Consider the following 144179-nt stretch of genomic DNA (forward strand, 5'->3'; position numbering starts at 1 on the left):
TTTGTCCACCACAGCACGGAGCTCCCTGTGTTTTTGTCATCACACCAGAGGGAGCCCCTGTCACTGCTGCACTCTCTTTCGTCCCCCTAAAGCTTCTAACTCTTTATCCCTTATGACAAATTAACGCCGGGTGATGATGACAGATATCACCGTACCAAGGTAACCGCCATTATGGGGCGGTGATTGAGGGCCGGTCAACCGGAGCTGCTGTTTGTACTGTCACCCTTGTGTAAAGTTCTGATGTGACGCCGCTGTGATAACAAGGGTCATTAACTAGGAGAAGGTCAGTGGTGTTAAGCTGATACACCTAAGTGTGATGAAGACTAATGCCCAGCAAAAAAGAGGTGAAATGTCTTAGTTCCCACCTGAAGTAGTTTTAGTAATGGCAATAACACACGCAAAAAACACACAAAGGTAATTCTTTGTTTAAACCTTATCTGTTTGGCATTCAGGCCCTAAACACCATAATGGCACCTATGAGTCTTTATAATGTAATTTCCAGCACTGAATAACTGATAAGTAGGAGAATGTATGTGTTTAATTATATAAAAGTCCACAGACAGATGTTCATTCAAGAGGTTTTTGCACTTGTTTTCTGTGTGTATAATAACAGTACTGGAAACAAGAAACCAGCCTGACTGGAGTTATCTTCTAAGATAAAAATGTAAACAAAGCACCACCTGTTTGATAGCTTCCTTGATAATGGCTCATTCAGTATTTTACCTGACAGTGTTTTTTAAGCAACGGGTGTTCACATATATTATATTGTGCAGATGTTACATTGGTGCTAGAGAGCAAAGAGCACGATAAAAGTGCTGCTACATAGTGGCAGAAACTGCTTAACCAACTGCTTAACATGCAGGGTTACCATGTAGTTCTTACCAAATCATTACCAGTAATCTTGAAAACAAAAAGTCCCCATTCCCAGAGTCACAGTGCTGCAACATCACAACAACAACATGGGCCAAGTGCGCTAATGGTCCCAGAGCAACAGTAACGTGATGTTGTAAGAACTACATCACCACTGTGATATTAGGTACACCATCTTTTTCACTTTTATGCACCATAGTTGAAGTTGCCCTCCTAAGAACTGCCGCAGAGTTCAAATTGGAGATGTGATCATTAACTTCTCTGATGAGACAGCACAAACCTGGCCTTCATGGTCGAATTGGTTCGAGGAAACAGCTAGCGTTTAAACATTAAGTGCCGTGAATCAGGTCCAGCTCAACTTTATGCAGGATTGGCACAGTGCTGTGCTGCAGTTGACAGACGGTGCAAAGAAATGGATTCTGGTTCTTTACTAGTTGCTTCAGATGACCACTTTGTGCACTTGTGGCAAAACAGAGCACAACTGAAACTACAAAAACTTCCTCAATGGTCTTTTAACTGCCGAAGGAAGTCCTCTCTCACCGATCATTATATATTAAGGGGAAAAAGCTACATGGCCTGGTGTTAAAAGCTATTGCTCCAACTTGTCAGATCGTAAACTAACTGAGATTAACCACATTTTTTTGTCTGGCTGAAACCCTGCCTTTTCTCACTCTGTTGTCTTTGTGAAAACTATGACACACAACAAACGCACAGCTCCGAACGGATGGTTTCTACATGTGTTTGTCCCACCATGAAGTGTGTAGGAGGAGCTGTGAGTGTCTGGGGGCTTTGCTAGCAGCACTGTTGGCAGATTTTATTTTAAATTCGAGATGATGCTTAAACAGCATGGCTGCCATAATATTCTGCAGCGACACACATTCTCACCTGCATATTGTCACCATTTGTCTTTGCACAGGACAATGGCCCAGAACAGACCCTCAAGCTCCGAAAGGCCTATTTCACCAAGAAAGAGACTGATGGTTTGCTGCATCAGATTACAGGAGACTCCACAGTCACCTGACCTAAGCCTAGTTGAGAAGGGCTGGGATGAGCTGTGTAGGAAGAAAAAGCAGCCATCTATGAAACAGGTGTCAATCACATGGCAGCACCTCAGTGCATTTATATAGATAAGGAAGTTAAGATTGAACATTGGAAAGGTGATTTAGGTGACTGAACGTGGCATGGTTTTTGGTGCCAGATGGGCTCATCTACTGGGATTTTACCCCGACAACCGCAGGGAAGTTCTCTGGATGAAAATGTTTAGTTGATGCCAGATGTTAAAGGAGAATGGCCAGAATGCTTCCAGCTGCTAGTGAAGCCATAGTAACTCAAATAACCACTCACTGCAACACCACAGCCCATCTGAGTATTGTTGCTGAACATGTCAATCCCTTTATGATAACAGTGCACCCATTCTCTGATGGCTGCTTCCAGCAGGATCACACATTAACTGGTTTCTTTAACAAGTGTTCACTGTACTCAAATGACCTCTATAGTCACCAGATCCCAATCCAATAGGGCGCCTTTAGGATGTGGCGGAACATGAAAGTTGCATCATGCATTAGAAATATTGAATTTTTGAGGCAGTAGTGCCATAAACCTGGATTATTTCAAATGGCCATCAGAGGGTGAATTTGCTTATTAATTTATGCTGTTTACCTTATAGTATAAAGCATCTTGAGGCAACTGTTGTGTGATTTGGTGTTATATAAATAGCACTATATATAAATGAAATTAAACTGAACTGATTTATATAAAAAGTCAGATTGTGTAGAAGTCTACCGGAAAATGACCCTCTGCTCTATGATCTCAATGCTTGCCCGATGGGTTTAGGGTCTCAGTCAGCTGATTTAAGTGTTTAGGAATACAATATCAGTTTTTATATTATTATGACAATTACAGTGAAAAGGAGGATGAAGAATGATGGGCTTTGTTGTAAGTCACAAGTGCAGTGTCCCTCAATTTCTAAATCAAACTCACCTCTCATTCCTATTTTTAAAACAACAAGGTGGGAAACCTGTGGTTTAAAAAAGAAACCTGCATACGTATGGCCCGTCTAAAAATTCTTCTATGTGCAGCGTTATATTGTCTGTTTTCCCTGGTTTTGATAGTAGCATAAAGGAGTTGTTATCGATCTACAAGTTTGTTATATGCATCTAAATATGGTTCATAAGTTTGAATGAATTTGCTGGAGTTTTTAGACGTCTAGAAGAAATTCTGACCTTGTAACCCTTTCAGGAAATGCAACTGCGGCTGCATGTTGTTTCAGGTGATCTACTAGTGAGGAAATGTGGCCAATGTGTGAAAAAGACAGCAGTTGCGTTAGAGGGTGTAAATTCATCTGAGCCTGTAAACATGTATGAGTGTATGAGAAACAGAAAGTATGTCACATTGTAAGTTAAGTATTTCAGCTACTCAGACATCAGAGAGCATGGAGGAGCAGAGAGCATGTGAGAAGCGATTATAGAATATATATATATATATATATATATAATATTTTGAGCAAAAACAAAAGGGAAAGTAAATCATCAAAGTTTACATTTATTCATTTGGTTTTAACCATCATCCAAGGTGGAAGTATTTATGATTCCTTAGACTGCTTGTAAGCCACTTTATTTCGAGGTTTGTGGTATTGTCGCTACTTGTTGCAGCAAGGTGTGCCAGAAGATGTTATTCTTTCAGAACAGGTTAGACTGCTAATGTCAGTGATATTACATTAGTGATGTATAATGTTCTCTAATGCAATTATGTTTGCTGTCTCAACACGAGATCAGTGTCAGGTTAGCTTAGTATCCACTATCACACAGGCCATAGAAGAGAAACCTCTGGTTAGCTAGAAGTTGGTTATAGTTAGTATATTGTCACCTGGCTTGCTAACATTAGGTATCAGCAGAGAGTGTAACCGCACAGTGAGGACAGGAATGTTACGCGGGGGCTAAAACTGAACTCGCTGCCGAACTTGGGGCTTTATGTTGTTGTACATCAGAAAACATGAAAGTCAAGAGGCTTCTGTTAAATTTATACGGTTGCAGTACATAACTTCCTGTTTGTAACTCTCACACACATATTTAGTTGACTTCTGTACAGCCTCAGTTTAGTTGTTCTAATTTCTGTTTCCTTTAGATCACCGCAGCTCAAATGACATGAGCTTGACTGCATGACCTGTGCATGTGCAAAATGAAAGTTAGTTAGGCAGGGGTGTGTGTGTGTGTGTGTGTGTGTGTGTGTGTGTGTGTGTGTGTGTGTGTGTGTGTGTGTGTGTGTGTAGCCGCTAAGACTGGTGGACCTAAATCTTCACCACCACGTCTGTATACATACAAGCGCAAAGGGGAGTGAGCGGGTCAGCGCTCAGGGCACAGAAACTTAGCTGGCTTCAAACACCATTTATTTCCATAAAACAAACACAGCCAGAGTCACAAATACAAGATAAAATTCCCCGTATACAATAAAAATAGTGTTGCAACCCGCTAAAAACCCTGCCGGCAGAAATAACTATACAATATTAAAACAAGGCTAAATGAATGTTTTCCATATGCTAAAATTACCCTCCCATAGTCCCAGAATCCCACAGTCCAGCCACACATGGGCGAATGGTCCTTATATGAAGGAGACAGGAGAGGAACTTCTCTTCCAGTATGGTAAAACTCGTCAGCAACAGACCAGGGAGGGGGCTCCTATCGCAGACCTGTCTCCTTCTGACAGCGCGTCGCCGCACAGTCCCGCCCCACTCCACACCTGAACACGGCCTCCCTCGTCTCACCGTCAGATGCAGGCAGAGGGGCATCCCTGCCCTGTCGTGCATTGCAGCCATCGCCACCCACTGTTGCCGTTCCTGCCGTTAGGACTGGATCGCCGAACAACTCGCGGCGCCCCACAGTCAGGCAGCAGTTCGTTCCACACACGTGCGGGGTTGCACGCGTTCCTTTTTCTCCTCCTCACCCTTCGTGCGTCACTCCTCTCTCCTTTTGTCTCTGCACTCACCATCCCCTTTAACAGGTCAACCTGGTGGCTGATAGGCCACCTTGGGGAACGCCCCCACCTCACAGGTGCCTACAATTATCTGTTTAGTCCACAGTGGGTTAAAGGAACATGGTACAACATTAACACAAATATAAATATGAGGATAAAACCATGCAGTATAAATATCAACAAACAAACATGCAATATAAATATCACTATAAAATCATGCAAATAAAATCAACACTATGTACCAATACACAGATTGATAAAACATAAAAACACAAATTTCCGCTGTGTGACATGTGTGTGTGTGTGTGTGTGTGCCTTAAATGCAAAACTATGTTAAGGAAAGCCACAACTGAAATCACAAAATCAAAATAGGGTTTCAAAAACCAGCATAATGATGAGGACGTTACCCAGTGGGGCCTTCTATATACTGTCTAGGCTTCTCTTTATATTGTCTTGTCCACCGTGTGTGTTTTTTTCACCAGTGACTCCTCATGCTTGGTATTTTGCCATGACCTCTCTCAGAGTACTCTGTATGTAACTCTTAAGGGAAAAGGAGATAAAATGTTTGCTATGGGTAAAACCAGTGTTTAAAACAAAAGGGGTTATCTAAACATTAGTCACAGTCACTGCACACAGCATCACTAATCCAAGATCACAAATGGGTCTATTTGTTGTCTGCTGCTAGTCAATAAATACGTTTAAGTAAATAGTAGACGAGCAGCATGCTAAATCATAATGACCCATTTTGTATTTAAATATGTGAGATGTGAATGTAACAGCTGGGCTCCGTAAACTAATATGTTGAGTAATCTGTAATATAATAATTACTGCTTAAATTAGTAGTAGATTACATTTGCTACTAAAATTGCCCAGCTAGAGTCATGGTAAAAAAATAAAGTCTACCCTCTTAAATTTCTGAGGTTTTATGTATCAGGACATAATTAAAAGTAATTTGGTCTTTAATAGGTAAATACAAACTCAGATCAACTACATATTACATCGTGTCAACTAAAAGTAAGCTAAATGTAGAAGCAATGTGTTGAAACTAAGTACACTCTTATTGATCCACATGATAGCAGCCAGTCTTTGATGACAGTACAATTAGACAAAGATTGAAAAGTATTGTTTGGTAGAGTTGTCAGAAGAAAGCTTCTTCTCTCTAAAAAGAGCATGGGAGCGTGACTTAGGTTTGCGAAGTTGCGTCTGAAGAAACCACAACACTTCTGGAACAATGTCTTTTGGACAGACAAGACCAAAGTAGAGATGTTTGGCTATAAAGCACAGCAGCGTGTTTGGTATAAACCCAACACAGCATATTAGCACGAACACCTCATGGTGGTGGAGAGGTGATATATGGACTTGTTTTGCAGCCAGAGGAGCTGGGCAACTTGCAGTCACTGAGTCAAACACGAATCTTTATTATTGTGTATTCTAGAGTGAAATGTGAGGCCATCTGTCGGACAGCTAAGACTTGGCCAAACCAGCATATCTACAACAGAATATCTGACTCAACTCAAAGAACTGAAGTGTTACAGTAGCCCAATCAAAATCCAGATCGTAATCTGACCTTAAGAGAGCTGTGCATGAATAAATGCCTGCAAAGCTCAATAAGCTGAAGCAACGTTTTTTTTAAGAAAAGTGAGCCAAAATTGCTCCACGATGCTGGGAGAAAGAGATAAAATCATACAGAAAAGGTGGTTTTAAAATCTGTTGTATCATGAGTTGCACTCATTCTGCATTTTGACTTAATTGTTGTTCGCTAAACCCAATGATTTGTCGTTCATGAGAGGTTTTAAGACTCACGTTTTGACAAACCTCATTTCCTCTTATCGTTACTGTATTTCTGTGATGGTGATTGAAAAGCACTTGAATAAATAAAAGGGTGCTGAAAAAAACTAAAGCTAAAAAAATCTCAGATTCATCTACTGCAACAAGAAGCAACTGTTTTATTTTCGTCTTGAAGCTCAGTATTCAGCTCACAGCCCGCGCTGCCTCCATCTCGCCATCTCTTTACAATACTTTTCCTGTCTGTGATTTCCTCTCTTTTACCTTTGCTCCATGTCTTTCAATTATATTTATTCATGCATGTCTTGGTTGATATAAAGTATAAATAATCTTATTAGATGCTGTTGTTGAGACTCATTTCTTTATGGAGCTCCAAATTTATATTCATGACCACGGATGCACATTTGAAGGTGTGTAATGATGGAGGAGTCATGTCCTACCACGGGAAGGCTGCAGAGGGAATAATATTTGTTGTGTTTGCATCACCTGGAATGAGACTGTGTTGCACGCACAGAATGACACCTTGAATCAGATGGAGGAGAAAAAAAAAGAGAACTATATTGGATCTGTGTGACTCAGTGGTTTTTGATCATCTAGCCTCTCATGTGACGCAAGTCTAACGTAGGAGAGTTCTTTGCTGTGCAGTAATAAATATTAGATAAATAAGGTGAGGAAGAAGTTTGTTTTAGGATCTTAAACTGATCAGTGCTCTTGTGTAAACGTCATGTTATGTGCGGGTTTAACTGGGGCTGCTTGTTAGTGTTTGATAGTGATACCAGCAAACAGAAAAGAGGGGAGAGAACGAGAAGGGAAGAGATGTGAGAAGAGGAAGTAAATAAGACTTCAAGTGTGGCGTTGTGATTGTCCTGTTTATGACAGCCAGCAAGTAAATCAGAGAGTGCAAGTGATTCTCTGCTCGAATGACTCCTCAGATCTTGCATCTGAAATATTACATCTTTTGCCCATTTGCTATTACTGGTTACATGAAAAAATAGAACAAAATCTAGCTAGCTCACCTTCAGTAATTTCACTCAAGAAAAGGTCATTTCAGTGGAACATTATGTCCCCAGGGTTAAAAAACATTAGTCATTGAATTCAGGTGTTCCAATCACTTCCATGGCCACAGGTGTTATAATGTCACTGTTTATGGTATTAGCAACTCAATGGTAAGCCGTAAAATCACAGAGCAGGATCAGTCAATCGCTGCAGACCTCCAAACTTCATGTGGGCTTCAGATTAGCTCAAGAACAGTATGTAGTGAACTTGATGCAATGGCCGAGCAGCTGCTTTCATGCTCCCAACTTTGTGGGATGATGAAATATTTACCAAGGTCACTTTTTATCTTTTCTGTTCCAACATGACTGCGCACCAGTGCACAAAGCAAGCTCCATGAAGAAATGGATGAAGAATTTGTTGGGGAAGAATTTGACTGGGCTGCACACAGTCCTGACATCAACCAATTAGAACACCTTTGGGATGAATTAGAGCAGAGACTGTGAGCCAGGACATCTCAACCAAAACTGGGGTCTAACCTCGCACATCTACGGTCAGTAATTCCCATAAACACACTCTTAAACCTTGTCGAAAGCCTTCACAGAAGAGTTGAAGCTGTTAGAGGTGCAAAGGATGGGCTGACGTCATACTAAACCCTAGAAAAATGGGATGTCACTTTACTTCACATGCTTGTGAAGGCAGATGAGCAAATACTCCTGGCAATACAGTGTTTTTAGATATATAATTACGTGAATATAACTGCCATCCACTTGCTTCAAGAAAAAGCCCGAGTAAACTGTCCACAACGATTTCTGCTAAAATACACCATTGCTCTTCACTATAGACTAACCTACAGCAGACACAAGGGGAACGCCGCTGTAGAAGCCTTTAGAAAGTAGATCTATCACCATTTCTTACTCATACAGTGGTTGTACCCTGCTGTCAAGGATGTACTGATGCGTGCCAGTGATTAAGAAAGCCACGATAAGATTAGTAAAGAAAACAAGGAGCCAAAAGTAAGCATCTTTTTCTGGCTGCATGATTGCCAATATATCCTAATTTGTGTTGTGCTAACATTGCTTTTCTGATCCAGACAAACAGTATTTTTCAAGCAGCAGACAGCACACTGCATCATTGTGGATTCAGCTGCAGCAGAGGCAGCAACAGTCTTTGTCAACAATCGTAGCGTCCATCATGGGACAGCTCAGAGCCAAACTGCGCCTACATGCAGCGATGCTAAATATCTGCTTGACTTCCTCAGATGTCTTGTTGCTCTATCCAAGAAGCAGAGCGAGAAGATGCGGGCCAAATCAGTCTTGCAGCAACATCTGGAACACTGCGAGTTTCCACTGGTCCATATTTGCTCCTTCGCTGAAATCCCAAGATTCCCCAGTGAATTTCCTCAAATGAGCTTTCTTCATTTTTTTCAATTCCTGTGAGAGTGAAAGAGGTTGGACTGAGATCTATTTAAGTGAAGAATTCCTTCTCTGGGCTGTGGAGGAGTCTCAGGGACACAAGTTTTGGTTTATCATCTCACATCTGGAATATTTCAGCTTCTGAGTCACCAGGGTCAACATTTTCATGTGGAAAAAAAAAATCACAAATGCAAATGCCATCAAACTTAAAAAGAAAAAAAAGATTTCTAACTAAGAAACTGGAAGATTGTTCAAACATATTAACAGATATGCACCAGATAACTGATATGCATTAAACCAGTGTAGGTTAGCTCTTTATCTCTTTAAAGCCCACTCAGCGTAACCCTTCGGTCTACGGTAAGCTTTTTTTCTGAACTAAGTGGTTTCTGTCATATTTCAGCCTGGCTTGAAAAGCAAAATGAATGGGTGTGCATCAAAAGTTAGTGATCTCTGCCTGTGCAGCTACCCTTGGGAAAAATCTGGAAACTATTCTAATGGTCATCAAACCACATCTTTAGTGATAGATACTCATCATCAAGGGTACGGGGGAGGTCGTTAAATGTCATCTTTATGAAGGAAAGACAAAGACACACACACAAAAATATTCCATGTGAATAAATATAAGCAGTAGCTGTGAAAGAGTAAAAACTACCGTGTCAAATTTTGGAAATCTGAGGGGAAAACAGCTCTTCACTTTTTGAAGAATAGATTGTCATTATGACTACCACCTGCCGCGTAGCGACACCACAGTGACAGGTCTGAGATTGGAAATATGATTGGCTAATCCTGCAGGATGAGCTGAAAGGCTGCGCCTTTCTGAAGACCAAGGTAAACTTTGTTGAGGACGGGGAGTTAATTGAAGTGTCACTCCATTCCCAATGTGAATGACATCCAGGACAAATGAGAATCACAGTTTCCTTCTCTCGCACTCCCCTGCTCTGCATAAATCTCTGTTTGAAGGTCACTGACTCTGAAAACAGCATCTGGTCAGTTAGTTCACACCAATATTTTACTCACTCTCAGGCATAAAATGGCTGCTCGGTTTTATCTGCTGCCAGCGGGCTTGACTGACATGCATATTAGCTCTTTTCTCCCGGGACTCTGAAAACACATCATATTTTCCACAACTTTCATTTTCTCCATTCAAATTGCAGCCACATTGAGGTGTCTTGGTTGCATACTAATTGTGTGTGATGCTCACCTCTGAGAGCGAGCTAGACATCCGCGCAAGGAGCCAACTATTTTTCATTGTCTCTGTCGCAATAAAAAGTGTCATCTTAGACAGGCTGCAAAAATAGCAAAGATCTGTCATCATCTGTGGAGTGTAGATTAAAACACGGGCAGAATGTGATTGTTCGGGGACAAAAAAGAAGTCTACACGGTAACACAAACACAGCCTTTCTTCGTCTGCAAACCCTCTAAAGCCACCTTTTGTTCCACTTGGCCTCTGATGATATCCTGAGTCCCTACTGTCATTTCTTCCCTTTCCTGGTTCTAATGCTACAACAATCACCTTTGCTTTTCACTGCAGTCTCACAGCGCTACAGACCTTTTCATTAAATATCGAGAAAATATCTCCAGGAGAAAGAGAGACTCAAAGAAAATGTAAATAAGCAGTGAAGAACTTCAGTAACCCTGTACTGTTGCTTTTTCTTTTTTCTGTGGAGTGTGTGATGAGATGTGACCTGAGCAGGCCTTGTATTTGGGATAAAATGAGTAAGATGCTGTGTGTGTGTGTGTGTGTGTGTGTGTGTGTGTGTGTGTGTGTGTGTGTGTGTGTGTGTGTGTGTGTGTGTGGTTTAGGATGCTATGAGTAGGATGGTGGAGCCAGAGGATGCATGAGTCGCACTAGAAGACAGCTGCACAAGGAAACCTCCACATGTAAAACCCTGGCCGTGAAACAGACAATTCTGTAAGGACATTGGCTGTGCAGTGATTTTTTTAAAATATCAAAACAACTTAAACAACTGAGATGGTTAACAAAGAGGTCATAAAATGCATTTAACAAATGCACTATAATATAATGCAATACAATGCAGGAGCACAGCAAACTGTTCAGGCAGTTAAATGAACTCCTTTCTAACCAATAAAAAAGGCAAACAAAGGGTTGGATATTAACAAGCAAAGAAACTGAGTATGTTATCAGAATATCTTGAGCAAACCAGCCCTGTTTTGCCTGCCACATTTGTTCTAGCGGGTTGCTGAGCACGAGTCAATAAAATATAACATTAAATGCCTGCTTTGCACCAGTTTCTGTAGTTGTTAGTGGTTCAGTTTAAGTTTGTGCTGAGTCCGAATGTGGCTGTAATTTCTTTTAGAAGTGCAAAGATCTATCATGAGCTCTGTCAGGTAAGTTTATCAGCAGATTTCTGAGAAGTCAAATGTGTACAAATGCAGCAAAACTGTAGCTGCCCTCAGCGCTAGTTTCACACTTCTCATTCATACTGTATCACAGCCTGAGCTCAGACAAACACTGTGTCGCTGCATAGCCCGTGTAAGCAAACACAGAGAATAAAACCTGACCTTCGTCAGATTTGCAAAATAGTTGAGTTGCTTTATTTTAAAATCTGAAATATTTCTGTTTATGTTGGTTTGGTTTTGGATTTTTAAATCGAAGATGAAAATGAGCTTTTAGCCAAATCAGGTACATGAATAAAAAGAACATTCTGTTTATCGTGACGTTTTAAATATCAGGACATTAAGACAATGTAAATTAAAATACATTTAAATTTACATTAGGTCATTACAACCTCAAATGAACAGCAACACATTGCACTTATTTGGCAAAATCCAAGCTCAGATGGAAAAAGCAGTGTGTAAAAAATTAAGTACACCCTTAATGCTTCCACAGGAATCAAGAGGCCAGGTAGCAGATAATCAAAAATAATTGATTAACTGATCATCAGAAAGTGTGAGCACATAAATAAAAGCAGATGTTCTGAGGAACAGTAGTGGAGGGCAGCCTTGGGCCTGTGCACGTTGCAGTCATTGAGTTGACCATGAACTGCTCTGTATACCAAAATATTCTGGAGTCAAACGTGAGGCCATCTGTCCAACAGCTGAAGCTCAGTCCAAATTAGGTCATGCAACAGCACAATGACCCCAAGCACAGCAGCGAATCTACAACAGAGTGGTAGAAATAGTGGAATGGCCCAGTCAAAGTCCCGACCCAGAGGAGTGAAATGCAGCGGTGGAACCTTAAGAGAGCTGTGAATAAACGAATCGATGCTTCAATGAAATGAAGCAACATTGCAAAGAGTGAGCCAAAATTCCTCTACAGTGATATGACAGACTGATAAAGTCACACAGAACATGATTACTTAAGTTATATCTGCTGAAGGTGGTTCTGCAAGCTACTGAATTATGCGGTGTGCTTAGTTTCACACACACTGATTCTGCATGTTGCCTTCCATAAGTAATAACAATGTGTTTAAGTAATTTTAAGACCTACTGAGATCAGATTTTTGTTTTTCCTGATAACTGAAAGAGGGTGTGCTTTCTTTTTCACCTGATTTGTTTGTATTGTGTTTTGTCCCTTTTAAATAAACTAACTTAATAAGAAAAGCACTCTATACAGCACTCTATTTTCTCTTAAATCATTAAGTTATATTTTTGGTGAATGTGTTTGACGGTTTGTGTTTATGAGCAAATTTAGACGCCAATAAGCATTTCTTACCTCGCTGCATCTTAAGTACTTTAGATCTGTTTTAGATAAAGCAGTAAGAAATTAAAACTGCCTAGGCAACAGAAGGAGCTAAAGTTATAAGGATTGAAAGAGGAGGGGTAAATCAATGGAAGGAAACAAGAAGCACAGCCCCACTGTGAAGTGTATTTACCTGATTTTACCTCTTTTATTTTTAACCCCTTCAGTAGAGCTGAAGTAGCAGCAGCTCTATAGTGCGCTCTTGTCACAGGTAAAAGCATAAAATGAGCCAGATTATTTGTGAATGACTGTGCAAACATGCAACAACACTCTCTGGCTGTTTCTCCAACACAGATGTCTGGCAGGTGCACGTTGTCAGAGCAGCAACTGAGTCTGCGAATATGAATATTAATGTACAGTAGAGAGCTGCATTATTATGCTAAAACCACTCTGTCCTTCTGTCTGGGGTAGATTCACAAATCAAAAATTCCTTGATGTGCTGCACACTTTGTCAATTTAGTCCATCAGCTGTTACTTTGAAAATATGTGAGAGGAAGAGAAGAATCTGAAGCTGCAGAAGAAGACATGAGAAACGCAAAGTCAGGATTATGTTGCAGCGTGCTTTAAAAGACATTATTATTTCTCTCTGGCCTGTTGCACAAAGCTTCCAACCCCTGCTGGCTTCATCTGACACATGATGTGTGTGTTCGTGTGTGTGCGTGTGTGCTGTGTGAGTGAAAAAGAGAGGGTGAGGGGGGCCTGACAAAAGAAATGTCTGAGTGAAATGAATGGGGACTAAATCTGCCCATCAATAAGCTGCTTGGGCCTGTGCCATGAAGGCCACATGCCTCCCTGCAGATGCAGAACTTAAAAAAAAAAAGAAGATACATCTGGATCTCAAACTGTGAGTGTGTGTGTGAATGTGTGTGCACGTGAGCAAGCCACATGCAACTTGGTGCTCCTTCCAACAAGGATTAAACTCTCAGACATAGACTCATCTAATCACTGGTGGCCCAAATGGAGAGAGAAAATCCAATCCCCTCCCAACAAAGTGTGATCACAGGCACAGAGAGAAGCAAATGTGCACCACAAAGCATGGCTGGATGAAGAACTTCCTCTCATTTAGGCCAGCAATGTTTGGTATTTTAAGGAGTGGTTAACCCAAATCACTAAAAAAAAAAATAATACAGTCACTGACTACCTCTAGTCAGCAATGGGAAAATGTTTCAGAGTAAAAGTAAAAGTAGAAAAGAAGCAGTGCAAGAAGCTCTACTTGTATAAAAAAGGCCTGCTTGAGAAATTGTGCTTTGCAAAGCCCTCAATTCCTCATATTTTCCTGGGGAAAAAACGGGAATAGTTGTGGGAATTTATTGCAACATGTACAAGCATGCATTGAAGTAAAAAAGTCAATATTTGGTATGACCACCTTTATTCTTCAGCCTAGTCTGAACTCTCTTAGGCAAGCTGTTTTGTAATTTCCTTAAGTAGTCTTCAGGAATAGCTCTCCTGGCTTCTTGGAGGACATTCAAAGCTTTTCTTTGGATGGTGGCTGCCTTTTGTTGCGCTCTCTTTTGAGATAATGGCACACTGCTACAATAGTGTGGAGGTCCAGGCTCTGGGGAGGCCAATCCATGGCCGATAGTGATTTAATTGTTTGTTTTTCAATCCAGATTTGCTTTGACTGCATTGGAAGTATGTGTGTGTATCATTGTATCTATTCTATTGTAATTTGGCATACCTCTCAGGTTCGATGTCAGGAGTCAACTGCTGGATTTTTTCTTAATCTGAGTAAACTTGTCCAGTTTCTTCATATTTTTTGACAACACACTGCACACTATTCCAAGATATTCCAAAACCCAAGTGTTTTGACTAATAGCTCTTTGGGACTCAAACAGCTTTGTTGCCCCTTTTCACCTTGTTAGTGAAAAAGGATCCCATAACTTTCAAACTGTGTTATTTTTGGAAATTCTAAAAAAAGAAATGGGAAAAATGCATTTTTAAAATGGGCTGCCAAAAATACTGTTTAAATTCCTTGCTAAAGGTTCTGTTATGTGTAGACACAAAAAATCTAGGTTAGTGTTCATGGCTTAATTACAAACAAAAAAAATCCTCTGAAAATGTCCTGAATTGAAAATGAAAAACTTTGAAAGATCTTCAGATTTATCAAGGCTAGTTAAAAAACAACAACAGAGATTACAGGAATGTCTGGCTCCTAGATAAGTGAAAAATTGTGCCTTAATCAGCTTGAAACTGTGACTTAAATCAGTGGTTCGTAAAAGGAGGTTTGCAAAATTTTGCTCTAAATGAAGCTCTCAATTTACCGGTCGATCTACGTCCCTACCCTCACCTATGGCCACGAGCTGTGGGTAGTGACCGAAAGAACGAGATCGCGGATACAAGCGGCAGAAATGAGCTTCCTCCGAAGGGTGGCTGGCCTCTCCCTTAGAGATAGGGTGAGAAGTTCGGCTATCCGGGAGGGGCTCAGAGTAGAGCAGCTGCTGCTCCACGTCGAAAGGAGCCAGCTGAGGTGGTTCGGGCCTCTGACAAGGATGCCCCCTGGGCGCCTCCTGGGTGAGGTGTTCCAGGCATGTCCCACCGGGAGGAGGCCCCGGGGCAGACCCAGGACACGCTGGAGAGATTATATCTCTCGGCTGGCCTGGGAACGCCTTGGTATCCCCCCGGATAAGCTGGAGGAGGTGGCCGGGGAGAGGGAGGTCTGGGCCTCTTTGCTTAGGCTGCTGCCCCCGCGACCCGGCCTTGGATAAAGCGGATGAAGATGGATGGATGGATGGATGATAAAATCATGTTGTATCATTAAAAAATGAACCTATGCACCAGTTACGCCTGTTTGTTTGTTTTTTTAAACAAGCAGTCCATCTTTTCTTCATCTTCATCAGAGTGCAACAGACTCTTGCTGTTATTGGGTCATTAGCCAACAAGCACTGAGCTATTGTGAGGTAACTCCAAGTTGAGATAAATTGAACTGGAGTTAGGATTATGAGAGGATCTTTGGAAAAAGGTTCACCATTGCAAGATTACCATGGATCTGGAGCAGCCAGGGATTGAACGTCCAACCTTCCATGACAGTAGAGGACCTGCTCTTCCTCTAAACTACAGCTACCTCTTATGAAAAAATTATTAATTATTAATTTTAATTAGTTATTTAACTTCGAAAGCTAGAAACATGGCCACGAGAAACGAGTGAAAGTGTGAATTATTTTATTACACACATGTATCTCTGCAGAAATTATTCTTCCTAATTATTTCATATGGAAACATGTTTTTCGGAAAGAGAGGAATGCCACTGAAGACTGTAAATACAAATTTCTTTAAACTGATGAAAAACAAAGCAAAACCATGCTTCAGAAGAACTACACAGCAAAGCTGGTTTAAGTCGTGATGATTTGTTTTAGATGCGATTTCATGTCTCACAGGAGAAGGCAGACAAAAGGTAAATATGGAAATGAAGCTACAACAAAGACATCTGCCTGGTGGAAAACAAAAAGAAAATCAATATATATATATATATATATATATATATATATATATATATATATATAGCACACGCACAGATACACATATATCAACACACACAATCATACAAATGGTCAAAAACTGTTTATTGTTAGATGCTGCAGCAGCACGGCTCATCTATCATTCATGCCAATAGAGCACAGTGAATTGAAGTGAAATTAAGAGAAATAGCAAGGGAGCAAAGGAAAAGGAAAAACAGAACAAATCTGACTTGGCTTTGATTGAATCCTGCACAGACAGTGGCCAGATACACCTGGGTTCCTCTGTTCATCTGAATCCAGATATTACCCCTGAATATAAAACATCAGAAGCTTGACAAGCTGCTTCCAGTGTTTCTGAGATAAGGTGGTGTTTCTTCAGAGGCAGATCAGATTTTTTTTCCCCTTTCTTTTTCTTTTTTGTATTTCACAAAGGTGCCGCTTTTTTTTTTTTTCCAGAGCTAGGTTGCCATCTCATGCGATTACATGTGGAGGGAAGAAAAGTACGCACAGAAACACATGCAAAAAGCATTCACTGAAACAAGCAAATCATTTGAAATGAATGTCCCCTTCACTCTGCCCAGATCAAAAGCATCTTAGGTAACTGGTAAAAGTTCTTCTGTAGCACGGCAGTCTCAATCTGGAAAAAAAAATGTTTCCATCACTACAAAATGAATGTTGACAAATACAAACACATACAGGAGACTTCCCACTGAGGAGTGTGAGCCCACCTACACGGCTAAGATTACTTATTTAAAGCAGATATATTATCTCACAGCTCAAAAGCCACACTGTTCCCAACAGCTACTTGGAGCTGTCGTTGTTGATTTACACTCATTAGTTCAAAAACTCACTGGATCATTAAGGTGTTGTTTTCCTCACTGTTCCATTATTACGGACACCCAAATGTCAATCTACTCAGCAAAAAGCACTCACTGTTGTACCGCTCTCCTGACCTCCTTTAGAATAATTCATATTATTCATATTATTGATTAATTGAACCAATATTTTAAAAAATGTATTCATCACTTCATAAGACCTATTGGCACTGATTTGGCATTCCTCAGCCTTTCCTCCCCATTTCCTTTCCTTAAGAATGGCTACTTGACAACCACTCTTCCACTGAAATACTTTCTGATGAACTTTGAAGATCTACTGAAAGGTCAGATGCATCTCTCAGGTCCTGTGTCTGGTCTTTGCTTGATTTTCTTCCTGTTTCTTGACATGACTTTGGGATACTGTAGAAAAAAAACTAAAAACACAAGAAAGTCTGATTCCTTGAAGCAAGATATAAAGAAATGAGGAAGATTTGTGCACAGTGCATGACAGTTTGAAAGAACAGACTGTTCACTGTTTACTGTGGCAGTGCACCATGTTCCCTTTTTCTTTACTCTTTTCCCTTTTCAACCAACTAAAAGTTAAACACGTGGAATTCACTGGTTGCTGATCATTTTTCATAAAGTGTTGCCTGTTAACAACTGGTTCATGTGTACAATGTTGTTTGTTGCAATATTATTTTAAACTAAGACTTTTATTCATTAATTACACAAAAAGAGAAGGGTGTTTAGGCATCCCCATTAATATACACTCAGTAATGTCAATAATAATGTGATTACTCAGTGAAAACATGTTTTTAGAAATATTTGCAAATTACTTAAAACCGAATTCATAAAATGTGCCTGAGGCTGTGCCACTTAACATTTTGGTCAGGTCCATCCTGTTGCTGTGTTTATCTGCCTACCTTTAACTGCGGTAAACAGAATAAAATGTTTTGAAAGACACAAATCTTTGCATATAAGAACCCACATTTAGCAGTGCATGTCAAGATAAAAACCAAGCCTCACGTCTGCGTTGTAGTCCTACATGATAAGATTGTGGAGAAGAGTAGCCTCAAAAACTTCTAAATGGTTACCACAACCACTTACCCTATCAAATAAGTAACTGGCTGATGAGGTCATGACATCATCATCTACTGATTTGTCTTGCTGACACTGACTTGGGCACTTTGTGCCCCCAGGATCACATCTGAAGCCAGAATGGGACAAACTGGCAGGGAAAATTTTGGATCTGTGGATATAAAGTATAAATATAAATAAAACCACTGAAATAAATCCAGAACTGATATTGATACTTTTGAATTACATTATACATCGGGTGGGCTTGTGAAAGTCAGTGCTAATATTAGCTGTGTTATTGATGTTCTACAATAACTAAAACACTTATGAATCAGAGTCAGTCTTTTTGGACTTTTGGAAGAGCATGAAACAGGAAATGGTGACATAGGCTACCACACAGCTGTCAGGTAGCTTAGCCTGGGCAAAGTGCTAAAAGGACTACAGGACCTGCAGAAATTCAAGAGTTTTAAAGGACATTCCAGAGGGCTCATGTTGTAGAGTAAAAGGCAGATCTTGTATTTGCTATTGATGTGACTGTACTAATGACTTGAGTAAATACCAAATTGCAAGGCAACGGCCTATTTGCAAAATAGTAAAAGCTTCAATGAGAAACCTGCAGCTTCTTTCAATTCAGTTCAGCTCATAGAACAACATTCTCAATCACATGCAAACATTGATGGCAGGAGCCATTACAGCCCTGCACGATGGGTTTGCAAAGCAATTTGAAGACTTCAAAACAGTTAAGAGTGAAATGCACATGACTCAATATCCTTTCACTTGCAGTGTGGATAATGCATCCAGTGATGTTGAGCTTGAACTCACTGACCTGATTCACTTGTTGCAGAACACTTCTAGCCAGGATCACTCCTGTATTTTTATTCTTTTTTCAAAGAGGAGAGCTTTCCACACATTAGAAGGCTCAGAAGATGTTGCTTCTCTTTGTTCTTCATATGTGAGAAAACATTCTCAGTGATGAAGTTTAAGAAATACAGATGGTCTGTCAGTGATGATCACCTGTCCACTGCCCTCCACAACAGTCCCAGGCTTTCATGTGGACTCTTGGAATAACTGATTGCTCACCTCTGCCATAATGTGTGCCTCAAGGAGCTTCTACGAGGTAATGAATAGAGTGTCTGAAGGATTTGTAAATAAGTTAATCCAAGTTTTACTTTTAAAGAAATGTGAAAAATAAAAAATCTGAAAACGTGTTTTTACTTTGTCGTAATGTGCTACTGAGTTTTGATTTGTTTTTCACTCTAAATATAATCCTCTGACTACATAGTGCATAGCTTTTGGAGTATTGGTGCATTAAATTAAAACTAAAGAGCCTGATGCTCTGTAAAAATGACTCATTGCTGTTATATCAGCATAAAAAACAACAGCAAAATAAAAGCAAAACGAAAAAGTTGTGTTCAAAAAAGGTGGTTTAGATGTTTAGATTCACCACTAGAAAAACAAGTAGTCATGCAACAGAGCAACAGATAAAAAATAAATAAATAAAATAATAGAAAATATCCACTGAGCAGCAGTTCTCTGGGCAAAAATGCCTTTTTGATGTCAGAGATCAGAGGAGAAAGGCCAGACTGCTTCAAGCTGATAGGAAGACAACAGTAACTCAAATAACCACTTGTTACAACCAGGGTATAAAGAAGAACATCCCTGAATGCACAACATGTCAAACCTTGAAGCTGATGGGTTAGAGTAGAAAAAGATCACATCAGGTGGTCTAGAGAACCCAATAAAGGGGCTGGTGAGTGAATTATTTTATTATACTTCCCTTCCAATCTTAATTCTGACAGTACCATTATAAACTATCTCCATATGTGAAGTTAAGTTTCAATAGAATATTACTGAATTCTCAATAAGTGGGTAATTCAAGAAGAAAGTAAGAAGGTTTTAAGCAATCTGTCAGAATTTATTATTATTTATATACTGTCCAGTCATGACAGCAGTCACCTAGATGCACTTTATATTGTGATGATCCTACAAGAGAAAACCCTCAACAGTCATGTGAGCAGACAACAGTATGAAGGAAAACCTCCCTTTTAACAGGAAGAAACCTCCAGCAGAAACACGCTAAGAGAGGGAAATCCATCTTTTGCAACCTCTGCGAGTTAGAGGAGGGAGAGAACACTAACTCATTTTAGTTCATTAGCATAAAAAGAAAAATTAGCTAACCGAAACTATTTTTGTGTATGTTTGAAACACAAACAGACAAAAGATATTGGACATATCCTGAATTTAGGTACCCTTAAAAAATAAAAAATAAAAAACTCTTTGGCTTCATATAAATGGTATATGGCATTCATACAATAATACTCAAAAAGACCAAAACTAACACAGAAACTAATAAAAGCAAAAACAAAAACATTTTTTAAAAATAATACAAACTAAGCTGAAATGTAAAATAACCCAAATTAAAACCCAGGAGTCAAAATAAATGAAGAAGTAATTAGAAAACATTAAACCATTATAACTCTAATGTGTTGCCTGTTAATGGATTTGTACACCAGCTTATTCCTTTATAATGTCCACTCTAAACAAAGGTCACGTTCTCTGTAATGTCAGTTCCCATAATTATAATGTGCTGTCTGCCTCCTGGATCATTTTTCTTTTTTTACAAATCTGAAAAAAAAAAAAGTGCGTTCAATTTCGGTGCCTTCCAATGCTAAGAAAATTATCACTATCTTTGCTGTGACATTCAGCACAGCCAGTCATCAAATCAATACCTCCATAATGATGCCCTGTGAGGATTTTGATAGAAATGGGAGAGGATTAGACTTCTGAAGACAGCTTCTTCAGCTCCATCTAACTGATTGAGAAGCCACAGGCAAAGACTGCAGTCATAATCCAGATTCAGGTACTGCAACATTGCAGCCATTTCTCACAGTTTTCTCTGATAAAATCTCATCCTACACTTACCTGCAGCAGCTCCTCTGTCATTTTCACCCAGTTACATCAGCAGCTCTAGGTGTTAAACCTAAAAGAGAGGCCCCTGCCACTTGGTCATGCAAAATTGATGATTATAAAGTTCTGAATGGACATAGCAGTGTGTTTGCTGCTAAATGTGTACTGTATGGAGGCCTGCAAATGCGTCAACAGCCTGTGAAGGATCTGGATTATAGCTCTGCTTCCTCCGTCTAATGAGTGGAAACCTTAATCCACAACTAGCAGCTGCTAATTCCTGACTCACCTCCTATTTGCTTGTAAACCAGCAAGCTAGTATTGAGTAAGAGTATGCTGGCACAGTCTCTCTATACTAAAGTTCAGTAGAAATTAAAATTCATGATAAGATGTCAGTATATACTGTAAATTCTTGGTGTTTTGACCTGAATATTTAGGTCAGCTACCGTAAAGAAGAAGAATCTAAGTTCACCTTTATAGGGGACCTACTGTGCTCGTTACCAGCTCTTGGAGTCTACTAGAGTAGCTATGCATGAGTCACATTTCAAAGAAATCCTTATTTGCCTTATTCTGGGCCTTGAGGCAGACCCTCAGTTCATCAGCTCTGAAAAATATATTTCTTTGCCTGAAATGACATTATTATCGTGACATCATACAGAGAAAAAATAGAAAAAACGGTCCAAAGCATGGCTTTCAGTTGATACAGGTTATTCATATTCATGTTGACATCATTAATTCAAAATGAATGATTGCAAATTCCCTTTATAGTATAAAATGGGTTTGTCTTTTTTTCATCTGCAGAGATGGCACTAGCATGGACAATGCTAGCATGAACCGGTGCAGACAAGCAAGCATGCACACCAGCATACCCACATAGATACCTTTGCTCTCCAGCTTTGACACACATGCATGCATATATGCATCTATTTGCATATACATTTGCTATATGTTTATATTTATATATACATACATGCAGGGGAGCTGTCAGCCCATGCGAGAACGCTATAGAAGTTACCATATCATTCACCCATCCCCTTTGAAAAAGCCTGGCCACAAACACACCATTTTATTTGTCCTTAGAATTTGGGCTTACTGCGGCTGACAAGTGTGATGTCCTTTTACACACCGGCTGAGGGGGGAGAAAGTGCTGACATGGACACTTGTCCCATGAATTTCGTGCCATACGAGAATCTGCTGACGCCGCCAACTGTCTCAGGAAGAAATCTTAACAAAGAAGTGAAATTAAATGCCGACAACTTCTTCTGTGCTTCCTGGAGTTACAACCAGGCTTTAATATTTCATAGCCGCTTCCATATACTTTTATTGACATCAGACCTTTTGAGGATCAGGTTTAAGGAATCAAGACAAAGGACGACATCTGTGAATAGTATTCCTTTACGGATTATGACCACGAGTCTCGGCTTGTTTTTGCATCATGAAGAACCTTTTGATTTGTGTCAAATATTTCATGAATGTTTAAATATCCATTATTTTGTATTTTGGAGAAAAATCATTCATTAGACAGTGCACTACGGGATCAAGTTAACTGTTGTGAATTGCAATTTTTTTTAAATTACATGGGTTACAAAAAAAATTGTTTTATGTATTTGTATAAAATTTATAGCAAAACACTTTTCAAACACTTTTAAAACATTACATTTTTCTTTCTGCTGTTATATTATTGCTTTAACCCTGTTTGAGTGATGAGCACATGGCTACAGTAAAACAACTATAACAAATCTAGCATATTTTTTTAGATAAAGACTTGTTGTGACTCTATTAAGGATCAGAAAATGGTGCATTGCCCACAATTGGTTGAACAATAACAGCAACAAGTCAGTGGAGGGAACTGGTCAAACAAGAAATATGGGTCACCATGCAGCCTGGAGCCATGGATCTGATTCACAAGATCTGGCCTGAAGGAAAAATTCACCCCAATATGAAATTCACAAATGTGGGGTCTCCCGTCTCAAACTGACATGGACATTTTCAAGCATCACTGCCAGTTTTCTGTCCTGAAATTAAAACACAAAAATAGTAATGATTAAAAAACATGTAAAAGTGGTTATTTTTATAAAATGTATGTATGTATGCAGCATTTAGTTCCTCCTAAGCCCAGTGTTTGTTGTGGTTTTCCCCCCCTCGGGATGGTGCGAGATTTCCATTTATTTCTCTTGATTGCATGACATCCTTGGTGGAAAGATGTGACCTTGGAGAGACAGTGGTATTTTGTAAGCACCGTGAGTGCATCACAGATTTGCTCTTTATGTGCTGTATCCCCTCATATGATGGCACTTACAAATTCATGGCTTTAATGTACAACGTTATTCTCACCGCGCTTTCCTCTCTTTTTACTGACAGCTTACATTATGTAATAATATAGAATTGTTGGAATGAAATCTTAAATCTTAACAGGCAGAGGCCCTCTGAGGCTTGAGGTGGGGTATAGACACAGTTATTCAGTCAGTCTGCTCAGTATGCTTGATTCATGTGAGTTTCTCTCGTTAGGCTGTAGGCAGGCATCTTATAGCAACATTTGTGCAGTTTAGTCACACTACAACTGTGTCTCCATGGATGACAGTGCTGGCATATTGAAACATCTGGTACTGCTATGCATGACTTTAAATGACTTCAATAATCCTCTGACTCTTCAGAGTGCCACCAGAAGATCGAAGTTTTTATTTTCCAGTCTAATGTTGTTGTTTTCTTACAGTCACCAACCTTAATTATTCAGAGGTAATAATGACTTAAATGTTCCTGTAACATTTAAGTCCTGCTGTTGTGTACAAATTTATTGGTTGGCAGAATTTCTGCAGATATTTATCATTTGGTGTCTCTGAGATGCTCGTAGCTTTGACAAAAAGGCAATATTTGACACACTGTAAATGATAATGTACTGGTTTAACCTTTTTTAATATAATCAGCTGCAAAAGCCCTTCACTTTGTGTTTAGAACCAATTAGAAAATAGATGGTAAGTAGGATGGAACAAATAAATGTGAAAAACAAAAGCCTCTCCTTCACTAGTACCTACTCAGCTCAGTTTGACACGACTCAGCTCTACTCATTTTAATTCTAATTTTGGTTGTTTTCCATCACAACTGAGTGCCACGTAATGTGTGTGGGGTCATTACCGCAATGTGGCCAAAAGTCCCATGAGAAAAAGCATTTCAGGTACAAGTACAAAGTTTTTACCTTTCATGAAATCATTTTTTTTCTAATCTTTACTAGGTCTTAAATATAGGTAAATATAGCCTCAGATAAACAATAACACATGACCTATTAAATCATGTTATCATTTATTATTGTTATTTACTTAGTAAAGATTAAGGAAAAATGCAGAAGCTGGGTGAAAAACTATGTGCAGTCTTACGGAATCAAGAGGGTAGGAAGCAGTCAGCTGCTGCTAATCAAAAGCACTGGATTAAATGATCACCACCAAGTGTGAGAACCTCTATAAAAGCGGAAGGAGTTTGCTGTTCTGGAGTATTCAGGCATGTGTTAACACAAAGGCAAGCAGGAAATACAACAGCGATTATGTCTTAGAGAAACAGTTGTTGCTCCCCATCAATCTGTAAAGGGTTATAAAAAGCCATTTCCAAGCAATTTAAAGTCCATCATTCTACAGCGAGAAAGATTATTCACAAGTGGAAAACATTCAAGGCAGTTTCAGTTTTCCCAGGAGTGGACATCACTAAAAATTCACCCCAAGGTCAAATCATGCAAAGCTCAGGAAAACACTCAAGAGCTGCATCTTAGACTCTGCAGGCCTCAGTTAGCATGTTAAATGTTAAAGGTTCATGACAACCACAGGACCCAGGCACCTTGCAATCACTGAGTTGTTCACAAACTTCTATGTATACCAGCGTATTCTTGTCAGATACAAAGCCATCTGTCCGACAGCTAAAGCAGCAAAATATCATAATTTTTTTTTAAATGTAAATCCTTTTGATTACTCCTGCTAACAAATTACCAAGCAGCCATTCAAACAAAGTCTTCTGATTCATTGGAATAGAGAATGTCAGTTAATATAGTAAGTTTAAAACGAAATGAACTCCACAAAACTTCAAAAATACTTTGAATTTGCTCGACTTCTATGCCATCTGCCAAGGTGCAACATTGTCCATGGTCAAATAATTTAATAGAAGATAAAAAAAAAGATAAAAATGTTGAGGATTATAAAGTGCTATGCAGTATTTTGGCAACTGATAATCCATACAAAGTGACTTTCATGTCTTATTTCACACCCAGTTATGCAGCCACCTTCACATCTTGCAGCTTCAAAAAGGTGGAAAACTATTACGTATCTCGTGTTGCAAGTGTGCTGCAGTGAAAAATAGATGTCTGTGACAGCAGCATTTGAGTAGGAGCTCTTCCTTGGTTCGAAACTGAATTTCTTTGAGGTCCTCTTTACATTGAAATGCTTTTATTAATATCTTATAGTCACATTTAACTTAAAAAATGAAATTCAGTAGACCAGCCAGTCTCTGAGTCAAGCACAGCCAGTGAATCTTCTTTAGTGGTGTGCAACACCTTGCGTGACACGCATCCGACTCAGACTTATATAACCCAGCATAACCCTTGCAGACCACAAATTGTTGAAAGTAGCGTAGCTTGGATCCCGTGAGATTTTTGTATCTGGCAAGATAAATAAGCAGTGGCCAAGCAGCGAGCACAGTAATGGAGAAAGGGGAAGCACGTGTAAGCGAACCACCTAGTAACACCAAAGAGAAAGAAAATGAGAGGCTAAAGGAAGAAAAGGAGCTAAGATGAGAACTAGAGAGGATGATGAAAGCTCCCACTGATGGTAGTGAATATGTAATTTATACTATGTATTGTTAATATATTGATATATTTTTATGCAGAGGCACTACATGTTCACTAAATGAACAACAGAAAACAGTTCAGACTGAGCTTCTTTGTGCCAAAAGAATTTCAGTCAATTTGAATCCTCTTTTATTAGAAAATAGATATGTTGGATGCTTTGGTGCTCTAAGGAAGGCCATCCCTTTATGTACACTCTTGACTCTCCAAAAGATAAAGATAAAAATGTGAAAAGAATCATTCATCAAAAGCAAAAGTGATGAGTGTGAAGTTGAAAACATAAAACATTTCTCAGTGATTGGGGTTTGATTGTTAGCCGTGGATGTTGGTGCCTTGTTTGTCTCTCTCCTACACTCTGAACTCTCCTTGTAGTAGCTGAGATGCTTTTAAGGAGGGCTGACAGGAAAATGGATTAAATGGGGTTTGCTGACGGAATACATATCAAATCTGAGGGCATGCAATTGTTGGCTGCGGGTTTTGCAAGGCTTATGACTCCTGCTGAGGGTGTGGATCCATCACTACTTGCCTGCTCTCCTCTTCTCCTCGCTATTCAGATGTGGAGGAAGAGAGAAAGAGGAGAGCTGGAGGGAAAAGGAAAGAGCTCTTGATCACCTGCTTTGTCTGAAGTGAGTCACCTTGCAAATATATGAATAGCAAATGCAGGAAAAGTAATCTGGTGGCGCACTGGTACATCCTTCTATTTGCATACCTGCCAGCCCTTGTAGTTAGCTCCTGCATTTCAGGACTTGGCACCTTAGATACGCTTGGGTATGCATGGATTTTCTTCCTTTTTTCAACAGCTCTGTCCATTTCTTCTTCTATTTCACCCTCCTTTGTCTCCTTCTCAGCCCCGTCCATCTTTTCTCCTCATCTATTTGCTTCTTTTCTTCTCCACCCCATCCCCCCACCTCACTCACCCTTTTCCCCTCATGTCTCCCTCAGACATCAGGGCGTATTTCCCCCCCGGCAGGATGCATGACAAGGGAGCAGGTGGAACGGAGAGCAAATGACAAATCTCTCTCTCGCCATCTCTCCCACTGTCCTGCCAGAGGCCCTCTTTGGCTGTTTCCTCCCTCCTTCCAGCACCTTTCCATCCTATCTGACCGCATTGATATTCAAATCTGCCCCAGCTGCGTTCCATCTCCTCTCATCGTGAAGGTCTCACCAAACCAAAGAGAGAGGAAAAAAGTTCCCCACTTTGACTCAACAGTTGGATATATGAAATTGACTTATGCTATGGTTTGTGCTTTGCAGACTCATTTCCATGTTACTAACCTAAGGTCACTGATTAAATCAGCTGAAGGTGGTTAATAAAACACTTTCAGACTGCTTAAGAAAAAAATATCCAACCCCATTCTCTTCTGTATATCTCAGATCTGTGGGTATATTGTGTGTCCATATGTCTGTCTGCATGTAGCTGCTTCTGCAAACACAATTCTCAGCTAGAGATGAGTTCGAAAAGACTGTTTGTGTGTCTGTTGCTGTTACTGACTTTGTCCCACGTGGCATGTGAGTGGAGCCAACGTCTCACATCTGGCCATGAGCAATCATTATCTTTGCCTTCTTCTCTCTGATGAATCTGCCCCAGCTCCTCGGCGAGGAGCTGGGCTTTATTTAATGGGCTCTTTCAGCCGTGGTTTGCTAGGCGGAAGCCTCTTACAAACCCATTTAAAGAAGGGTCTATGGATTTCATGGCTCCCCGGGCGCTCTCTCCTTCTTTCAATAAGGTGAAGTCCAAGGCTTTATCCATCAGTCAATGGGCCAGGGGAACAGTGGATGCAGCAGTTTTTAATCCCAGAGATGACACTGTCCACTATATGCTTGGCTGTTCTCTGATAGGAGGGCCTTCCTTTCGCAGCTCTCACCTGGGGACTTTAAAGTTCCTGTGGCAGAGCAGATTTATTGTTGCATAGATGGGGATAAAGACTGGGCACCTTGGACTGTGCCAGCAGACAGAAACATAGATAAAAGTACGAGGGAGCGACAGAGAAAGAAGATGCAAGCAGATTTGGGTGAAGTAGTAAGCGTAGATTTTATATTGGCTGCACAAAATGTCTTTACTTTCTGCCTTTGCATCATCTATGTACTGTCAACATCAATTTCTGCCAAAAGTTGTATGTGTAATTGAGATGGCCTATGAGACAAGGACAACATAATAATATAATACTAACAACAGTGGAATGTATTTGTGTAACACCTCTCGCGCTTAAGATGTACCTCAAAATGATTTAAATGAAGCTACAAAGAGTCACAGACTAAAGAACACTGAGTAAAAATGCTAGCTTTAACATCAGCATAGCAGCATGTGATGAACATACTGATGTTTAGCAGGTGTAATATTTGCTACATTACTATGTTCAGATTATTACTTTGCTTAGCAAACTTTGCATATATCTGCATGGCATGTAGAACAGTATGTGAAAGTCATGTCCTTAAGACATAGGAAAGAAATCCTGCAGAGACCTGACACAGACCCTAAGAGATGCATCTGGCCCTTCTGTTGATCCATGTTGCCAGTGCATAGTAGAAGGTCAGGAGTACAGTGAGGTACAATAGTGTCTATGACCATCTGTGAAGTAAATCAGTAAAGGTTTGAGGCTGCATTTCAGCCAGTGGTGTTGTGGATCTTGTCAAAATTGATGGTATTATAAATGCAGAAAAGCAGTTTCTGATTTTTATCCAATATGCAATACTATTCGGTTTCATTTTTTCATCATGACAATCATCCCAAACACACTGCCAGTAGAGTAAAAGCACACCTGGATAGAAAAACACAGTGGAACACTAGCAGTCATGGACTGGCCTTCCCACAGCCCAGACCTTAGCGCTATTGATGCAAGAGTGGGATCACTGTGACAGAGAACAGAACAAAAAGCAGCCAACATCCAAAGATGAGCTTTAAATGTCCTACAAGAACCCGGGAGAATGATTCCTGAAGACTACTTAACAAATGACAAGAAAGCATGGCTCTAAGAGTTCGGGCTGCATTGAACAGTAAAGGTGACAAATTGACTTTCAGGCTTTTTAGAATTGTAGAACTGTATTTTTCAGAACTCTGCAGTCACCCTATATAGTCTGTTTCCATTCATGTTTGCATGTTTCAGTAGATAACCCATTTCCCATCAAAATCTAAAGAAATGAGGGGTGGCTAAAGACGATTTCACAGTGTTGTATAATGGCTAAATATCAAAGGAATAGTTTTATGCCCTGCTCTATTGCTGTTTACAACAACAAATGGCGTATGACAAAAGGGCTTATGAAACATCAGTGAGTCTTTTATTATTACCAATTAATTTTACTCTCGTTCTTTCCATCAGCCATTGGCATACTAATGAAAGGCTTAGCAGGTGTGGACAGATCAATGCATGATTTAGTTACTTAGAGGCAAATATAGTGCAGTCAATCTTCTCCTTTGATAAATCAGGACTGAGAAAAATCCACACCTCTTTCAGAAATCAAAGTATTTTCTATTCTAGTGGCCTGATTGTTCTCTGGAGAATTGCAGGGCAGTGGTTAATGGCATTATCAGATACAATCACTTCAGTGAGGTCAGAGAATGAGATCTTGAAAGCAATAAAATTCATCACAAAGAGAAATTAACCACCATCACCCACTCACACCCATAATGATATTTCTATTGTTCAAAAATATATAACAACCCATCTAATCAGGTTTTAAACAATATCAAACAAAACATTTTCATTTGTGCAAAAGTGAACACAAAAAAGACATTAGATTAAAATTGGCAAGTGCTACTATTAGCTGACCAGCTGAGTCAGGTGGCTGATAGAGACTGAATCGTGTTTTTGAAATACCATTTATGAGCAAGCATTTGGGATGTTTTTTGTGCTTTAACCGATGACTTGCCTACTTGCTAATCATTTGAGAAATCGCACAGGATCTACCCATGTGTACTGCATCCAGTCCTAATACACAGATTGTTCTTACTTCAGTGCCATCAGCGGGTCAGTCAGTCAACCATGAGGAATGTGAAGCATAAGCAAGAATGGCGGAGCAATCCTTCAGCCCTTGGAAAGGTAATATATTCACTGATAACATCAACAGATTAGGAGATCATAGCCAAATGAGTTATGGAAAGGTTATGAAAATCACTGGGCAGCAGTTTTCTGACAGTCTAATGCCAAGGTGGTTCTGTCATGTTCAGATGACAAATAAATGTCTTCTTCAAACAATGTACGTAGGTCAACATGAAAAAACTTCAATCTACTTAGATGTGTACCAAAATAAATTGCTTTATATGTATTAAATGCTAATTGAAGTAAACACATTGCATACTATTTGTCTAGTTCCTCTTACCTTTAGCATGTTATACCTTTCATATCTTTAATGAAATGTTTGCATCAGTCCATTATTTTGTCAGAAATTGCTAGGAAGCACAAAATTTAAAATGCTCTTTGTCCCAAAGACATGAGATTCAGAGTTTTGATCCAAATATGGGATTCAAACTTAACAAAAAGTCAGTCATTTATTGAGGCTGATCAAAATACACCAAATATTAAATGCAAAAACCAAATTCTCACAGAAACAAGGAGCGGGGGATTGGGGCACAGCTGGGGAGTATAATAGATACTCAAAAACAGAGGAGAAGACAGGACGATTTAGGCACAAAGAGCCCCATGACACACAGATGAGGAATTAAACCACAAAACCTTTGGACAGACCAACGTGGAGATGTTTGGCCAAAATTCACAAGCATGGTGGGAGAGGGATCACCTTGCAGTTAAGGAACTGACCATGAACTCAGTATACCATGAGCGTAAATGCTAACACTTAACAAGAATGAGACAAAGAATCACAAAGACAAGGAGGGGGAAACTAATGCAAATACTAATGAAGATGCAGTGCTGCGAAAAAGTATTTGCCCCCTTCCTGATTACTGCCACCACGGATGATATGTTTTTGATAGTGTTTACCTGCGTGCTTACGTGAGAATCATTCTGTCTGAAAATACAATAAGGCAAAATGTTTTGGAGAATTCGGATTACACTTTGTAGGGGTGCAGAGTTGGGTCGTGTTGACAATTTATTAAAACTTGGCTTACATCCACCAAGGTCTACTTAATAAGCTATTGGTTATCCATCCATCCGCTTATCATTTTTTCAGGGGCGCTGGAGCCCATCCCAGCTGTCATAGGGCGAGAGGCAGGGTACACTCTGGACAGGTCCCCAGTCTGTCAGGGGGCTAACACACAGAGACAAACAACCAGTCGCACTCACATTCACACCTATGGGCAATTTAGATTGATCAATTAACCTATATGTCATTGGACTGTGGGAGTAAGGCAGAGTACCCAGGAAGAACCCACGCAAACACGGGGAGAACATGCAAACTCCACGCAGAAAGACCCCGGCCTGATGGTGGAATTGAACTCAGGACCTTCGTGCTGTGCGGCAAGAGTAAGAGTACTGGCATAACCACCATGCCACAATACTGTTATTGGTTAAAAATTTGAAGAAGAAAAAAAAAGCCTTATAACATAGAAATTATGATTTCTACACACCTGTAATGTCAACATATAAAAAGTGTCACATAAAGATTAGAAATATCATGGTACATTTGACCTCTGATCTCTTAATAGATTGATCTAAAGTGATAATAAGGCTATACAGAGATATTTAAAAATGTTTCTTACTCCCATTACTTGTTGTCATGATCCAAGCAGCCAGGAACACACAGGCACAAATGTAATCTTCAAAAATGGGTTTTATTACACCCCCAAAAAGGACAAGATGATTACAAAAATTCAAAATAACAAAAATAAAGTTTTTAAGAACCAAGTGGGCCCATAAAAGAGGTTAACTAACAGAACACTACTCAAAAGCCACTTAACAAAAACATAACTCAACAAACTGACCTGCCCAAATGAGAAACAGCTCCAGTTATATAGCAAATGAATAAACCATTATATACACCAAAGGTGAAAACTAAAGCGATTACAGCTAACCATCATTCAAGAAGAACCCCATTCCCCCTGCATGATCACAATAGATGGTCCAGTCCACTTTATTGGCTTCTGCATTTAAACCAGCTCCACCCTCAGCCAAACCAGGAAGGACTGGAGCGGAGGTCAGGTAACTCAGAAAGAGCAGAAATATAATCAATATAACATAGTGAGTAAGATGGCGCCGGTGAGGTCGGCTGCCGTCACGACTGCTCCGACCACTTTTGTCATGGTCCCTGTGCCCCGCTGGTCAATCCTCTATTGGGCAATATGTTTGTGGTTTGTTTGCTCTCTCGCCCTCTCTCTCTCACTCTCTCTCTCTCTCTCTCGCCACGGCGATGCTCACTGCGGGCTCCCGCTGCTGGCCCACACACCTGCTCATCACCACACCGGCCGCTGATCCCAGCTGATTACTGCACTACTTAGATGGCGAGTCTGCACTAGTCTTCGCTGGATCGTTGAGCTATCAGTGTCAGTTAGACTTGTGTTTCGGCTAACCTTCACCTTGAGAATTTCTTATTATTATCCTGCTAACCCGACGTTTTTTGTGTAGATCGTTTTTGGAACCCGATGCGGAGAGGAGTGATTGAAGGGGGAACTTTTTGTACAGAAAGTGTGGAACACCCTTCTCCCAACCCTGTTTCCCACGGACCCTGGCGACCCGGACCCGTTTCCCCTGCACGTTGTATATAGCCACTTGGTGTATGTGTTCACTGTAAATAAACGCACTGTCCTTCGCTTAAAGGAAAACCCTGGCCTGCGCCTGAGTCTCTTTCGGAACCCCTTAACAACTTTTTCTTTGTCTTTGTTTTTTAAGTTAGTTTTCAGCGTTTCTAAATCGGCAAAATCATCACCATTGGGTACATTAGGTATGACAGTGACACTCTTGTTTCTATTGGTATACAATGTACTCACAATTCGAAGTTTTTAACTCCGGATCCGAGCTGGCCGAGTGAGATCTCGAGGGAGAACAAAGGGAAGCGGCGGTGGCCTAGAGGGAAGCGAGCCGGCGTCAGGAACAGGCTGAGAGCTCGTGCACACCGCACACCTCTGCCTAGCATCCTGCTCGCCAACGTCCAGTCACTGGAGAACAAGCTTGACGACCTCAGGGCCAGGATAAAGTTCCAGAGAGACATTCGGGACTGCAATCTCCTCTGCTTCACCGAGACATGGCTGAACCCAGCGGTGCCGGACCACGCCATCCAGCCGGCCGAGTTCTTCTCGGTTCACCGCATGGACAGGACACGGGACTCGGGGAAGTCAAGGGGAGGCGGCGTGTGTTTAATGGTGAACAACAACTGGTGCAACAGTGCGAACGTTATTCCTCTCACACGCTCCTGCACACCAAATCTGGAACTACTGTCCATCATGTGTCGTCCTTTTTATCTACCTCGGGAATTTACATCGGTCATTATAAGTGCCGTTTATATTCCACCACAAGCGGACACGGTCACCGCCTTATGCGAGCTGCATGAGGCACTCACACAGCACCAGACACAACACCGGGACGCTGCGCTTATTGTGACGGGGGACTTTAATAGCGCCAACCTCAAACGCGCAGCGCCGAACTTTTATCAACACATCACCTGCCCCACCAGGGGTGAAAGGACACTGGACCACTGCTACACTACGGTCAAGGACGGCTACAAGGCACAATCCCGCCCCCCGTTTGGCAAATCTGATCACGCCGCCATCTTCCTCATGCCAAAATACAAACAAAGGCTGAAACAGGAAGTTCCGGTTCAGAGGAAGGTCGCGCGCTGGACGGATCAATCGGTGGCCGCGTTACAGGACGCACTCGATGACGCAGACTGGGGCATGTTCAGAAACAGCTCCGACGATGACGTCAACGTGTTTACGGAAGCGGTTGTGGGATTCATCGGGAAACTAGCGGATGATACCGTGGAGACAAAGACTATCACAACGTTTCCCAACCAGAAGCCGTGGGTGGATAAAACCATCCGCGACGCTCTGAGATCCCGCACCGCTGCCTACAACACGGGACTCATGACGGGGGACATGGACCCGTACAAAGCCGCGTCATATAACGTGCGGAGGGCGGTAAAAGAGGCGAAGCAGCGCTACGGGAGGAAACTAGAGTCACAACTCCAACAGAGTGACTCTAGGAGCCTGTGGCGGGGACTAAGGACAATAACGGACTATAAAACACCAACAACCGGTATGACGAACGCGGCCGTGACTTTGGCAGACGAGCTGAACACTTTCTATGCTCGCTTCGAGGCTGCAGCTAAGGTCTCCAACAATGCTAGTGTTAGCGGCGCTAACGGCTGCAGACAGGAAGATACTGCCAGCACCGGAAACGTGCTCGTCATCTCCGAGCATGAAGTAAGGAGAGCCTTCAAGAGAGTGAACACCAGGAAAGCAGCAGGACCAGACGGCATCCCAGGTCGTATCCTAAGAGACTGCGCATACCAGCTAGCTCCTGTGTTCACTGAGATATTCAACATCTCTTTATCTCAGTCGGTGATCCCCACATGCTTCAAAGAGTCCATCATTGTTCCTGTCCCGAAGAAACCCCATCCTGCTTCTCTCAATGACTATCGCCCTGTAGCCCTCACCTCAGTAGTGATGAAGTGCTTTGAACGCCTGGTCAGAGACTTCATCATTTCTTCACTACCAGACACACTGGACCCACTACAGTTCGCTTACCGTCCAAATCGTTCCACAGACGATGCCATCTCTCATCTCCTCCACACATCACTCACTCACTTGGACACTAGAAGGGGGAATTATGTTAAAATGCTCTTCATAGACTACAGCTCTGCATTTAATACCATAATTCCCTCCACACTCACCACCAAGCTGGAGCATCTGGGACTCAGCTCATCTATGTGTCAGTGGATCTCCAACTTCCTAACTGGCAGACCACAGGCAGTAAGGATGGGCGGACATGTCTCAGCCTCCACCACTCTCAGCACTGGAGCCCCCCAGGGGTGTGTTCTGAGCCCCCTGCTGTACTCTTTGTACACATATGACTGTGTGGCCACTACCAGCTCCACCACCATCATCAAGTTTGCTGACGACACCGTCGTGGTGGGCCTGATCTATGATAACAACGAGACGGCCTACGTGAAGGAGATTAGGAATCTGGAGAACTGGTGCCAGAGGAACAACCTCCTTCTAAACGTCAGTAAGACAAAGGAGCTGATAGTGGACTTCAGCACTAAGCAGGAGAGGAACTACCAGACCCCCGTCATCAACGAGTGCCCAGTGGAGAGAGTGGACAGCTTCAAATACCTCGGAGTTCACATCACGCAGGACCTGTCATGGTCCTGTCACATCAACACCGTGGTGAAAAAGGCCCGACAGCGTCTCTACCACCTCAGACGCTTGAGAGACTTCCAACTGCCCTCCAAGGTGCTCAGGAACTTTTACTCGTGCACCATAGAGAGCATCCTGGCGGGAAACATCTTAACCTGGTTCGGGAACAGCACCATGCAGGACAGACGAGCTCTACAGAGGGTTGTGCGGTCAGCTGAGCGCACCATCCGCTCCGAGCTCCCTGACCTGCACTCAATCTACAGCAGGCGGTGCTGGACCAAGGCCAGGAAGATCGTGAAGGACCTCAGCCATCCCAACAACAGACTGTTCTCTCTGTTGAAGTCAGGAAAGCGATTCCGCTCCCTGAAGACCAACACAGAGAGACTGAGGAGGAGCTTCTTCCCGCAGGCGATACGGTCTCTCAATCACACCACCACACAGTACTGACCCACACATATGGTTCTTACACACACACACTGGACATTCTGGACATTGTTTTTGCACAACACTGGTCACTATATTCTTCATTTCCAGTTAATACTTGTACAGCTGCTGTTATTGTGTATATATTTATTTATATTTAGATTTCTTCATACATTCTTATATAGTTCTATATTGTGTATTTTGTTGTACAGTTATTTTATTTTCAACTTTAATTTATATATTTTATCTTATTCTTCCCAGTTAAATTTACCCTTCATTCTAATTTGTGTTGTACAGTTATTTCATTTTTAACCTAAATTTATATTTTATTCCTTCCTAGTTAAATTTACCCTTTTTAATTTTTCATATTTATTTCCTATCTTATTCATAGCCTTTCCTTTTTTTGTTTTCTTTAGGTCACGAGCAGTTGTCCAAGCATTTCACTACATATCGTACTGTGTATGACTGTGTACGTGACAAATACAATTTGAATTTGAATTTGAATTTGAATTTGACATACCTATATAAAATAACAAACAATGCAAAGCAAAGTCTATGCCACCATTTGGGCTATAGCTTAGTGCTGTCATGCATTACAGGTAAACTCAAAATATCAAATTAGTTAACTTATGCTCACAGAAGCTTTAGAGCATAACGTAAACATAAGACAAAAGACCAAATGAATATTGCCTAAGTATCTCAACTGTGTGGTTGCATGCAGCCATCACACTTGTATTAACAACATATAGGCAAAGGCAATGATATATGGGGATTCTAAATATGACATTACTTTGGACCTCTGACCTCTTCTTCAAGGTCAAATATGGTCAAACCGTCATAAAAAAAAACCTATCTTTGAAATTACTTTCTGTTTGTATTAGCAACATTTCAAAACTGACCTTCTTATATGGGGATTCTAAATATCGGATTATACTTTGCATCCAAGTATCATGTCACACTTAACTTCTGACCTCACTTTTACCTTTCATGTTCATCTTTCTTTCATGTGTCACAGCAACAGAAAGAGATTGAGCTGCCCAGTTAGTAAAAAATATACCGTAGCATAATATTATGTAATAAGTCCAAGTTGTTCATGGCCAGTTATTTACAAATCAATACCTATTATTCATTACTCCTACGTAAAGATTGTATACAAAATATAATAATATTCCTTTAAAATAAACACTGCCAGAAAGATGTTCAGGCTTCTGGAAGAAAGTTAAACATTCGCAAAAAAGTGGAGGAGTGCAACAGTTTCTGGTAATCCTTAAAAGACATATAAAGACAGTTAAAGGGCTTAACTATATAAAATAGTAGTTCAAGCATTAATAATTCAGGATCATTTATCCATTTAGGCCTAAGCCGTGGTAATTTGCTGAATGTAACATCTCTGTCTAAAGGTCCTTGCAGGCAGCAGTTAGTGGATTTATTTCCACTTTATACACATTGTAATGGTGTGTTTTGTAATTTAAGAGATATATCAAAAATGCAATGACAGTTTAAAAGAAGTTATTCTGGGAAATACAGAAAGAAAGAAACTGTATGAGTTTCTTTTTCTTTCATCATAATCTCGTACATTTAAACGGAGTACATATTTAAAAATCTGTCCGACAACTGAAATAATTATTTCATTGCCTGCTTGATTACAACAAAATTACGTCACGACAGAACCGGCACAAACAGTTCGTGTGCACTTTGTTGTGCTCATTGTGAACGTACGTGTGCTGTTATGCTGTGAAAGGGGAAAAATGAGAATTTAAGAGGACACAGGCAGCATGTTTAGACCTGTAGCTGAAGGTAGATGTCCATGAAAAGTCCCGTAACAGCAGCAATCACTTTATCCGCTTGTATCACCTCCGTCTATGTGTGGTCACATATCTAGCAACTTTTGCTGACCCAAATGCTGTAGGACTCAATTTAAGTGTTTTTGAGTTCCAAAAGACTCCTAAAAGCATTTAAGAACATATACAACACAAAATATCTGTTAAACTGATTCTTTTTATTTGCAAAACTCTTAAGAAATAATTGACTGAATTAACTGAAGACCCTCGTTTTTAATTAGCAGTAAATATTTACACTGAAATGGTGGCACGCTGATGTAAGCGTATCCAAAAAGTCATCGGTCACCTTCTAAATCTGTACAACACCTCCTCTGCTCCCGCTCTCCCACTGCTCAGACCATCTGAATCCCTGACGACGGGTCTGTTTTTAGCTGCGCCGGGTGGAGGCCTGGCACGGTGTGAGGGGGAGGCCGGACCAGTGGGGATGTCCTGGCGCAGTCTGTCCCACGCTGCACGCTGGTCTCCTGGCCATCCCATATTAATCAGATTTGCCGCAGCAGCCATATGTCCAAGCAGCGTGATAAACCCCGGCTGCTACCTGGCACCCAAAGGACTCACTGTCAACAGAGTGTGTGTTCATCTGCGCAGGTGTGTATATTTCACAAGTCTTTTACTCCAGAGACATTCCTTCAAAGATCTGTTGAGACATCAAAAATGCTTGGTATGAATATCTTAGGCCTTTTCTGTTTGTGTGTGTGTTTCTTTTTCTTTGAGATGCTCTGACTTAAAAAGAAAATATATAACACAGGTTATGAGCAATAACCCTGAAGGAGGGGGAAGTCACTTTTGGGCCAAATGATCATTTGCCACAGTGTTTGGGAAATACATGGGGCTATGTACGTCACGGCGACAGAAGAACTGGCACAATGGAAGTGCATTAACAAAGGCCGAGTCCTGTTTCCATCTGTCACCTTATGCTTATAAGCACTGTATACATTTCATATTTGCACATGACTCAGCTCACAAGGTGTCACATTTTAGACGCCACTTGTATCACACTGCTTAGTAGTGTTGCGGAGAATCTACTCGAGCATTAGCTCTGCTGACACGAGCAGCGGCGATGGTGATAGAAAGACTGACTGAATATAATTTGCTAACCCAAGCTTTCTATTAAATTCAAGACAAAAAAAAAATGCATTCCACAATCCATAATTCATAACCGAACCTCGCAAGAGGCAACATCAACACTTGTCAAACATGATTAACTACGTCTGTATCTTACACAAATTTAATTCCTCTCTGTGTCTCTGCCTGTAAATCAGGCAACAATCACCAGTGAGCATGCTCGCAAGATTTGTGGCTGAGGTTTTTTGTGGGTTTGAATGTCACAGGAAAGGAAAAGTTTCTGGAATCCAAACTACTCCCCCCCCCCCCCCCCCCCCCCCCCCTTTTGCTTAATGAATAAAACCTTGAAGCACACAGAACATCTCAGATCTTTGTTTGAACAATCAGGGCAGAGCAGATGGGCTTTTCTGTCTTCTGTCTTGAAAAGACAAAACAACAAACAACCAATCTCCTTGTGCACATCATGTAGAGTGAAGTAATTACTCTGCGTGAGTATTAAAGAGTAATCACATCGGCCTTTAGATGAACATAGTGCAACTATTACATATACTGTACAGTATTAATAAGCATGTTTTACCACCATTTACACATATACAAGTGTAGTCAAGTAGATGCAATGAAAGGAAATTGAGTTTTATTGGGTGGTTTGTATAATGCATGGCTTACACACAGTGCTTGCACCAAAGATCTTCAACAACAAGAAGAACAAAGAGTCCAGAAACAGATGGTATTACCCCCTACCCTGCCCCCCCTCCCCCCCAGGGCCCTGATATCAACAACATGGAATCAGACTGGGATTACATGAAAAAACAGAAGCAAACGAGACAGCCTAAATCCACTGAAGAACCACAACAAGGTCTCCGAGATACACAGAGCCACCTAACTGCTGCCGAACCAAACACAGATCTCCATTTTTAATAAAGTTTTTAAAAAATGATTTCATTTCATTTTAGGTTAACTGATAAGTAAAAACTACCAATGACAAAAGACGCTTGCTTTAAAGCAAATACTTGCAACTTCAGCCCAATTCTGCAGCTGCAACTGCATTTATGTGAAAAATCAAAGTGCCTGACATCATACAAAGCTTTTAAATATTCAGACATGCAGTGTGTGACAATAAGCTGTTGCCATATCAGAAATATTGTGCAGAGATATAATGTAAACAGCATCGATTTAAAAGAAAGCCCATACATAACAGGTAAAAATATACACTTCTTCCCAACAAAAAGTCATGGAGGGAGACACATTTCCCCGCTCACATTGTAGTTACTCAACCACTCAAGGTAGACTCTTCTTCTCACCACCCACCCACCCATGCGTGCCCTTCCTGCCGCTCAAACCCCCACCCACTCACCCACCCACCCACCGTTTACACTGACATACATCTGAGCAGGACCCAGCACCTTTTGTCTTGGGCTCCCTCCTTTGTTAGTGGCTGGTGGACACAGCAGCAGCAGCAGCAGCCTGCATGCCGCATGTCTACAGTAACAGGGAAGTGACAGAAAACTGCATCTCATCAGCCATTTACCTTTTTTTTTTCTGACTATCAATCAAGCATAAAATATATATTAAAAAATATTAAATCTAATATACATATATAGAATTATATATAATTAATTGTTTAATTTAATTTAAATAGAATACTTTGAATTCTTGATTTTTTATTATTTGGATGAAAACAATAAACATTTTGTTTGTCAGTCACTGGGAGATTTTTTTATATTCTATATTTTATATATATTGGGATGTGTAAAAATATACAGTTTAAATTATATCTATCTTTTAATATCGGGGTGTGTATAGTAAATCTGTGTATCTATGTGTCTATCTGTGTGTTTGGTTGACTTGGGAAGCAGCATCACCACCAAAGTGAACTGCAGATAACCTCATGACGTTGCAGACATGGTATGCAACCCTATATAAAATTGACGGTGGCCGCATGTATCTGGTGGTGGTCTGCGTCGCTTGATAAGGCTTTGCAGACTATCTGACTTCAGTCTAGATGAAGGATGAGCTTCTCAGGCACAGACGTTGTCCATCCTGCTGATGCTCCCTCGTCTCATCGTAAACTCTTGTGCACCCTCTGGTGCTTGCTAGTCTCCCAAACTTCTTTGTGTAGCCTGCTTTGCAGATTGTCTTCCTTGTCTGTGTGGTTGCTCATTATTCAGAGACAGACGGATCTCAGGTCATCTGCAGCTGCAGCAAAGGAGAAGCAGGAAAGATGGCGATCATCCACTAGACCGACCGAGCGCACGCATGAAATACGGAGGACAACTTTTGGGAGGATCGCTTGAGGAGAAGATTGTACCAGTGAGTTTTTTTGTGTGTGCTCTTGCTCTATATTTCCAGTTTCGTCAAGATTTCGGCTGAGCTTTCAAGGTCTGCGAGAACGTCGGTATGGTAGATCATGGGATATAATTTGGAGAGCGCCTCGTGAATGACCTGGAAAGAGCTGATCTCCCCTCGTTTCTCCCCCTTTTTTTTGTAGTCGAGGTCCATGCTACCACTGAGAAGGAAGTCGGGGCGAGATTTTCTCCTCTCTCTCTCTTTTTTTAATCGGGTGGTCGCTCGGCTGGCACCCGTGCAGCCAAAGTCAAGTGGGTCTTCTCGCTTCCCAGTTAATATCCTAACCAGCCTAGCGCTTCCTCGCTATGTCGCCTTTCGGTTTGTTGTCAAAGTGACACAAGGAAATGGACGCGGCGGTGTAAAGAGGCTCGCCTGCGTGTTTCGGCAGCACCGGAGCGCCAGTGTTTTGTTATTCTGACATGTCTGGTCAGGGGAATTATTGGCCCCGGCTGTGCACCCCCCCCCCCCCCCCCTCTCTTCGGCCGTGCGTGTTGTTGCGCGTTAGCTTCATGGAGAAGCCATTGCACGGATTGCTCTCCTTTACCAACCAGCCTCCATTAGCGACACAGTGGAGCTGGCATAGCCGCTGGTCCAGTCTCACACACACACACACACACACCATGAAAAGCCATGTCCACTGTGTGGAGGCTATATGCGCTCTCCACCTCCCCTTGCTTCTCTCAATTTTTAAAAAGGAAACCTTAACGTGGTGGCGATTTTTGAGTCCACAGTGCTGGAGCTACTACACGTCTTGCTGGTCGTGAAATCAATTTAAAAGCGCAGTGTGGCTTCTTCTTCTGCTCTTTCTTTTTAGATGTTTTTTTTTTTAATTCAAACGGGGTTTTTTTGGTCCTCCTTTTGCTTTTCTTCTTGGGTGCTTCTTGCTACACTCTTAACCCGCATGTGCCCTTGCACTGTTTTGGATGTCTATTTGCTGTCACTGGTCTCAAGTCAGGTATGTCACACTAGTGAGGGCTTCACCATAAAATGGAGGAAGGCAGATGAGTATCCAAGGAGAGCCCTGGAGTCAGATAGGCAGGATCTCCCCCCCACCTCCCCCCCTCACGCCAGAACAAAGGTTGTGTTTAGAAAAAGAAAGAAAGAAAGAGAGAGAAGGGGGGGTTAAAAAAAGAAAAGCTCGGCCACATCCTCTTCTTCCTCCTCTTCTGCTTCGTTTTCAGCTCGGAAGTTTTAGTCTAAGAGGAAGCAGAAGAACTCTAAAAAGTGAGGTTAGATCCTCCAGTGTGTGTGTTTGTGTGTGTGGGGGGCCTTTCGAGGTTAACTTCTTCATTTTTAACCCCTGGCTTGCTTGTTTAAGTCATCTTGATTTGAAAAACTTGCTTTTCAAATATTTCTTTATTTTTGCTAGAGATGTACTGCTGAGGCTTCTGGAAAGTGTGCGCTTGTGATTGGCTGGGGGGGAGCACATGGATGAGACAGGAATCCTAAGGCTCAATAATGCAGTGTTTTGACCATGCAAGTAGTTAATGTTCAACAAAAAGTGGAGTCAACACACACACACACACTCACACATGCTCTCTCGCTCTCTTCTCTCTCTTCTGGTTGAGTGTGTGAGGGTGAAGTAATGACTGTCGCAAACAGTTTCTTAAAGGAAGTTCTCAAGATGATTCTTTTTTTCTTCTTCTTCTTTTTTTACTCCGTGCTCTGGTCAGACGAGGGTTCAGATACTGTCATGAATGTGCTTTAAATTTTGCTCCCTTATGGCTTCCCCATAATTTGCAAAGGAAGCAGGAGCCTCCACTGTGCACGTTACTGTAAGGCTCTACAGACTTATTTGGGACTTATTTGAGATTCTGGGTCCTTTTGGAAAACTTATTTTAGACTTGCGATTGAGGTTGTTGGTCATTTATTAACAGCCTCTCGGTTGCAATGTGCTCCGCGTTCGCTCTGCAAGCCTTGGGTGACTTTTCACACATTATATCCAAAAGGTGTCTGTTGACCAGCCTGGCAGGAGAGTGTGGGGGTGGGGGGCTTGAAAGCTGTAGTGTGTTTGTCTGTGTGTGGGTAGACGTTCTGTGTGTGTGTGTGTGTGTGTGTGTGACAGAGAAGGAGAGAGAGGGAGTGTGTGAGGTTGTGCTACGCTCTGCAGTTCCCCTGGCCACTGTGTGAAATCTTGCTGACAAGGAGACTGTGAGCTTGACACACTGTGCTGCGACAATGCCGGGGCTGAGAGGAGCAATCAAAATGGTGGCGAGGCTCCTTCTCCCCGGCGTGGCAGGGCAAACAGGTTCTCGAGGAGGAGCCAATAGAGGACAGAGACGGGCAGGAATCTGCTGCGGCGACACATTTGCATCGCTGCAATGCAATGGATGCAGTCAGGTGGATGGTGGATGTTCTGCAGAAACAAGCCCCCGTGATCGCAGTGTTTTGTTCCCGCTCAGAGTGTGCTTCTCTTTGCACTTGCAGTTCCTGTAATAACTTTCACAAGTCTCCAGCACATTCGTGGCCTATTCGTACTACGCTGGCGGGTGACCTATAGTCATATACCAAAGCCCCCTGGACTGCGTGAGGGCCCCTGAAGTTCCCTGTAGGAATTTCTTTGTTATAATTCGGCAAATGACACTCATGTGTGGCAGTAACATATATATGTGCCACACATATGAATTAAAAACTGAACAACGCAGGGTCCTTAAAGTGGCTCCTGTATTTTTACATAGCCTGGAGGGCAACTATCTGTAACGCCCATAAGAAAATCAATCTTTCCTTGGGAAATATGTATTTTGTAAGTGGAAACTAGTGTGCTGGTAAACAAAATAGGCTTGGAATTTAGACTGTAAATAAGAGGAAACATCTTGTGCCCCTTTCCTGCTTGTATTTCTGAGACTAAACTAAGAATTTCACAGAGCCAGAATGCTCTACTCAAATTTGATCTTGGACTTTTCTGCTGCTCTGTTTAGTGTTTCACTCTTCTGCTCGCTTCGTGTCTACAAAAGCATTTCTCTGCTGGTGTAATCATCACCAGTGACGTACAGAAAACCTTGGGGCAGGGCTGTGTGGGAGCACATGTGTTGGGTCTTTGAGCTGCATGTTTCTGAATGATCTTCTAAGATTTAACTGAAGTCATGTGATGACACGAGCAGATGTGCACCATCATGTTGGACTGAAAGGCTATCGCTGAATGTCCCAATGCGCATTCCCTTCTTCCTGTTGTCTCACTCTTCCTGTTTTATTCTGAAAGTCCCGACCAAACGCCGTGACACTGTGACCTCCACTGCTCGATTACTGTTTGTTCTAAAGAGACTACACCTCCAGGACCTGTAGTAATTCCAGCGAATGTTGCCTTAATTTGCATTAAGTTTGAAGTGGAGAATGGCAGTTGGGCAGTGCTGTTGTTTGTTTAGTAATAAATGGTCTGAAAAGCAGATCAAGATCATCTCTGATCGGGTCCCCCTCTCACTTGTGATGTGGTGCAGCAGACAGTAGTGTTTTGGGTTTTATTTTATTTTTTTGATGGACCACTTTCTGTCTGACTGAATATTTGCATGTAGCGCACGCTCGTATTAAACTGTTTGAATTTTAGCGCGGCATAGAAAGAAAATTTTAATACTCAGTGTTACCATAGCTCAGCTTTAAGGTGGCGGGGGGAGGAATTACATAACTGGATTTGTTTGCAAGGTATTTCAGGATTATGTTAGAAAAGCTTGACAGAGAGGACGGAGGATCAAACAAGAGAGACTTCTGTGATGGTTTGAACGCTCGGAGGAAGTGGTCATGAAGCTCATCACCCCCCTCTACACACACAAACACACATACATGCATACAGCTGCTCTCTCTCTCTGTCCTTCCCTCCCCTCCCTCCATCTCTCACTCACTCACTCACACTGGGTGATGCACGTCTCCATTCTTCTCTACCTGGGGCACTGAAGAAGGCTAAGGAGACGCACAAAAGCAAATTGAAATGCTCCAGTGAGTGCTTTCTTGACGTGATGCATGGCTCACAAGATGCAAGTGTAGCAGCAGGGCCAGGCTGCAAGTGTAGATCCAAAACACCACAGTCATCACAGCACAGCTGCAAGGGGGGAAAAAACCCCTCACTATTTTCTCCTGACCTTCCTGCCTTCATAAGTAGCCACCAAACACATGCATGCTCTTACAATATGCCCAAACCTGCTCTGCCCATCTGAATAATTTAATGCTGTTTAACTGTAGCGGGTATATTTGAAGAACTAAAAGGCAATATCATGTCAGGGTTTAAGTGGAACAAGGAAGTAGCTTCTTAGAGGTGTCATTCCAGTTTCTGTTGTCAGTTGCGACGTTATACTGCTGCAAAACTGGTTCCTCCTCTCTGCTTTCCATCAGAACATCAACAATTCAACTGTGTCCCGAGGAAGAGAAAAAAATGCTTGTGTAGCTCAGTGAAGCTTGCAGTTGTGCCCTACCTTTATCTAGATCTGCTGATCTTTTCAGGGTGCATATTTTAGGCGTGTGAGGGACTCGTTTTGTTGAAATTCAAGGTCTAAAGTGGCCGTGCTGAAGAGACAGCTCGTCTGGTGGGATAAATTAAGCAGTCTACACGGCGTCCTCAGGTTTCCAGCCTAAATTCAGGATTTGTGCTGTTCTCTGCTAAGACACAGTGAACCAGCTCTGTCAGTCTCGAGCTGCCTGTGGTGGGGAGGAAAAAAAAAAAGGAGAAAAAAATTCTTTGGAGACGCCCGTTCCTTGGGCAGTGTGGTGCCACCAGACAAGGCCTTCATTGAGCAGAAACAGGAGTGGTCTTGTAGATGGGATCCACAGTGGCTCAGCCTCCGAAGCAACAGAACTGTCCAAGGACGATTAAATATTTAAGAGCTTGGAAAGGAGGTCTCAGTGGTAAGTTAATATTGATGGGTCTCATCTTTCCCTTCTCAAACTTGTTGAGTTGACTCAAGAGGTTGGTTTAGCAGGTCTGGAGAGGAACCTACCTTCTTTTCTTCTTAAAAAACTTTGAACCTTCACAGAGTTTGTTTGCAGTGTTTCCTGCAGCTGGCTTTTGAATTTTTCTGACCCCCCCCTTTTTTTTTCAGCTTCTTCCTGTGTCCTCTCATGGTCACTGTGAAACACTCCATCCTGGCTAGCTTGTAACCTCACCCAGTCCTTGTAACTGTAGTAACTGCCATGTCAGGCTTACAAGGAAGTCAGCATTGCAAGCTTTTCTGGCATTTGTCCACTGAGCACTACTTACAAGAAACCCTTCAGTGCATCTTGCAGTCCTTTCATGTAATCCTTTCCCCCCCTTTCCTTACTTTTTTTGTGAATTGGGCGAATAGAATACAACCAAAAGGCATTTTGATGTGTAAAATGGAAAAACAGGAGTAACATTCCTGTTGCCTCCAGCCTCAGCCTCCAGCTGAGGGTAATTTTCCTGACAGTAAGTAGGCATTTCAGTTATACTAAACATTTCCCTCGATTGTAAAGTTTGGTACCTCAAGAGCAAAACTTCGGGGTCATTTATGGACAATTTTTGTGAGATGATGCCGATTTATCTGAGACAGCAGTGGATTGATTTACGTCAGGAAATGGTTTCCTAGGAGAGATGGGCTTCAAGGCTGCACGGAATGCAAGGTTTCCTGGACCTAATTGTCCTTGTGGAAAAACACTTCCTGGTTTCTCTCCAAGATCTGTCCTTCACTTGCCCCACTCTTGTTTGTTTAGCCCATGAACCCTTATGTTTCACTTTGGAGAGATCTGACTCAAGCATGTCTTCAGGCTCATGTGTCTGACTTATGTGTTGTGTGCAGAACAACTTCTTTTTTTTTTTTGCTCTAGCCTACTTGTGTACACCACATCTTTTGTCAGGATTTTTTTTTTTCTCTTTTAAGCTCAAGGGAAGAAACCTCTCGAGAAAACCAAAAATATCTACTTATTCCCATATAAAATTGTAAAAATAATCACGCCTGAGGCTATTAATTAAATTGTGCACTTAATCATTTTTGGATGGAATATTTAATCGTGTTGCTGAGGGTTGCCCCAAGTTTTCCTCTCTTATGCTTTTCAGTGTAGAAAAGAAGCTCTAACCTCTTTCATGGAAATCTTGATTAGACCACGTTAGGTCGCCCATATAAGTATGATGTCGCTCGCAGAAGGTTCAGGACGCGACATCGCCTCTAAAGTGTATTCGACCGGGCGGTCGAAGGAGCCACGTTTTAGATGCACGACAATCAGATCTGGGCTCTTGTCTTCACCCTCGGAAGAACAGCAAAAGGCAGGTTCGCAGGAGGCCATCTTTGCAGTTCACAAAACCACGCTTTTCACTTCTGCTTTTCTCGCTGACTGCAATGACAGCGTGCAGAGGAACCGACAGGAGGGGAAGCAGCTTGCTCAGGTCTGCGCTCTTAAAGTTAAACACTTCCATCTGTGTAACAAGATAGCAGAGCAAGCAGAGGCAGCTCCACTCAGCTGAGCAGGACAGTCAAAGACCTTGAGGAGCACAAAATGGTGGATGGCCATACCACTGATTCTCCAGCATGATTGGCTGCGTGTCTCCTTGGCCACTGTGGGGCTGGCTGTGTGAAATGGAGTCCTCTGTGCTGAGCGTTGGCCCAGCCTCAGCTCTGATGCAGAAGATAATTCTGTCAGCCTCGAGAGAGAGAGACGAGAGAGCAGCCAAGTGAGGTGACTATACTAAAAGAAGGCAGAGGACTCGAGCCATGTTTGTGTCTGCTTGCTTCTGTTTCTTATCTTCTAATCTGCTGTCCTACTTGATCTCCCGGGTTCTGATTTCTATTAATAGCTATTTAAAAATATATATTTTGGTGCTTTTTAGCTTTAAACAGACCTGTAACAGGTTAGGAAGGAATCAGTTGGGATTTATGTTTTGGCTTCGTTTGTAGGAATGAAGAAAGTGTCTGTGTAAGAGTGTTCGGTATCTCGGTATCTAACCTTCACACCCAGCAGGCTCAAGCTGAGGGATTTACCAGACCCTTGTTTTGCTGCTTTCAGCCTTGAAGGTCACATAAATATCTCTCAGGCTCGTGATTAAAACGCAAATTCACGAGATTTAAAAGAGTGTCAGCGCTGCATATTAAGTGGACTTGTATTTTTTTTTTTTTCTTATTGGTTAGTTTTCACCATGACAACCTGAAGACGGCAGCCTCACAGCAGATAACCATTAATGCTTGTCCCTTCCTAATCTGCTCGGTCATTATCATCTGTGCAAAAAAAAAGGACCAAATGTTACTACTGAGTGCTCTGCAGTCGTCCTCCTGTTCAGAAGGAACAATCTGAGCCCTTTGCTAAGCACAAAGGCTACCCTTGGTGCAAGGTTACTTGTACCATGATGGCCAGCTGCTTCTTCTTCTTCTTCTTCTTCTTCTTCTTTTGCTTTTTTTTTTTGTTCTTTGTTCAAATGCAGCTTTAGAGAGACATGGATTTGGCAAGTTGGATGTCTTTTGATTGACAAAGGGAATGTCTTGCTTTGCAAAGTAAGTCTATATAGAGGTCAGCAAGTACACTGATGTTAAATGGAAAAGGCCAAGTGACTGGTGATGGGTGATGTCAGGTAACGTGTCAGAGAGACAGGCTGATCCAGGCGCTGTCTGACCTTGTATTATACATGACTGACATAAACTAGAAAGTAAAAACAGGAAGAAGAAAAAGTATGCTTGATATTTTCTTTTATTCTTCTTATTGAGGTCTGCATTTGAAACTGTTTTCGTGGTTCAGTTTATGTTTACTTGTTCTTGGTCAAGCTTTTTGCTATAAATGTGCATGTGTTTGTTTAATTTTTTTTCCTTCTAGTTTTTTTGAAAGAGAAAGTTATTCTGGGCTCATCATAGCATTCCAACTAGGTGCCGTGCTAAAAGAATTCCAACTTTCCTCTTTTTGATGTGAGGATTTGCTTGAAGGCTTCAGTCACTCAAATACTTTGAGGTCCAGAGATCAAAATCTCTGGACTGGGGGGGCGTTGCTGACATTTATTACAAAGGTGGCGTGTCTTCCTTTTGTTTAATGTCTTGACCGTGTGGCGAGTTGGGACCAGATGTTGTATTCTTGAGCTTCCTCTTTCAGCACGATTTCAATATAAATGTGCAGGCCAGTATTAATAATTGTATAAAAAAAACTTGTTCCTCCAGTTTTATTGTTCAGAGTTGGTGCATTATAACTGATACGGTGCCGCTTGCAAAAAAGTTAACTAACTTGCGGTTTAGAAGTAAAACTCACAGAGGGAAAATGTGAAGAAGCCACTGAATAACATCACAATTCGGGCTTTTGCAGTTTTTTAACGTTGTTTGCTCTTCTTTAGTTACACAGATATCATTCTGTATTGTGATACTATTGTAACTGCGTGCAGTGTATTGCAATAGCAATCAGTTTGAAGAGCAGTAACGATTTTCTAAACCTTTATCAACTGACACTAGAAAAACATATCTTTGTGTTTCATTTGGTTTCCCTTTAGTCATCTTAACGGTATGGCGGTTAGCCTACATGATCTTCTCAGTTACCCAGAATCCTTAAGGGTTGCCTGATCCTGCTGCGATGAGTTGTTTCTCTTTTACGCCCTTTGAATGTGACACTCGTGAAGGTCAGGCTGCGGCAGATCAGCAAAGCTTGCTGGATTGCAGCGTCTGAAAGGCTCTGCACCTGCATTTAGCAGTCTCTCTGACACAAACCAGGATTACTGAGCTGGATGTTCACAAAAATCTTCACTGCTTTTCATTCATTCTGCTCAATTGCAGTTAAAGTTTAGACACAAATGACTGCTGTTTGTCTATGCAAAAATGGGCTACTTCTGCTTTGTCTGCTGTTTTTGAGACTTGTGCTGATGTACGGTCCAGTGTTGCTTGTGTTCATTCTGATTAGAAAAAGCTGATTTTTCCAACGTCAAAATAGTGCAGTTAATAAGCATAAAGAGCCTGCATGCTAAAAAAGTAACGTTTCAGATGGGGGGAAAAAAGGTAAAAAATTAGATGAAGGTTTTCTCTGAAACACAGCATAGATGGATGTCATGGAAGGAATTATAGAACCATGAGGACCACATGTAGATCAGGTCATCTTCCTATGATGGACACTTATAAAGAGGAAGCTCAAAAGGAAAAACTACCAAGAGGCCAGCAGCAAGCTAAAAATATCTGAAGGACTATATAGCAGAGTCTGTCCACAACATGCAGTTAGCAAGAGATTCATGTGTTCTGCACACTTCTGAACTCTCTGCGGGGCAGCGGCATGAAGATTTCTCTTCTCCAAAAGGCACATTTTAATGTTGCAAGCATGTGGTTAATTCCCATGACAGGAAATGGAACTTGTGGTCCGATGAAATCAAGGTTGAATGTTTTGATCTTACTCGCCAAATATGGAGGAGTGGTACGTTTCAGAGTGCAGGTCAAAACCTTTATACAGCTGTTGTGTAGATGGAAGAGAGAATAAATTCAGAAGATTTTGAGAGAAAATGTAAATAGAAATATTTATCATGACTCTGACTGAAAATATTCCTGGGGTCTTTGGAAAAAACTGACTTTAGGAAGGCAGGAGAATCTCAGTCTTATGTTGGCGGACATTACGTGATATTAGTCATTATCAGCTGCCGGTCAAATCAAACCAAGTAAGGCTGAAGAATGTCTTTGGTCAGAGAGATGCTGTTTAGCTGGTTATGGTTGAGATATATATATATATATATATATATATATATATATATATATATATATATATATATAATTTTTTTTTTTTTTTTTTTTTTTTGAATGCCATATACCTCCTGAAACAGATCTCTTCTCAGATTTTACGCCCAGCATTTTTATCAGCCACAATGGTGATTATGGTGTTGTTTTCAGGCTTTGGTGTTTAGGGCTCCGTTGCAAAATGTAGCCCAAAAGAGCCAGAACTAGTAGAAAGGCCACTCCTGGGTACTTTGGCATGTGTTTATAGGTCTGTGTGCCTGACGACAGATTTTGTCAGCATGATGGCACCATGTACAGGTGGGTAGCTGAGGTCAGTATTATAGCCGTGTTTAAAGATGGGTGTGGTCTGAAAACACATTGACTTTGTGACTTCTCCTTTAGTTATTAGTCAGATAGCTGATCATATCTCATGACAATGTGGTGGATTTCTGGTGTTCTGGAAGATGTTTGTGACTTTTAGACTCTGCAGAGTTGGCTGATTCATTTGAAACATGATATAAATGCCATGACTATTATGGTATTTTTTTTCTTTTTTTGGTTTTTCCTAAACTGAGTAATAATGCTGGTCAAACCGCGCTGTTATTTAAAAAAAACACTGTCTTCTTAGAACCAAAACTAAAACTGAACAGAAATGTGACAGAGAATATTTAAGTTCAAATATATGCTAAATCTCGACAGGCAGAGCATTGCGTGGTGGCATTGCTGATGTATTTTCAGCCCTTTTTCTGTTGCCTTTCATACCCTTCCCCATCCCTTTCATTCAATTCCAGCAGATGTCTGATGAATGTTATGACAAAATGTTCATACTGAACATTATTGATTCCTCACATCTTCTCTGAAAAGGCCTGGTTCATTGATCGGCCAGGTGGGATCGATGTTTCATCTCGGCACATTCAGACTTCCTCAAATGAGTAGGATCATGTGATCACGTCATTTAAGGAAGCTCTGTGCTCTGATCACAGGCACAGAAGAATGAGGTCAGTGTCCAACTAACTGCTCTTATCGCACAAGCTGTTGTAACGAGACAGATATGCTCATCAGTAATATAGTGGCAAGATAAATATCTGTCAGATTCAGGTTGCTTAAACCTATCAATGTCATTGTTTTAATTATCAACACTGCCAAAGTAGCAGGAGCACCAATTTGAGTATAATATATGGGGTTGCTACTTTCTGTTTTGGTATTTCTATTCAAGAACTCCAGACTGTGAAATCAGTCGGGATATCTGAGCAAGTCCCAAATATATCCTGCAGCTCCCCAAATATACAGCCAGAGCATAAACGAGCTATCTTCTGCAACAAGAAGAACAAGGAGTTCTGCAACAGACGGTAGTGCACACTTACCTCATTCCACCCCACCCCCACCTCACTCCAGAGTCCAGACCTCAACAACATTGAGTAAGCCTGGGATTACATGAAGAGGCTGAAGCAGTCTAAATTCACAGGAAGACTGCTGAAGTTCCTGAAGTTGCTCAGGGCATTCTACAAACCAGAAAGAAAGTATGCTTAAGCACTGGTACTGTTTCAAAAGCAAACAGTGGTCATCCACCATAATGATTTGGTGCTAATATTATTTGGAAGCACTTTTGTGTTATTTATTAGTGCCTTTTTTGTGCCCAAAGCTGTAAACTAGTAACAAATATGTTACAAAAGAGATTACTTCATTACTTCATCTATTACATCTCTTCCAACTTTGGATTGGTGCAGCTGTGCAAGTACGGAGCGTTTGGTGTCTTTCAGAACCAGCTTTCACTTCATCAGTTTCTAAAACCAGTTGCATGCTTGTTGGTACCTGTCAAACATTTGAACACACCCACTTATTGGGTCTATCCAGTCATTTAAACTGGTGCTGAATGTAGGAAAAAAACCCTTCCATAGTTAATGATGAATTATTCCACCTTTGGACTCAACACTTTTTTGTGGTGCCACACTGGTGACAGATTTTGGGCACCAGTTTTTTTTTTTTTTTTTTTTTTGGTGGAAATCATCACATTGTTTGAACACTGACTACATTGGTGGGAAAGAGTTAGCTCTGAGGTTGCACTTTCACACAGTTACTTTTAGCTAAATACAATGACAGTGTCCCGTGCTAAAATAAGGACTGTTTCATGTTAAAAGTCATGCCAGGTTTGAACTGATTACTGAAGTGAGAAATAGAAATTGCATTAAATACCAAAACAGTAGGTGAGACATTTGACTAAAAACAAATGCAATCACTCTGCATGATAAGTTGCCAAGAGTCCTCCAATGTGCACCATCAATGATGGCAACAGATTTAATAGAAACAATCATGTGGTTGTTGAAACACATTAGATTAAGTGTTGAACCAACAAGCACATCGCAACTTTAGGTGCAAGCAATCAGTAATCAATCCCACATTAGCGATGCACAGCCCCTACATGCAGGATCTCTACATTAGAGTTTTACTATGCAAAAGGAAACTACTATACAGTGTTTTTTCTGTCTTTCAGTATGTTAAATCTTCTGTGATTGGACTGAGAAGGTCAGTCAGGTTGGACAAGCCTTTCTGTTTTGAGCCAGTGTTGTTATCTGCTACACTGCCAACAGATAAAACTTCAACTGTGCAGCAACAAAACTCTAAGCTGCATGCAAATTTTTTTCGTTCTTCAAGCCCGACTTATATTTCTAGGTTGTATTTGAGGGCACCCTTCCAAAATGAACCAAGGCAACTTTCAACGCTCATGCAAAGTAATTCTTGATCCTTTTCAGGGGATTAATGCGCTGTGGCATATTCACACCCCATGGTTTTATTGTTTGTTGAGACCTTCAGGTGAAGCTACACCACGAAAAGTCTGAGACAAGTTGCTGCTGGAACTCTGCACATTGTATTTTAGGATGTTATGCTGTGTAATCTTTGTGATTGTTGTGTGTGTGTGTGTGCAGTGCAGTAAATTTAGACGCATATGGGTGCATGTAAGCTGACAGTACAAATGTTAATTATGCTTCCTGGCTGCCCTTTGGCTGCTGTCTCAGGGCCTGTAGCATCCTGTGTTTGCTGACCGTAACAAATTAAATTAACTGATAAATGTGTGGCTTTATCACACTGTTAACACTGTTAACCTTTCTTTAAAATAACATTTTACCTGCTATTATGATACGCTGTCAACACATCAGTGACATATCACCTTTTTGAGTCATTACGATGAACGTTTAGCAAATCAGTTTTCGCTACTGCAATGCATTAATTTAAAAAATTTGGAAAAAATAAACGAAACCCCCCAAAATGCAGGATTTTTAAAACCGATAACGATATTTGATTATTAAGAAAATCCAGTATACGGGCCGCTGGTTGTCGTTTGTGGTGTTAATATCAACACTTATAGCATGGTTGAAGGGTGTTTCTCTCGTCTTTTATGTACTTTCAAAATTTTCATTTATCGCCCATTATAAAAGCCAAAATTGAAATATCGTTTAAAAGCTAATATCGTACGATATATCAGCTCCATATTTATTGGGCCTCACAATAAAGTGTTTTATCTTAAAGAGTAACTTTTTTCTAAATGCACCCGTTATACAACAAATCAATTTATTTTGAGCCATGTGAAAATTCTGAAATCCAATGATTGCTCTCTTTTAGCTCTTGTGTTGGTTCTTGCTACAATAGGTCGCTCAAGGACCATTTTTTCGCTCTGACGCCATGAGGGCACACATGGTAAAAGCAGCAATGGTTGTTAATAGTTGAGTAGGGAGCTGTGTTAAGGCGGAAAAGGTAGTCATCACAGAACAGGCCTTTTTTAACGGATACGTTTTAATGGGATTTGCTAAAGCCCTAACAAAAATATAAAAATAGTATGTTAAGATTTCCCACAGATGTGGAAGGAGTGAGTCAGTTGTCCTGACCATCTAGTCAGTGTCTGTGGTGGCTCTATATGCAACTGAGCAGTCTCAGTGCTAGTGGGAGCTTTGTGTTTTTCCAAAAACTGGGTTGTCGTTTGCGCTTTGTTATTTTGCCTTTACGTTCAAACGCATGCAAGTTTAAGTGGAACTGTCATAATTTAAAAAGCTTAAATGCTGTCTGTAAAGTGCTTCCCATTAAACAATTAACTCAATTTTTTTAATAAAAGGGGAACTAGTCAATGTTGTCTATAGTTTAGTAGCTTCTAATCACCTCTGCCTAGTATGATGTTGGTCTATTAAGTGCTGCCATAATCTAATCAAACCCACATGGACTCTATAAGGCATTTAAGGTGCCCTGTTGTATCTGACAGTGAGAAATTAGCAGATCCTTTAAATCCTTTAAGTTGTAAGGAGCAGCTGAAGCAAATCAGACTTGCTGTAACAAGTCTTCCAACACCATGGTACTGATTCATGATTTATCCCATTGTCCATCTGTATGTACCATGTCCGATTGGTAAGCAACAAGGCTGTTTGTTTAAAGGTGCTCCTGACAAGTCTGTAGAGATTTAAAAAAAAAAAAAAAGTTCTCGGATGTTCGGTTCATTAAAGCTGTCCATTTCAGTTTTGCTCTTTTCAACATACATATGCCAGGTAACATGAGCTCTTAATATATTAATATACCCCCTACTTTTGTGTGCACATTGCTGAAAGATAACAACCATTATTTGTTTCACTTTTAGGCGATCTCTAGTCTACAAGGTTGTTAGAAAAAAGTGAGAAGGACCTTTTCCAGTTTCTTAAAAGCAAATTGTGACATTTTTTAGATTGGTTGCATTGTTTTCAGGCAATATAATCTCAAATATGATCGAGCAAGTCAGCAAATCGTCACGGTATATACACTGGCATTTTTGCTTGAATTATTTAATTAAGCATCAAATATTTGCTTTCAGGAAGTTTCAGTCTAATTTAAATAGGAGCTTCAGATGTTTTTTTTATTTTTTTTATTTAACTGTTCTCCACCACATTAGGCACCAAATCAAGTTTGTCCATTTAAATATGGTTCATCATCATCAAACTGCCAAGCTTCATTAAGTCACTACTGCTTTACATCAGCCGAGCTGGTTTTCCTGTTTGTGTCAAAACAGCTGGTAAATAATTTAACAATAAAAGACCAACGGGATCTAATACTCCGTCTAATGATTACAGTGCGTGAACAGGTGTAATATGACCACAAAAAATGAATCTGAGGCCTTACATTGTTGGTTTTCTGGTTTCAAAGTCTCACAGTATCAGGTAAAGAAAAGGTTTAACAGTTTGGTGCCAAAATAAATATTTCCTGCTGCTGCTTGACTTGACCCACACTTGCATCAGTTGATTTCACGAAGATAATTTGAGCCTCCACTTATAAAGACTGACTTGCAATGTTAAGGAACTGTTAGGCAGGAAAGAGGTCTTCTAAAAAAAAAAAAAAAATTTAATGTGTATGTACTGAGATGAAAATGGAGACAAAATCCTTTTTCTTTTTCCAAGCAAAATCATGAACCATACATTCATTCACAATGCCCTCATTCCTGTATAAACTTGAGTCATCCCAGAGGTGTTCCATGGGTTGAGATCAGGACTCAGGCCAGTCAAGTTCTTCTACACCAAACTCATCCATGATTTTATGGATGCTGCGTTTGGTGCGCTGATGCTTCCCAAACTGTTCCTACAATGTTGGAGGCATGACATTGTCTAAAATGTCTTGGTGTGCTGAAGCATGAAGAGTTTCTTTCATTGGAACTAAAGGGACGAGCCCAACTTCTGAAAAACAACCCCACACCGTTAACCCCCCTGCTCCCCTCCACCAAACTCTACACTTGGCAAAGTGCAGTCAGACAAGTCGCGTTCTCATGGCAACTGCCAAACCCAGACTCTTCCATTTGGTTGCCAGATGGAGAAGAGTGATTCGTCACTCCAGAGAGCACATCTCCACTGCTCTAGAGTCCAGTGGCGGATGCAGTGCTTTACACCACTGCATCCAACGCTTTGCATTGCACTTGGTGACGTAAGGCTTGGATGCAGCTGCTCAGCCATGGAAATTCATTCCATGAAGCTTTCTACACATGGAGATGATCTCAAGGCCACATGAAGTTTGGAGGTCTGTGGCAACCGACTCTGCAGGAAGTCAGCAACCTCTGCACACTCAACATCCCCTGATCCCTCTCTGTGCTTTTACACGGCCTATCACTTCATGTCTGACTTGCTGTCATTTCCCAGTCGCTTTCACTTTCACGACTGGGCTTGTTACACAGGTGGCATCCTTTCATGGTACCAAGGTGGAATTCACTCCTGAGAGTGACCCATTCTTTCACTAATGTTTGCAGAAGCAGTCTGTATACATACATGCTTGATTTTTATATTTTATCTGTGTCGATTTAGACATGTAAGTAGAAGTGCCCCATTCAGAAACAAATGTTGTAGTTCAATGTTTACTAAACTTAAAATATGTTCCATTAAAGATGAGCGGGAAAGCATGCAAAGGAGCAGGGGGGAAAAATGCTTAAGGCATAATTCGATAATAAATGATGAACTGACCCATACTCATCCACTACTTAGAATTCTGTTAAATATCAAATCCTGTTATTTGTAGCCCATTATTGTTATTTAAACGGTGCCTGTCAGCAACATCTTTTAGAGCTGATAGGATTAACAGTTAAATTCATCAGACAAGCTTGAAAGCCTGAGGACACAATGGTGGTATCGTTTAAAAAGTATTGCCTGAATTAAAACCAAGATGAAAAGTTACAGCTGCAGTTAAAATTTTCTTAGATATTATATGCCAGTCATAATTCTCCCAAGTGTCTGATCCATTTGTTCATTTGGCCTCACAGTGCTGCAGTTGTGTTTGACTAAATTTGACTACATTTTTAAACTTTCTTCATCAGAATCAGAATACTTCATGTGGAAAAAACCCCAAACACAACTACCAAAGGCTTTAGGGAATAACTAGACAGTCATTGACTTGTCAAGACTTGTAAGATGGCTCAAGAATCGTCATTTGAATTAATAATTGAGGATCTGAAAAAAAAGCCCGGTGAGTAGTTTCTCTTAACAGAGGAAGTCGGGACTTAGAAAAATGCAAAAAGCAAAGTCTGTATTGAATGTGTCAGCTGAACCTTCCCACATGAGATCGGGGCACCATTCCTCTGTATAGAGCTGCTTGCAAAAACAGGGTCTACACGGAAGAGTCATCAGGAAACCTCACAAAAATCGACATGGGAAGCATGCAAAACACCTGCAAAAGCACGTTATTTTGGAAAACGGTGGACGCATGAAGATTAAATTGCGTATAGCTTGCCAATTGTTTAGCTTGGGAGAAGAAATATTCTGCTTTAGCATTGTCTGTAACCCATTGCAACAGACAACACTGCACAGATATGAGGACGATTGGATTGCACTTAAATATAGAACAGTCTGGATGCGTCAGTCATGCAGTCATTCAAAAAAAAATAAAAATAAATGTGAAACTGAAAAGAGACCGGTTCCCACATCGAGACGAGTTTCCAAAGCATACCTTTAAAATCTAGCATGACCTACTTAAAGAAACTCAGGCTGAAGCTTTGGAGTGGCCTTCATAGTCCCCTGAATTGAAGAACATTCAAAGTCTCTGGGTAGACATCTTAAACATGCTGTGTGTGTAAGAAGGCATAAACATATCACAGAACCTGACATGATATGCAGGGAAAAGTGGGTTAAAATTCATAGAGAGATTTTGATGGTCATGCTCTCCTTGGATTTCACAGTTCAAACAATCAGTAAACAGATAAACTAATAAAAAGGTTTATTTCAGCTGTATGTCGGTGTGCATGATGTGCTTGCAGCTTCACTTTGTTTCAATTCAACTCAGGTTCTAGTTACAGTGATTTATATAGTACTGTGCAGAACCCTCGAGCCTCCCCTCATTTCTTTATCTTCTGCCAGTGACTTATTGAAATGTGCACATATAAATGAAAATGAAATATTTCAGAAAAAAACCCCAAGTTGTGTAATTCTAACAAACTTAAAAGTCAAAATCTGGTATGACCAACTCTTTAAAGAAAAAAGCAAGCATATATCAAGATTGATGGCAAACTTGTGAGATAAACGTTGGAATTTAAGTTCTCATTGTCAGATTCATTCTTTTTGGCTGAATATCATATTGTTTAATACTCTTGATTAAATCTTTCTATTGCAGCAGCACTCTGCCGCAACCTGCCATATTTCATGAATAATGTTCAAAAGACAGGTGTGTATAGACTACTGAGAGGAAAATGTTGAAGAAGAGATTACTGATTTTTTTCTTTCTTTTTTTTTTTTTGTAAAGGCAGTCTTTTTGTCATCCTTGTGAAAACCTATCATTGGATATAAATATGAGTTATTTTCACAGAGTCAGTGTGCCAGCATGCAGACGCTGCTGGTTATGAACCTGCTTGTTTTGTAGTGGTGTGCAGCAGATGTCTTGTCTCTTGTGGCTCTGTGGCTTTATGATAAAACAATCATAGCAAAGAGCTGCAAAATTTGACTCCTTGTGGAAAAAAAACCCCATAAAATAAAGCAAAGATTTCACTTGGGTGAACTAATCTTCTATTAGTGAGAGTCACTGCAGTCTGCTGTACGCCCGATATGTCCAAGTTGATGCAAGGTTTTTGATGTTTTAGGTGTAAACTTAACAGTCTTGGCAAGTTGCTGTTAAGCAGCGACAGCTCAGCATGGTTTTCTGCTCAATGCATATAATCTTGCAACTGCAGGTACATTTTGTACACTGTCTCTTCCATTATTTTCGATATACTACTGCTTGCTAAAGTGGTAGCTAACTGTGAATATTTAAAGCTCCGCTGGTGATGTTGTTGTACCGGTGTTGGGTGCTGCAGCACGCTGAATGAGTAAGAAAAAGGTCTACTTCTCAGAGGTGACTTCTGGCAGGGTAGAAAGACTGCTCATGAAGCAGGGATGGAAAGGCGCAGATTTTATTGAATTTTATTTCCTTTTCCTCTAACGTCCCATTTATCTGGACTAGATTTGTGGCTAGGTGTACCTTGTGAACCCTTAGGCTGGGTGTGGTTCCTGGCAAGGAGGCAAATGTGCTAACCATTACACGATGGAAACATTACATATGATGCTTGGTGCATTTTTAGAAAAAGTTACTAAAGGCTGTTAAAACTGGCTGGGTGTTGTGACAGAGTCACTAAGGTAGCAATAATGAGACGAACTGAAGTATCACTGCTGTGAAGAAGATTTGTCAGGTTCTTAAGCTAGTTCCAAACATTCAAAGCAACTATTGTAATCCTGAAAACTAAGACATGGCTGTGAATGGTCTGCTCCTGCTGCTGCTGTGTTTGGCCATTACTTAACTACTATTAACGTGCTTGAGTTTGACAAATTCACTGTTTTTCACTCATTTGCTGAGTGTGCTCTGGTGAATATTACCTTTGCTAACATTTTGCTCTTCTTCTTGATTTTTCTGGTGGTTTGTAAGCAGCATCACGGTCCATTACCTCCACAACTGGAGTGCGAATGGGAAAATCAAACTTTACATTTACTGTGTCTCATAATAAATACCAGGAAAAAACTATATTTTAATGGTAAATTAGATTTAGATGACATAATACGCCTCGATAATCTCTGTAATCTTTGCCCCGTGTAGCAAACAAACATCTGTATAGAGAAGCTCGACAGTTGAATCCATGTTTATTTTATTGTTTATATTTCAGCGTCTTGCTTTGTTTTCCCTCAAACCTGTGACGGGCAGTAACTTGTTTATTTTATGAGTTACTCATAGCTGTGTTAGATGTTGCGTGCTATTTGTGTTTGAGAAACTCTTAAAGCACACACTCTGATCCGGTGTCTTGAGTTCTCCGGGTCCGCTGACATCAGAGGATGGGAGTAGACATCTTGATCTCCAGATCTCTCTTTCTCTTGTTTGTGCAAGAGGCCAAATTCTCACTGGTATCATGACGCAACGTTTTCTCCTCTGCGAGACACAATGAGATCTTTCTCCGGCTTTTCCTTTTTCTTCTGGGTAAACCCTGGTGAAGCACTGCGGGCTAAAGAGATCAGGATTTGGAGTATTGTGTGGTTTCCTACACATTTCTGTCTCTCTGCTTTTAAAATTTTCTAAAATTAAACATATTGATATATTTCTCTGTTGTGGTCATCTAAACTCTGCAGAAAACACGAATAAATACATTTCCATGATTCTGGCTACCTGCTGTTATTGCCACTATCATTTTTTTTCCCCTTTAAAAAATCAGGCTGTCGTTTTCATTCACTGGGTCATTAATTATTGAGGATGTGCAGGTTGACGAGATGCACATCCTGCCTTGCTTGCCAGATGACTTCTCTGTCGCCAGGATGCATGCCATATAATAATTTAACACATCTGTGGACTTCTCTCTCCCAGACAGCATGAGATGGTTGCGCTAACCAACAGTTAAGGACAAACCTCTGTACTCCTAATCAGCTTAATGCTGGCTTATTCAAAGGCCCTCTTTCAGACAGAGCAGCTGCTGTAAGCCAGTTTGAGTAGAGGGTGTGACTGCTGGCAGAGCTTGCCAATGCAGTGAGACCGGTTGGTGATTAACAAATGTCAGTAGACTTTGGAATCTGGGGAGCCCAGTCTGATGGCTTTGTCCTCTTTTGCTTGCACTGAAGGTCTTCCAGGTGGCTCCGTCATGCACTTTCACCGCCTCCCACCCTTCCCTTCCCTTCTCGTCCTTTCCCTCTCAGATCTGCTCTTCCCTTTTTGCTTCTGTGTGCCCCTGTCTCCTCAGGGCTCAGGGTTGCAGAGCGCTCTGAGATAAAGAAGTTCAGACATGCCTCACATTTTTAGACCCCCTTGTGGAACGTTGCTGGCGGCTTCCGCAAAATGCTTTTGCCGTATTTTGCTCCGCAGAGTGGCGGTGGATGCCGCTTGCTCTGACCTCTGCTTTCTTCCTTTTAGAGAGGGACATCCAGCATTTCTCCGAGAATCTCTTGATGTGAGAAATAATGTCGCCGAGAAATGAAAAGACTGCACAAAGTCAGGCTGGCAAGAGCGTGAGATGTTTTCTGCTGAGCCGTGTGGGCAGAGAGCTCAGGTATAGTACTGTACATCTGGCAGATAGATTTCTGTCAGCAGCTCTCCAGCGACAGGCTGCCTGCCTTTGAGGAAGAGGATCAGATCTGTGGGTCCATGTTGTGTGCTGGCTGAACACCTAAGCGCACATAGTCAGCTCCTAAAATGGCTGCCCTTGAAGCTCGGCTCAGAGGAGGATCTGAGCAGCTCAGTCGCTGTCTGTTAGAGCCCCAGCTGACTAGATGAAAGCAGTTACACAATCTCACCCATTAACTTGGTGTGGTGCAGGGACTGACTGCCTGAAAAGACACAGTGAACTCTGAGGCAAATTCTGGTTGTGTACAAGGGTTGTTTTTATTTCTCTCCCACTCTCCTCCCTGGCCATCTCTCTCCCCTCCTTCTCCAACGGGATTCTCTTGATATCCATGTCAAGGAACCCTTCATTAGGAGACAACTTTGTTCAAAACAGCAGTGAACTGCCAAGAGAGCAGGGTGGGGCCACGTGGTGAAGTTGTAACCTGACCCTGAACAACAATGGCTCCTCTGGTTGCTCAGGGACATGCTGGCAGTTTGGCTGGCTCTCGTGGAGCACTCCACTGGCTGGTCAGTTGGGTGTGGGAAGCACGGTAGGATTCCCAACTGTCTCTGGCTGGATCTCATTTGAATTGCAGTGGGAGTGAGAGTGGGGGGACTGAAAACGATAGTGTTACTGAAACTACATTTCACAGATAGCTATCCAACTTAAACCTGACATAATAAATATAAGTAGAATAAGTATAATTCTTTTTTTTCTTCTAGTAGTTCAGTTACACTGGAAGTATTTTTTTTTTCTTCACTTAAAATACTTTATACTAGTTTTCTTTTCTTTTTTTGTCTTTTTTCAATTGTTGTTGTTTCAGAATTGAACTCATGAATGGGTGGTGGGGGGGGGGGGGGTGTGTGAAAAAACCAATAGCAACAAATGGTTTTTTGGACCTTTCCTAAAATAAGTGTAATTCTCCACTTAACACAGGTTAATATAGGGTGATTGTGTATTGCTTTTTATTTCCCTCTCAGTTCCATACACACACTGTATGCAAGATGGATGTAGCGGGCAGGCCTGAGTGTAAAACGTCCTAAACCATAGAGATGGTAACCAGTGCTGTGATTGCAGGTAGTTTGTATGGAAGATGCAGACTTGTCTGCAAACACTTGCTTATAAGTTTCACAGAAAATTCACCTTCAAGGTAAAAGCTGTACCTTACTGCTAAAACATTTCCAAAGGCGCAACTTTTACTTTAATAGCGTACAGCTTCCATTTCTGATTTGCATTGTACTCTTCACGTTTCCACTTGGCGCGACCTTTGCAACTGGCTGGCAAGAAAATCTGCATCTTCCACACAGGCAACTGGTGCAACCTGCTACCAAAGCAATTGTGTAGAGGTTTGTGGTGTGGTTTCGTATACCTCTTTGTGAACCAACTTAATATTGCCACTGCCAGCAACCACTGACCACTAATTGTGCCCATTGGTCCCTAGTATCCAGGTTACCAGAGGGTCACTGACCAGTCTGTTGGCCTTCGTGAGTGCTACTTTTTCTCGCAACTGGTACTTGTCAGGTAGTTGCATGCAATAATGCCTGTGCAATGAAGGCTTTGATAAATCTTAATATAATATGAACTTTTTGTAAGAAAAACAAAATCTGTATGACTTGAAATGAGAGACTGAGTCTATAAAGTCTGTAAGAGCAGGTTTACAGTCAGACATAGAACTGGATGTCTTTTTGTAACCATGTGTATCGCCCCCTAGTGGCTGTTAATAAAGCAGGTTTAAGGCGCTTCTGCTTTGCCGTAACATTTAAGACCTGAAAGACAGGTCAGTTTTTTGACTTTCTATGGTTTCACATCGTGGAGCGTTTAGTGATCATTTGTAGGCTACTAATGTTGCTTCGGATGTCTTATCTCTGGCTGCTGATATCTACTTTCAGATGAAGTGTCCATGAATGGTTTTTCCATCTGGTGAAGGCACGATTCGACTGTGCTTTATTTTTTAAATTCACGTTGTTCTAAATACTTGGTTAACAGTACTTGTCTTGGTTTTTTTCCAAAGTACATCGCTAGTTGACATGACCTGATTTCGGTGTTTAGTCATCTGTTCCAGACCCATGCCCACAAATTTCAACTGTGGTGTTCTTGGTCTAATTTAGTCGTGTTGTAGACATTTAATGCACTGCAGCATTCAAATGAACAGGCCTAAGCAGATTAATATTTTACTAGTCTATTTGTTTTTATATATATTTTTTTGCTTTAAAAAATTTTAGATTCAAGGCTTTAGGTTTATGGGATACTATTTATTTTGTGCCAGTCATATATTTTTATTTCTTTCAATGACAAAAAGTACAGCAGTAAGATAGGATTTAGTCATATTCCAGACATCCAAGAACAGTGCAGTGTAGACTATTTTCTTTTATTTATTTATTTTATTAAAACAACAAGGGATCGACAAGGGTCACACTGGAAGTGTGAATCATTAATCTTCTTTGAATATATTCAAAACACTTTGGCCGTCGCCTAATAGAAAACAAATGAATAGTCATTGCAAAGAAGTGGGTCTTGGAAAAGAGGCTTGATTTTCAGCTTGAAAATGTTTTTCCGTTGGTAAGACCAAAAGGGTTACATTTAACTCAGTGCATACCAAAGTAGTCTTCCTGGGATGTCAGACACGGGCATACAGTCCATTGTAACCCTGACGTCCATTTGTGAATCGAGCCAGGGAGTAGTGTGGGGAACGTCACTTGTCATTCGTCATTATTAAACTGCAAAGTTGTACAATAAAGACAGGAAAAAAATTTATAAATTGTGCAAAAGAGCACTTTTGTTATAGTCTGGGGCTTCTCATCTCTTCCACTTTTAACAGATTCGAGCAGAAGTGGCGTGCAGTGTACGTAAAGTGTGTTTGTGTTTGGTGTTCATTTGTGTACATACCACTTGTGTGCACAACTTCCCGTGTGTGTGGTTTTTTTTTCTCTTTTTTTTTTTTCATTGTTGTTTTAGTCTTTTTTTTAATTATTTTTTTTTTTATCCATCCTGCGGACATGCAGTGCTGTAGAAAAACAAAGGGAACTCATCGCACTTCATCAAGCAGGCAGTGAGGAAGGGCCACCTGTGCTTTCAGAGGTGCTTTAATCCATCCTGAAATGTTCCAGGTACTTTTCATGAAACTCTTTTTGGCTTGAAGGTGTAATCATCCTGAAATATAGAAACAGCATGAGGAGCTGCTATTTGCACAGCAGGGTGTGTCTTGTTCTGTGAAACGGCTCCATGCCGGTTGTGTTGAACAAACCTAAAGACTCCCACACCACAACCTTACTCATCCATACTTGTTAGACATTTGTTGGTTGTGTGTTTTTTGTGTGCCCTGTCCTTGGACACAAGCAGTTTGGTTGGGAAACTTGCCAAAGATGTCAGCTTAGGTAAATTCAAATTATACAGTTCCTGTTGAAATCAGGCCACAGAGGTGCTGATTTAGTACCAAAGTAATGTAATCTCTTAACCGTCGATTTGTGGCATAGTTTGCTTTTATTTGCTCACTTATTAAAACTAGTTATTTTTTTAATAAGTGAGAAACTGAGATAAACGGTCTGTTTATCTCAGTTTTGTCACAAGTTTTCTGTCTTTTGATTTTAGAAATCCTTTCTTTTTCATTTCAGGTTCTGAGATGTTTCATGTTAAGATCTGCTCCACAGATTTTGCAGTCATGTTAAAGGACAAAAGCTTCAGCTTGTGTTTTATGAAAGCAGAAGTAGTTCATGGACGAATTCTTCCGTTTTTCCCGTCTACGTGTGCTGACACACAGCCTTTTCTTTGTTAAATCAATTGCTGCCTTTTCAAACACCAAGCATACTTATTCTGGTAGTAAACCTCAGTTTTAACCTTATCTGCCCACAGTATTCAGGCATTTATGGAATGAACCATACTTGTATATTAAAAAAGAATCTCAGATTTTCTGGGGTTATGTGGACCATAACACCATATAGCTCACATATTAGTTACATTTACTGAAAAGATGAACCCACTTTGAAGCTCATCCTAAAAAATGTAACATGTTAGAGAAAAACTTTGCTGTCATTTAATTTGCTGCGTTCAGGAGAAAAAATCAGATTGAATGTGTTTTAATTCTAGAGTAAAGGCTGTAAACTTTGCCCTTTTAACCAGCTCTTCAAAAACCAATGCCAGCTACATGTTTTTTGTAGTTTTAAGGGGGGGAAAAAATCACTGCTGGTGATCAGAGAGCCACAATGACAGAGATTTGAAATAACGGCCACGCCGTCAGCTTTCATTTTACTGGCTATGTCCAAACTACAGAGAAGCCCAAAGACATAAAGCCATCATTTCTTAGTTGATTTGAATGAATCAGAGCAGTTGATACAATCTGATGGAATAGTCTGCTCTAAATACTGAGCTGTGGAGCTGCTCTCCAGCTGTTGCTTATCCCAAGGTAATAAAAATGGGACAAATCAGCCCATAATCCCTCCTCAGTCCCTCCATTGTTCTTGGAATGATGCTATGCAAAAAAAAAAAAAAAAAAGGAACCTTCTTAGTATTCAGAATAACATCGGCGACTGCTGATTTGCCTCTGTGTCATGTTTTGTTTGCTTTGTGTCATCTCCTGTCATTTTAGCGATAGATAATATTTGTATGTGAATTTATGGCGCTTGATCCGTGCGGGTTTTTATCAAAAGGAGAACAGATTAATTTTTTATTTCTTTGCTTCTTGTGGGGTTTTGGGTTGTTTTTTGGGGGGGGTGGGGGGGGTGTGTGTCTTTTTTGGGGTTTGTTTTTTGTTATCTGTACTTGTTTTATTGCAGTTTTTTTGCTTTTTAAAAAATAATAATTCGGTGGCATTTCCATTGATTTTGGTCCTTTTAATTGTGTCATTTCAAAGCAGTCCTGAAAGGTGCATTCAAAGGTGGCACTTTATCCAATACATTTCCCCTCACAGTGTAACAGGTGAAAATGGAAAGGAGGTTCTATTAGGCTGAGTCCTTTAAGCTATGAAATTAGGGTTTTGAGCTGATACACATAAGCGTCTGTTCTCTCTCTCTCTTTTTTTTTTTTTTTTTTTTCTTTCGTAGTGTTGTTATTTGGTGAAGGTGTGTGTACCTTCCTGCACCTGATTATTCTTTGCTCAAGGAGCAGTAATCATCACTGATAATCATATCAGATCATCACTGAGCTCATTTTTTATGGAACAGCATGTTTAATGCAGTGAACAGGGTGATGACAGCCCTGAAGTCTAGGACTGGACTCTCTCTGTATATACTTTCTGTCTGACAAAATTCGGGCCCTGACCTCACGTGTGAAAGTGTCAGCTCAATTGTTTTATATTACTTTGGCTTTTCTTAAAAAAGGTTCTGTGTCCTCATGATTTTCTCTCTTTGTGTTTTGCAGGTTTCCCTGATTTTCCAGGGAGTTCTCCCCAGTTTTAATAATGGAGGTGTTGCAATGTGATGGCTGTGACTTCCGAGCCGAGTCATACGACGACTTGAAGACTCACATACAGGAAGTGCACACTGTTTTTCTGCAGCCTGCAGATGCAGATGAGTCTGATTCCCTGAAAGATGAAGATGAAGACGAGGAAGAAGAAGAGGACTATGATGATAAAGATGACAAGGATTATACGCCTCCTAAATCTGGAATGAGTATGCCTACCACATTCATTTAGATGTTGCTGTTGTTTTGTTGAGGATTAGGATCATGTCTGTGTCTGTTATAAAGAAGTCTACAAAGTAAGGTGATCATACATTTTACAAAGTTGGGTAATGTAAAGAGTTGTGGATGGACTTTATCAGCAGAAACAACAGAAAGGGAAAGAAATTACAACAAAATAATTTACTGTTTTCCAGCATGTGTCTAATAATCTTTCTCTTTTCTTTCTTTTTCTTTCTTTTTAGGCCCCAACTCTACTGACAGTCCCAACCAAACATCACAAAAGCCAACAGCTGAAACTCATCTGCAGTTTTATCAGTGCAAGTTCTGTGTCCGTTACTTCAGATCAAAGTCTTTCTTAAGAAACCACACCAAAAAGGTGCATAATGTCATAGAGCCAGATTCGGATGCAAGTGTCTCCTCAAAGACTGCAAAGCAGCCCAGCTACACTGTCATAATGCACAGTGACCATTCAAAAGTGTATTCCTGTCAGTATTGCACATATAAGTCCCCAAGGAAAGCACGGATAATGAAACACCAACTAATGTATCACAACAAAGTTCCTTCGGATAGTGCTGGAGATCCCCCGGAGTGCAATGAAAGCGGTGAGAAATCGGACTCTGCTACTGAGCTCATGAAGGGAACGTTTGCCTGCGAGTGGTGTGACTATCAGACCAACCAGAAGGACAGCTGGACCAATCATGTGGTGAAGGAGCACAGTGACAAGGTCAAGATAGTTTCCTGCATTGCGGAGGTGGAAGAGCAAGCAAGTGCAAGCTCCCCCAAACCGGATTCTCCCTCCTCTTCCCGTGCTAATGTTAGCGGAAAGGAGGAGTCTGTAGCAAAAACACCAGAAAACACAGGGGAGAAGTCCACCTCAGAGATCTCATCCTTTCAATATGCACAGATAAGTGCAGTTACACCCAACAGCACAGGTTCTTCTATCCTATCCAAGAGGTTTGCATCATCCGATGTCCCCAACAGTGCGATAGCTATGGACACCAACCTACTCAATGAGGAAGACTCGAGGAGCAGCTTAGAGGACGATGACGACGACGAAGAGCTGGGTGATATGGACGATCCCAGCTACACTGGAACCCTGTCCGCAGATGCAAAGCAGCTATTAACAGATGAAGATAATAAATTATTGGAAACTAAAGGAATTCCCTTCAGAAAGTACATGAACCGATTTCAGTGCCCATTCTGCTCCTTCCTCACCATGCACAGGCGGAGCATCTCCCGCCACATTGAAAATATTCACCTCTCTGGAAAAGCCACGGTGTACAAATGCGATGAGTGCCCATTTATTTGCACCAGCCCTCTGAAACTAGGCACACACAAACAGAGCCACAATTTTTCAGATTTAGAAACCTTGGACCTGACAGGTGATAGCCCAGGACCTCAGAATGACAGCGCAGCAGAGCCAGTTAATGAGGGTAACGTGAGTTCTAAAGTCAATGGGAAAAAGACAACCAGCACACCAAATGACCAGCAGAACCCTCACCGCTGCACCCTCTGCAGCTTCTCCACCACCACCCTGAAAGGTCTGAGGGTCCACCAGCAGCATAAGCATTCCTACTGTGATGACCTCGACTCCACTGTCTTTGAAGCCCAGCTGTCTGACCAGCCAGACTCTGAAGTAGATGCTTCTCCAATCTTCCTACAAAAAACCCAGACCCCCATTTTAGGGCTTGCCACCAAAAAGCCCTTAGTAACAGGGAAAAGAGCCAGGAAGTCCATTAATGACTTGCCTTTGGATTTGTCCTCAGTCAAAAAGAGAACCAGAATTGATGAAATTGCCAGTAACCTTCAAAGCAAGATAAGCCAAAGCCAGCAGGACACCGTCATTAATCTGGATGACATGGATGATGAAGACGCGGGAGAAAATCATGCCAGCGCTGATGAGGGGAGAAACAATGAAAACAACTCTGTCTTTGCTTACAACACACAGCAGCTTTATGCAAGAGACTCTGCCAGCTCTAATGAGGGCAGCAGAATAGGGAAAAGAAAAAGCAACCCTAGGTCCAAGCCTAGAAACATCCCCATATCACTGACTCTCTCGGACGATAGTGAAAATATCTCCGCTGATGCCAGTGACAGTGCTATCCAAGAGAACATGGAATATTCAGAGGATCCTGGAATTACACGCTTCTACTGCAAACACTGTGATTACCACAACAAGTCGGCTCGTAGCGTCAGCACCCATTACCAGAGGATGCACCCTTACATCAAGTTTAGTTTTAAGTACATCCTGGACCCTGAAGACCAGAGTGCAGTCTTCCGCTGCTTAGAGTGCTACATCGAATACACAAATTACAACGATCTGCACCAACACTACATGGACCACCACCCTGAAGCAAGCAATGTGCTCAACTTCAACCAGCCCCATCTCTTATACATGTGCCGGTTTTGTTCGTACACGAGCCCTAACGTGAGGAGCCTAATGCCCCATTACCAAAGAATGCACCCCACCGTGAAAATCAACAACGCCATGATCTTTTCCAGCTATATTGTAGAGCAGTCCCACAAAAGCAGTGAATCACAGACTCTGAGGGAAATACTCAATTCGGGACCGAAAAATTTTAACTCTCCCACTTCGATGCCCAGGTCCACCTCAAGCCCGGTGCAGAAAGCGGTTTCCAAATCCCCTGAAGCTAGCGCTGACCCAGAACCTCTCAAAGAAGGCAGCAATGTTGTCGTCTACGATTGTGACGTGTGCTCCTTTGCAAGCCCCAATATGCACTCTGTTCTGGTCCACTACCAGAAGAAACACCCAGAGCAAAAGGCGTCTTATTTCCGTATACAGAAAACCATGAAGGTCATCTCAGTGGATCAGTCACAGCCTGTAGCCAACTCTTCGTTTAACACCAGCATGTCTTCGACTCCAAAACAATCAAGTGCAGCAGTTTATGGATCAGATGAAGAAATGTATTACTGCAAGCACTGCGTGTACAGCAATAGATCTGTTGTTGGTGTTTTGGTCCATTATCAGAAAAGACACCCGGAGGTGAAAGTGACAGCGAAATACATCAAACATGGCGCTCCTACCCCTGGATTGATGAAGCTCATGGATGAGCTACAGATTGCAGCACCCAAGCAGTTTATGAAGCAGTTTCAAAATAACGGTCACGACGGATCTAATAACTCGAGCCCCAAACCCGGAAGTGGTGAGAAAGGCGAGGATGAGCTGTTCTTTTGCCAGCACTGTGATTACGGCAACCGCACTGTAAAAGGCGTGCTTATTCACTATCAGAAAAAGCACAGGGAGACCAAGGCCAACGCTGACCTTGTGCGCCGCCACACTGCAGTCGTCCGGAGTCAACGTGAGCGAGCGCAGATGGTTCAGTCCAGCGTCGCCTCGTCTGCCGCTGTCCCAGCTCCTCCAGACCCCGAAAACACTACACCTCTGCGTTCCCTGAAGTGCAGGCACTGTTCCTACACATCTCCCTACGTCTATGCTCTGAAGAAGCACCTAAAGAAAGAGCACCCTACTGTGAAAGCCACAGCCATGACAATTTTACACTGGGCTTATCAAGATGGTATCTTGGAGGCTGGCTACCACTGCGAGTGGTGCATTTACTCCCATGCTGAACCCCAGGGTCTGTTGCTCCATTACCAAAGACGCCACCCTGAGCATAATGTTGATTACACATACATGGCCAGCAAGCTGTGGGCTGGGCCTGAGACAACCCAACAGGGAGGCAATGCAGAGACAAAACATTACAAGTGTAGGGACTGTGCCTTTGAGGCTTGCACAATATGGGACATCACCAATCACTATCAGGCGGTCCACCCCTGGGCTATCAAAGGGGACGAATCCGTGCTTTTGGATATAATCAAAGGAAACGGCTCAACTGAAAAAGCCCAACAGCAGGTTTCCAAAGAGCAGACGCCTCTGAATTGCCAGACTGTTGAAGATGACGGCCCGTTGGTTATTGCCACCCCACCTCAAGAAAGCAATCCCCAGCCTCACCACCCACGCCTTTCCATCTCTAACAATCCTTATCAGTGTACTGTATGTCTGTCAGAGTACAACAGTCTGCATGGCCTCCTCACCCACTATGGAAAGAAGCACCCTGGCATGAAAGTGAAAGCTGCAGATTTTGCACAGGAGGCAGACCTCAACCCCAGTTCTGTGTATAAATGTCGCCACTGTCCGTATGTGAACTCCCGGATCCACGGAGTCCTCACCCACTATCAGAAAAGACACCCGTTGGTCAAAGTCACAGCGGAAGACTTTGCAGACGACATAGAGCAAATCACAGAGTTGCACGAAGGGGACGACAAGTTCAAAACTCAAAGGCAGGGCTACGGCGCGTACAGATGCAAAATGTGCCCGTATACACATGGGACTCTGGAGAAACTCAAAATACATTATGAGAAATATCACAATCAGTCTGCTTCTGACATGTTCTCTCCTTCTCTGACTCATTTTTCTTCTGGTAAAGAAACAGAGCTAGCAGGTGAGTGCAGCGCAAGTCATATATCAAGTGCAGCAAAAGTCCAGGAGGTCAGTGAGTTGGACCTTGCCCTCTCTCAGTTACCCATCAATAAGACAGAAAAACACGCTGTGTTCAAGTGTCAGCTCTGCAAATACTTCTGCTCGACCAGGAAGGGCATCGCTCGCCACTACCGTATCAAGCACAACAACGTCCGTGCTCAGCCGGAGGGTAAAAATAACGTCTTCAAATGTGCTCTGTGCTCATACACAAACCCCATACGCAAAGGCCTGGCAGCACACTACCAGAAGCGGCATGATATCGATGCCTATTACACCCACTGTCTGGCTGCTTCGAAGACTATGAATGAAAAGGTGAACAAAGTGATGGCACCCCCGCCGACTGAAGGGGACAATTCAGAAATGAGTGAAGATTTGCGATTAGCTGTGGAGAGACGGAGGTGCTCTCTTTGCCCCTTCCAGGCCTTCAGCAGGAAGAGCATTGTCTCACACTACATTAAACGCCACCCGGGTGTCTTCCCTAAGAAGCAGCATTCGAGCAAACTCGGCCGCTACTTCACTGTCATTTATGCCAAAGAACCCGAAAAGACTGCCGCAAGTGCATCAGCAGAGGACGATAAGGAAGTGATAGAGGTCCCGCTCGAACCTGAGCAGGATGGAGATGTGGACTGGCTGCCATTCAAGTGTCTGAAATGCTTCAGGTTGTCTTTTAGCACCGGCGAGCTGCTCTCTATGCACTACAACAACCACCACTGCAACGACTTGAAGCGGGACTTTGTGGTATCTCCTGGTCTCTGGGACGAGGATCCCGATTTATATCGGTGTTCTCACTGTGAGCTTAAGTTCCTATATCTCCCCGCTCTTGCGAAACATCTCCTGAAGCACAATGAGGAGTTTCAGAAAAAGGCGATGAGGCACGAGAGAAGGAGGCAGCTCCTCAGCAAGCAGAAAGCCACAGAGCTGCCTGAGAGCAAACAGGAGAAGGTGAGCAAACATAGTCGTCCCGAAATCTCATCAAAGAAAGAATTAAGGCGTAATAGAATTCTCTACCTACCATTAATGTGTGTGATGGCATACTGTGATTTACATGAGAGTCACATACCAATGCTCTACCTGTGTTCTTCATCTTCTTGTAAGATGGAAGCTTCCTCCTGGTTTTTTTTTTTTTTTTTTTTTTTTTTTTTAAACAACCATTTGTGGCATTGTGCTAAAGCTAATGGGTGGCTTTGCCCCTGCACTTCATTGGCAGTAAACGGTAAAAGTAATGGTAGAAGAAGCTACCTTTAGAAGATGCTATTTTGTGTCTCCTTCCAGGATTGAACCAGAGATCTTTCGCTCATTGAGCCAATTTGCAAGCTGCTAACTGTGCATGATGGGGTGATTTGATGATCTGCCAATTAGTTTCATATTAACTTCATGTTAAATTATAGAACGGTAATATTCTGTAGTTTTTCTTGTGAAAATTGTAAACCAAGACTAAAATAATGCCGTCGTCTGACTGTGGCAGATATGTTGGCTTGTGGAAACCATTCACACAACTCATGTTAAATTAGGTAGTTATGGTGCTTTAATGGCGTGTATTTTTGTTATATATTATTAAATAGGACATTTAAAAAAGAAAATCTTTCCTTTTCTGTGCACAGGAGAGTCCTGTAAATAAAACTCCCATCGGATTCAGGTGTAACTTCTGTGTAGAGATACACCCAACCCTCCGAGCCATCTGCAACCACCTTAGGAAGCATGTCCAGTATGGTGAGGTCAAAGAGGGGCATGTCAAGGTAAGAGAAGCTGCTTTTAAAGCTTCTTAAAGATTAGATTAGATTAGATAGAACTTTATTAATCCCTCGGGTGGGTTCCTCTGGGAAATTCGATTTCCAAAAAAGCATATATATATATATATATATATATATATATATATATATATATAAAATACACACATATATATAAATACAGAGACAATATAAATAAAATATACGAAGGGGATAAATAGAATAAATAGGAGTAAAAATAAAAATACAAGTGAATTGCACATTTCAAGTATTGAGTCTATTGCGCCGTTGACTATTTACAAAAGGTATTGCACAGTGAGGTGAAGAGGCACTACAGCTTAGTTGTTCCCCCCTCCTTTGTCCTCCTGTTTCCCCTCCCTCTCCCCTCCAGAGAGGAGTTAAACAGTCTGATGGCGTGTGGGACAAAGGAGTTTTTAAGTCTGTTAGTTCTTGTCTTTGGGAGAAGCAACCTGTCACTGAACAGACTCTTCTGGTTGTTTATGGCCGTGTGCAGAGGATGCCTGGCATTGTCCATAATGTCCATCAGTTTCTTTAGTGTCCTTTTCTCTGCCACTGTCACCAGAGTGTCCAGCTTCATGCCGACCACAGAGCTAGCCCTCCTGATCAGTTTCTCCAGCCTGGATGAGTCCTTCTTTGCTGTGCTGCTCCCCCAGCACACCACAGCATAGAAAAGTACTCCAGCAACCACCGACTGGTAAAACATCCTCAGGAGCTTCCTGCAGATGTTAAAAGACCTCAGCCTCCTGAGGAAGTACAGTCGGCTTTGGGCTTTTTTATACAGGTGCTCTGTGTTGCATGACCAGTCCAGTTTATTGTCCACCCACAGCCCGAGGTACTTGTACTTGTTGACCACCTCCACCTCCTCCCCCTCTATCTGAACCGGCAGTGGACCTGCTCTAGACCTCCCGAAGTCCACAACCAGTTCCTTAGTCTTTGAGGTGTTGAGTTGCAGGTGGTTTGTGTGCTTATAATATATAGTTATATTTCTTGCGTCAAATAAATACTATAGTGTATATTCACTATCCATATCCTATATAAAATAAGTCGTTATTTAAAATGTGTGGCAACAGTAGAAGTAAGTCGTTTGTCAAATATATTAAACAAGTTATTTTACTATTAAGAATATAGAATATATTCTTATAAGAATATCTTGCCTTCTTCTTATTGTTCTCATATTGGGCAGCAGGGCATTAGTGTGCTTTAGGGGTTAGAGATGATGAGCCAAACATCAAATATCTGCAGCATCATATTTATTGTGATGTTATGACTCTTTTAAACCTTTCCTTTTATAAATCGTGACCACATATACAGTACATGTAATTTATTCCACTGTGCTAATGTGATATCAGTGTAATATCCTCCTAACTATATTTCAAAGGCACATTTTTTTTCCGGTCCCCTGTGCTTCTGTATTATTTTCCATCTCTCATCCTCCTAGCACTGCAGTGATCTGTTTTACTGGACTGGGGTTCTGTTTCCCATTTTGTTTATTACTGACAGAGGCTTCTGGGTAGACAGTCTGTCAGCTACCCCGAGAGAAAACAAGCAGTGCTGTCCCATTGCTGTAGAGAAGCAGGGGGGTTGGAGTGGTGAGCCATAACTTTTAGGGCAGTGGCGGGTAACCATTCGAACATTAGTATTCCAGTGAGGCTGCCAGTGAGGGGAACAGGCCTAAGGACCCAATGCCTCACCCAAATGGAGGCCTGGATCTTCCATCAGACACTCGGTCTCTCTTTATGTGTCTAAGACGCCATGTTTTCCACCAACGAGAGTGATCCAGTGAAAAAGCACTGTATTCGTTTTGGTAACGAGGTCATAGTGTTCAAAGATGGGAGTTAAATTCGAGAACAGCGCTGGTTTCTCAGAGGGGAGCGTGAAGAGCAGATTGACGGTGCATTCAGGGACTGGATGGTAAGGCTGGGGCTGTGGATGCCACATCTTATTTATGGATTCACAAAGTGCAGGGTCAGGTCCTTCCACAGAAAGAATGAGTTTCCTTGAGGCAATAAAAAAGTCATGGTGATCGTCTGCCTGCTCACAATGACTGCTGCAAGCAGCCTGCACTCTGGCAGATGAAGGGAGGGGGGGAAAGAAATGTTTTTCCAGTTCCTTTCAGTAATTGTTGGTAGAACTGCACGGTTGCAAGATCTTTGTTTTTAGAAAAATTTGTCTCGATTAGTCACCCCGAATAAATGCTTATGGTTGGTTACAGTTATCACACTTGATGCATGAGGCGAGGAATTTTTCTGTCATATTCTGCTAAATATAAGCCAAGTGCGGTTTCTCTCAACCAACACACTGAAGAGTTTTATGTCTGAGTTAAAGTTAACCAAAGTGCTGATCTTCAGATAACACAGAGAGATGGAAAGAAAAACAGGGGGGGTCAAAGGCAGAGTGTGAGAAACTGTAACTGAGGCCTAACTGACAGTGACTGCATGGATGGAAGCAGAAGTGTTAGGCAGCTGCTTAACTGTCGCCTGTATGCAGATAATGTAGTAAAAAATAACTGTAGGTGCTAGACTTGAAGCGATATTTATATTAAAGCGATCTCTTCATTTCAGCATTCAGCAACCACATGAAAAAAGGTGTTGGCAGATAAAAATCAGCATGAACTGAGAGGTTGCTGAACATCTGAGACCTTTCCTCTTTTTGCATTGCAGCAGGAAGTCAGCGAGGTCCCCCTGATCCTACCTTCCGAGAGCCTAACTAATGGCAACATGGAGGGGGATGAAGCTGCCGAAGTCGACGGCCTGGAGAGACCCGGAGCCACGCCCAAAGATTCTGATGATGCCGCTGTTACCGTGGAGAACCTGGATCCTGAGACAGACGCTGGTGAAGGAAGGGCAGCGGCCTTGGTGGCCGCAGCCAGGGCCGTAGTGTCAGAGGGCCAGCTGAAGCAGCGGCTGGCAGCAGGGGGTCACCCGTGCGCCCAGTGCGATCGAGTCTTCATGTCCATGCAGGGCCTGAGGTCCCATGAGAGGAGCCACTCAGCCATGGCACTGTTCAGCAAAGAAGACAAATACAGCTGCCAGTACTGCCAGTTTGTCTCGCCCTTCAGACACAAGTAAGTGGGGAGGATCGGGGTTTGTGACTGACACCTTTAACACCGCTTCCACAGTGCTGTCCCTTGTGTGTACTGTGGTACTGTTTTTAAAGAGTAGAGCGCAGTAAATTGACACTTTGGCTGAGGCAAGCACATATTCACCATATTGCTGTGTTATCTGTTGACTCTCCTTTGAACATTTTATCTTTCCTCACTTTCCAGTTCTTTAGATTTTTTGCTTTTCATTAAGATGAAGTTTTAAGATTTAGTGGCTGTTTTGCTTCTGTCTCCTTTTAGAATAGTGCAAAGAAAATCCAAATGCGCATTTATATACACATAGGTGCAGATTTTTTAAGACAGAGACTTTATTTAAGTGGGGGAATTTACTTGTTACTGCAACACAAGGGACAGGAAGAAAAAATGAATTAGAGTGATATTAGATAAATAAAATTAATTAAAATTATATCCAGGAATCAGTGCTTTAGTGTGACTTGGATACACCAAACTTTCCAATTTTAGTGTTTTCTTTTTCTTTTCTTTTTTTGTAGAGGAGTATGTGACTATCAAACATTTACAATCTCAAAATATGTGTAAAATTAGAATTTTCTGGCTTTTGATCAGTTTTTCACATCTGTGAATCGATTTTAAAAACATGCCACAATCCCTCTGTAAAAGAAGAAATACGGTCTCTTGCATGCCACCAAAACGAAGCCTGTGTCCGATGTTCAGAATTAGGTTCTGGAAAAGCAAATTGTCACGTATTTAGACAGATAATGGCCACTTGTCGTTAGAAAAATTGCCTTAATGTTAGCCCTTAAGCAGGGGAAGTTTCATAACGATCGCCATGCATGCAGGATGAATGCAAAGACCATTTTCTTTAAGATGTCAGTCCAGCTTTATGGGGAGCTCTTACATGCAGCTACTTCTTGCTGAGAAGCTTCTTCCTGTTATTTGGCTATTGCTAGTGCTGTTTGGCTAAGTGGCTGGATTAGCAGATGCAGCCTTGAGGAAGTGCGATCAGTGTTAACCTCAGCGATACACATTGTGCACCCTGTGGTATTTGAATGCTCTGACTGTGAAGCAGCATTACTTGGAAATGTTTAGTTTGCGTTAGCAGTCACTTGGCAGGAGGCAGTGAGTCAGACATTAATCTATTAAAAATTACAGTTAAAAACGGATGAGTGGTTTGAACCCTTTGCAGCCCCAGTAAGCGGTGTATATTTAAGCTAAACGCCTCACCAGCCTTCACACCAGCTGCTCTTTAGATCAACTAGATGTTAAAGTCATTTTGTACAGAGCACAGTTTTACACCTTATTCTGTTTACCCTATCACAATCCCTTTGAATCTTCAATCTTCTCCAAGATTTCCTGCCTCCTAGGAGAGAAAGACAAGCATTACAAGCGAGGCAGACATTTTTTTTTTATTTTTTTTGGTAGCGTGATTTGTTTTATCCATCACAGAGACACAGAGCGAGAGGGGAAAGAGAGAGTCCTCATCTCCTCTGAGCTCCCAGGTGTAATCCCTCTGTACTGTATGTGCCCTGACCCAGAAAGAAGCCGCATTCCCATGCCACCTAGGAGGCTGGCATTAAAAACACAGCTACCGTCCCCACAGGCACTCACACACTCATTCCCACCAGGGGATTGTGGGTAGATGAGTTCACCCCACGGCTCCTTGTTCTGTAGTCATTGGAAATGTGTGGCTGTTGTTTGCGAGGTAAACAGAATCGAGCGCTTTAGACGCCGCTGAAAAGAAGAAGGGAAAAAACCCCCGCTGTTGAAATCATCAAAGTGGATGCTGTAGAGCTGCTTTCTCTTTCTTTCTCGTACTCCCGTCTTGTCACCGTCTCTCTCTCTTGTCCTCATTTCATCCATTTTTCTCATTTTATCCTCTTATCTCATATCCTCCCTTCTGTGTTTTGCTGTTGTTGTTGTTTTTAACTTCTTTTTTTAAATTTTGTTTCATTGCCAGTCTGGACCGACATGTGCAGTCTCACCACGGGCACCACAAGCCCTTCAGGTGTAAGCTCTGCCCCTTTAAATCTGCCTACGTGAGCCGCTTGAAGAGCCACCTGCATAAGGCACACACAGGTAAATAAAAAATAACACAAGCAGACACAGAACATTGTCACATACAGCTGTATCTCTGACTAACAAGCTATTCCTAGACCCATATACCTACCAACTTCCTGTTTATCTTCTCCAAAAAGATGTTCTGTGTGATTATCGAGCACAACTCAACTAGTGGGTTAGCCTTAGCAGCATTTTAACCATTCACTAAATCCAGGGATTTAGTTTGAATTCCTATTTTAACACTTAAAGGCCAAGTGAGCATTTGTATTTTTAATATTATGTATTAATTTAATTCTATTATTAACATTTTCTTCATTGGGGAACCTAGCATGCTACAAAAGTGAAGGTTTACTGGCCGTTGTGGCATAATGAGATTATTTTTGTTGTCGAAGGAGCCAGACAGCAGACAGCAATTTGAATTCATGTTAATGCAAATGTGGAAAATCTCCACCTGAGCTATCAAAACACAAGCAAAATGAAGCAACCTTGAAACTGGTGAGGCAGATAAGCTAGTCCTACGGAGGATTTGAATAATACTTTGAAGAAAAATCGCTAAGATGTGCTATATCCGGGATGTCAAATATAAGGCTCGGGGGCCAGAATCTGTCCAGCAAAGACTCCAATCCTGTGAGGCTCTGGAAAATGTGAAATGTATTTTCATATCTTTTATAGGTTTTCCTAATGATAAAGACCTCCACCACATGCATTCACACTACACCAAAATAATCAAAAAATGTATACCGATTCCACCATCAGGCCGGGGTCTTTCTGTGTGGAGTTTGCATGTTCTCCCCGTGTTTGCGTGGGTTCTCTCCGGGTACTCCGGCTTCCTCCCACAGTCCAAAGACATGCACTTAGTGGGGATAGGTTAATTGGTTAATCCAAATTGCCCATAGGTGTGAATGTGAGTGCGAATGGTTGTCTGTCTCTGTGTGTTAGCCCTGCGACAGACTGGCGACCTGTCCAGGGTGTACACCGCCTCTCGCCCTATGACAGCTGGGATAGGCTCCAGCGGACGCGAATGGATGGATGTATACTGATTTAACTTTTTTTCAGTTTGTAATAAGTCAATCTGATCTGTAAAGGTCAGAAATTTTACAGTGGGTCCATAGTTTACAATTTATTTCTTACAGTTTAAGCCCAAAGATTCCTTTAATTTGTTATGGCTGCAAGTGTAGTTAAACCTCTTTACACTGACAGAAAGAGCAGGTTCACTGGTTAAGATCAAAGTCTGACTTCCCCGCTCTAGATCTTTGAGGCAAACCAATGTTTAGTTACATTCAATAAGTGGAATTGTGAAAACAATCAGCATTGAATGTTTCCATTCACACTGCTTTTGTATTGAAGCTACCAGGAATTTATATTGAAGATATTCTTACTAGAAATAGTTCAGTGCTGTGTGGCAAGCCAGTGTTAGAGTTAGATTTGGATCAGGATGCTGCTTCCTTTTAAGATGTTAAGCAAATACATTTAACAGAAGCAGGAAATACAAGGCTGGAAATCCCCATGGGAACATTCAGAACATCAAAACCAAAAATTATAAAGTAAAGCGTGCACCAGTGTGCAGTTAGATGCTATAATAGAGCATAAAATAATAAAATGGGTCACTGTATTGGGCTTCAATTTGTAAATGAGAGATAAGCTGTGATAACCTCATTGTAACCTTTTGTATTTTATGAAGTACTCTTTTTGTTGGCTCACTAACCTGCGCTGAACGCTTTTTAATGAACCAAGGATTACAGTTTTTATGAGCTCTTCGTTCAGGTGCAAATTCAAACTTTCAAATAGCAATCAAATCAAATTTCTTCTAAGTCTAAAATATGGGACCAGCTTCAGCATTTTTGCTTGAAGTTTAAGAAGCTTTAATAAACGCTGTAACGCAGGAGGAGCCCTGTTGCCAATAGGTTATTACATTTGCTCCAGATTTCCTCAAAGGGCTTTGTTTGTGGTCGGGGATGTGTTTATCATCACCGCTTTCATTAACAAATGCTCCCTAATTAGCTATCTAGAACCATGTGCAGGTCTTTGCAAGCCTGGTATGTATAATACTTCTGTGTTGATGTAAAAATCAAGTCCAACGCCTCATGATCCTCAATATTCTTCCAGGTGAGCAGCACACATACAAGTGCTTGTCCTGCCCCTTCACTTCTATGACCATCAGCCAGCTGAAGGAGCACTCTCTGAGAGACCACGGTGAAGTCTTGACCCTTCCCAAACTCCGAGCAGCCAACCAGGCTGCGCATGCCACCCTCAGGCCCCCCCGACCGGCCAGTAATCCAGAACAGACTCCCATAGCACCTGATGGTATGAGATCATGCGTAATCTTCATTAAGCATTGTTTTCTTCGGTTTGTCTCTGGGTAAAAGGAACAAATTATAATATTTTATCTAGTGAGATTTATAGGTGCTGGTAAGCAGCATGCTCCTGGCTCGCCACAGTCGACTACAGCATTTTCCAGCTTTGAATCTTACATTTAATGAAATTCACTGCAAAGAAGTTATATAGAAAACTGCAGGAGCTCATGTGTAATGTTTTTTTTTTTTTATAGTCAAATAGGAGTCAGCATGAAGTAGCTGTCACTGAGGGTGTATGCATTTAACTGTATAACTGGTTGCCAGGGTAATCTCAGGTGTCTATATGGGGTATCATTGGGAAACAACCTCTCACACCCAATCACGTCTGTCGAAACACACATTTCAGTCACTTGAATGTCACGATCCTCCCATCCCCGAAGTATCAGACATTCTCAATGTATGCTTGGATATGCAGGCAGGAAAGTGCCGTCACATTGAGGGGGAATAGTGTTAATAAAATTAAGCGGGGATGCCTAACAAGCATAGCCATCTGTAGAAGTGAGTCTGGTATTCGTGAGTCATGCATTCATGTTGGAGAAATGCTTTAATGTAGTACTGTGGCTGTTTAGATTTGACTACGTAAGACACTGTTTTTCCACAGAATATGTTCAGACGGGGACGCGCCGTGACTCTAGGCTGGTGTAGAAGTAAACCCCTTGATGTAATCCCATGTTTGAGGTGTTATAGTGGCTTTGCAGCGGCTGCTTTAGCTTGCAGACTGTTCTTGGCAGCAGCTGTCACCTTGCTGCTGGAGCTGTGGAATCTTCCCTGGAGCTGAAGCGGGGCAGCATTCCTCAATGCACCATCCACCACTGTCAGCTGTGCCCCACCAAGACAAATGAAGCATTGAGAGAGCAGGGCTGACATATTGAATGTCTCTTTACTGAGCCAAACTAGCTACCTTCAGCTGAATGTCTGAAATTCAAACAGAGGGAGTTTGTCTTGTTGGCAGGGTGTCTTGAAAAAGATTTCCATTTGATCGCCCGTTATTAGCGGCAATGTTTACTTGAAATTCTTGGAAAATTCCTCTTAACAGTTGTACCTGGCAGAATTATGAAAATAAAACCAAAAGGTCTTTGAAATCCAGCCTCATCATCGCTTTTAGCAAAATGGCAGAGCAGGCGTATTAGTTTGATCCACACCATATCTCGGTGACTACTAAACTGCTATACACGCTCATCATCCCCGCAGGATGTATAATTAATAGCTTTAGGAACTCTATAAAGCAAAGGATTAGGTTAAATTTTTCCTGTGCTTTAGTTTATGACCAAATACCTGCAAAGTGAGTGAGTTTCTAAAGGTTTCAGCTGTACTTACAATGTGTGTTAGCTTGCAGGTAACTCCTTTATGACTTCCGTGTTAGTTTTTCCAATTTGAGGCCGACAGCTTGGCAGTTAGTGTAGACAGCTGCTATCGTAAGGTTTTCTCCTCCTTTCCCTTAACTTTCCCACACAGGTATTCCATCTCTAATGCAGTACAATAAATAGTTTTAGCCCTTAATGAACAATTTAAGAAGCGACGTCCCCACCTAACTACAGAATCTGCTCTTCATCTTCCGTCTCATCTCCATACCTCCTCCACATCGCGGAGAAGATATTACAGGAATTAATCAAGCGTGGCGCTGTTTAATTTAATAGAGCTCTTCCGTCTCCTCTGCCTAAGTCAAAAAATGGATCTCAAGAATTTTGTAACAGCAAAGTTTCAAAGAAAAGTTGTTGAGTTTTTTTTTTTTCCCCATTCCCTGCTTGCTTTCGCCTACTCTTAGTGCTGAATGAGGTATTTTTCGCACGGAGAGATACTCTGTTAGTGTCACTGTAGTTTATTTATTGATGTGTTGGAGGCTCAAACTAGGACGAGAATATGAGCCGGCTCGATGATATTATAGAGGAGGGAAAGAGGCAGGGTACAAAATGACAACAGTCACAGTTACACTTCGGCGGGGGTGTGAGGGACATTTGGTGTAAGCACATCTGAACACCTCTTCTTTACAGAGGCATGAATCATATATGGCCCTTTTATTCAACGTTATGTATTCTTTCTATCCACTTACTGAAGACTTTATTAGGACCACGTACCTTTTCGTATGTGTATCTAAACAGACACTTATTTTCCAGCAGTGTAGTAGCACAATCTTGCTGATACACGTTAGAAGCTTGTGTTAGTGGCATAATTGTCAGTTCCAGACGGGCTGTGTTTTCGAAGCTGCTGATCTCATGAGATTTTTACAGTCTCTTAGAGTTCACTACTGAGCACCTCGATGGCAGTCGGATATTGTTTGAATGCTACAGCCTATCGGAGGACCGTCGCTGACCTCACACATCCCTTTATGATATAGTTAACCCTCTAATAGCGACATTTAAGCATAGTAAGTAAGTAAGTAAAAGATTGCACACTGGTTTCATTAAAATGACACAACCGTGCTCCTCGGTGACACCCCCCCAGTCACCAGATCCGAGTCTAACACCTTTGGGATGTGGCATAAAGTGTGGTTCATAGCATGCAGCTGACAAATCTGCGGAAATTATGCGAAGCAATCATGTCGGCGTGGAGGAGAATCTCAAAGGAAAGTTTCCAGCATTTGTGGAATCTGTGCTGCAAATAACTGAGGGTCTGTCGAGAGCAAATCGAAGCTTTTCCCAGTGTTAGTTATGGCGCTCATAATAAATTCCCTGGTGTAATGTTTACTCTAAAAAAAATTAAATGTTAATGAAATGTAATCAGACTTCTTACATAAACTGAACAAAACTGGGAGATCAATTGATCCAAGTAGATAAAGTAGGTTAAACTCCACCCTGCTGTGCAAAAAAATTCATCAGCTCGACAACTTCACCGTGCGCTGGAGTCAGTCGGTGACTGATGATGATGATGATGATGAGTTGTGGTTGGAGGGGTTACTTGGTGAGGGAAGAAAATAATCAAGTCCTGCCACCTTGTATACAAATCCTGTCCTATGGTAAAACATAGAACATCTAAAGATAAAACGTCAGTGTAAAAAGCGATCTTACTTGCCAGACGTTACATTTTCCCCATGTCCGCATACACTGCGTCACCTTTTATTAAACCCTGAGGTTGTCTAAACGCCTCCGCCTCTCCCTCAGATCCGTCATACCTGGAGCCAGTGGATGTTCGTCAGCAGCTCAGTCATTACCAGCTGGCCTCCCGCAGTCAAATGTCTTCCAGCTCGACACCTGGTGGCTCAACGGTGGCCGACAATCGTCCTGAGAATATCCTCACGTGCGAGTTCTGTGAGTTCAGCTCCGGATACATGCAGAGTCTACGGCGTCACTACAGGGACCGTCACGGTGGCAAGAAGCTCTTCAAGTGCAAAGACTGTTCCTTTTTCACCTGCTACAAGTAAGTGAAAAACAAAATTTAACAGAGAAACGTAGAAAGATGTGCACACGTTGCACTTAGTATTGGCACATTTGCAGGTGCTCATTTAACTTCATAAAGTCTGAACCGTCAAATAATTGCCTGAAAATTCACTTTTTTTTGGAAACTGGAGTGTTTACTGAAGTTTCTGACTATTTTTTTTTTTAAAGAAATTAAATATTTGCATATATGAGTTTTAATTTCCATCATTTTTTGCCACAGTTGGCGCTTTTGTGCAGTTTACTGCTTAAAAACATATTCTACAATGTATTCAGCTTTTTCAGGAAAACAAAAATCTCACTTTCGTCTTAATTCACAAAAACTCTCGGATCAAATATGAAAACCTTACAGGGTCTGTCTGTCTTTTAATCTGCCTCAGGAATACCTTCACCATGCACGTAGAGGCGGGTCACTACAACAACATGCCAGAGGACCTCGCTAAAGACCTGCGCTGCCCTCTCTGCCTCTACCACACCAAACGCAAGAGCAACATGATCGACCACATTGTTCTGCACAGAGGTACGCTGCCTTCAAAATGGAACCGGCCACATAGCATGTTTTTCTGTTTTTTTACAAGTCAACTTTATTGGTGGGTCATGCTGTGGGAGACTGGTTTTCAATGCTGTGGCTCAGGTGGTAGAATTAACCTCAGGGTCAAAGGGTCAGTCCGCGTGAATATTGGTTTTTTTTCTAGCACTTACCATTTAGGAGTGAAACCAGCTACAAAAGGAAAGGCGTGTGTTGTGGTGAGATCTGAAGACCTTTGGTGTCGGCGCTGCGGCCAGTTTGGCGAATGTTTGCTAGCTCTTGAGTTGTTCTTTAGCTCTTGTTCTTTCTGTGTAGTAAACAGACATGAGCCATCAGAGATATCAATCATCTTATATAACTGCCGGCAAGACCGAAAAACAGTGCATTTTCTAAAATGTCAAAACATTCCTTTTACAGCAAACGCCATTAGATTCAAAGTCGGCGTCATACTGCCTGTGCTGGCATTTGCAGTGTTCAACATGAGGGAGACGGTTAAATGATATTTGAGTCAGGACTACTACAGTCAAAGGAAGATTGTTATTTCCATCTGCTGTAATTTATACTTGGCGGTATGCCTCGGCTGTGGAGTAGGACAGCACAGATCCCCCGTGCAGGGGAGAGCAGGCGTTAGCGTCTGTAGATATGACACTGATGAGAGACCCAACATGAAAGGAGCTGGTGTGGAGGTGGGTTGCAGCCACAGCGAATTGTAGGCAGGCTAAAGCGGCTTAAATAAACACGCCCCATGTCAGATTTGCCAATCTGATACATAGAGGTTTCTCATCTGAGCCGTCAGCTGATGTGGGCTAGCACTGTGGTCAGCTGATCTGCCGGAACTGCAGCTGAGCTCGGCTTGATGGACAAGGCAAACATTTAAATTTCTCCTGACAAGAATGTTTTTCATGTATTTTTATCACGAGGAATAAAGACACACCAGTAAAAGTAACGGTAACACAAGCGATACCAACGGTCTTTACATGTTATGTGGAGCGTTTTTCTTGTTTTTCAATAGTTAAAGCATCACTTTCTGTAAATGAAAGCGTTTAAAGTGACAGATAACAAAAGCAAGCAAAGAAAGTGCGACTGCATTTATAGTGTTCGGGTACTTTTTATGATAGAAAGCTTTTACCATCCACTACCTGTATTTCCTCCTTACTTTCTCCCCGTCACTCTCTCCTCTCACTCCACCAGAGGAGCGCGTGGCTCCATTGGAGGTCAGCCGCTCCAAGCTGTCGCGTCACCTTCAGGGCCTGGTTTTCCGTTGTCACAAATGCACCTTCACATGCTCCAGTGACCAGGCCCTGCAGCTGCACCTGCAAAAGCACGCTGAGATCAAGCCCTACCAGTGCCAGCTCTGCTATTATGACACCAATAGACGGATCCAGCTAGAGGACCATCTACGCCTTGAGCACAAGGTCGGTTGGAGTTCACGTATAATGGTGTGGTGTTCAAGTAAATTCAAACTAGTAGTTCTGAATCGTGGTGTCGTTTGGCAGACGAGAGAGTCTTGCTTTTCACTGTAAGAGTGTCTTAATGGTAAATGGTAAATGGCCTGTATTTATATAGTGCTTTTACTAGTCCCTAAGGACCCCAAAGCGCTTTACATATCCAGTCATCCACCCATTCACACACACATTCACACACTGGTGATGGCAAGCTACATTGTAGCCACAGCCACCCTGGGGCGCACTGACAGAGGCGAGGCTGCCGGACACTGGCGCCACCGGGCCCTCTGACCATAATAAACATGTTTGTATTTAATTATTGCTCTTCTCACTTGGTGTAACGTGAGATGTTCATCACTGAAACACTGAATAGTCTTACTCGCTCTCAATGTGTAAAGACGGAAAATCTAGTATTATAAAAACATTACACACAAACACACATTCATTTTTTTAAATATTAGCATTACATTTAAAGAAATTAAGCATTTAAAAAACACATTAAGCATTTAAAATACAGATTGTTATTTGGCAAGAAAAGGAGTTTCACGTTAACGCACCAAAATCCAGTGGAAATGGTACTTACAGTACAATAAAGCAACAGATCAGGGGAACACTGTACAGTTGGCAGTTTTCTGGACCCCAGGCAGTGTTGCATAAAAGTACTGTACCTCCTAAAGGGAGGAAATGAGCAAAATACTGCATTGCTTTGTCTTTTTCTTTTTTCAAAGCACGAGTAATTTGTAAAACATTTACAAACGTACTTTTAAGTAACAAGAAGCACTCTCGAGAGCACAAACTACCACCAAGGCAGCTCGCTCAAGGCAGTATTTACTTTTAAGGGAGTACTGTTGTATTTTTTATATACTCATTCTGTTTTCTTTGTTCTTTTTAAATGTACGTTAAGACGTTTGTAGTGCAGTAAAAATCAGAAAAGGGCAACTTGACAGACGTTTACTTTGATTACACAAACACGTGTAGGAGTAGGTAATGGTAATAAGTATTGATTTGTAAATAACTGGGCATGAATAAATTGAGCTTATTACATAATATTATGCTACAGTATATATTTCTAACCAACTAGGCAGCTCCTTCTCTTTCTAAAAATGGTATCTATATATGTACCGTATTTTAGGGTCATATTGAAAGAAAGGCGGAAATGTAAAATGAAATGCCAGTGTCATTGCCAATACATTGCCTTTGTTTGTAATGTTGCCAATACAAGTAAAGGCAATAAGCACAATTTTAAAAATAAAAAATGCATTTTATGAAAGTTTGACCTCGAGAAGAGGTCAGAGGTCAAGGTTACGTCATATTTAGAATCCCCATAGATCTTTACCTTTATGCCTATATTTGCACACAGGTTTAAATAGCTCTATATAGCATTGTTGACACGTTGTTAGCAAGTTGACCTTCAGATCAAGCCTTTGACCTTGAAGGAGAGGTCAGAGGTCAAATGTAACACAATGTTTTAAATCTTTATACAGTACTTTCTATACGTTGACAATACTCAGCACACTTGTAAGAATCAGAGTTTCTGAGTCGTAAAGCTTTTTCTGAGTTTTCAACCAATAATGAAGTTGACCTCGGTGTATGTAACCCAGATTTTAATGGATATTTAACATTCAGTTTTACCAGAATTTATTCAGAACTGTTGGAGCTACTGTATCGTGTTTACAGGCAGAATGACAGGAACGCAGGCAAGCGAATAACAAAATATAACCTCCTCGTCAGAGGTAAGAAGTAACAACCTCAAGGCTGTCAGTGAGCGCGGCCGTCAGACTAGATGTATACCTCCTTTTTTTTTTTTTTTTTTTTTTTCCCCTCCCTCTGACTATGTAATGATAAATCACATTTAAATTGGAACAACAATAATCAGTCCCCATTAGCATATATTTGTGGTATTTGAAAAGTTGCACCGGGAATAAATAGGAAAGTCTTTACTGTTTACTTGAGTGTTGTAGGTTAACCTTATTAAGAGCAGGCAACTCACTGCTAAGCATTTTTTTTTATATAACTAATCAAATGACCAAAAAAAAAAGAGCCACATTTTTCCAAATAGTAGCTCAGCATGGGGTAAAATTTGTAAAGAGGCTGCTCTGGGTTTGACATTAAAATCTGCTCATTTTAAGGTAGAAAAAAACTGCCTCAGTGATTCTGCTGACATTTGTTACGCCTGCGATTTTATTCATTTATTTTTACATGAAACCTTAGTTGGTCATAAACTAGAGGATTGGAGTGTCTGCAATTCGAATAAAAATATGTAGATGCTCTCATATTATCAATAGGCTCCATTTCAAAGTCTCCCTTTATCTATCAAGGTGTAACAAAACTAAAGAAGGGCAGTGCATTGATACATTGTGTAGGTGTCATATTGCTACAGTTTCAATATATTCTTACAAATCAGCCCAGGAGAGGAAAAAGAGTTCATCTGTTACTCTCTCTTAATAGGGATAAGATGATGAGATGATGTGCGATGGTAGGTGGAAAGAGCTTTAAAGGGCACCCTCTTAAGTTCTTTTTCAACCTTTACCTGAGATTTCACCCAGTGCTTGTTGGGATAAAGTCAAACCCAGCTTTTAGTTGAAAAACAATTTGCTTGCTTCAGAGCCATGATTTTCACATATAATTTATAATCATATCTCTTTGATTAAACCGTGCGATGCTCTTTTTATCAGACGCCTATAAATACTTTTTTGGGGTTGACGTTTGCGATAGTTTTATTTACAATGGAAGAGGTCAGTACGACCTTTTTTCCCCTGCCTCTTCACTGGTTGTTGTGTGTTTAAACTATATATAAAAAGTCAGTTTTGAGTTTTTCTATGAATTTATATGAATTCAGAGCTATTTCAGATCATCTTTGTTTTGTTTTTTCCTGTTTCAGATTAATGGTAGTTCTGAAAAACTTTCAGACTGTTAGAAGGAAGCATGACAGATCAGGTTTCTTCCTGGGTGAGGCAGCAGGCTAAAGCTTATTCATGCTAAAGGATGATGTGAGTTGAGGTTTGGAGGGTTGCTGTTCCGTGTCTTCAGGGAGTATGGGAGGAGGAAATTACTCAGAAAGTGTGAGATAATAGGTGACAAGATGAATGAGATATTGGAACAAGTTTCCTTCCTTTGTTAAATGTTCTATTTTAGATTATCTGAGTTTGTCAACTAGAGATACAAAAATCTCCTTGCATAATTCTTGCGAATCAGACGGAACTTTGACTGAGAAGTAGAGCGTTCAGCAAAAGCTACGACTGTTTAAAAAAAGACAGGCGTTCACCTGCTAAGGTCTTACAAAAACCAGACATTTCAGTTGTTTGAGCACTTTGGTCTATAAATAACCACCAAAACTCACTTTGACTGATACCAGGAATTTCTGTGCTTGTGCTAAAAATATACCGCTTTCACCATGACTGTCGTATCCCATACAGGCAGGATGTGGACTTGTGTTACAGTGAATGAATATAGGTCAGAGAAACATAGCTGCTGGAGGAAAAATTGCATCAAAAACCAAATCCAAGCAGAAACAGTTAGCTTTGTGGTCTCAACCCAGATCTGGAATTTCTAACAGGTTTTCATTTTCCTGCTTAAAATCAAACAAACAAAGAAGGCCAAACATGCACATTCTGATGTTGTCAAAGCCTGGAAAGTTTCAACTCTGATTTTGGGGAGCAAGCAGGGGGAGCTCCTTGAAATAAACCCTGGCTGACGAACACCACACTAACCTGAAAAACACACATCTCCTGTGTCCGATTAGGTAATCCGCAACTTTGAACTGATGGGCCGGGTCAACCTGGACCAGCTGGACATGATAAAGGATCAAGGCAGCAGTGCTGAGGAGGAGGAGGAGGAGGAGAGAGAAACTATGGAGATGGTGTCAGATGGAAAAGTGGCTCTGGAGGAGGAAGAGGAGGAAGCGGAGGAGGAGAATGACGATAATGATGTGGGAATGGAAATCATTGAGAACATGGTGGAGGGCCAGACAGAGATGGACGATGAAGAGATGGAGGAAAACGTCAAAGACGAAGACGATGAGGTGGAAGAAGTAGAAGAAGTGGAGGATGAGGAGGACGAAGAGGAAGTCCAGGAAGTGGGGGAAGGGAAGCCTGCCCCTCAAGGTAACGTCATATCCAAAAAACTGTTATTTTACGACTGGCCTGTCAAATCCAAAACTCTATATTATGACTTTAAAAAACAAACAAACTAGACTATAAAAGCGGAATAGACTCTTTGACGAAGATTACTGGGGACCACAGTGCAAGGGATTATGTGAAGTATAGCTGACCTATGTTTGTGCTATACATTATCTCCTGTGTCGCTCTTTGATCTCAGTAAATATGCCCATAAGTAGGACATGCAACAATATTCTGGAAGTATGATTTATCTCAATTCCATAACATTTATCTCTTTGTCAATTATTCATGTTTATGTTCTTTATTTGTAGTCCAGCTTTCAGAAACCAGATTGTCATTCTGAGCTGATTTTCTTATTTTATCATTTTAGCTTCTATTTTGCTGTACTTAACTATATTGGTATGTCTGCAAAAAGTACATTAAGTATGGAAAAAAAATCTGATCAATCTGTAGGTATGGGGATGTGGAGGCTTGTTTTTAAACATGTGTGAATTTGCTGTATTCTGAAACTCTATTTCCCAGAAGTCCTTGCATCTCCCATCAGCAACAGCAGCAGCAACAGCTCTGGGCCAAGCAGTGCAGAGAAGCGTATTCCATGCGAGTTCTGCGGCCGCTGCTTCACAAACAGCCTCGAATGGGAACGACATGTCCTTCGACATGGCATGTAAGTCTATTTTTTTTTTCCTCTCTCTCTTCTTCGTAACTGTCTCTTTGTGTGTGAGCCTGCATACTTTCCCTACCCAGTCAGCTCTTCCAGCCTACTTTTAAATGCCCTCTGTGGCCCTTTTTAGCCATTTCTCTGCTGTCATTTATGTACAAAAAAAATCTGCATTCAGTTCAACTGATGAAAGGTTGTGCTGATACAAAACCTAAGGAAAAAGTTGACAAATCATTCGAGAGTTAAGATGTTTGTTGACATGGTTGACATGAATTGATGAAAATGAGGTTTTTCCATATTTTGTCTTTGGTGTGCAGCTGTGGAGAAACGTGACTTTGGTAAAGCACCAGGTGCATCCTTTTCAAAGATGTTTGCATTCAAGCGTTAATGTTACTTAAGGTCAACCCAAACCTGTCTCAGCAAATGGCTGCCTCTCACTGTGTTCTGCTGGAGCTCTTCATCTTACATCTGTAGCTGCCCAGCAATTGCTTTGAATTGTTTTTGTTCTTGGAGAGCAGTTGCATGCGTTTGTGGAGACTGACTTTCGATTTCAAGGCAGTTGCACCGATGGGATGGGAGGCAACCTGTCTTGTTTGCAAATAATTGCCATCTAACTTATGAATGCAGAAATATTGCCTACAAATTGCAATCAATCTGAGTTCATCTGCACAGAATTCAACTCATGAACTGTTTGCCAATATTCATATACTGTATGACAAACGTTGCTTAGTACCTATTTCAGTCTGCAGTTAAATTGCTTTCTTGCAGCAACTATGTCACTATTTGTGAAGCTATATCTGAATTAAATCTGAGGATCTGGCTAAAGTCTGAATGTAACTAAATGCAAGAAGCCAATTCTGTTCATATAGAGTGTTTTCAGTGGGAGAAAATTTTCATTACTTATCCAAGTGACATCTTCAGTCTCAGTTGACTGCAAGTTTCTCCAAACTTACAAACAGTACTTTTGCATAACGACTGAAACCAGCACCACTGCTTAACACTGAGCCACAAGATCAGTTTCATGACCGTTCCCCAACTCTCTGTGAATCAGACACATGGTCATTGTTCAATGGTCATGACAATTTGTATAATAACTGATCAAAAACCAATCTCTGGCTCCAGATGAACAGAATCAACTTCCTAGGATTTCCTTACTGGAATCAAGACTCATTTGCAGAGGAATCTCTGAATTTTCTATTATCAAATCTGTCAAATCTATGGTGTTCTGGCTGGAGTCTGAATGTTTACCACCACCTAGATGCACTAAAATTGTTATAAATACAACAACTGACTGCAAGTGGTCACAAACGGGGGCCTTGTCTTTTGAGTCATTTCAAAGTTCCTTGCAAACAGTCGCAATAATTTTGGTTGTGCCACAGTCACAAACTACTGTTTTCCATAATATGACTGTAGTGTAACTGAGATATGTTACCACTTTTGCTGCTAGTGTCATTGTCGGTGCACACCACTTTGTTTAATTGCTGTATTTTTTGCAAACTCACACACTCATTGATGTTTTTCTGTGCATTGTTCCTCTGGCTTTAGGATGGTTAACAACAGTCGACTGGACACCAGCACCACTTCAGCAATAGAGGCCTCAGCTTCATCTTCCACCAGCTCCTCTGTGTTTGCAGACACAAGACTGGACCTGTCCAGCAACAGAAAAGAGGACGGGAACCCCACTGATCTATCTTTGGCAAGTCAAAGCCAGTATGTGGAAGACAAAGAAAAGCTTGACACCAAAAAGGATCAACAGTTCGGCTGAAGCGATTGTGGCCTCTTGAGATGCTGTGCTAGGAAGTGATAAGATTGGGTAGGATCAGCGCCGAGTAGTGGGATCAGTAAATAAGATGTCAAAGGAAACAAAAGGTCGAAACAAAAAAAAAAAAGAGTTTTTATGAGTTGGTGCATTATTAGATTTTAGATGTTACATATATAAGTATTAGGTTGTGCTGCATAAAACGGCTAAGCTCTTTAAATGGGCGGTCCCCTAGGACAGATTTTAATATATTGGTAACCAATAGTGAACAGAACTCTTTATTGCTGACATTCTGGTCAAATCCACAGTAAAAGTTCCCACCTAGATAAACTCCACTATTTATAGAGAATGTTGTCCAAAACGAGAAACTAAATTTTAGCATTTTATTATTTGAAGCACCTTTCACACTCCTCCCCTGCTGATTCAACACAGTGGTACTGAAATTTTACCTAAAACAAAAAGGCGTGAAAGCATTTACAGCTGTGACCCACTGTAGACCAAGCTTTTCTTATATTTTATCAAAATTTCAGAGGTTTGTTTGTTTTGTTTTTTTAGTGAAGTGTGTGGAAGTATTTTTGGAGAAATAGTGGCACCTTATGTAATTGAGTAAAATCACAAATCTTGTTCTCTCCCTCTGCAAATTGCCCCAACGTTTGATCGGAATTGCTATAATTTTTGGTCCCTTTAGTATTATACTATGTATAAATCTTTGGCCTGTGGCACCCTTTGCATTTTACTTCTACTCCTTTTGTTTTTTTTGGGGGGGGGGGGTTTTATTGTCCAGAAATTCACTGTGAAAATCATAGAAATAATGGGATCGGCTTTAATCTCCTGTAAGATATTATGTTGAGTGTAGTCCGGGTTTTCCTTTGCCCTCAGCAGATCCCACAACGCCTCTCCACAGCCAGCTGATTTATTGTTTTTTTTGGTCCAATAATTTTAGAATATTAAATGAAACCGTGGAACATTTTACCTTCATACTTTGAAATTCTTCCGAGTTACAGCCTCCCCAAGTACACGATGGTTACTATTGCCACTTTCTATTTCATATTCTAGCCTTTTTGAACCCCCATAACCTGTAAGGGACAGAAGGATCTTTACAGAAGAATAAAGTTATCATTATTACTTAAATTGATTTCCATAGCATGAAGGTAAAAAAGAAAAGCAATGTATAAGTACCACTCCATTTGTCATTCACCACGATTTTGCATTGCTTCATTGAATATACTGAAGTTATTATACCAAAAAAGGCTGATTGTGAGGTGGAAGTGACTTTAACATGGATTGACCTAGTGATTTGTTTAATGTGTCATGACCTTACCTGTGTCCGTTAAGGATTAGCCTGGATTGCAACTACCAGTTTTACGATCAATGGCAACTTTTCTGAGAGACAAAGATTACACTTGTCTTTTCAATGCAAAATGTGTAATCAGGTGTGCCTGAAATCCCGCTCTCTCCTCGTCCTCTGCGGAGGAGTAAGAGTCCACGCCTCCGCCGAGATCAGGAGGTTCTAACCGTATTGGAGTGGTCTGGTTCACTGGATTACACTGTGCACGGGGGATCGGACCACGCCAAGTGTCAACCCACCACAGCTGTGTTTCAAAACCAGTGCACAAGTGCCTTAAAATGCAGCTCCCCTTACGGCCGCTATATGGCTTTTGATTGCTTTAACAGTAATAAGGAAAACACCAAACGTCCCTCTAAAATTTCAAGTTAAAGTTGTGTGTTTTTCCGCAAGAATTTGCTCTATATGAATCTATTCCAATGTGTGCCTTATTGGCAATAATTAAGATCAGATCAGATCGAGTTAAATTTATCTTTATTGTAATTGCACAGAGCAAGTACCAGAAAAGTAAAATGTGATTTATCATGTAGCGCAAAGATATTGAGACTTTTAGCGTAACCAGATTACCAAAAAAAACCTATTCTAATCTAATCCGCCAGATATAGTTTTAGTCACTCAACTATATAGTGCATTTTATTTCTTTTGACCTCCCCGATCCACTGTAAGCACATGGGATTTAATTAGTTATGCTCACATTATTGAGAGTTCGATAAGGAGGATGGTGTGTATATAGAAGGAAAAGCTGCTTTTGATTATTTTTGAGTGTTTGTTTCATGTTTTCGCACCACAAATGATATCCCGGGCTAAACTAAGTATGTTTGCAGCCTTCTTTGTTTCTTTGAAAAATGTCTGGACCTTTCACTGTCACCTCTGTTGATTAGATTATGGAAAGGTTGCTCTACTGTATTTGTATGTGCTTGCGTTGAGCATTCAAACATAGGCTTTGAAATGTCTCTTCAGAAACACATGGCTGAGGCTAAGGGAATGGCCCTGTTTTGCTATAGTCTCCGGCCCAGTTTTAAAAAAATACAATGAAAAGACAAGTGTAACCTGAGCAGGAAGCTCTGAAAACATTTGTTTCTACGTGTATAGGAAAAATCTATAGGAAAAATATGAGACAATGTTAAAGATTCACTGTTTTTAAAGGTCTCAAATTCCCTGATCTTAAAGACCTCTGGAATTTTTTTTTTTTCTGTTTTGACGCACCTGTCATAGTCTGCATTTGTGTGCTTCTTGTTAGACAAAGCTGTTATATAATTGTTAATATTGACAAAAGGCAGAGATTGTATTTGTTGGAAGCTGCTGCTTGAATGCCCATAAGCCTTATGAGAAGTGAATAGCAATGAAGTCAAATTTGCATCCAACTCCAATAAGACCAGCAAGAACAATTAAACAGTCTGGAGAGGGAAAAAAAGAATGGCTAATAACTCCAATGTTAAGAGGAACACGTAATAAAGCAATGTGTTCTTGGTACCAAAATATTTACCACGCCTGATGTGTTTGCTGCTGGAATCGGCTTTCATAAGCATTGAACTGTTGATGGAAATGGCAAATCTGGGTTTGAACCATAGACTTGTTCTATGGGTTGAACTTGGACGAAGTACATGTTTGCAGCCATGTATAGACAACAAAACTACTCGTTAAGTGTTTTGAACTGTGGTGTTTCAGAAAGGATAACTTAACCCTTTTTTTTCTTTAAGTGTTGACTCTTTTTTTTTTTTTTTTTTTTTTTTTAAAGGGAAAAAAATAAATCTAAAGATCATAGCTAACCCTTGGGGGGCTTTGAGTCCCCAATCGAACATTATTATCCTGTTGTGCAATGTCTGGTTCCAATGGAAATGCATCCCTATTTTGTATCGTAATGGGAATGAGCAGATAGGAAGCACAGTGTGGTTGTACAATAGTAAACATAAAGGAAATTAATGCAATTCTCTACTGATTGATGGCCAGGGCTTTTACTGTTGAGGAAGAGACAAGTAAAGAATAGTTTGCTTTGGGAGCATTTACCTAAACTGTTCTATTTCTGGGCTTGACCATCATCAACATCTGGATTCCAGTTCCTAGTGAGCCTCTTGACCTGCTCTAAGATTTAGCTTATTCTTGTCCAAGCCCAAATCTGACACACCGTTATCTTCTGTCCATGGCAAGTAGGGGCACCAGCTCATGTTCTCCAAGTGTACCCTTCCATCGTCTACCCACTCAACAGTACCATAGGTGGCACTCTGAGAGTCGGACTCCCCGGTCCTTCTAATACCCTCAAACCAGTTGAGTTGGTGCTGAATCTCAAAGCCCTTTTTTTCTGTTTTACTGAACCAGCTTGTATCCTTTTTTTCTTGAAAGCAAAACTCTTTGAAAATAGTTGTTGTAGAAATAAGCTTTGTAAGGCAGCTTGTTACCCAGCTTGAAATCCCAGGGTTAAACCAGATGATAATCTGGGACAATGTGGGTGATGAAGCTGTCGACCCAAAATTGTTTGTTGTTCTGTGATCATTTTAATAGAGAAGGACTATGAATCCCTCACTGTGTGCAGTCTCTAGACTGTAATGTTCCCAGTTTACCCAAAGTTACGCCCCTGCTGACAACACACTGGATACTTGTATATATGTTTAGTTTGTTTCCAATGCATTTCTCCTTTCAGACTGTTGTCTCCATAGTTTGACACTAGAATCTCTCCTTCTTGCCTTTCCCCATATAAATCTGATTACCTGATGGTGGGTTGTGATGTTGCCTAGAATGATTGTTTACAATTTTATTCCATTTATCTCTGGATATTCTGTAAATATTGTAATTCATTGTCTTTTTTTAACTTGATAATAAAGTTATCAGATAACAGTTAATTGTTGGGTTTTTTCTATTTTTTCCAATTTTCCTTGCTTAGCACAAAGGTTTAGTTAAAATACAGAGCTGTGGAACTTGAACTAAAAACAACTTTATTAGTTTTGTACATTTGACTTGATATGTTTGATAATGTTTTTTGGAGCTATTTAAATCAGAGAATTGTGCTTTCTTTATTAAAGTTTAAAGTAAGTATGCAAATGGACAATAGGGATTAAGTGAATCCAAAGGAACTACAAAGAAAATTTTGTTTCCCTAATACAGTCTCCTTCAACTATTTTGATTTAAAGGTGTTAAAGTGACTGAAGTGCAGACCTTCAGCTTTAATTCATGGGAAGGTTTTACGAAGGTTTTTCATTAACTGTTATTATCATTTATATAGTCCCCCATTTTCAGATGCTCAAAAGTAATTGGAAAAAACAAAAAGCTCCAAAAACAATCTGAATATTTATTACTTGGTTGAGAATCCTTCTCAACCTGCCTGAATTCTAGAACCTATGGACACCAAAATCCCTGAAGTTGCTGCTTGTATGTGGGACATCCTGCAATCGTTGTCTCCAGAAACTAAAAAGCTGCTCTGTTGGGTTGAGATCAGGTGACTGACTCAGCCATTGAAGAATATCCCATTTCTTTGCCTTGGGAAACTCTCGGGTTGCTTTTGCAGCTTGCCTTGGGTCATCCTTCACTTACACTGTGAAGTGTTGTCTGATCAGTTTTGCAGCATTCATTTGAACCTAGCAGAGCCTAGCCCTGTACACTTCAGAGTTCATCTTGCTGTTTCTATCAGCTTTCACATCATTAGTAAACACGAGTGACCCACTTTTGTTGGCTGCCAGAGTGCCTATGCCACAATATTGCCTCCAACATGTTTGACAGATAATGTAATATGCTTTGGATCATAAGCATTTCACTCTTCCTCCATACTTTTCCTCTTCCCATCATTCAAGGGCATGTCCATCTTGGTTTCATGAAGTCTTTTTAGTTAACCAAAGAAAGAATTCTGCGATCATCCCACTTCACTTGTCTCCTGTGCTTTTCCAGCCCTTTTTGGTGTTGCTGATCTAGCATTCTTTTCCTCCTTATTTTATTTTTTGCACAGGATTTATTGTAATAGGCTGCATGCTGCCATCAGCCCCGGCTGTGTGCTTAGGGATAATTAGCAAAACTTGGCACAACTACAGTACATGCTGCACTGAAATAGTGAAGATTGTTTAAAAAATGCAGTGGCTATGTCAGCATCATCACTGTGTGCATTTTAGCTTACACTGCGTGTTGGCTTTATCTGACGGTACCAGCCACCACCCAGATCCGGAAACCACCAGCAGTAGACATTTCACTTGCTCAGATGGAAGACTGTGTTTGGATTCTTTGTTCACACATCTGGTGAATTATGATTCCAGTTATATTCTGTACTTTGTAAAACTTTAATGGTTGGCACTTAACTTTAGAGCAATGTACTCAGCAATGTTTTGGATTTCCAGTGTAACACATCTCCCCAGTACCAGCCAATAACAGTGCCTACACCTTTTTCACAGGAAATAGCTTTGGGCTGAGAAGGCATCTCAGTGGCCTTCAGTCTGTGTTCCACCCCTCTCTCTCTCTCTCTCTCTCTCTCTGTGTCTCTACACCACTCCACACCCTCCAACAGCTCCGCTGACCAAAACCACAGATTCCTGCAAATACCAGTTGTGTCTGTTGTGTACTTGTGTGAGTCCTTGTGTCTGTTTATTGCACATGCATGAAATGCTGCAGCTCTGGATGTCACAAGTCACCGACACCAAAGGTACATTTAGCTACGCTTTCATGTTCCACGAGCTCCTCATTTTCTCACCATTACGCTGGACCAAGAGGCACCACTCTGACTACTCCATTATCACTGTCTTCCTCCAGAAAGCCTTTATTTTGCCGCATTTCCTCTCCTGCCTGCAACGTCTTGATTTCACATGTCTAACATCATCTCTTAAAAATATCTTGAAGTCACCAGGGATCAGACTGTAATCTCTGTGGCTCTTCACTTCAGAGGGGGGCTGACGGCAGACTGACGACCCCTGGAGACAGGAGCAAGAGTCACAGCCACAGTGGGAGAGGGGAAAGGAGGACACTATTGTTTCTCGTGCGGCCGCTGCTGAGTGGAGCAACATAAGGAATGCCTGATGAGCGCTCGGGCCAAGGCAGGCGAGGGCACTGCCCCCGTCGTAATAACTGGATGATAGAGGGAGAGGATTGAGTGGAGAGAAAGAGGAGGGGAAGGCAGGATACAAGGAAGGCAGAAGGACAAAGGCAGTTGAGAGGAGTGGTAGATAAGGACAGACAGAGTCATACAAACAGTCATTGCAGGTAAGAGGGAGCGATATAAGAATAAGGGCGAAATGACCTGGGGAAGAGACCCCATCGGCCTCCAGCATATCATCTTTGCACTCAACAGTCCTGTTTAAAGTCAGGGCTGGGCAGCTGGACGATAGAAGCCAATAAAACCTCTGAATGCTGAGTGCTGGATGGGTGATATTGAAATTCCTCTATGCATGCCAGAAGGACCTGGGATTGTTGAAAGGTTGATAACGGAATAAACTGCCAGCTCATGTTTACTAAGGAGAGAGAGTTTTTCCTAAAACGTCAGTCTTGAGACAAATGTAATGAACAAGCAGCAAAAACATTCAAGTAATGCATTGCATGTCAGTGGTTACATACTGCAAGCCTTCGCATCTGCTCAGATGATGCTGTCCCTGCTTTGAAAACAATTTGCATCTAATTTGAAGAGGTTAGTACTGTAGAATACGAGTGTATGCAACAGGCTACAATGACCTTTGAAGGATTAAATTGAAGATATAGGCCTTTTTGACTTGTTATAATGGCTTACTTGGTTACTTAGTTTGTTACTATTTTAATTTCATGTGTTTGTCCTGTGTTGACAAGGCAAAATGCATACCATGAAAAAAGAGCTGTTAACACTATTGCACTGAAAATTGTTTTTGTGTCTATTGAACTATCCCTCATTTATATTCATATTTTACAAGGAAAATGGGAAATAAATGCAGCAATTTATTGAAACATATGCAGACATAACCAGCAGTAAAGTATATGAGACGAAAACTGAGTTTGTAAAATAAAACCTTGAAAGTCAATATTTGGTATGACTGCCTCTTTCTTCAACAAAGCCAGAACTTAGGCAGGCTTTCTTGAAGTAGCCTTCAGGAATCGTTCTCCCGGCTTCTTGAAGAACACTCAAAGCTCTTCTTTGATCATAGTCATGCTGAAAAATGAAGCCTGCTGAATGAATGCTTTCCAGATGGTATTGCACAGTGGATCAAAATCTGGTGGTGCTTATCTGTGTTCACATTCAATTCATCAATTTTGACAGATGGTTGTAGATACTCTCTCCTATATTCTGTTGCAGCTGATTTTCAGTTCGGTCCAGTCTTTTCTCCCTCTTTCCTGATGAGGCTTCAGTGAGCAGTAGATGGATCAACAGCTATCAGACCTGTGTCAGACCTATGATTTTTACTTCCTATTTCTTAGGAACATGACTTTCAGATACTGTTCATCTGCTGATGTGTGTGTGTGTGTGTGTGTGTGTGTGTGGGGGGGGGGGGGGGGGGGGGGGGGGGTATGTTTGTTTTTTCTTCCTCCACTTGTCTAGTTTCATCAAAATCTTTAAGGACACAGTGCACAGCATGCTGAGATATGCCAAGTTTTCAGCTCATAGATCTTTGGGACTCATCTCATTGGTACAGAAATATTATTTCATGCCTTTCAAACTGTGTTATCTTTGGCATTTTTTGTAGATTCAACTAAAGAAATGGGAACAAATGATGTGCTTTTGTGACAGGCTGCTAGTAATAAAGTGCCTAAAGATACAATTTAATACAATTTGCCAAGATGTCTGTTATGTGTAGAAAGACACTGTGTTCATCGCTCGAGTTAAGTGTTTTATTGTGGTTAGTGAGTCATACGTAAGTTAAGTGGTTCAAGAAACAAACAAGCAAACATTTCCCTGAAAATGGTCACGTAAAAGGACTGAACATGAGTGAAAAAGCAGCCATTGTCCAAAGAAAAACTTTAAATGACCTTCAGAAAGCCAAGACCTGCTCAAGACCACTTTGAAAAAGTACAAGAAAGTCTGGCTCTTTCGAAGCAAAATATAAACTAATGACAGGTGACTCTGGACTTTTGCGCAGTACCTTACCCTGTACTGTATTACAAATAAATGAGTAGAAAAGAAAGGAAAGTTTGCAAGCTCACCTGGGGACTAGTAGCTGGGGGAGTGGCTTTTTATGTGTATGCCCTTATGCATCACATGAAACAAAATGAATGATGAGCAGTAAAAATGTTCTTAAGTAATGTGCTTAACTGTACTGGAGAATTTCTGTTTTCTGTTAATTCACATTCATCTCCAGTTAATGCTGGATTTGCAGGTATTATAAATAGCCATAAAACATCAGCTTATAAAATATGTTTTTGCATGTTATTGAAATTATAATCCACAAGACTCTTGGCTTACTTAAGTTTTTCTGCGTCATTTTGCCGATTATACTTGTGTGCCTTCAGTTAATCAGCTCGCAGTGTTTCTGCATTGTAATACTTCATTGGAATCAAGCGTGTTGGAAAACTCATCAACGAGCACACCTGAGCATTGTGACCAATGCTCAATTTACTGCAGTACCGAAGCAATCCAGCAGGAGCGCTGTCCGTCAAGTATTTAACATAGAAGAAGAAAAGCGATACGTCATGGCGGCTGACAGTTTACGATGATTTAACGAAAACAGTAAAGACTCGTGCAAGTTGGATTTAAAGCGTTTAAACCGGACGCAGGAATAATAAAACTCCACCGACAAAATGCTAATAACTTTGAAGACCTTACAGCAGCAGACTTTCAAAATCGACATCGATGAAGAGGAGACGGTGAGAGTTAATAATCATGCATTTTGTGACAGGGGAGTGGAATGGGAGTTGAGTATGTCCTGAAATCGACATGATTTGTTTTGACCATTTCCAGTTTTGGCGTTTTATAGGCAAGTCTGGGTTATAACGTAAGATTCTTTTTGGATGCGTCTGACGTGCATTAGAAGTTCGGCTTAATGCAGATGCGCATTATTTTTAAAAACCAATCAGGAAATTGTTTTTGTTTTCAGCATTTAGCCGTAGCCCACTTAAGGCTCCAAATGTGAGTGTTACGGGGGGCGGGGTGGGGTTGACAGGTTAGCTTGAACCTTACCATTTTAGTGTTTCTCAGTCTTTTTATGTTAGCTTGTAAAACTTATTGTAATTGGAACATTTGGGTTAAGGTAAAACAAGAAAACATTGGTGCCATTTAGAGAAAGTAGTGTTATTTAAAGTAATTAAAACATGCTGTACTTGTTATTAAGCTTGTATAAACTCCCTTTTGTCTTTGGGCAAAGATATAAATCTTTGAGCTAGCGTTAGCTTTAACCGTCGGCTACTGAAGGCCGGCTGGCTACAGCACATCTCATTACATCTCATTCTAATATGATTAACTTTAGTGCAGACACTTTACTTTTACTTTCGACGTGCTTGTATGCATATTAGTCGCCAGATTATAGTTGCACTGCTTTTAAATGTATGGTTTTGCATAATCACCGATGACACAGCTGACACAGTTGGGTCACACTTTGGACTTTTACTCCTGTTAGCGTTGCAGGGCTGGACAAAATGGTGCCAGTAAAACATCTTAATGGTTTTGTTGGTAAGGGATGAAAATATGAAGTAAAAATGCATGTTTATTTCACAGGTGAGGACATTGAAAGAGAGGATTGAGCAGGAAAAGGGGAAGGAAATCTTTTCAGTTGCCGGACAGAAACTGATTTATGCTGGTATGTTATATGCTCTTGTATCTTCTTAACTTCTTTCTTTCTTCAAGGAAATATTAATTTTTTTAAAATTACTTTATTCTTTTAGCCCTTTTTAAGCACACAGTTACAAAGTGCTTCAAAGTTTGGATAAAATCACACATTAAAGAAAAGCGTCAAACATGCCAACATTGGCTTACATTCAGTCCTACATACACACAACTCCAATAAACGCATAATGAAACATGAGTGAACATTTAAGAAAACACTAACAGTCGTTTAAACTACACTGGTCCAGAATTTAGGAGCTACAGCCTCAAAAGTATGATCACCTTGAGATTTAAAATGAGGGCGGGGAACTGTTAAAAGACCCTGATCAGATTATCGAAGAGGTTGACAGCTGTTATAAGGTCTCAGTAGTGTTGCTATATATGCAGGAGCTGATTTTTTTATGTGTATTTTTGAGTTGTAGGCTAGGGCTTTTTTTAGGTTTCCCACGTGTGGGACTAATAAAGGTTATCTTATCTTATCTTAAAACCTTTGAACTTTAGACACTAAAGCGTTGATTATAGTCTCAGGGTTCGCTCAGGTCCTCATGACGTTTCATTGTCACACTGTGAGTGAGAGTTGAGGGTCTGTGCGGATGTCTACATGCCTGACTGTGTCTGGTGATTAGCAAATCGTCAAAAACAGTTGGGCAATCACAGCATCGCAAGGCGACCAGGGCAGAATGAACACTAAATTTATCCATTTTGTTAAGAACCAATTTATCCATCCATGGTACCCACATCTGTACAATTCCCCTTTGAAATAATGCAAAGACGGTCACACGTGCAACAACTCGTGGAGGGAAATTGCCCTTAGCATCAATGTTGGCATTTTGAATTGAGTCGTAGAGGGCCTGTACTTCTGCTATACGTAGACCCCCAGGCAACTACTCATGTGAAATCAAGTCCTCTAGACAACCTTCAAATGGGCTTGTAAATACTATAATAGGATTAACTCACACATCTCCAGTGTGCGTGAACACATCTGTAACCTGGTCTTTACATCAGTCATGTCTTAGCAGACTGCTGCGTTTGCTTGTAGTTAATATGGAAGACAACAACTTGTCTGCAAATACACTTGATGTACAAGCTGTGTGTTAAAGAAGCTGTGCGAACTGTAAACAAAACATTCATCTTCAAACTAAAGGTTGTGTCTTTTGAAACACATTGGAGTTGCAATAAAGCACTGCTTTTACTTTGAAGGTGAATGTTCTGTTTCTAACTTGCGTTGCACAATCGAGTGTTTGCGGACAACTTGGTATCTTCCATGTGAGCTTTTGGCGACCATGATAGTCGGCTAGCAAACAAAAGAATAATGAGGGTGCAGTCAGCAACCTCCAACAACCGCTCGTCAACCAGTGAATGAATACATATTTTTTTCCTAGCCTTCAAAGGGTTTCCAGGGTTACTGGCCAACCCTTTGTTGGGCTGACTAGGCTCTAGGGCTATGTGACTCAGTCCTTAATCAAGTATATTCAGGGAACCTGTTGCAATTGAAGTCACCACAAATGCTAATTTTCCTTTGTTTAAATAATTTTTGCTAGTGTCTATATTTCAAAAAGTGCAATAGAGGGAAAAGCTGCATTAAAAATATAGATTTTTGTCTCCCTCAAACTTAAGTGACACAGCTGAGCTTTTGTGTTTTTGAAAACCATCGGGGGCTCATTGTACTTTAGAAGCTTTGTCTATATAACAATACTGTATTGCCATTTAGACCTCAGGGTTTTGCTTGACCTGCTAAAAAATTCTCCGACATACATAAAGTACAAAACAAAAGCCGTGTAGCAAATCATATCATGAAGAACAAGTTGTGGTGATAAATTCAGATGATTCATCTGTTTACTGACATAGTTTGATATTATCTGTTGTTGAGGTTAAGGGAGGGAATGCCCTGAAGTTTTGACTTTTTTTTTTTGTGTTACAGGAAAAATCCTCAGTGATGACTCACCGCTCAAAGAATACAAAATCGACGAGAAGAACTTTGTGGTCGTCATGGTGACAAAGGTTTGGGAATTAGGAATAGTTTTAGTAAATTGCAGGTGTTCTTTGTCAAGCACATCTTGTGATGTTTCTGTAGAACGCCATGTCCTTGCATATTATGAGTACAAGCTCATACTCGACTATGATTCGGCATTTCCAACCACTTGTCTGCTATTAAATATCCTCTTCTGCACAGGAACGAGTGCTCACAGCATGATCAGTACAGTATGGATAGAAGGTCACTGTTTAGCTCTGCTGTCTATTCCACTGCATGGAAAATTAGTTGTTCCAAGCAGGGATTATCCTCAAAACGTACAAGAATTACTTTTTTACGATTTTTTTTTTTTAAATTTTTTTTAAATTTTTTTTTTGGGGGGGGGGGGGTTGTTTTTTGTTTGTTTGTTTTTTAACTCTATTGTGCTACACAATGGTCCCCTGCCTGTGAAAATGTGTCTATAAGAAATAGGCTGATTGTAGCCTTCAATAAGTTTGTAAACTCTCCAACCAAACTTAAAATAGATTAAAAAATAAAGTGCAGAAAAACATAAAACAAAAACAAAAAGTTTTAATTTGTTAATTGGCTCTTTTATCTGCACTTTCATGTGAGCTACTGTACTCTTTCTCTCTCCACTCCTGTGCTCCCTGTTTCGCAGAGAATGTGCAGTTTACACTGTGTGTCTGTAGGCCTCTAATCTTATTTGCTCAGCAGTGCAGAGTAGTCTAGAAAAAATACTGATAATAAGAAGCCAAATATTGCCCAAAATATCAGAACCCCCTCTTCTACATCACTTCACAAACTTCACACTGGAGTCCTGAGGAATACAGCCGCCACAACTGAAATAGATTGCACAGTCCAGAGCAAAAGTAGGCCCAACAAAGGTAATGAAAATCAGTTTCTCCTAATGATGAGTAATGTAAAAGTAGCACAATTACTTGGGCTCTGATTCATGTTTGAGGCTGAGTTGTAAGCCACAGAAAATGAAGGCAATGTCTTTGTGTATTTAAAACATGTTGTTGTTTTGGGTATGAGCAGGTGCTTTTACAGTTTTATACTTTGGAGAATGGTGTAGTTCCAAGTTTAAGATCCATGAGGTAAAATGCTGATTATGAGAGAGGAGCGACTGCAGTGCCAAAATTGTTGCTTATGTATCTAGAAGCTATAGGTTTATGGTATTAAAAAATGAGGGCTGTCCCAAATACCTACATCAATAGTGAAGTTTTGGGCCTTCTAAGGATTCACATAGTCACATAATCGGCTACAACCTTAGAGCAATCGTTCAGTGAGCAAATCCTTGTCTTTGGCTGGATATTTCCTGAGGCTGTCTTTTTGTTGCTCACACTGTCTGACCCATAGCAGCCCACTGAGCTTCCTAAGGAATCAGTCCCAAATTCCATGTGATGCGACAGCTGATCCAGCAGAGAGCAGCCTTAAGTAAAATACAGCCCAAATTTACCATTTTGATTACAACTAAAAGAGGAAAAAAAAAAAAACTACAAATTTGTTTTGCAGCCTAAAAAAGCCCCCGCTGCCTCACAGCGTTCAACAGCAGTGCCTGCTCCCAGCACTACAGCTCCAGCTGCACAGTCTGATTCATCATCCACTTCAGACAAACCAGCAGAGCAATCTTCTACAGACGACAAACCAGAGGAGAGCCAGCCTTCAACAACTGAAGCATCTTCCACTTCTGTCGGGTAAAGACGGGCTGATGCTTCTCTTTAACTGTTCAGTGTGTGGCTTTGAGAAACAACTTTTAAACCTAATCCAAGGTCTCCTTCTGTTACAGACGCTCTGGAGATTCAACAAACTTAATCAGTGAAGCAGTTTCAAATCTAGGTAAGCTTGTTTTTGTGAGGTTTAGTATTCTATTGCGTTCTATTGTTGTTGGATTTCTATTTTTTCTTGTTGTTGTATTTGAGGGGAAAGCTTTTATAATGGCTAAAGTAGGGCTGTTTGATATAACAATATATATCGGATGACTGTATAAAAACGTCTATCATTTCCTTTTACGCTATCGTTTGTTTCGTGGTGTCACAAAATAAACCATTTACGGCAATAATTTTTCATCGTTTTGATGGTCACTGTAGTGGCTATATTAATTTCTTAAAGTTTTCTCTTTCTCTTATATTTAATATAACCACACTACGGACGGACAAGCGCCTGTTTTTATGCGTTGTCGTTAGCAACAACAACGGTAAAACCATCGCGTGTCCGCTTTTTTATTTTCCACATAAAGCTTTCACAATAAAGTTCAAGATACTGTTGAGACTTTTCAAAATAAACTAATTCACATGAAAGAGTATGCAGTGTTTACGGATGAGAAGCAAAAAAGAGCCGCCAGGTGCTAAAAAATAAACCCTAGACTCAAACGTTGGAACGGGCTTTTCCCCGCAGCACGCCGTGCAATAAATATTCACAAAGAAAATAGCGGCTGTTACAACTTATGTCTAAAAATGTATCGTTTCATGCATCGGTTAAAACACTCGACTCCAGCTACATGACGCGCAGCTGGAAACACTTCACGCAAGTCGAGCTGCCCGAGATTCACAGAATTTAAAATGTTAATTTTTTATTTTTTTTTATTTTATTTTTTTTAATATCGTTATCGATAGATGTCTTATATCAGGATATGAGATTTTGGTCATATCGCACTAGAGATGGCACGATACCACTTTTTTATGTCCGATACCGATACCGATATCATAAATTTGGATATCTGCCGATACCGATATGAATCCGATATAGTGTTTTTTAATCAACAAAACTGTTTTTTAAATATCTTGCTGCATTTTGTATAAGTTCATACTCAAGTTTAAAACAACAACTACACTAAAGCTATTCTGTTATACCTGTATGCAAAAAAAAATATTTCATAGTTCAGCAATACTGATCAATCTAATAAACTTAAACCTACACCATCCTCCCTATTCTGGTATTTTAAAGAGTACTTAGCATAAATATTAAGCAACCTAACTAATAGGGTTCCAACTCCCAGCAACAACAAAAATAAATAAATAAAAAATAGGGAACCACCCCTCACGCTCCACCTCATGATGCTTAATCGACGTAATCAACCTTAATTTGATGAAGTGTGAAAAAAAAAATGCACAGAAATCAATTATTTTTCAAGAAATATTAAATAGATTCAACATCTTTCTTCAACAAAATTGCAGACTGCACAGATGGTACCTTCCCAAAGGAAAAAGTACTATAGCTTACTAGGGTATATATATTAGACTTAATAGTTACTATATACAGTAATGGACTTCTATACATTTTGCATCAAATTAAAACTTTGGGTGTCAGATAATTATTTATTAAAAGCTAGACATTTTAAATGAGAATAAGAAAGAAAAGTATGTCTTTGTGCCCCCTTTTCCCTGTTAATGCCCTATCGGCCCCCCTGGCTAAACTTTGCTAGATCCACCCCTGCACAGTTACCAGCGTCAGCTACGTAGAAAAAGATCCTGGAGTAGAAAGTAATATTAAATACATTCTAACAACAGCTGATCAAGCTTAAACGTGCTGCTGTTGCTCAGCTGCTGGTTTCCTCTTTCTGGTGCAAAGTGGGCCAAAAGCAAACTAGAGACACGGACTCGCGACAGAAAAGCCGATCAGCTGATCATTAAGCAGTTTCATGATTGAAGTAGCAGCAGGAGAGGCAGTCGCTTGTTAAGCTTAACGCAGGAATGCTTTACAAACATTCAGAGATGGACTTACACACTTGCTTTACTTCTCTCGGGATAACTTTGTCGGAGATGAAATGCCGGGTTGCTAGCGAAGCTCCACATGCTATCCAGACCACCGACAGGTCCCGCATGCCACAGCCGCTCTATCACGTGATGCATACTGCTCCGACGTGCTAACGTTCTGACGCGAGTTACGGCGTGTTGCAAGTTTTGTGAGGTGCTTTCGTGATATTTAATGGATCGGATTACATTTTTTATTTTTCTCCGATATCCGATCCAGTAATTTAGGTCAGTATCGGACCGATACCGATACGTAATATCGGATCGGTCCATCTCTGTATCGCACAGCCCATGTCCCTGTTGAAACCGAACATATATGCAGATATTGGGTCATTACAATGTTGCACCATTGAGCAGAAGTTCCTAAGTTTACTACATTCTTCTAGAAGTGGCTGATGACGTACTAAATGTCAGAAAGCAAAACTTGACTTTCAGTTTGTAATAACGAAATGTTCCGTCTTTGTGTTTGTATCCGTACAGTGACAGGCTCTTCATATGATGCCATGGTGAATGAGATGATGCTCATGGGTTACGAGAGGGAGCAGGTGGTGGCTGCTCTGAGAGCAAGCTTTAACAACCCCGACAGAGCTATGGAATACCTCCTCACAGTAAGAGCAGTGAAATTTTTAACAGAGTATTGTATATTCAGTAACTGTGTCATAGCAAACAAACAGGTGTATGTCATCAATTTTCCCCACAGGGTATCCCAAGCAGAAATCAGGGTAATGCATCAGGTCGTGATGCAGCGGCGCCTCCAGCGAGTGGAGCTCCAGCTGTACCTGCAGGCAATGCTAGTGCTCCTGCCAATACTAGGTCTTCACCAAGTGCTGGGGGAGGTAAATGGCCTTATATTGTTCTGCAGCTTCAATGAAAAAATGTTTTTCTTTGTTCTTCTTCCTGTGGCTCTTTTTTTTTTTTTTTTTTTTTTCCCCCTTGTCTTTGTGTCTTTTTTCTTTCAATTTTTTGCCTGCGCTGTGTGACTCATACTTGTAGGCAATCCACTGAACTTCCTAAGAAATCAGCCCCAATTCCAGGTGATGCGACAGCTGATCCAGCAGAACGCAGCCCTTCTTCCCGCCCTGCTGCAAGAGATCGGCAGGGAAAATCCAGAGCTGCTGCAGGTGACAGGACAGAGCCTTATGTGTCAAAAAATAAAAATGTTGTTGGAAACATGGATGTAGTAAAGGCTTTTAACATAATTCTTATTTAATATAATTAAGGGGTTAAAAAGTCACATTTCACTTAACAGGTCACTTGACCAGTTCATACTTCTACTTACTCAATGCAAGATTAACTGTTTTTCCAGTTTGGATAGAATACACCTTCCCTTTGGAAGGCCTGATATCAGTGTTAAGTTGATAAGCTATATCCCTTACTCTGAAGGAGGGGCTCAGAGAATCACTCTTTTATATTTGAGGAAGCATCAGACTGAATTTAAGCGTTACAACAAATAATTTAATGAAATAATTCTAATTTAGTGAAGTGGTATTTTTAACATTTTTTTTTGCGTTGCTCAGTTCAAATGTATGTATTTGCATTGCTTTCTTTTAGCTAGTTGGGAATCACTATCACAAGTGCACATCTTTACCGTGAAACCGAAATCGTATAAGTTGAAGAAGATGAGTCCTCAAGCTTACATAATGGGAATTTGAAAAGCACCATGACTGGAGATTTTCAGTTATGGCAGATGTGAAATACCTCTGCTCAAACTGCTCACACTTTGCTGTTAGCTTCTGCTATGCTGTTAGCACTCAAATTCAAAATTCAAATTCAAATTTTATTTGTCACGTACACAGTACGATATGTAGTGAAATGCTTGGACAACTGCTCGTGACCTAAAGAAAACAAAAAAAGGAAAGGCTATGAATAAGATAGGAAATAAATATGAAAAATTAAAAAGGGTAAATTTAACTAGGAAGGAATAAAATATAAATTAAGGTTAAAAATGAAACAACTGTACAACAAAATACACAGTATAGAACTATATAAGAATGTATGAAGTAATATAAAAAAATAAAAAAATATATATACATACATACATACATACATACACAATAACAGCAGCTGTACAAGTATTAACTGGAAATGAAGAATATAGTGACCAGAGTTGTGCACTCCACATTATGTCTTGTGCAGTGCAAATATGCTTTAAGTGATGAAGTGAAAACAATGTCCAGAATGTTCAGTGTGTGTGTAAGAACCATATGTGTGGGTCAGTACTGTGTGGTGGTGTGATTGAGAGACCGTATCGCCTGCGGGAAGAAGCTCCTCCTCAGTCTCTCTGTGTTGGTCTTCAGGGAGCGGAATCGCTTTCCTGACCTCAACAGAGAGAACAGTCTGTTGTTGGGATGGCTGAGGTCCTTCACGATCTTCCTGGCCTTGGTCCAGCACCGCCTGCTGTAGATTGAGTGCAGGTCAGGGAGCTCAGAGCGGATGGTGAGCTCAGCTGACCGCACAACCCTCTGTAGAGCTCGTCTGTCCTGCATGGTGCTGTTCCCGAACCAGGTTAAGATGTTTCCCGTCAGGATGCTCTCTATGGTGCACGAGTAAAAGTTCCTGAGCACCTTGGAGGGCAGTTGGAAGTCTCTCAAGCGTCTGAGGTGGTAGAGACGCTGACGGGCCTTTTTCACCACGGTGTTGATGTGACAGGACCATGACAGGTCCTGCGTGATGTGAACTCCGAGGTATTTGAAGCTGTCCACTCTCTCCACTGGGCACTCGTTGATGACGGGGGTCTGGTAGTTCCTCTCCTGCTTAGTGCTGAAGTCCACTATCAGCTCCTTTGTCTTACTGACGTTTAGAAGGAGGTTGTTCCTCTGGCACCAGTTCTCCAGATTCCTAATCTCCTTCAGGTAGGCCGTCTCGTTGTTATCAGAGATCAGGCCCACCACGACGGTGTCGTCAGCAAACTTGATGATGGTGGTGGAGCTGGTAGTGGCCACACAGTCATATGTGTACAGAGAGTACAGCAGGGGGCTCAGAACACACCCCTGGGGGGCTCCAGTGCTGAGAGTGGTGGAGGCTGAGACATGTCCGCCCATCCTTACTGCCTGTGGTCTGCCAGTTAGGAAGTTGGAGATCCACTGACACATAGATGAGCTGAGTCCCAGATGCTCCAGCTTGGTGGTGAGTGTGGAGGGAATTATGGTATTAAATGCAGAGCTGTAGTCTATGAAGAGCATTTTAACATAATTCCCCCTTCTAGTGTCCAAGTGAGTGAGTGATGTGTGGAGGAGATGAGAGATGGCATCGTCTGTGGAACGATTTGGACGGTAAGCGAACTGTAGTGGGTCCAGTGTGTCTGGTAGTGAAGAAATGATGAAGTCTCTGACCAGGCGTTCAAAGCACTTCATCACTACTGAGGTGAGGGCTACAGGGCGATAGTCATTGAGAGAAGCAGGGTGGGGTTTCTTTGGGACAGGAACAATGATGGACTCTTTGAAGCATGTGGGGATCACCCACTGAGATAAAGAGAGCTAGCTGGTATGCGCAGTCTCTGAGGATACGACCTGGGGGTCTGGTCCTGCTGCTTTCCTGGTGTTCACTCTCTTGAAGGCTCTCCTCACATCATGCTCGGAGATGACGAGCACGTTTCCGGTGCTGCCAGTATCACTCCTGCCAGCAACTGTTACACTGCTGCTGACTCACAGTTGGCAAGGAACACAGAAATGAAGAATTGCTTCAGCCTGTTGTGAGCATATCTAATCTGGCTTTTCAAGTGGGGAATAGTCTGATATACTGTCCATATATCAGATCAGTTCATTCCTAACTTGGCATATTAACAAGTTTAACCATAAGATTAGAAAAAAAATTATATCAAAATTGCTCTACATTGAGAGCAAATTGTAGAGTGATTGTCTCCCCTTCCAGGTTGTCTCCTTAGGCACCTCTGGACCGTTTCCAGAGTAGTTTCTGTTTTTAGTACGCGTCCTAGGACTCCAAATCTGATTACTTGCACCACTTCACCATGGATGACCAAGGTCTGAGTCAGTTCATCGAGTTAAGAATGCAACAAAGAGCTTACGGCATGAATTTGTCTCTAACTATAAACATACAGCTCTGCTGTAGCCTGTAGCATAAAGGGGTGTCTGAGGAAGAACATTAAACTCAAACCACCTAAACTGTGACACGGGCTGTAGTAGCAAAAGCGCTGGAAGTAGTGGAGTGCTGCCATGAGGAGACTACTTATAAGGGGAGCGCAGACAAATTGACTTTAAGTCAGAAAATATGTATTTTTTTTGAATTTGTTTATTTTAGAAGTGAAACTTTCTGGCTTCATGTTGTGTTGAGTTGTGTGACTGCACAGCAAATTCATGAGATTCCAGCTGCTTTGTGCAAATAAACCTTTAGACCCTTGGTGTTTGCGAGTCTTGTGACTCTAGGAAACTACTATACCTAATCACCTATTTTTTTCTAATTATAAAATTATCGTTTGTAGTCTTTATTTTTAATGTATTATTTATTTCTGCAGTAGAGAGTTTCCATTGCTATGGAGTCTTCTTTTTATCTACCACACTAGGAGATCAGCAGCCACCAAGAGCAGTTCATTCAGATGTTAAATGAACCCGTCCCAGAGCCAGTGCCAGGAGGTGGCAGCAGTGGAGCAGGAGGAGGAGGTGGCGGCGGCAGCGGAAATCAAATGAACTATATCCAGGTCACACCACAGGAGAAGGAGGCCATTGAGAGGGTGAGGAGAACGACACATGGATGACACATGACACATTTTCCATAATTGCAAAGCTCAAGGCTCCTTTACCAAACATGGTGGACTATCTATGTGAACCAGTTTCCCTTACATGTCACATTTGTGTAACATTTACTCAACAAAATGTCAAATGAAGGGATATTACTGACTGGGGAGTATGTATTAACGTATTGATTGACTAACTTTAAGCTATGACTCTCTGATTCCAGCTAAAAGCCTTAGGATTTCCAGAGGGACTTGTTATACAAGCCTACTTTGCTTGTGAGAAGAATGAGAACTTGGCTGCCAACTTCCTTTTACAACAGAACTTTGATGAGGATTAAACAAGCCATCTTCATACCACTTTCTCTATGTTTTGATTGCAGATTTTTTTTTTGATAAATGTGCACAATAAGCCTTTTAGTTTCCAAAAAAACTATTTTATTCACCACTTCCACGTTCTACTTTCTTTGTAACACTGGATCTTTATCAGCTGGTGGCTGCTGTACGAGGGGAGGATTTTGTTTGTTATTGGTTAAAAATGAAGTAAAAATTAAATTACAATAATTTTGCATCAGAAATAATCTGTTTATTATTTGTTATACTTAAGACCAGTATGTTTTATGTTAAGTTTTTTTTCTGTTATGTGAGATGAGTTCTGGGTTCATCTGAAAGGTTCTGACAGTATTCATGCACTCTTATTTGATTTTTGGAGTTGACTTAAAATGGAGATTTGAAAAATTAAAGTGTTCAACACAAGCAACGTGGAGTTTTGTTTGTATTTATTTTTTTTATTCATCTTTGTTTTTCAGCATGAAAAAACACCACGATTAACTGCTTATCTGAGTTAGTGTTGTGTTTCGGAGGTGGATCTGGAGCCTGTCCCAGTAGGGTACACTAAACTGGTGAATCTGCAATACGCATAGATGGATAGATATGCATGCATTTTAACATGTGTGGTGCTATGGAGAAGTATTAGCCTTCTTCCTGATTTATTTTTTTTTATTTTTTTATTTTCAAATAATCAAACAAATGTAATATTAGAGGTAACTTGAATAAATACAAAATCCAGTTTTTCATTTATTAATGTGAAAATGTTAATGTTCCCAAACTTGCCAGGCCTGGTGTAGGAAAACGCCTGAAAACCAGTTGTACCACATTTGGAGGAGATGATTTTTCAGAGCACTGTATAAAGAGGGTCAAAGCTTTGGGAGAAGTAATACAGTGCTTTTTTTTTTTTTTTTTTTTTTGCTGTTAATAAATGTGTATACTCACTTTTACATCTATATGTAAAAAATAAATAAACACACATACACAAGAAATCCACAATCCGTCTGACACTTTAGTCATTAAAATGCTGAATTAAAAGACATTGAAAATTAGCATATTCTTTCTGTAGCAACAAGCACTACAAATGACACCTGCAATTATAGCCGTCTGGTTTAAGAAGTGTAATTCTTAATTAAAAGGGAGATTCTGAAGGGATCGTGCTGTGCTTGAACCAAATAAACCTATAGGGGGCAACATAGACCACAATATATTTCCAACTTCCAAGCCTGAAGATGTGTGACTGGGGGCTACTACTCACAACAAATGGAAAGCAATGCTACCTGCATGGTCCACATCCTTCTTTTCCCCTTGTCATCCCTGTGCTGTGGTACTTAAGTCTCTAAAGAATGCTGTAATGTCCTAACTATAGGATGCTTTTTCCCTGTAATCAGTATGTGATGTTTTGAATCATCTTATAAATTCATATTGTTAAAAAATTATAATAAAAATTTTGTATTATTCAAAGGCTGTACACTCTCAAAGAGCAGTAAACCTCAGAGACACAGCAGCACCACTCAGGCGATCACGTAATCCTCAAAGAAAACAAATCCAATGGAGGCCACAGTACAAATTCACTCAGGATTTAATTTAAGGTGAGTCTCTATGGGTTTTTGTTATTATCGTTGCTTCACCACAACATCTGATCTCAGGCTTCACCCACCTGCCAAGTGCCACTTTAATAAATGTAACTATACAGCAAATGTGTCAACATCTAAATACACAAGTAAATACTCATACATGGGTTCTTATGTTTTTACCCTTTTCTTTCTTATCAGGATGTAAATTACTTTTTTCTTTCTTGATAAATTTAATAAAATTCTTTGCAAGGTGCTATAATGTCATCACGCTACAAATCCAAATACTTAGTGATAAATAACACAGCTGTTGCAAACCCAGTGTTAGATACAGTGGTAGATTTATTACATTTTGACATCCCCTGTCAAAATGAAGGGCTATTTAAATATCTAAAAATGATCACCATCTGTATTTTAAACTTATTTGACATACATAAAAATAAGTACGGTTATTATAGTCCAAATCTCTACGAGGTCACACTGTGAGGCCTGCACAGTATAGGTATAGAGCCTTAACGGCTCAGCAACATCACCTTTCTACTGAGCTCTTTTCAGTGCTGTAAGTCTCAGGTCATCTATCCCACCGCAGCATATCTGAGTGCTTGTACTCCTATTGTGCACATCGGTGTCAGATTTGGTGTCACCCTTGAACGTCAGCCACCAACTCAGTTGTCCTCCCAATTCATCCGCCTGACAGGTGGAAAGAGAACTCCATGGAAGTGCGACATTGTAGGAGTGAATTTTCTTTGGAAAACCTTTTTTAACGGCAACATTGTGTTAGGTCGCCTGGAGTGATCTCACCATTACCACAGAGGTCAGTGCAGTAATCTTCAACCTACTGTAAAACTTTTTTTTATAGGACTAATGTCTTTCATCCTGCCAACTGTTCATGTCTTTAGATATCAAAGGTTGTCAATGAAATGGTCATAAAGATTTTTCTTCTTATACCAAATACATTTTATTATAATGTAAAATACAAAACAATAACAAAGAATTATTATTTACAAATGTACAAAGTTCAAGATTATATTACATATTTTGGCTATAAACAAACAAATATTTGTTCAGAGTTATTCATTCAATACAAAAATACAAGCGTCTCATATAAATTATTGCACTTTGCAGCTGCAGTGCATTGAAGATTGCCATCACCTTTAAAAAAAATGAAGTGTTTACCTGATTTAAGTCAGATTGCGGAAGAGAGGTTTCCAAGAAACACAAAAACCATATGGCACTTTTTCATTTCACCCTTTTTGTATAATCTTTGGTACCTTTTATTACAAAAAAACCCTTCAGAGTCACTGAGCACCATTCTGTATAAATTAACATTGTACCTGAAATCAATGGCATTGCAGGTGAAATGTGTATATAAATATATATGTATTTAATTGTACAGTGTGTCGTTTACAGGGCCTATGAAGACATGTTGCTGGTAAAGGCCTCTGGAGATGTTTTTTCTGTTGCTCCTGGTTTCCCTGACAAAAATACACTTCCAGTTCGAAAAAACCCCCAAAAAAACAGTTGGCACCTGGTCCTCCAAGTTTTGTCGGTTAAATAACACAAATTCCAGTTTGGTCCCTTTCATAAAAAAGTTTACAACCCTGGCTGAGAGGTCTTGTCGAGTCACCTGCACAACGTGCGAGCACGGGATCAGTCTTGAGAGAAATTCTTGGCTCTTAAAGATCCAGCGCTCTTTCATTTTTGTTTCTTGCCATGAACACCACAGCTTGTCTTGTTGCTTGACGCCAGTTTGAAGGCAAATCGTGGTTTAAAAGAAAAAAAAAAACTGTAGGTCACAGGTTTGTTCAGGGTTCTGCTAACGTACATATATGTCCCCTTCCCCGCCCACTGGAGCCTTCATCCACCGACCATCCAAGTCTCATAAGTGTCTCTTCATGTGGAGAGCTAGGTGATCTGACCTTGAAAACGCCCGGTCGCATTTCTGGCACTGGAACGGCCGGTGGCCTGTGTGTTTCCTGTAGTGGCGGGTGAGCTCATCCGAACGCGCAAACTTCCAGCCACAGCCCTCCCAGTCGCAGTGGTAAGGCTTCTCCCCTTTGATGGAAACACAATACACACAGAGCGGTTAGCACTGGCCCTGAGGTTAAAAATGGCCCAGCCTTCCCCACATTCAGGAGAAAAAGAGGTCCATCCTGTCCTGCAGCTAGTGTGTAAAGGCCAAACCATCCGGCCTGGGGTTTGTATTTGAAAAGGGATCAGTATCAACCTGTTTTACTGCACCTGCTAAACAAGTCCCCCTCCCAGCCCCCACCCTTCCAGCCCCTATTCAAACATGTTTGTCCATAATGAGCAAGTGATGTTCAACAAGGAAACTATCACGAAAATAAGAGAATAAGCTTAATGAGAGCGTGCTAAGGCTAAAAGCTAACACTAGTGTAAGCGGACGCCAGAAGCGTCAAACACCCATCTGCATACCTGTGTGTGTACGATGGTGCGCTTTAAGGTGCGAGCTCTTTGTGTATGTCTTCCCGCAGCCGACAAAGTCACACGTGTGTGTCGCCACTCTCTTCCTCGGCCAGGACCGTCGACCACGTTTAGGCTTTGGCTCCTCCGGCATGCAGTCACCAGTAGATATCATGAGGGGTTCTGTGGAGTCAAAAAACAGAGGTGACAATAACTGTTATCATGGTCCCTAATCATACTCCACATGAGCAGAGAAAACTTATAACTATATCAGAGGTCACTGAACAGTGGGGTAGGCTTATAGCCGATATAACAGAGGCATAAAAATTCAATATTTGTTTAAAAAGAATGTATCTTCTGTCTCGAACTTTGAAGGGACTCAGAAAACATCAGCCTCTCTTAAATCATATAAAAGGCTTGTGCAAAATAAAGCTGCTATTCTAAAAGCTTTAATACTTCTCTGCAAAACACTGCACAGTGCCACAATTAATTTAAAAAAAACCCCACCACAACAGAGAAGTGGTTCGTTTTAATGTTTTAAAGTAACAAACAACACAGATTCTATAGAAATTCAAATTCTGTATGCGGGCTAGACTTTTAAAGAGTTTTACGAGGACAAGATCCTTTTAAGTGCAATACTTTGAACCAATGGCTCGTTTAAAACCATTGACTCTGTATAAGTTGTGTTCTTAGACAGATTTTAAGAAAACACAGTTTTAAGAACTCTCTATTATAATAAATGCTCTCTAACCTTGGTACTGCATGGATGATGTCTGGGCGTAGGACGTGTATCCCGGTGGCGAACTATGGTGGTATCCCTGGGGAGGAAGAGGGATCTGAGAGTGGGAATGGCCCAACACCTGGTGTTCCCGGCTCAAGGGGTGGTCCGGGGAGAGGGAAGAGGATGAGGATAACCTGCTGTTTGTCATGGAGCGCCCTCTGCCATGGAACCCAAGATCCAAGTGGCTGGGACGCTGCTGCTGCTGGCTTCCTCGTCCATGGGAGTTTACTCCAGCCAGGTGTAGGTCCATGGGTTGTGAGATGGTGCAATTACTGGGGTTTTCCTGCTTTATCCTGTGGCACGCGAAGGTCGTCGAGGCACGTGAGGGAGTCGGGTCTGACACAGCGTTAACACAGGCCTTGCTAACATTCATGCTTTGGTTGTAATCTCCCATGTCCATTGTTGTCTTGACTACAAACTTCCCATGGAGGCTCGTGGGTTGGAGGTAAGCCGGATCCAGCTCGGGTCTCATGAGCTCGGCCACGAAGCCTCCAGACGGCGAAACATCGTTGATGTCTGGAATGGTGTAGAGCAGCTCGCTGGCAGTTCCCTGAGGGGAAGGGAGAGGGTAAGATGAGGTGAAAGACCCAGGGGAAGGAGACAGTCCCTGGGCAGAGGTGCATGCCATGGCATCCTCCTGCTGTTGCTGCTGCTGTTGTTGCTGCTGCAGAATAGAGTTGGACAAAATAAAGTCATAGTCTAAGTCCAGGTCCAGCTCTGTGTCTTTCTTGGACATGCTGGTGGCAGTGGGATGGTCTGGGTTGGGGCAGCTGCTTTCGTCTGGCACGCTGGATCTCTTAAGATGGGACAACTCCTCCTTCCATCTCTACGGGAAAGTTATAGAGGCAATTATGAGTGTGCTGGCACAATTTGATCATTTGTGTCATGTTGCTGTTTTTACAGGCACAGAGTCGAGAAAATCACACTAGGGTTTTATCCTGTCTGTCCTGCTTGAAAACAGCCCTAAAACAGGGTAATTTAGAGTGAAGGGAACCTGGATCTGCAGTATGGAGACTGATTATTATGACAGCTTAGCTACAGAGCTGAGTGTGGTGCAGAAAGTGTCCTTGGCTGTAAGCACTTCCCAAGAATACTGATTTGTAGCTGAAAGCACGAGAAGAGGCACAGGTATATCTGGTGAATAAAGAGTGGGCCCTTTTTTTAATGATCAGACTCAGAATAATCTTCCTTTCAATATTTTGAATTTGAACTGCATTTAATTGGAAAGCTAATCGAGCTGGATGCTCTCCACGGAGCAATACAGTAGCCCATGTGCGCTTCCCGTGCATGTCTCACTGTCTCCACGCTAAAGCAGCCTGTGTAAACTGGTGCACGCCCCATTGGAGCGTGGTGTCAAGCCCTGGCTGTAGTGTAACAACATGGGAGAGACACATTGGAAAAACAAACACGCTAGAAATACACTGCACCCAATTCTTTGATGCTTTTTTTATTTTTGTTTTTTACCCCACACAGTGCTATTTTTTTTGGCATGCGCGCATAATATGAAGTGACCACAGGATACTCACTAAATTGGCGTTTCCTATAGATTTACTCTTGATAGTGGGGCCGCTGGCAAAGGTGGATATGGAGGGCAGAAGGGTTCCACCTAATGCCATCTCGACGTCATTTGGAGGCTGCCTGAAATTTAAACAGAAAAATAACGTAAATCCTCGCGGGCTGATCCCTGGGGAGAGCGCAGGCTGTTGTAGTCCAACAAGGAGATGTTAGTCAGTCAGATGTTGTCATTAAAAGTTTGTCAGGTCCACACCTCATCGCTTAGAGTTTATATATACACACACATATATATAAATGTATATATATGCGGAGTCCCGTTTGAAAAGATTCTTCTGAGGATGCGGCTGCACTGCTTTGAATATCCCCCGGATTTTAAAGTTTCTGCTCCGCGTCGCGCATTACACTTTGGTTCCAGGACATGCCACCGCGAACGGGTTAAAAGCTGCCGGGCTGCTGCATTTTTAAAGCTGAAACGATGCTAAACGGGAAGATAGACTGGGGCGACGGGGCAGGGGGGGAATCCCTTGCTCCTGTTGCCATGCAGGGACCGGCAGTCTGAACTGAGGGAAGCGCGTGAGAGGTATTCGTCTTAAATCACTGGAGCGAAGGGAACCGCCTCTGTCGCCCCGGCAACAAAACATTAGCGGAAGGGGGAGGAGGGGAGGGGACTGGAGGGAGAGGCAAGGAGAGCGAAAGATTGGAGAGAGAAGTTTGTTTGTATTCATAGCAACCGTGACTCTCCTTACTTTTTGTTAGTCGTGCGAAATGTGGTTGAAGAACCGCGTTGTTCTAAATTCTGCACACGGCTGACATGGGAATACCTGAGACTTTCGTTAATAACGACTGGAGAGTCACCTGACGTGAGCAGGTGATATTAGGGCCTAGTTTCATTAGCTAACCCTGAGTTGTAAAAACACCAGGTACCTCTGCTTTTGGCGTATTTATCCAATAACAACAACTCTATTTGTGTTTGTCATTGCTGCGTTTGTTTCCCGTCGTAATTGTGGATTTGTTATTTAGTGGCACAGAGTAGTGCCAAAAGCGGTGGCCTATCCCATGACAGGTAAATATGCAAATTATTGTGGGTAAACATTATGTTTATCTATGTTACATCACGAGCCGGGACAAGGACCCTGTGTTGGAAATCATTCGGCCACTCACTACTCCCCACTCACTGTGAAATAGGGAGCTCTGTGTAAAGGACCGCATAGGGAGTCGTTTCATATCCCCCATTAAATATCTAATTTGTGTCACGCAATTAAAGCAAATATTATGCTGAGTGCTTTTCTTCCAAATTAATCAACTTTGTGGTCGTTTTTTTCATCTTCAGAATAATGCATGATGGCTTTATAGTTTGTGAAATAATAATAATTAATAATGCAAACCTTCATTTGTATAGCACTTTAAAAACATAATTAAAAAGTGCTTTATTGAACACAAAAAATAAATCACAGACAATACTGAGGGTTGAATACTTTGCTTTCGGACAGACCTGTAAGGCAGTGAAAACACTATCTAGTCCTGGACATACTGAGTACTGAGTTGCTTCACACAGCCTGTATATAAATGACGGAAATGCCGGAAGCAAGTAAATCCAATGTTGCACCCTGCTGTCTTTCCAAAGTCCTGCAGGCGACTCTTCTGTTTTTAAAAAATATGTCAGATTTTATCTTGCTCACCTGATTTATAATCTCAGTAGACACCTTCTTATTCAGTGCATGGTCTTAATCCTTAGTGAAACATCGTATTTAATCCAACTCAGGTTTCATTTTTGTAAATTATTTGTAAATTATAGTTTAAGATAAATTAGTCTAAGTTAAAATAGATGAAAAGACAGTATGCCATGGGTAGGATATACTCCTGTTACTTATCGACGTGTCTTCAAGAGGAATTTTTGGAGCACCAACCATCAATCACTCACAAATCAAGTTAACATATCTTTAATTAGCAGTTACCATGAGACCATCTAGCTGTTACAAAGCTTTTTCATACATAACCAGCATCTGAGTTGTTACTCAAGAAAAGGTAATGTATTAAGTAATGAAATATATTACTTGATTTCTAAATTGAGAAAGTAATTTGTTGCACTACTTGTTGCATTACTAATTTATTAATAGATCAAATGACCGGAAATGCTCTGTCATATTATCACCAGTAATATAAACCTATAGCTATAATCTTCTAGCAGGATTGTGCAGGATGTGTTTTTTTTCGCCCAGCACACAGATGTCTAAAGAACACTTGCAACACAAGTAACGACATAGTATTAAATATAGTGTAGTTACTGAATTACTACAGTGACACGTTACACTACTGTGTTACTGAAACATGTAAGACGTTACTTTGTAACATGTTACACACGACACTGTATATAAAAAGCTAAGTAACAGCCATCTTCTTTTAAATTTCATTCTGACCTGCAACCATCTCACTCTCTCAGGAATATTTTTCATGATTTCATTGGCTGGAGCATTTGATTAAACTGATTTGACTGGGTGGCTAATGACTGTCTAAGCACTATATAAAAGTACGTTTTGTTCTGTTTTTTATTCATGAAGAACAAAGAAATAGATCCACGTGACACTGCCCAACTCAAAATGATTGCGAAGAGAGAGCACTGAAGCCTGACGTGAATCAGTGTGAACTGTGACGTACATGTGACCTGCCTTAGGGCGTGGCTGACACTGACAGATCACTACTATATGAGCATCTGGTATGTTCAGTTCCCTTTCTAAATTATGACGTCTGGTTTACATCAAAGAACCAAACAAAAAAACTTAAAAAATGGCACTCCACGAATCAATGAGACCACGGTGACTATGCCTGTCTTTTATATACAGTCTATGGCCAGCCTTCATGCAACAAATGTTCCCACTGCTCTGCAAAATGTATCATTTTATTATTTATAAAATAATATGATTATGTTAGGACAATATTTTTAATAATTATTTAGAATGTTTACACTGTATTGCAAACACACTGCAGTTTATGCATGGCCAAAATTCTGAGAGCTAGCCATGCTACACACCAAAGCCAAAGGTAACGTGCAATGCTTATCCTTAAATGGGCCTTCAATATACAAAATATGTTATCATTCTGAAACAAATGCTATGTGGTGTGCTTGAAATATAGGCAACTAGAATTAAATCCCTTTTAACATTTTACTACGTTTCTTCAAGAAACGACACATAATAATTATCTTGCTGTCACTTTTAACCCATAAAAAAACACATGAAAAACTATAAACAGCACTGTAACCTTAACCTTTCCTGCAAGCATTAAAGTACACTTCTCATTTGAGCTGCATTTGAACTGGGCTCAGCAGTGTTTGCACAGAACAGGAGAACTAACACAGACCTCTCTATCCAGCATAATTAGACACATTGAATCAAGAGTTCAGTGCAAGAGCAAACAAAGCGCTCGCTGCTGATCCTGCTGCATCAGGATCTTGTCTGTTAGGCATGTCAACAAATGTGCCGTCATTTCAACAGGACACATCTCAGTGAATATCTTCATTCACCGTTTGAAATTGCACAAATGCACAGCGCTTGGGCTGGCAAACAAGTCTCGTGGGAAAATTGCAGACTAAAATGTAAATATTCTTTGGTAAATAGCAAGTGTATCCTGTTGGTTAGCTCACTGCAATAATTTGATATACTAATACTATGAGACTTAAAATCCGAACCTGCGTTGTCTTTTAACGCCTGTAAATGTGCGGTGGGAAGTGATGGCTTCACACCAACAACGTTTGCACTACATCTTTTGTTCTTCAAGACCTGCTTCCTACAGCAGGTAGGAAGATAAAGGAACCTGTGTGAATATAGCCATATTCTTTATGATGGAAGATAATGGTGGTGAAAGTGATCCTGAAAACAAAGGCCTGGCTTTGACAACTGAGTTGCTTTTGCAATAATGACAGGCAGAGGAGGAACAGAGGAAAGAGATAAAGGAGGAGAAGGTGACACCACTGTAGGCTGTGTTCTTTTTCTGACACAATGAAGTCGTGGTGATTTAGTAACTCACACCAGACGCTTGTATAGAACATGTTAATGTAACACTCACAGTATCGGCTGAGAATATGAAAGACAAATCTGCAATACCCAGTTTTAGACTTTTTTTTTTTGCAAGGCATTGATGACATAAGAATCGGAGGTGGTGAGACTGAGGTAATGTTTTTGTATGAGCAAGCATAACTGTTTAGTATCTGTATGGTGTAATATTTTCCTCTGATTAACTTCAACAAGTGTCCTGGTATTGTTTCTGCTTATCAACATGGATAAAGTGTGAGTGCTATGATGCCTACCTGAAGAAGAACGGGGGTGTTGTTGTTGGCTGTGCTGAGAGGGGTTTTTTTTTGGTTTTGTTTCTAAAATGTTTGCTGACATAATCTGTGGCTATTCAAATAAAAAAAAACATATTTTATAGTCTAACAACACACTTGTGAACACTGAATAACAAAACGCTTAACTGCCTATCACTGGAGAATTTGAGCTTTTCTGGCATTGTTTCCACTGGTGTCCCTCAGTCAAGTTCCCCCTCCTGGAAAGCGCCCAAGTGCATATGAGTATCAGCGGATCATAACTCCAGATATTGAGGTTTGCTGTGCTCTCTTCCAGATGCTGTTCAGTAATTAAAAAATAGCTTTCATTCTTTCCCTAATTCTTGAAAGCTGAGTCAAGCTTTGTTGAATCTCAGCGCTGTACTTTCCCCACTACTCCACCTCGCATTAGGTTTAATACAATTATATATGTAGGAACTTTTTGTTTTGCAAAGCCAGTGCAAAGCCAGAGAGGAACTCAAGTTCAGATGACTTTCTGATTATTTGCTTTCGAACAGCACGAGCAACGAGGTACTGACTGTGGCTGTAATCAAATTATTTCCCCTATCGCTGTGGTTTGTAGCACTCAGACAGCTACGAGTCTCAATTCCTTCACTGGTGCTGCACAAAAGAAAAAAAGCGGCACAAAAGCAGCAAATGTTTGTAACATTCGCAGCTAAACTTACCCTTACAGCGCACTATTTGACAACAGCATCTGTTCAAAAATCCCAAACTGCTCTTTGAGCATTTCAGGTTTACAGAAAAATGTCACTAATGATTATATTTAAATTGCTGACCTACAGCCCAAAACCCAAATGTGGAAAAGACCTGAAAGAAAGGACAATAATAAATTACCGTAAACATTTTCAGTTAATTTTATGCAGTTGTAGCTGAAAAAGGAATTGAGGCATTGCTATTCTGCTAGCTGGCTAATTGTTATTAGTTATTTGACTGAAATATTATGTGAGTAATATTATTATTATGTAATGTACTTAATATATTAGTTTATGGGTGTTAACATTGTTTCAAATAGTTGTTCCCAAATTAAAATATATGTTTACAGTTTAAAATATTATAATAATATGCAATATAGCATCTTTTCACTGGATGTGCTTCTTTCAAATAACCTTAGGTTAGGGGCAGATCTGATGAGTTGCATTCATTTTCTAATCATCTAAAGCTAAATCAAATTATTGAAGGATTTAGATTTGGTGTCCAGTTCAGTACTTATTTTAGATCAACAGTATATCACATGTGGTGCTGTGGCCTTGTATGTAAATCACTGCAGTGGTGAAAATTTTTGATAGTTGATGGATAGTTGTTGGTTTACAGTTCTGTCATGGTATGCAAATGGATGAAGTCTGGGTTTGTCCGGCTGCTTTGTTTGGACGTTTCCGGCCAAACCTCAGTAGCCAAACAAAGTTGCGGCTGGGCTGAGAAGCACCAACTGAATTTTCATAACATTTAATAATGTAGACCTGAGCATCCACTGGTTGTAGGAAAATGTTTCTGAGGTGCAGGGTGTTGATCGTGGGTAAGGCGAAATGGCTTCAGACGACGGAGCACTGTTAGGAAGAAGTTAGCAAGAAACAGAGTGAGAGGGAGGCGAGAGCTCCTGTCGGGCGGCAAGCTGTCCAGCCTTTGCCTGCCCTGGGATTCCAGCCTTAAATATCTAAGTTATTTTTAACCAGGCCCACGTAACAGAGCCTAGCGCCAGCCCCCTTTTAAATATTTTCTTTCCTTCAGGAGGGGAAATGGAAGAGAGCCACACTTCCTGGTCACGTGATCAAGCCTAAGAAGCTGAACATGCAACAGGAGTGGGGAAGGGCGAGTGAGGGAAGGAGAGGGAGCCTGGTTGGCTACTTTGTACTCACACCAGCCCACAGAATCAGCGCTCAGCGCCTCCTTTCTGTAAGGTTTAAACGCCTCAGCTGGCCAAATGAGGCGTCGGATGAGGCAGTCTGTTTTAATCAGATGCTCAGACGTAAGAAGTCAAAAGGACCGGGGCAGTGATTGGTGTTCGTGAGCTGCAAAGGAAATGAGAGCGTGGGTACAGCACATCAGCAGACAGAGGGGTGGGGAGAGGGCCGTGTGATGTCAGGCCAGGGACCCACCAGGATTAGAAGCCTCTAAAAAGAAAAGGCCTGGGACTGGGCTGCCAGAGCTGGAGAGAATGTGTTTCTGTGTTTGACATGGGAGAATCAGGGACTTACCATGAGCTCACCTTGTTGACATATGGAGAACTTGGACCGCTTCGAGTCTCAATCTGGAAACTGAAATCATTACCAACCTCACATTACAGCCGGTGATGTTTGTCAGATTTATATTGTGTCTCATCCAAATGGGGCTCAGTTAATTAGATGATAATATAAAATATGTCTGCCTTAATTTAATGTAAATACATATAATTAGTGGCATGATGTTACAAACATTTTGCCTGTGGTGAACATTTCCCATGTAGGAAACACACACTTAAGTTCACTTCCCTCCCTGCACACATCTGTTCTCTTATCTGCTCATTCTTTGAGATTTAAAAACAGCTTCCCTGATCAAGTATGGCCAGTGAGACATAAATGGGACTGCTGTAACTGTGACCAGCCAGAAACTACCTGAGTCTAGATTGTAGTCAGGTTGACTGCAGGATATTTGTGAGTTAGTGAGCCAGTAAAAGACAGACTCATAAGGCTTTCTTTCAAACACTGACAAGATTGGTCATGTGACCTGTAGGTGATCTTTGGGTTTCTGCTTAAAACTAATTTTACATTGCAGGCATATACAACCCACTTGGATATTATGTGGGCTGGAAAGAAAATTGTCTAGGCTTAAATTGTAAGAATTAAATGCGTGAAATTACAGAAATCTATATATTAATTACTTTGACCTAAAATGAATGACCATGAGGGGAGATCTTTATCTCAGGAAAAGCTGGAAAATTATGAAAATACAGTTAAAAGTCCAAAATTGATGTTCTCCTTCACATTTTCCAAGGCCACCCAGTGGGCCGGATTTGAGTCTTTGCCAGGCCGATTCTGGCCCCTGGGCCTTATGTTTGGTTTTTAATTTTCCAGTCACTCGATATAATACAGTTTAATATTTGTCCAGCATGAAATGTAGGCCAATACAGGGTTTTACTGTGAACCTTTCTGTTGAGCACCCACATAGTTTCAGTTTAGACATCACTTTTTGCTTCCGATCGTTAATGGGAGTGTCCTTCAAGCAGGTCCTTTCAAGTGGGAACATTTTCCAACTATAACAACGATTTAGCTTGTTTGGGATTAACATCAGTTGAGCATGAGGACTAACTCAAATATCTGCCCATGCTTGCTTGGCTTTCTTTCTTGTTTTTAAGCCAGTTATCTTAGGTTTGCTTAGTGACTCAATGATCTGGCCAATCTGTGTACATTTGACTCTGTTTAAAGTTTAAAGCCCCTAAAGGTGTTTGCATAGCTTCCAATAAACTTTGTGAATGGCAGGAAAATAGGGATTTTCGTTTAGAAATGAATGACATCCTTGAGTACTGTAATTATATAAAGTGCAAATGAAGGCATTTTGTTTGGAAGTACAGTACTGCACAAAGTCAAGAGACGCTTAATTTCTTCAGTTTTTGCTCGGAAAATGGGAAAAGTCAATATTTGGTGTGACCACCTTTATTCTTCAGAATAGCCTCACCTCTCAGACAAGCCTTCTTGTCATTTCTTTAAATAGACGTAGGGAATAGTTTTCCGGGCTTCCTGAAGGACATTCACAGCTCTATTTTGGCTGCTGGCTGCCTTTTGTTACATTGTCTGTGAAGGTTCTCAGTCATCCAGGTCATCGTAGTCAAAGGAGCTTGCAAAGAAAAGCGTCTGGACTTCTTTAAGTTGCTTGACACTCTTTCGAGGATGCCAATGATCACATTTTGGACAGAGAGGACAGATGGTTTGAAAGAGGAGTGAAAGAAGCCATCTATGTCCACTGTGAGCGACCATCTTTGAATAGAGGCGGGGGTTTACGACACCAACTCTCTGCCATCTATAATCCAGTTTTGAGATCCCTTCCCAGACGCCTTAACGCCCACTCACATCCTGGGTCATCTGACCTCAGGAATTCGCATGATAAGGTGGGGCCAGGTTTCACAATGAACACACCCGAAACTCTGGTTGATTGGGACACACGCACAGTTTCCCACCTTGGCTCAGGTGATTAGAGGATCATCAGGGGGTCCTTTTGTCCCTCTGTGGGGGTCACTCCCACTAGGTTTATATCTGGGACTCTCCACCATTTGACCTTAGAACTGAAGAAGCTTCTCGGATGAGAGGTGAAACGTCTACAAGCAACTTAAAGAAGTCCAGACGCTTTTCTTTGCAAGCTCCTTTGACCTTTTGTTACATTCTTTGTCACGACAATCCCATACTGTTGGATGTTGTAATGTTGATGTTCAGGCTGTGGGGAGGTTAATCCATGACTTATAGTGTTCCAACGTGTGTTTTTCCATCCAGGTATGCTTACTGCATTGTCATCAACATCACTGTCATGCATAAAAAAAATGAAGCTGTTTCTAATCTGATACTTTTCACATTAAAATCTGATAGTGGTACTTTTCTGTGTTTATAACTCCATCAGTTTTGACAAGCTCCCCACCACCACTGGCTGAAATGCAGATCCAAACCTTGGCAGAGCCTCCATTCTGTTTCACAGATGGCTGTGAACACTCACTGTTGAACCTCTCTGTACTCCTGACTTCCTCCATACACTCCAATGTTGATTTGAACCAAAAATTTTATATTTTTCATGAGACCTGTTGCTACTGACTTTCAGGGCAGTTTTTGTCTAATTTTGGATTCTCTTAAGGTTTTTTTTCCCCTTCCTTAAGAATGTCTTCTTTTCGAGCACCGATCAAGACCATTTTTGATGAGGCTTCACTGAACAGTAGCTGGATCAACTGGGCCAGATGCATCTCTTGGGTCCTTTTTAAAAATTCTAGGCCTGCCACTTTTTCTTTTTTCCTTCACTTGTACATGTTCCTCTTTTTTTTTTTTTATATGGACGTACTGGACGCCATGCTCAGATATGCAAGGTTTTCAGCCACTGGCTCTTTGGGAATCACCTTTTTGGTGGAAAAACACAATTTTATTTCTGTCAAAATGTGTTATCACACATTCAACTGTGAGTTTTTAGAACAACAAAGTGCCTAAAATACACTGGTTCATCCCTTCTGTTAGACCGGTCGGTTTTAAGTGGTTCAACAAACAAACAAACAAATAAAAAACCCATTCCTCTGAAAATTGCCAGACGACATGGAGTGGAATGAAGATGAGTGAGAGAGCAGCCAGTGTTCAAAGAAAAACTTTGAAAGGCTTTCAGAAAGCCTGGACAACTATTGCTCAAGAGCACTTTAAAAAGTCTGGCTCCTTGGAAGCAAAATCTAAAGAAATGAAGGGTGACTCAAAAGTTCTGCACAGTGCTGTAGGTTCCTTGAATCCATTTAATATCAGACTTAAATACAATGTTTTTAATACTGTTAGTGTCACTATGATTTTTGAAATGGCATCAAGTTAAATCGTGCGTATATGGTTTAGGATTAAAAGAATAGTCAAAAAATTGTTAAATAGTCACATGATGGTCATTTTGCATTGCTGAGGGTCACTCTTGGGTTGAGTTGTCTGCATAAACAAGGCAAAGTCTATAAAAAAAAAAATAGGCAGACACACACACACTGTTTGTGGCTAGGCACACACATTGTCCACAGCATGTAGACAACAGGATGCAGTTAGTTAACCAAGCCAGAGTGGCCAAGTCTTCAGTGCACGAGCACAAACTATAGAGCACAAACTATAGCATGTTTACAAAGACATTGATGCATTGTTTCATAACCAGAAACACACATCTGTACACATCTGTAGCCATGCATCTTTCTGAAAAGGTTCTCTTTATTTTGTCCAACCTGTAACTATGATTTTTAAAGTACAGGCCAGGGGAACATGAGCTATACAAAACAGTCTAATTTAACACGAGGAATTTCAGTCATGCTTGTACCATAAAAGCTAAGTGTACAGTTCAGTGAGTAAACCAGGATCTTTACAATGTTAGAGAGGTTCCATATGAGTATTAAAGTTTTCTGTTTCACTGTATGAGTGCATCAGACCCTGCGCAGCTAATATGCCAATCACAAGCACTTTTCAAATGCTTAAGAAGAACACTGGCATTGACTCAAAGGCAGCTAACAGGTCGTCGATCCTCTTGATGCAGTGCTGTTAAACCAGACCTGTCATATTTTTACATCGCTTGATTAAATCTTTATGTTTGTGAGGCTTACAGGAATCTAAGATGCAATGTGATAGACGCTCAGCGGTTCAGCGACATAGAAATGGGGCCAAAAGTTTGTGATTTACACGGCTTAGAGCTTGCATGCTATTGCACTTGGAATTTTAAAGCTTTTATGATGTGGATTAAATTCAAGAGTGGTTGAGGGCTAAATATTTGAATGCACAAGCTTTACATGTAAAACTGCTAAACTGCCAACACATCACATCCTGATGATCTCCAGACTGGATGAACACCTTTGGCTACAGGTTTACTCTCTAGTGTTATAAAGTCCTGAAATTCATATGATAATTGTTTTCAGATTTGAGGGTAGCAGGCTCCTGGGTTCCTTGTGCACCAAGTTTTCCCACTGGGAGTGGTTGGGAATGTTTGACCCCTTTTGTGTATTGCTGTTTTTCAGGTTTTTCAGATTGTCGTGCTGGAAACATACCTGCAAGTGAGTAACGTTCTGAGAATTAAAATGACACTAATAATCCAAAATATCAGCACGTACATACTGCTGGATGATCCATGGTTTGTAGAAGAGAGAAAACTGTCTTGGTGGGAAAGCCCCATTGAAAAACCAGGGAACTCCTAATAAATTTTATGTGCAATAAGAGAGGAGAAACATAAATGTCACGACTGCGTCTCCAAACCTCCCCATGGTTTAATATTCAAGCATAAATCTAAGAGGTGCAGGGCAGAACTCTGTAACAGTTGGAAAAAAGACAACTGTTGTGAAGAGCAGAGACATGGAAAAATTAGAGTTGGAAAACTAATTAAAAGTTAAAAGCAAAAGCTGATTTCTTGCTCAAAAAGCACGTTGACTGGGGAAGCCACCTTCCTTCCTCACTTTGCTCTGTGCATGCATCTCCAGTAACAGGCAAACAACTTTTGTGGCAACTTTTGTGAGGCAAGCACCCAAATCAAATCAGAAATGGCACATTGTGGTAACCTTAATCAAACTACAAATCATTTCAGACCCATCGGCCCGGCTGGAATGCTGAAGAAAGAACAAAACTTGACAGGCACAATTTAAGTGATGGCTTCTCCAGTCTGACGTTTTATTGACATCATGCTGCCTCTAATTGAGAAGGGGGGTTTCTGTAACTCAAACCAGATGGGCCACCAGCTCATGAACTTAAAGCCCCCCTCCCCAACTCTACTCTCTCTCGCTGGCTTTCTCTTTCTCTTACACTTACAGGGCTACTCTGGCTCAATGAAATACTTAACTATGAAATAAAATGTCGTAAAACTGACCTATTTGTACTGATTGTAGGAATTTGATACTATGCCATTTATCATAAAGACGCTATGGCAGGGTAAATGGCGAAAGTACTGTCTTTTCATCTTAAAATCCTCTGATTTTACATCAGATTTTCTTGTTGGAACAGCCAGGATAGACTAATGAATCCCCTTGAGGGAATAGTCTGACATTTTGTTTTCTTGCCAACAGTTAGATACCAATCACATAACCATATGGTAAATATAGCTGGAGCTATAGCTCCTATAGCCATTAGCTTAGCTTAACTCTCTAAATTGGAAAAGCCAAGAATCATCTAGCCTGGCTCTGTGAAATAAATGTACCAGCATCTCTAAATATGATGTTATGACTAATTTAGGGCTATATGCTGACCTGGTTGTAGGATAAACCAGGTATAATATGTTAATGTGTTAACTTTAGTGGTGGACACACAAACAGACTACTGAGGGAACCATAAACATGTAGCTCGCTCTTAGCCTGCTACTTTCAAGTTTGCTCGGAGGGTGTGTTCAGGAGATTGCAGTCTATCAGAAAGCACTGTATTATTTTTTTGAAAGTCTGGGAACATTATATAAAGACCAGCTCTTAATGCATTATTACAGTGCATTTGTTTTTCCAGTATACATGTAGATGGTCCCCTTGATGTCTCACAACAAACTTGGGGGGATGTACTGTTGAAAATTCTCGAGCTACCCCTAATTTCTTTATATTTCACTAGGAAAATGGTAACTAGGTGAAGCAAACCTTCTTAAAATAATTTAGTATTCTGCAGGAATAGTTCTTCAGGTTTCTTAAAAGACATTTAAATCTCTATTTTGGATTGGTGCCTTTTTTTTCCTTCTCTGTGAAGACAATCCTGAACTGCTTTGATAATGTCTAAGTTCTGGGGAGGCCAATCCATGACTGATGGTGTTCAACTCTGTATTTTTCTATCCAGGTATGTTTTTACTGCATTGACAGTGTGTCTGGGATCATTGTCATGCTGAGATTGGATTTGAACCAGAAATTCTAAATTTGGATTCATCACTCCATAACACAGTCCAGTTGTTATTTTGCAGTAATTTATGTGCATCAGTGTTTTCTCCTTGTTTGCCAAAGCCTCGTCAGAACTGGCATAAGTGGAAGGTTGGCTGTCAAGAAGCCACTCTTAAAGGAACAGTAGATGGATCAACTGAAGAGCCAGATGAACCTCTCAGGTCCTGTGTCAGGTGGACTCCCCCCCCCCCCATTCCTTAAGATTATGACTTTCTGTAATTTTTTTATATGCTGTAGATAGTTTTAGGCCTCCCACTTCTTCTTTTGTTCTCCACTTGTCCAGTTTTTTAATGATACACTGCACAGCATACCGAGATATGCCAGGTTGCCTAGTAGCTCTTTTGGAATAACCTCGTTGGTGTTTAAATTCTGTTGCATGCCTGCCAAACTATATTATTTTTGACATTTTTTGTAGATTCAACCAAGGAAGTGCAAATACGTGATGTTGTGCAACAGGCTGATGGTAACAAAGTGCCTAAAGACACAATTTAAAACTGGTTCCTTGCTAAGGTGACTGTCATGTGTAGACTGGTTCATTCCTCATATTAGGTGCCTTTTCTCTGAAAATGGTCAGGTACAAGGACTGGATTAGAAATGAACAAAAACACAGCCAGTGTCTATAGAAACAATTGGAAAACCTTAGGGGAGCCTGGAGAACACCACTTTATAAAAGAAAATATAAATATATAACAAAATGTGGGGTGGCTCCAGATTTTTGCACTGTACTTTATGCATCTGCACTGAGGCTAACTCTTTTCTCATGATTTCATTCTGTTTTGCTAAGCTAACTGGTTCCTCTGGTTTCCGCTGTCTATTTGTTAGACAGTCTCAGGGGTGGTGTCAGTCTTTTCAGCACAACAGAAAATAAGTGCATTTCTCCAAATGTCAAACTGTCAAAGTTCTTCTTTGAGCCCAAAGTAAAAGTATACATGTGCATGCACTGTTAGAGAGGAAGAGAGAGAACTATTGCATAGGCTGTTCATTAGACACATGGATTTAATGAGTCTGAAGAGAAAACTGGATGTTAGAAGTGCACTAAATTAGTAGGTTCACATGAATTTCTTTAGAACCAAAATGGGAAATTTGCCACATTAGCAAAGCACTTTCATTTGCAGACATTTTTGAAAAGACATCAGAGGCTTTGTGATTTTATACCAACTGTGATCAATTGTGCACTTAGAAGGCATTAAAGTAAATTCACCAGCTGCTAATGACATTTATGACACAGCATGGAGACTATATGGCACTGTGAGCAAATAGAAGAAGAAAAAACACTGAGACGTCCTTAAGAATTAAATTAGGGTTTCCCTGGCAGAACCTTCCACATAAATGGCCATAAAGATGACAAAAGCATGGCACTCATTAAAGTTTGGCCATTTTGTCACTCTGAACAGTATTTTTTGCGCACAGATTTTATTGATGTTTAATAAGAAAGATGGATTAGAAAAAAAAATCCACATCAGTGTTCATTACTGTATAGGAAACACTGCAAAAAGCACTCATTAAACCACTGGAACTGATGGAACTTATAAGATAAAGCACTGATCCCATTAGCGTCAGCTGCTCGTACAAGAACACTGTTAGGGGTGCACACTGAGAAAGAGCTAAAGAGATTTCACTACAGCAAAACAACTTCCACTTAATGGTATTATTTATTTACTGTGCTTTAAGCCAGTTTTCTTTCTTGGTCTGCTTTGAGCACAAATGGAAGGCAGATAATCAGTTGTCATTTTTCAAACATATTTTTCAGCTACTGTATACAGTGCACATGTATTACAGTTCAGATGTCTTTCCTTGAACATATTTAGTTCTTTAGTACTTTAGCACAATTTACCTTAAATGCTTTTCCAACAATACAGTCACCGACCTCTTTAAGAGGACTGGGAGACTCACTCTGTGGTTTTTTCAAGCTACGTGACCTTGTTGCCCCTGCACTGGTTTATAGCCCTTACAGTCAGAGTGGAAGCTCTCCAGCTTGTTGATGGTGTGAGAGCGTGTGGACTTATTCCATTATGCCAAGATACAGTATGTATGCCTGCTCACATACATGGCAGACATGAGCTAGTTACATCTGTAGCAGGGAAAAATTGATGCAGGGTCTGTGCTGTCAACATTAAGGAACTTAACAAAAAGCCAGTATGACGTGAGCATGCAAACGCCATGTAAGCATATTCCTTCACACACTTTCACACACCTCGACTCTGTGTGCTTTAGGAAAAATACAACTTTTGTTTGCCTTGGAGGCTTCAGCACCTGTTTCGCCACATTCACATACTGCACGAAAGTCATGCTGCTATTTAAAGTGCACCTGTGTATTTTCCTATTAAATAGGTTAGGGACTCCTTCCTGACTAGAGCAAATAAGTGCATGAGCTGGCTCCACAGTCTGCAGAATGACGTGAAGACAGGAACAATCAGCAGTTTGTGTACCTGTTGTGACGGAGAGGTCACTGAGACTAAACGGTGGTGTTCTTATGCTCAGAGTTAGCCAGGAGCTATGACTATCCTCATTTTCTGTTTCTACATGTGGTTGTGTGTGTCTGAAAACAATCCTTAAAGAAGACAACTGTATGGACTTAAAATGATTACACCATCAGTTTCAGTGAAGTGGCAACCTCCAGGGCTGAAAAATGAAGCCAAGGTCCATGTGCCAAAAGCTAAATGTTCATTGGTTGGCCTGCTCAGGCTGGCTCCAAAAGTGGATCAATCCCTATAGACTCCCATGTTAAAATGCCAACTGTATAGCAGATATAAACATTTTTACAGCCTAATATAAATAAAACTGTTGGTTTCAGTGTCTAATTGCTTAAGAAAACCAAGGGACAATGCCCAGGATAGGGCAGAGGGGGGTGCTTGCAGGAGACCAGCCCGTGGCTGGGTCCTTAGCCCATCGTTCCAGTTCAGGCATGGCCTGAAAGCGCTAAATGGGCCCGCCCTTCCAGTGACTCCCTCACTGAAAGGACTGTAGGCGTTCGGTGCTTTGTAGACCAGTTGGCAGTCAGGGGCAGAGGTCCTGGGAGTCTGATCTCAAGTTGACACACTAGACTTGGATTGGTGGAGTATCACTGTGGCAGAGGTGTGGTCCCTGGGGTAGCTGCATGACTGGCGAGCATCTCATCCCACTCTGAGGCATCTGTGACCTCAGAGCTCACACTGGAGGTTCTGGTTGTGGTGGAGCTCCATGTCCATGACATGGAGCTCCATGTCAAGACATGGACACTCCACATGGAGTGTCCATGTCTTCTAATATAATAACAGAGTGACCAAGAGACAGATGTTCAGAGTCTGTTCATCGGTCATGGATGCTCTTGATAAAGATAAATTACAAATAAACTTTAAAAATAGCTTAAATATAACTGGCAAAAGTGAATCCTGTGTAGGAAACACAGCAGTAAACACAGCAGTCACCGTTCAGTCCCTCTGGCTGTGTTTGACTTTCAGTAGCTGTTGAAGTGAAACATTTTTTAGGGGGTCAAAAAGTTTACACAGGTCAGGTGACAAGTGGGCAGAACTTCATCTGAGAAAAATGTTACGCAATGATGTGAGTCAGCATTTCATATGCAGGTATACAGATTTTGAGATGTATTTTGGTTACAATCTATTTGTTAATTAAAGGTATTATTGTATTAACATATTCACAATCACATATGACCATGAGCTCTGGGTAGTGACCAAAAGATCGAGGTCACAGATACAGGGAGCCACTTTTCCTCCACATTGAATAGAAGCAGCTAAGATACTTCTGGCATGTCCTACTGGGAGGAGGTCCAGAGTCAGACCTGGGACATGATGGAGAGATTATACCTCTTGCTGGCTTGGGAATTCCTCAGTGCACCCTCAAATGTGCTGGAAGAGATTGCTGGGGAAAGGCCCTCCAAAACGGATTTGGATAGGTTGTATAAATAGCTAATTTCTTACTTTTTGAAGGTATTTCTTTAAATTAAAGAGACCCCAACAATTATGCAATGCCCTATGAGCAAGCACGTAGTGACAGAGGGAAGGAAAATCCCATTTCAACAGGAAAACCCCCCTGACAGAACCTTAGGCAGGGCCAGTCATCCACTGTGTATCATTAAGGCTAAATCCACATTTATATGCGATATGTGGTTTCACTCAAGCATCAGACTCCGGGGAGTTAAAAAAGAAGCCAATACAGCACCAAAAAAAGTTGGAAAGTTTCTCTAGTGGCCACCTGAGGCTGGCTAGAAAAGTAAGCTAGCCCAAAAAAGACTCCTATATTAAAATGTCTAGCTTTACAACATTAAAATGGATGTTTACATCCTGGTATAAAAAACACTTTGGCTTTTCCCCTATTTTCCCCTTCATAATGTGTCCATAGGGGGTGAATAGGGTTGCATAAGAGGAATGGCTGCTTCAAGGGAGAGGTTTTCAGTTAGACGCAGCCAATCAGCATCTGCCACGACTCTTCTGCTCTTAATGGAGGCGCTGAAATTGAACCCTCTGCTGCGTTCTAGTTTTTAGAGTATTGTAATAGAGTTGTTTAATGAATAACATTGTCTCCCGAATGGTACTGCATGTCAAAGAGGTCTTCACTTCATTTGTGTTATACCTGCCAACACTCCTGTCCGTCCATGGTTTCTCCAGTATTTTTGCCTTTTTTTCTTAGGCAAATCCCATAACTTAAAGTGTGACCCTCACATTTTATTATGAAAAATTGGGGAAAAGAATCCATCTGCAAGCCTTGTGTTGTTGTTTAATGTTATCTAAGCTGACAAATTGTAAATAAAGTGGAGTCTACATGCACAGTCCATGCACTACATGCAATTTTAACCCAATTGTCAATGAAAGCTGGCACATGCAACCTGATTCAAAGGGTGTGTGCTGCTACTCTATGCAGGCAAACAGACCAGTCAGAGGCTTCAGTACTCCCCCAAAGGATTTTAAACATAGCTTGGGCTCAGAACCATCCAAAGTAATAATCGAATTATACATATCAAGTTATTTGCTCCAATCTGGGAATAGGCAGCCTCCTTCAAATGACCAATCCTTGCCAGTAGCACTGCTTAAAAGAAGCATTATGGGTCAAGACAGACAATGCTTTTGACAATGGTGATTTTAAACAAAGTCTAGGGTTCGAATTGTTTGAAAAAATAAAAGCAAGCAGTAAAGATTTACCCCAAGATGTTTACTCTAAACATCAAGTTGCAGACTTCACTATTTTCTTACACCAAACTACTCTGCATATACAGTGACACCGAAATGTATTTAGTTGCTCACACATGCAGGTTACATTATGCCAAGACATATTTGTCCTAAATGTTCCCACCAAAGTCATTTTTAGGTTCCAGTTTGGCTCCCTTAAGGTAAAGTGGAGGACGGAGGATGTAATAAAAAATGTGATCTGTTTCAAATACCACACTGACTTTTTTGTCTTTTTATTTTTCTCCTTTAAACAATACTTGCACGTCGCCTTGTTTGTCCTCGCATTTACAGCACAGGCATGTGCACGGTTGCCTCTCACCAGCACATCAACAATTACTTTCCCTCGTTCCATAACAGAAGAATCCTGATTGTGTAACCGTCTGTCAAACCAGTTTTTTTTCTCCTCACTACTTAAATACCAAACCACAAAGCTGCAGAGGGAGGAAGGACCCTCCCCTCCCTGTGACTCATTCTCATAAGAGTGTAAGCAGCCGCTACATGCCATAGAGTAGTATTCCATGACTCCTGCCATTATCTACTACCGTCATGTCGTCTTCACCGGCATCATCATCATGGTTGGTGTTGCTGTAGTGCCGGTTCCCCGAGCCAAGCTGCTGTAACTGACAGCTATGCAAAAAGATGTAGCAGTCGGGTTAGGTTGCACCTTCATAGAAATGTTCAGCTGTTGAATTTGTTTCTTTTTCTTAAAGTGCAATTTAAGATTGGACTGCTAAGTCTGGGTAGTAAAACAATCCACTAACTACATAGTGACAAGCGGCAAAAGTATGTGAAAGCAGAGAGGGATATTTGGAGTGAAAGAGTGAGGATGTGAAGATGTGAAGTCCAGGAGAAAGCCAGCGAAGGCAATCAGCAGGTGCCGAGGACGAAGAAACTCAACTCTGGGTCAAAGAAAGACTGCGTCAGGGGGATTTTCCAGTGAAGTTTAGGGTCTCTGTAGTATTATGTCACTCTTACAGCTCCATTAAGCTATAATGAGGGTGTTACCTAAATTATAATGTCACAGTGGCTACTGCCAGCAATACTATTACACTTGGCTTCATAAAATATCAAACCTGTCACTGTATCAGCTTTTCTGTATGACAATATTAGACACAGCTCTGGTCAGTGTCTGAAACCGAGAGGAAAAATGGCATATACGAATGTGAAAATTTGCTTGGGCACGGATCAAAGTGTGGCACCGGCCACTGTTGGGACATGCTCAGCAAGCACGAAGGCACAGAAACCACGTCACATGCCATTGTGAGAAAAACGCTAGGGAACCGTGCCAGAGGGTAAATATCCACTTGACGATGGCGTGCGTGCTGATCTGGAGTACACACCCTCTGCCCACAGATAGGAGGAGCCTTTTATCTTAAACTATACACACACAGGCTCTGTAATGGTGACCAGACAGAAAACTAACAGCACAGAGCAATGAGAAACTGCTGATGGAGCATCTTTAGTGAACACGGAAAGTTTTAAAAATGAATAAAATGGTAAATAAATATGCATTTAAGGCCAGACTGCATCGCATGTCAAGTGCTCTAGCTGTGCTGCCTGTCTGAAAAATGTTGATATAAACGTTAATATACATGCTACAGGGTTCAGCCACTTGTCATTCCCTAACTAGACGCTGAAATAGCTCTCCTTTTCTATTCACTCCTCCATAATATGTTATTCAGCTCCTTTTCAAAGGGCGTCCTTTTTCTAAGGATCATTGCCCGAGCCGCAAAAGTTGAGAAACAGAGGCGTTTTTTGTCACTGACGGGAGCAATTTGATGCTTATCGCAATTTCAGTGCGCCACTTGGTCTCCACTCTATGTCGTGGCCAGCTACGGCACAAAATGTTACAATTTTGCAATAGGAAACATTAAAGTCGACCACAGAAAGCTGGCCTCACAGACCACAGTGACAGAATACACCTGAGGAGCTTCTCAAAGGGACTGTTTGTGACTTCACTGTCTAAACAAAACGAATAAATGTGCTCAGAGCTAAGGTCCATTTCTTAAACACACACAAGCACGCAATTATTGGCAACTAATTGGCTAGCATAGCGTTACGGTACAAGGACAGCGTGGTCATTAAAAAGACATTTCCTGTTTGAGTTCACTGATGCTTCCACTGATAAGCACAAAGACACACTCTCATATTATCGCCGATTGCAGGCACCAGTCTAAAAGTAGAGAAGTTGAAGCTGGAAGGTGTCATAATGTAATTTTTGTTCATGTAGGCCCATTTGAGCCAGACGTGAGTGTAGTTCAAAACACTGTTCGAGAGAATCAAGGCATCCATTAAGGCAAAAGCACTCAGTAACACAAGTAAGTATGCCTGAAACAAAATCTAACTACTTCTAAAGGCATAGCGTGTTTATACCAAGTGCGCTGACTTCAATGTTAAAATGCCCACCAAAAATGTTGTTATAGCATAAAGCTAACGAATTAGGCTATATACTAATGCTGATTAGGAAGCTGGTTTGTTACCGTGCAGTGTGCCAATCCAGTCTATTCATATGTCATGCATTTTCTTTTTTTTTTATAGCCTTTAAAATGCAGCATGACATCATGAACCGGTGCGTGATGTCACGATGGCTACACGAATCTTTTTAAAATCTTGAATGGAAAGGACAGGTCTGCCCTTATAGCATTCTGCAAGCTGAATAAAAATAATTTTGTATATTTAACTCTGTACAGCTATAAGTAGTGTTTGGGGTAACATGTCCATGTTACTGTAATCATATTACAATTTTGCATCAGTGATGCTCTAATGTAATTCACAATCGAACTCAATATCATAATTATATTTTAACTTGCGTCACAAGGATTCTTAAGTTATCTGCATAACACTCATTAAAAAAACATAAAATATGTGTTTTTATTAATCCACACTTGCACTACAATTAGCTGATTTTGGTTCATATGCAGGGAGGAGGAAAAGAATCAACAACTTTTGATGTGTTGTTATGTGTTGGTGCTTGGGACTATAGCCTCAGGTATTTTGTTGACTGACAATCATGCGACAGTGTATTTCAGCTCTTGTTATTCAGTAATGTTATAGTAATGTGACAAGTAGTGGTCCTACGTAATGCACTGCGTTACTTTTAAGAAAACTAATGTGTAATGTGTAATACAATACTTTTTAAAGTAATGTCCGCAGCACAGGCTATAAATCATCATTACTATGGTGCTACTGAATAACTCTACCATCATCATTCTTAAATGCTGTGCATTATGCATGTACTACATTTCACACTGATCTGTCAAATAGTGGCTGCAATAGTTCCATGTGAGACTAATACTGATATTATTCCAGTTACTCTTTGAAGTGGCCAATCCTTGTTGGTTCTGTCCATCAGTGTGATTAGTAAATCACAACTAATGCTTTTTTTGTAGCTTTTTTTGTTTTGTTTGTTTTTTGCTTCAGCCTCTGCCATTATTTTATTTTATTTTTTGAACTATGACATAATACCTCAGTGTCATTGTCTCTATCCTTACATACATTCATGCACCTATTGTAGCCTGACGTAACCTTAGACTGACCTACTTTCACTACATCAGAGGAAAGGAAAGGACTTGCTCGAGTGTAAGGAGGCATACCTTCGGTCAAAGGGCGATGACCTCATAATTTTATGTTGTCCACCCGCAATTATGCAACATTCCCAGCGCCACCCATGTTGGCGAGGCTAGGGAGGAAGCGCTGAGGACAGACAGATCTCCCCCTCTCGCTCTCCGGGGGCCAGGAGCAGAGACAAGCCAGATATGATTTTGCAGGAAGGAAAAGAGAAGGGAGGGGAGCACTGGATAAGAATGTTGCTGCTGCTTTATTTTATCCTTTCGCTTTCTTAACTCTGACCCAGGCTTGTGTTATGAATGCCACAGAGGTGGAGTTATTACAGACACAAAGGCAAGCCAGGTCTAATCTTGTTACTATTCATTTCACTAACAATTATAGGCTCCTTTTACAGAGAAGGCCATAATTCAGATCCATGTAGTTCAAGGGGAACTGAATGAAGCCAAACTTATGCAGCGTCGAGAATGGCTACTGCCACTTCATGCTAGTTGAAGTGCTTTAGTGACTGGCCTCTGCGCCTTGTGACATTTTTAACATTCCTACAGTCACCTCAAAGCCTTGTCTGTTCTCTTCCGCTTTACTTTGCAGTCCTTCACTGAACTTGTTCTCGGCTGTCTAGCAGGTGATTGAAGTGCTGTGGACTACAGGGCGCCTCAGTCTAGTTAAAAAAAAGAGAAGACAATTACTACATCAGGAAGCTTCTGTCAACTGGAGGGATACACACAAGAAGGGCCCAGCCAAAAACAAGGAATGCAAACACACCCATGTAAGCCTATCTGCTTACCAGTGCTGGAGATATTTGGATCTACTCACCTTATATTTAAAAAGTCAGTGTAGACAGCATCCATGCCTACCCTAAGTCTTTCATCTCCTCCCTAATTCTTGTGCCATGACGGGGCACTTCATCATCAGAATCTCTCCATCCACCTAGTAGCAAAGATTTGACACGACGCTGGCAAAGGAAGTGGACCCACACCCCCTTGGCCAGCAATCAACCACTACAGACCTCACTACCTGTCTGCCTCGACTGTTACAGTCTGGCAGTCAGCATTCCTGCCCTGCCCTCCACAGTGTCAGCAGCTAGTATATTAAACACTCTTTTTTTTAAAAAAAGGTAAACATTATCTGAAGTGTAAATTTTTGCACGTCACATCTTCTTTTTTTTTGCCTTTGTTTTGTATTTTCTTGCCCTGAGGCAAATTTTTCGGCTGCTTTATGCTTTGCACTAACTGCACTGGAACACAAGCAGTTAAGAAATTGAAGAAATGGATGAACAGATAAGGAATTAAAAATAGCTGGCTTACAGTGTGTAAATATTCCTGTAATGTTCAACTAGTATGGAACACCCAGAAACCCCTTTATACCAAGAGTCAACACTTGAACCTCAAAGGCATTGTTCCTCTCACAAGTACTGCACTAAGTGCTGGAGCAGGGCCAAAACAATTAAAGTCTATCACTGTCCAAACACTTACAGACTTCCACCGTATCACTAAATCTGTATGTTTACCATAACATATCAGTTTCTGTGTTGGTCATTTTATTTTAAGACGCGTTCATAACTGCGCACGCATAATCTTTTATCATTCTGCTGGGCACCGTTTCTTAAGCGGGCCATGCAAACATTGGCAGACTTATTTTTTCCTTCCTCATCCCTGACTCTCATCTACTAAAAGTTGAGCTTATAAAAGTAAATTGCATGTCTATAAACGAACCTCCTGGGTTTGTGGGGCCATATTCGAAGTTGCTTCACTGCAGCAAAACAAACCCTAAGTTATGTAACATGCAGTCATACTCTCTACACCAAAAATTAATTAATTAATTAATAAATAAAGTATCAAGTTGGTTTGGGTTGCCAAGCTTCTTCCTTTATCTGTTTTTGACAAAAGTCCTACATTATCAACAAAATGTTAAGTTTCTATTTTTAAAGAAGATCACCAAACCGAGCCACAGCTTTCTCATCTAAACCCTCAATGCTTAACAGCGCACAGTTTTTATGATTTTGTACTTTTCAAATACAAAAGTCCTTTCCACTGTGGTATAAACAACTGTTTACTCCATTCAAATCTGTTAGTCATTCTCCGTTCAGTAGCATGTTAGCTAGTCAAAACTTGTCAGTGTAAGATACTAGAAATTTCTTCTGCGTAAATGTGGTGTCCCATTTGACTCTCATGTTACATTTTCTACACTGTAACTGATTTATGTTATTTCTTTGTATCATTTTCTTTAAGACTCTATCCATTCAGTCATACGCATAGTTATCCATACATTTTCTGCAGTGTATAAGCAGACAGGTGAGGCTATGATTTGTGGCTCCGCTCCATGGTAACATTCCACCCATGAATACCTGTGTCTCTCGTTCTCTGACTGCCCTACTTTCACCCACACATGACTCATCTCTAGCCTGCTATCTGATAAAGACTCTTTGTCCTGGCCTCTATTTTGAGAAAGCAAGTTTGTGTACCTGCGTGTCTCCTGTTACTATTTTCAAATATCCTACCCATTCCTCAAATAATATTTTTGCTTTCTTAATGCTGGCAGTACCGCATAATGTGCCTCGTTTACTGTTGTCATAACCTAAAGTTATGAGCAGCCACAGCTGCTGATATAGTCTTATCGCTTGTGCACTGCGTGGGAGGTTTGTCGTGCAATGTAGTGCCACAAGGAGGCCACGCAAAGTCCAAGAAATTATACAGGGTTTTGCTTACTGACAGGAAGGAGAGGACAAAATTAAGCTTTAAGCCAAACCCACTACTCCGGTGTACTGTAAGCAACTGTAGAGATTAGATTAGAGTTGCTATCAAATGTATGCGGTATTGTGGACCACGTATGAGCTAAATCAGTGATTACAGATGGTTTATGGATTTCCAGTAACAAGTTTGGTGACATGAATGCCAAAATGTTCCAACTTAATTAAAACTTATTTTGGT

At 41.1% G+C, this 144179-nt stretch overlaps 3 protein-coding genes across 6 annotated transcripts; 2 read left to right on the forward strand and 1 right to left on the reverse strand.

Moving 5' to 3' along the window:
* Positions 1-40369: 40369 nt before the first annotated feature.
* znf462 (zinc finger protein 462) lies at positions 40370-96740 on the forward strand. Of its 3 annotated transcripts, none has more exons than XM_004549597.3 (13): positions 40370-40691; positions 66702-66952; positions 67205-72402; positions 73062-73196; positions 75869-76272; positions 78224-78342; positions 80431-80628; positions 83777-84032; positions 84430-84569; positions 85770-85993; positions 89766-90126; positions 90664-90805; positions 92345-96740. In XM_004549597.3, the coding sequence occupies exons 2-13, from the start codon at positions 66742-66744 to the stop codon at positions 92562-92564; spliced, it is 7608 nt and encodes a 2535-aa protein (XP_004549654.1). In that variant the 5' UTR covers positions 40370-40691; positions 66702-66741; the 3' UTR covers positions 92565-96740. The 3 variants fall into 3 exon arrangements, with proteins under 3 accessions (XP_004549654.1, XP_012774219.1, XP_004549655.1); XM_012918765.5 differs by lacking the exon at positions 40370-40691 and adding an exon at positions 41354-41682; XM_004549598.4 differs by lacking the exon at positions 40370-40691 and adding an exon at positions 47224-47339.
* Positions 96741-101417: 4677 nt separating this feature from the next.
* rad23b (RAD23 homolog B, nucleotide excision repair protein) lies at positions 101418-113759 on the forward strand. 2 transcript variants are annotated; one of them, XM_004549600.3, is made up of 10 exons: positions 101418-101637; positions 102485-102566; positions 104514-104593; positions 106080-106261; positions 106354-106403; positions 108797-108924; positions 109017-109152; positions 109310-109437; positions 112836-113003; positions 113231-113759. In XM_004549600.3, exons 1-10 carry the CDS (start codon positions 101572-101574, stop codon positions 113342-113344), a joined length of 1134 nt encoding a protein of 377 aa, XP_004549657.1. In that variant the 5' UTR covers positions 101418-101571; the 3' UTR covers positions 113345-113759. The 2 variants fall into 2 exon arrangements, with proteins under 2 accessions (XP_004549657.1, XP_004549658.1); XM_004549601.3 differs by lacking the exon at positions 101418-101637 and adding an exon at positions 101961-102020.
* A 565-nt stretch (positions 113760-114324) lies between these two features.
* klf4 (Kruppel like factor 4) lies at positions 114325-120189 on the reverse strand. Its single transcript, XM_004549602.3, has 5 exons — positions 119878-120189; positions 119636-119747; positions 118080-118935; positions 117341-117511; positions 114325-116959 (listed from the first exon to the last, which is right to left on the reverse strand). Exons 1-5 carry the CDS (start codon positions 119880-119882, stop codon positions 116784-116786), a joined length of 1320 nt encoding a protein of 439 aa, XP_004549659.2. The 5' UTR covers positions 119883-120189; the 3' UTR covers positions 114325-116783.
* Positions 120190-144179: the final 23990 nt, after the last annotated feature.

Source organism: Maylandia zebra, linkage group LG7, assembly GCF_041146795.1.
Source record: "Maylandia zebra isolate NMK-2024a linkage group LG7, Mzebra_GT3a, whole genome shotgun sequence".
In the NCBI taxonomy this organism is placed as follows: domain Eukaryota; kingdom Metazoa; phylum Chordata; class Actinopteri; order Cichliformes; family Cichlidae; genus Maylandia; species Maylandia zebra.

Excerpts from the sequence above, each read along its gene's own strand:
- znf462 (XM_004549597.3), top strand. The coding sequence starts at position 66,742 with ATGGAGGTGTTGCAATGTGATGGCTGTGACTTCCGAGCCGAGTCATAC. Across the intron at positions 73,197-75,868 it reads TCAAAGAGGGGCATGTCAAG|CAGGAAGTCAGCGAGGTCCC; the intron begins GTAAGAGAAGCT and ends TTTGCATTGCAG. Across the intron at positions 76,273-78,223 it reads GTCTCGCCCTTCAGACACAA|TCTGGACCGACATGTGCAGT; the intron begins GTAAGTGGGGAG and ends TTTCATTGCCAG.
- rad23b (XM_004549600.3), top strand. The coding sequence starts at position 101,572 with ATGCTAATAACTTTGAAGACCTTACAGCAGCAGACTTTCAAAATCGAC. Across the intron at positions 104,594-106,079 it reads TGGTCGTCATGGTGACAAAG|CCTAAAAAAGCCCCCGCTGC; the intron begins GTTTGGGAATTA and ends TTTGTTTTGCAG. Across the intron at positions 106,404-108,796 it reads TGAAGCAGTTTCAAATCTAG|TGACAGGCTCTTCATATGAT; the intron begins GTAAGCTTGTTT and ends GTATCCGTACAG.
- klf4 (XM_004549602.3), bottom strand. Across the intron at positions 118,936-119,635 it reads CTATAGGAAACGCCAATTTA|AGATGGAAGGAGGAGTTGTC; the intron begins GTGAGTATCCTG and ends ACTTTCCCGTAG. Across the intron at positions 116,960-117,340 it reads GCACCATCGTACACACACAG|GGGAGAAGCCTTACCACTGC; the intron begins GTATGCAGATGG and ends TTTCCATCAAAG.